At 44.0% G+C, this 144,179-nt stretch overlaps 3 protein-coding genes across 9 annotated transcripts; 1 reads left to right on the top strand and 2 right to left on the bottom strand.

Moving 5' to 3' along the window:
- Nucleotides 1-44,699: 44,699 nt before the first annotated feature.
- SH3YL1 (SH3 and SYLF domain containing 1) lies at nucleotides 44,700-91,753 on the bottom strand. Of its 2 annotated transcripts, XM_019943346.3 has the most exons (11): nucleotides 91,613-91,751; nucleotides 91,165-91,289; nucleotides 74,824-74,934; nucleotides 71,759-71,872; nucleotides 69,017-69,081; nucleotides 63,400-63,512; nucleotides 62,182-62,310; nucleotides 60,024-60,192; nucleotides 59,331-59,409; nucleotides 50,459-50,515; nucleotides 44,700-45,555 (listed from the first exon to the last, which is right to left on the bottom strand). In XM_019943346.3, coding segments are annotated over exons 2-11 (1,029 nt in total). In that variant the 5' UTR covers nucleotides 91,166-91,289; nucleotides 91,613-91,751; the 3' UTR covers nucleotides 44,700-45,364. The 2 variants fall into 2 exon arrangements, with proteins under 2 accessions (XP_019798905.1, XP_019798906.1); XM_019943347.3 differs by lacking the exon at nucleotides 71,759-71,872 and having other exon boundaries at nucleotides 91,613-91,753.
- Nucleotides 91,754-91,934: 181 nt separating this feature from the next.
- On the top strand, nucleotides 91,935-104,512 carry ACP1 (acid phosphatase 1). 4 transcript variants are annotated; one of them, XM_004327927.4, is made up of 6 exons: nucleotides 91,935-92,067; nucleotides 95,277-95,350; nucleotides 95,599-95,712; nucleotides 101,952-102,013; nucleotides 103,974-104,079; nucleotides 104,238-104,512. In XM_004327927.4, the coding sequence occupies exons 1-6, from the start codon at nucleotides 92,025-92,027 to the stop codon at nucleotides 104,313-104,315; spliced, it is 477 nt and encodes a 158-aa protein (XP_004327975.1). In that variant the 5' UTR covers nucleotides 91,935-92,024; the 3' UTR covers nucleotides 104,316-104,512. The 4 variants fall into 4 exon arrangements, 3 of the variants coding, with proteins under 3 accessions (XP_004327975.1, XP_004327974.1, XP_033693960.1); XM_004327926.4 differs by lacking the exon at nucleotides 95,599-95,712 and adding an exon at nucleotides 95,438-95,551; XR_002177962.3 differs by lacking the exon at nucleotides 104,238-104,512 and having other exon boundaries at nucleotides 95,438-95,712; nucleotides 103,974-104,026.
- A 2,104-nt stretch (nucleotides 104,513-106,616) lies between these two features.
- On the bottom strand, nucleotides 106,617-115,591 carry ALKAL2 (ALK and LTK ligand 2). Of its 3 annotated transcripts, XM_073791633.1 has the most exons (6): nucleotides 115,264-115,591; nucleotides 114,247-114,557; nucleotides 112,843-112,896; nucleotides 112,677-112,757; nucleotides 109,923-109,988; nucleotides 106,617-107,374 (listed from the first exon to the last, which is right to left on the bottom strand). In XM_073791633.1, exons 2-5 carry the CDS (start codon nucleotides 114,503-114,505, stop codon nucleotides 109,924-109,926), a joined length of 459 nt encoding a protein of 152 aa, XP_073647734.1. In that variant the 5' UTR covers nucleotides 114,506-114,557; nucleotides 115,264-115,591; the 3' UTR covers nucleotides 106,617-107,374; nucleotide 109,923. The 3 variants fall into 3 exon arrangements, with proteins under 3 accessions (XP_073647734.1, XP_004327977.2, XP_073647733.1); XM_004327929.4 differs by lacking the exon at nucleotides 115,264-115,591 and having other exon boundaries at nucleotides 114,247-115,066; XM_073791632.1 differs by lacking the exons at nucleotides 112,677-112,757; nucleotides 112,843-112,896; nucleotides 115,264-115,591 and having other exon boundaries at nucleotides 114,247-115,066.
- Between the last annotated feature and the right edge of the window lie 28,588 nt (nucleotides 115,592-144,179).

Here is a 144,179-nt window from a genome sequence, read left to right as displayed (position 1 = left end):
CAGAGAGTTCTTGGATTTTACTAAGGCATTTTCTCACTATGCAGTCACTATATGCAATTTTTTTCCTGTTGACTTCCACCTGATCTGCTCTAAAATTTGCTGGATGCATGCTTTGCTAGTCGCAGAGGTCAGTGTTTCTTGTATGGTAAATCCGACCCAGTAGGAGGAGGCCCTGGACAGGTTGTGGGGAATGATGATGGCTAAATGTGGCAGGGCAAGTTTGGAGGGGGCCTTGAAGGCCAGGCAGGGGTGAGGTTTGAAATGCTAGGAGACAGGGCTCACCAAATGTCTCTGGTTAGGAGAGTGACACAATAGTGGGGCCCTAAATAAATTAAATTAGTCTAATTTTCTTGGGTCCTAAATTAAAGTCATATTTAAAAAGGGACTTTTTATTTAAGCTCCCGACTCCAGGAAGAAAAGTGTTTTCCCAAGTGGTCTTCAGAACTCTTGAAGGAGATGTTTATAGGAATGCCCAGGGAAACAGGTTTAGTCATGAGGTAAGCTTGGGAAATTGCCTCTTAAATTATCCTTTGTATGCCTAAGATTGTCCAATAACATTTTAAACATCTTCTACACTAAAGAAATCAATTTAAGTTCGGCTGCCATGTAACTTTCAGACCTACTGGAGAGCAACGTTTGTGCTTTTGCACATATGTCTCATAAAGCATCAGTCAGTGTTCTGCAAAACTCTGACACATGGGCCTTGTTCACAAAGAACAAGATAATTCAGTATAAAAGCCCTTTTAATGCTGAAAAATCTGACAAGATAATGCATTTGTTAAATTCTTCCTATACGTCAGGAGCTGTGTTTTCTACGTGCTGCCTCCCACAGAACCAGACATCTCTGGAACCCACGTCAGTTATGGAAAGATGAACGTCCTTTCTCTAGACTACTAAAATATCTCTGCTTTAAGTTAAGCCTATTTCCTCTTGCTGACATTCACACACGTTTTGAAAGAAAAGGATCAATATCCTGTTTATATAATAAGGAGAAAACTTTCCTTTTAATAACTTCCTTTTAAGTTTTCTCGTACTATTCAGTTTGAATCACTTTGGTCCCCTTTTTTGAACTCTCACTAGTGTTCCATCCTCTTTCTTACAGTCACTCTAAGGTCGCTTTGAAGTTCATCAGAAAACAAGAAACAGGGAACAGAGACTTCCTAGTACAAAAGAGGCAGCTGAGTCATAGGTCCTGGAGCAGAAAACTCCGGGTCCTGTGGACGTGAAGGCTCAGGGGGCATGTGGGCTGAGAGGGGAGGGCAGAGGGGAAGCCTGCCTCAACCCAGCCATGGAGAGACGAGATCCACGCGCCTGCCCGAGGCCCTCAGAAGTTCCAGAGCTGAAACATTATCCCACAGCTACCTGACGGGCACTGAAGCAAACACACAAAGACTCCTCAGGAATATTATGGGAGGCCAGTCAAGATGATAAAGTGACACAATTGTTCTTTCCTAACAAGAGCCTAGTGTTGCTTAATCTTGAGTTTAATACTTCAAATAGTGACAGTTTAACCTGAGTGGAAAAAAACATTGGGGTCAACTTGTAGTCACGTGTTTATAATTCTCTCTATAAAGACGTGGAGGCTTTGTGCAGATGTTAATCTTCACTAAATATGATTTCACGTAATCGACTGGCAGTTCACACATTACCTGAACTTGTTCTGAGGGGCAGGTGAGAGTAACAACCCTAAAGACCTGTATCAGGGCACCTGATTACTTTGTCCACGCCTGTGCCAAGAAATGAAGGGCAGCCGGGGAGGCAGGGGTGGTGTATTTGCTCTGGGAGGCCGCAGGACGCAACCTCCTGTGACACAGTGGAGGGCTAGTAGTGTCACACCTAAGCAGCATTACATCCCCTCTGAATCAAAGGGATTAGGAAGTTTCCAAAACTGATGCCTCAGAACTGGATATTAATTAAACAGGAAGGTAAATAATAAATTACCTCTACAAAGATACACTTCCCGAGATAATTGAAAAGTTTAATCATTTATTTTGTACTTTAAGAAGGAAGTTTATTCATTTTCAGAAATTTTTTTTCTTAAAGATCTAGGACGTGATAGACCAGGAGAAATAGCTGCATGGGCATGCCTGCTCCAAAGTCTGGACCATAGAGCAGATTCCGATTGTGAATCAACCAGGTGTGGGGAAGGGCACTGGTTTTAAAGCCAGGAAGTCCGGAACCGAATCCTGGCTCTGCCAGCTACTAGTTACATGGCCTGGATGTATGTCATGGGATAAGTCTACCTTCCTAGCATGGCTTCGTAGGGATGGTGAAGGGCAATGTGTAGAAAAGTCTCTGACATAGTCGACAGCTTTTCCTCTTCCTCTAATGAATTCTTTTCCCGTTTACCCACACATATCCTTTCCCTCAACCCCGGGGTTCCTTAAGCTACGAAGTGTGTTGGGTGAAGGCAGCCGAGGGAGTGTGGGTGCTCTTTCCCCGGCAGCTTCCCATAGGACACCTGGGGCAGGAACGTCTATAGGAAATTTGCTAAAGCCATCAATTTTGTATTCCAGCTGAGCAGACAGGTACTGTTTTTGTTGGGGGTTTTTTTGCGGTACGCGGGCCTCTCACTGCTGTGGCCTCTCCCGTTGCGGAGCACAGGCTCAGCGGCCATGGCTCACGGGCCCAGCCTCTCCGCGGCACGTGGGATCTTCCCGGACCGGGGCACGAACCCGTGTCCCCTGCATCGGCAGGCGGACTCTCAACCACTGCGCCACCAGGGAAGCCCACTGGTACTGGATTTTATCCTAAGAACTCAATCTTTTATGTCCCGGGGTACCCTCGGGCTCCAGTGATGGGGAATTTGCATCCATGTATTGTGAAAGAGCCACAGCAATCATTAGGACTCTGTTCTAGTTTTTGATTAGACGAGGATGAAATCACACACATGGCGACTTCTCTATCAACATGTTAATTTCTAGGAAAGCCAGAGTGGGCACTGAGGCACGTTACCTGCACTCACGGCGCAGCCCTTCCACTCTCATTTTTCTGGTGCCCTTTACTTTGCCGTTTTGCAGCCCCTGTCTTCAAGGGCAGAGGCCCCTCCCCCGCTTCAACCTCAGCTGGTCATGTGACTCACTTTGGCCGGTAGAATGTTAGCTGGCCCGGAGCAGGCAGAGGTCTGAGAAGCCCTCGCTATTCCTGCTGCCTCCCTCACTCCTCTGCCTCACGACGGGTATATTGTATTCCCGTTATAATTCCAACGTTAACAGAAAGATATGTGTGTATGTATAGAGGGATTGCATATCCTGTACAGGTTTCCCTGCTATCCCAAGGTAGGGTGTTCCTGCCAGCCTTTCGTAAACCAGAATAGCATAAGGTGAAGAGCAATGAACTAATCACGGTGAAGCACAGATACTCACGGACACAGTGCATGGCACTGGCGGCATGGGGGCATGGGAACAGTAAGAGCTGAAGGTTGTACCATGAGTACAGATAACCTGCCACAGTTCACGCTTCTGGTCTTCCTGGAAATTAAAATGGTTGATAGCGAAGTCTCCACGTGCATTGTTTCATCCTTACTTTATTAAAACCTAGAATAAAGTTATAACAACTGACGTGGCTCTTTCACAACACGCTTGAAGTTGTTACGAGGTTATAATCGAAGCAACAACATCAGCTCTGGCCTCAGTGATCATTGTGAAGTCCTCTTTCATGCAAAACCAGTTACAGAGCCAACTGTAAGATGTAAAAAAAGCAACAAATCCCCCAGGGCCCAAGAGTGTGTCTGTGTGAGAGTACAAATGTGAGTAACTATAAAGAGCTGGAATGAACTGTCTTAGGGCTTCATCAAGGGAGGTACTGGGACACCAGTCTCTCCTGTGTAAAGCTCTGAGCATTCTGGCTGGTTGCCCGCTCCCCTCTCCGCCACCCCCCACCCCCCGAAGGCAATGTCTTACAAACGAATGTGCTGCCAGATAGATTTTACTCACCACACAGACGGCCTTGAAGTCCCTGGCCCTGTGGGGAAGCGAGGCAAGTCCTAGCACCCTTCAGTCCTGCTGATGCTCAGGTAGACACCGTCTTGGTGGGCTGGTGCTCTGGGTCGCCATGTCAGCATTCTGGACTAGGAGTGCAGAGTCTGAAGAGCTGGCATTGATCAGAGACAGACTGCTAGACCCTAGAAACTTAACGACTCTCGAGGACTGTCCAGGTAGAAGGTGGGGTAGAAAGGTGGCAATTTTTATGATCTCTAGGGTTTCCAGTCTTTCCACCAAGCAGCGGGTGCTCATCATGTGCCCAAACCAGCAGCCGATCACATTTGCCTGTTTTCTTTTTTTTTAATAAATTTATTTATTTTTGGCTGCTTTGGGTCTTCGTTGCTGCACGCGGGCTTTCTCTAGTTGAGGCGAGCAGGGGCTACTCTTCGTTTTGGTGCACGGGCTTTTCATTGCAGTGGCTTCTCTTGTTGCGGAACACAGGCTCTAGGCGCACGGGCTTCTGTAGTTGTGGCACGCAGGCTCAGTAGCTGTGGCGCACGGGCTTAGTTGCTCCGTAGCATGTGGGATCCTCCCGGACCAGGGCTCGAACCCGTGTCCCCTGCATTGGCAGGAGGGTTCTTAACCACTGTGCCACCAGGGAAGTCCCACGTTGCCTATTTTCAAGGCTTTATTTAACCAAAAATTCAAATTTCTCTAAGCATCTTCCCTTGGGGGCATATTTCAGGTGGCAAAGCAGGATGAGCAGCATCGTCAGCTCAAGGAAACTCCCACATGATCAGCTGACCACATCACACTTGAATGTTTAACTCCTGTCAACACAATTTCAATCATTACACTAACAAAACTTCCTAAGCCTGAAAAAATAAAACTGAGGAACTATCACCTGGGAAACTTAACAGACAAAACTTACTGAAGATCAGCTGCATCACTAAAGGGCTTTTATAGTTTTGCTGAAGGAAAGTGAGTCAAGGTGAGGGTGGCGATTGAAGCCGAGTTCTCCAGAGAAGCGTTCACCTATGCTTGGTGGTCCGAAGCTGGACAGCAGACCACTGAGAGATGGAAGCGGAGGAATGACAGTCATCGGCCCACTGGGAAATAAAACGAAATCCTCCAGCATATGTGTGTTACTGTGTGTATTGTGTGGAGAGAGTGAGTCACTGCCCCATCTGTAATGGGATGCAGTAACACAAGAGCTTTGGAAATGTCATACTTCCTAAAGCAGGCAGAAAAGCAGATCAGTGGTGACCCAGTGAGAATATGGACCTTCCAGGATCTGCAGAAATTCTCTTTACCATCTCAGTGTGAACTGAGACGTTTCTGTAGCAGGCAGATCAAGGTTCCTCTCTGTTTCCTCCTCCCACCTCTCCCTGCCTTCTCCAGTCTGGGTTAGCGGGGCTTTGCCTGTGTGTGTCATCATTCAAGACAGCATTCCATAGTGCAGGAGTTTGGGGGACGCTGGCGTAAGCTATTGGACAACCCGTGTCCCAGACAAAAGGCAATTCACTATTTCTGCATTTAATCAAGCCAAGTGTCCAGGAGGCTACATTGGGTTTGGGGACTAGTCCTGGCCGGTAGTAAAGCATTTCTGCCTTGGCGTCCAGGACCAGAAGTGGGTGCTAGCAGAATATTCGGGCTTTCAGATCCCAGCGAAGTATCACTCGTCATCATTAATCACTCATCATCATCATCAATAGCAAAGTCCTGAGTGAATGAATCCCACGCTGGAAAGAGCGTGCGTGCTGGGGCGATTGACCCAAACATCAGTGTGCTGTGTCAGCACTGACTTATTTCTAATTTCCCTCCATTTGGGGTGAGTTTCCATATTTGACAATTAGTTCGCATCAGTTTGTTCCCAGAGGGCCTGTCCCTCCTTTTCCTGCAGAAACTCTTGGCTGTGGGCCTCAGCCTGGCTGCCCTTTTCCTGGCCTGTCTCATTTCCATGCAGCCACTGTGGCCTCAGTGTCAAACAGCACAGCCTCAGCTGAAGAGAGAAACAGAAGCTCTGGAAAACTCTCTGGAGATCCACTGAAGACTTTGCCAAGGGAAGGAGGAAAAGGTAACTAGTTGGCAAAAAGGGATAATAGCTTTGGACTGTTTTGGGGGACAGTTGGGAAAGGGCAAAATGGAGAGTTTTGAAGTCAGAGACAGTACCGTCCACACATCACATTTGGAGAGATGCAGGATTCCCTGTCTCTGAGCTCCCTCAGCATTTTGGGTGTTTGGTCATCTCAGCCTGACGCCAACGCTTCGACTGCCTTGGAGATGATTCCTCACTTACTCTCAGAATCTCCTAAGTCGGTGAGCCCTGTTCCCTGAGGCAGCAACGCGCAAAGCCCAGAGCAGGGGATCTGCGGCCATACGGCTGGTTTAACCCTGCCTCTGACTTGCTAGCTGAGGCGTGCTGAGGAGTACTGAGTACCCTCCCTCTGCTTTAGCTGCGTGGGGATAGGCAAGTAGCCTCTAAGCTATTTGAGGATTAAATAGGTTTTGTAAGAAAGCGAAAGCTTTTACTATACCACCTGGTTCATGGTAGGTGTGCTATTCCTTTTTGACAAATGAAGGAGCTTGTTCTCAGGCTCACATGGCCTGGTCTCTTTAAAGACCCACCTTTGTTACTTCTCTGCTGCTTTATCTTCTTTCCTCCTACTTCCAAATCTTGGTAATAGACAAGTGGTAGTTGGTGGCCATCCCTCTGAGGTGTGGAATGTTCTCCGTGGTATCAGTTAAGAAGGAAACACAAGTCGAGATACTGAAAAAAAAAAAAACTTGCAGTGGCTTCACATAACAGAAGTCACATTTCTCACTCATATAGGGGCAGGGAGGGGTAGGTGGAAAGCCCTCCACCAAAGATATTGCTCCCTCTGCCGTGCAAACGCTTAGCTGAAAAGCTGCCGCGCACGAGGACTCCTGTCAGCAGCCCATCTTGCATGGTGGACCCAATAACTGGGTCCCAGTCAGCACAATACGGACAGAGTGACGTGGTGTACGCCTCTAGGCCGACCCATAAGGCATCCTTTGATCCTCTGCTCTGGTCTTGACTCCATTGGCTGCTGGGTGTTGGTGGAGCTGCCTTCAGTGCGACTTAGAAGCACACATGGAAGAGAGCCGAGTCTCCCCTGGGCTGGGTCCCTCCAAGTTTGCCTGATGTTGAGTTCCTGTCCCTGGTCTGAAACACCCAATCCTGGGCATTCCTGGCGGTTCCTCCAATGTGAAAACTAAGTCCTCAGTGTCTGCCCCACTGCTTGAAATGCATGTGGGCTCATGTCCTTTATTCCTTTTGATGAATTTGGTAGTTCAAATGCATTTGACCTGAGAAAACAAAGACAGGAATGTTTGGGTTGATGTAAACTGTTACTACATTTTGGAATATTGGTCTATTGCACTTCTCTTTATCCCACTCTATTAAAGTCTAAACATGAGGCTTACGTTTCTAGGATATAAAAATATTTTCATTATTGATACATGTACGATCTTGCCCAATCAGTTGACAGAAGGGAATATTTTATTCCTGGACTAAGAAACATATCCCTGTGTCCAATGCAGAATTTAAAAATAATTTTAATCACTAAGTATTATACACATGGGAGAAAGTTCATAAAACATAAGTGCGTGGTTTAATGAATCATTACGTGAACACTAGTGTGACCACCACTCAGACCAAGAGATGAAAGGTCCTCAGCATCTCCTGTATGACGTGTCCTGACTTCATGTCTTCCCACCGAGCATGATTAAGGCACAAATTATTACTCATTAAAGAGAAGAGGCCAACCACAGGGGGACCTCGGGGCTTCTGCCAAGAGGGTGTTAGGAAAGACCCTACCAGATGTGGCTGCTGTTCAGTAATCTGGGGGAGAGTGTGAGGAAGCAGGGCTCTGCTCTGGGATAGAGGCTCGGGGGACGCAGGCAGTTTTACGACTGGGGGGTCTCAACAAGTCTTAGCAGGAGGTAGGAGGCTGGGCTGATGGAGCTGTGTAGCCGTCACTCATACCAGCTGGGGTTTTGTGGTTTGGACAAGGTTTATGTTCTGTCTGTTCAGACGTGATCACCCAGGGCTCGTGTTTTTGTCTTCCTCCTGCCTGGTGCTGACCTGTTCAGGAGCAGATCAGCAGGCCAGCTTTGGGATGCAAGGCGTGGCTTTTCTCTCAGGATTCACAACCCTTTTGCAATGGGTCATTTAAAAGTCCCTCTCATAACGCTGGGAATTAAGGGGTTTAGACTTGTCCACTAGACGGTAGCAGGTGCACTTTTTGACCTCACATTCAAATGGAAGTTTTTTCTTCTTCTCCAAGTACTATTGAAATAATAGTTAATTTTCCTCGATTTTTACATTAACTCCAGGAGCAAGCAGTTAAAGATTGAAGAAAACAGACAGATTATCACAATTCTCCAGGATACATGTTCTTACTTCCTTAATAATTCTTTATATATGATTCTCAAGAGGCCTGCTTGCAACTTGGTGTGTGATCATGTTGTAGTGTTTAACCTTTCTCTGCCCTCAATTTCATGCTAAGTATCTAATCTGTGAAGATGTGAAAAGAAAGGACGTGTAAAGGACAATTTCAATACTCAGCTGACTTTCAGCAGGAAATTTGCTTCAAAACCATATAAAACATATTTTCTTTATTTGACCATGTTGGTAGCTAATTTATAACCCCATGGTCAAGGGACTTGCACTATTCTTCTAACTTTGATGTAACTTGCTGTGGAACATTGGGGTGGACCTCCCTATCTGTAACATGAGGATGATAAGAGGGCCTCCAGATATAAAAGAGGTAACACCAGAGGAGATGCTGTAAGTTCTTCATAAATTGCTTCATATTTTACCAAGTTCTTCTAACTTACCTTTGCAAATTTTATCTATGTTATACTCTTGTGTAACAGTTATTATTTTCAGTAGGAGAATATTCAACCAAGAGTGGCTCAGCGATTTGTCCAATTTCATTTAGTTTGCGTTAAGGCCAGAAACCAAGCTGCTGCTTCTTTTTTCACTCTAAACATTTATAGTCTAATCGCTCTTCTACTGCATTTTTACAGCATGGCTGCTCAAGGTTTTTCTCCTAAAGAAAATTATGCTAGCTCTATTTATAATAGCCAGGACATGGAAGCAACCTAAGTGTCCATCGACAGATGAGTAGATAAAGATGTGGCGCATATATACAATGGACTATTGCTCAGCCATAAAAAGAAACGAAATTGTAAGTTAGTGACTTGAGCCACCTGGCTGTAAAGTCTTAGGAAAACCACTGTAAGCTTGTTGCTCGGTGATCTGACTGGGCATATAACGTTTCAAGAAGTTTTGTTTTCTTTTCTTTTTGTAAGAGAGCGTTCACAGAGAAATAGTATAACCTTTCCAAGGTCAAGGTTACTTATGAGCTGACAAAAAACAATGCTGGCTGTGCCAAGATGTCACATTAACAGAAATTCTTAAAATTAGGGGAAATGGAAGAGGCTGTGTTTGTTGGAAAAGCTGGTTGTACGCACATGTAATTGGTGTGTATTTTAAGTAATGACTCACAGGTTGACTGTCAACTTATCCAAATACCGAGAGACCCTTCATCCTTAATTCATCTTGACTTTCAGGCTTACTTGGAACTGCTAAGAAATTAGCAAAATTAATACTTTTTCTGGTTTCCTGAAGGCAACTCAAATGTGATACAAGAATCAGTACCACCTAGTAAGGCAGGACCAGAATTTTAAATGTTCCTCACTGACATTAATCATTTATCATTTCTATGTTAACCCAAAGAATCTAATGGAAACTAAACACTAAAAAAAAAAAAAAAAAAAAACCCTCAGATATGGGGATATTTCCAAATTGTTAACTGTTTACATTTATGTAGACAAAACATCTGGATATCTGACTTAAAAAGCTTTCCAACTCTGTATTTGTATTAGGTGAACAGTATTTTTTTAAGTCCCAGGACTGAAAATGTCTTATCCTTTAGAACTTGTTGAAAGAGTTGTTGCACTAAAGAAAGCCCCAGGGACAAACAGGAAATTCAGTAGATTCTAACATTTTGGCAAATTCCATTTTTATTTAAAAAAACACATTTGTAATATAGTTTGAATAAAATAAGCAGACCTTACTAAAGGTAAGACCTTACTAAAAGTAAGACCATTTAGTGATTTAAACCTCCTCCCCTGCTTATTAGCCTTTATGAGTCAGGTTTAACATAACCCTGATTCCCCTGAGTGAAAGATTATATATTATTTGATATAAATTACTTTGATTTAGGCCAATAATATTCAAGAACTATTTTCTTCTCTTAAATTAATCATCATATTTTCATCCTCAGAAACTTGGAAGACAAAGAAGACACTTATAAGATAAATTTTATGTACATTATACAGAGTAAAAAAATGTTAAAATGTGTAAACATCAACGGTAATTAGTATACCGTTTACTGAGTGCTCACTACGGGCCAGCTGGTTTACAGACTTGACCTCATTCAGTCCTCCAGCTATAATTTATTAGGTGTTCTATTTGTTGATTTGCAGGTAAGGAAACAGATTCAGAGCGTCACTTGCCAAGGTCACTTAGCTCTAAGTGGCAGAGCGGGGCTTCAAGCCCAAGTCTCCCTGATGGCAGGGCCAGCCCCTTTCTTTGTGACACCATTTGCTCTAGGATCTTGGTAGAATATGCAAAATACATTAAAATTTGGGGAAAGTTATTTTTTCTAACTCAAACCCATTACTGAGTATTATATTCGAAGGGAATATGTTACCTTTTAAAAAGCCCTGGTTACTCCTTTCCTTCACTGCAGAGACCAGACAGCGGCGTCAGAGGTTTACGGAGCCCTGCTGTGTGGACTGAATAAATCTCTGGGCTTTGGAGAGAGCACATGCCCTGGGCCAGCCCACTAGCTCTGAGTTCTCAGCTACCGCCACACTACTTTGTTCAGTTTTTCATTTTTGACCTTAAAGCAGCTCATATTCACCAGGGCATAGAGGATTATGGCATAAATCAATTCTCTATTTTTCGGACAGCTTTTAAACTTTAACTTTCTAATATAAAACCAAGAAGACTATAACTCCTAATACTCCAAATGTAGTACATTGTGCTGACCAGCAAAACCGTCCTTTCATGATGTCTTCAGGGAAAGGAAGTAGGTTAGAATTAAGACCAGCATAAACTTGAGTTGGGTTCGAATTATATTTGTTGAATAAGTGAAATGAAATATTGAACGCATTCTTTACCATGTACTGAATAGAAAGGTAATAACATTTGGTCAACAGGAGTTTTTTTCCACTTTTGAGATATAAATAGGACAGCCAAAGATCAGAATTAAGAATGTACCGGAACTTTAGCTGCCCTTTCTTCATGTATGAAGAAAAGGTCACGTTTGGTTTTGTTTATATGTTCTATCTCTTGTGGTTAGCACAGTGATGGGCACGGAGGCAGTAAAAACACTCATGATTAATTAGTTTAACAAATACTCTGGTAACTAAACTTCTGACACTGTAGCATAAGGTGAAATTTGCTTTGCTTTTCGCCACGCATTGCTGTTGTTGTTTTGCATTTATTCATTTTTTTTCCTTTAAGGTTTTTTAAAAAAAATTTTATTGGGGCATAGTTGCTTTTCAATGTTGTGTTAGTTTCAGGTGTACAGCGAAGTGATCAGTTATCCGTATATATATGTATAACTGATAAGTTATAAGTTATGTATACATAAGTTATATGCATATGTATATATGCATATAACTGTATATCCACTCTTTGTTCAGAGTCTTTTCCCATATAGGCCGCTATACATTATTGAGTGGAGTTCCCTGTGCTGTACGGTAGGTTCTTATTAGTTATCTATTTTATATATAGTGGTGCCCCACACATGGTTGATTTATTTTTAGTATGGGACCCTAGAGATAACAGTGGCATTTCCATGAGTTTTTTATAACTACAGCTCATTTTAAATGGCGAGCCAGCATCCAAACCAAGTCTGTCAGATTCTGGAGCGCTTATTTCACACTGTTCAGATAAAGAGTCTTTGCTCCTGACGAGGAAGGAGCCAGGCGCTAATGCAGCTGCTGACGGTCTCCGCCAAAAAGTCCTCTGTGTCACACGTGCACGTGCGTGTGTAACACAGAAGTCAGGATGTAGGACTCAGAATGCTTCTGTGATGGGCTTGGGGGCCGCAGAGAGCTGCAGACATTTACAGGCTCTGCCCCTGGGGGGCGGGTCACACTGCTGCAGCTCCCTCTCCCAGGCAGGGAGACGGTCTCTCTCCTGCAGTCTCAGGGAATGTGGGGCAGAGCTCAGCAGTGTAAAAATAATCACGCCAGGCTTCATTTTATACCACGGCACTGAAATGTAACTACTCTTTGTCACACTCTGCTAACAACCTGTTAACAGATGTTTCGTTTAATAGACGTCAGTAGATGCCTAACATCCCATGGTTTGAAATGTTGGTTCCCAAACAGCTATGTTTAATTTTGTATTTGCCCGGTCGCTTCTGGTCCCTCTGGCTTGGTATTTATGTCCCACCTGCTGGAATGAGACTGTTTTCTAGCATAAGGTTTATATAACGAGTGAGGGCTACGTTTGCTTAAAAGCTAGAACAACGGCTTAATGAATCTGAAACAGCCCTGATGTTTACACTCAGGCAAGGAGAGTTCTCCTCCACCGTCCAATTCAGAGGAGTATTTACTGATTGTGGATGGAGTCTCCTTCCCTCCCCAAGAAAGAAGGTGCCAGTGGCTGAATTCCCAGACAAGAAGATTCACGACTAGGACTTACACAGGTTGGTTTCCCATTTCTACAGCTTATGGAACAGGACGAACTCCTGGTCTCCTTCTAGTGTAACTTTTGAAGTGTTTTTGACTTTCTGTCATTGCAAAGGCGTTGGCATATTCATGGGAATGTTGGTGGGATTCACTTCCTGCATTCCTTCATTTTGTGGATGTAAGGGTCTGTCATCAGAACAGGTCAAAGTCATCATGCAGCAGTTACAACTAATATCCAGTCCTCATGGCCCCTGTAACAATGGTTTTCTCACAGCTGTGCACCTGAGGGAGCAGTCCCTTCCTCAGGCCCTTTGGGACGGTGTTTGGCGGGGAAAGGGAGGGCACCACTGGGAGGGGCACAGCATCCCCGGTCCTGGGGAGGGCACAGTGGTGTGTGAAGTCTTTGTATGGCTCCGTTGGCCGAAGTATATGTTGGCAAACGGTGCCTGACACCCGTAAGTGCAAAGCCTTCAGTAGAAGTTCTCAGGTGATACGGCAACCATGCCCCTTCCTCCCATCGTAAAAGCATAGAAAAGCACTGCATTTTGTTTAGTCTTTGAAGGAAGTGAGGAAGATCACTTGCAATATAACAACCTTGCAAAACCTCAAGATTTTAGACGTAAAATGTGTAAATGGGAAAATCCTAGTGGTACTTACAGCTACAGCCGTTTGGTGCAAGTGTCACGACGCTGACAACAGGGCCTGTTTCAATCTGTTAGCAAACAAGAAAGGGTACTTCCCAGAGCAGGGGGACAGCAAGCCTCCTGGGAAGAAGAGGCGGAACAGCTCAGGGCAGAGTCAGAGCTGTGCAGGCCGTTCACTTAGCCACGGAGCCTGCACTTTGCAGAAGTAAGGCATTCTGCGAAAGACAGGCAACCTACACGTGTGTACTTACATAATTTGCTTGAATAAGTACAGAGTTGAATAAATGATATTAAACATCAAAGACTATGTAATACGGGCGTTGAAGCAAGAAGGGGGACTAAGAAGTGAGAAACTCAGAGAAAATTCTGTCTGCACCCATTAGCACTTGCCACCCATTCTTTAGGGCCAGAACTAGAGGGGGCCTCCTAACCTCTGCACACCATTTATAGCTTCATGGTGCGTACATGCGGAGACATCACATTTAGTTCTCGTAAGACTTTTTATTTAGTGATTGTCAACAAATATAGGACTTTATAGAAATATGGAATATGTTTAGTAAAAGACTGAAAATGACAGTGTTCAGAATAGTAGAAAATTATGATCGCAAGAATGTAACATATGAAAATAATTTACAAGAAGCCCCCTTCAGGGAGACGCTCACCCTCTGTCTGGCTCTCCCGATGTTCCCGGTCCCAGAGCTGACTTGACAGTGCTTTTGTCCATGAGAGACATACAGGGAAAGTCAGCCCTCATGGTTTGGGGGCTTGTGCTCTGCCGAACATAAAGTCAGCACAGCTGTTATGCAAGCTGCTGAATTCACCACTGGTCTTAAAAGTGAAAACCTGCCCTTGCTGATGGTTGACGTACGTTCGGGGACTGCCATGCCATGGGCCACATTTGAAAGAACAGAGGTCTTCTAACGTCGATGGGAACTGAGGTATCACCTGGAAAGTTGCTGGTTTGTGAGAGTCACTGCAGTTTCCTACCTAACAGATTTCTGTAATGCATCCTGGAGAACAAGATGAAATAGCCGGAGGACATGAATTTGAGAACCAAACCGCAAAAAGGGCTTATAAAGTTTGAACTGGGGAAACTGAAGCCCCATTACTTCTGCCCAGGGCCTCCTGTTGACAGTTGCAGCAGTGTGCAGCCCTCCCAGGACTAGAAAGTTGGAAACTGAGAGGAGCTACGGATGCCACAGGAAAATGAGGGTGCACAATGGAGTTATCCCCATCCTGGCTGTTACCTGCTCCGGTGGTTTTTTCATGCCAGCAAACTCATTTGAACAAAAGTATATACTGAAAATCTCGGACTCTTACCACACTTGTAACAGGGTCAATTAATTCAGGAAATGACATAAAGGAGTGCTGTTTGTCAGAAAAATTATTTATGAAGAACATCTATTCTAAGGCACGGAAGCCCACTGGGGCCATCGTGACTTGGGACTTGGTGGAAATGGACTTTCTAGAAATTCTGCCATCAGAAGGTAAGAAAGCGTTCTCAATGGCTAAGACAAATGCTGACATGGTGATCAAGGTCTTACTGAATTATATCATCCCAATTCTTAATGGACTGTATCATCCTAATCATCTGGACTCCAAGAGGGGAAGCCATTTTGTTTCTATGGTAACTCAGGGCTCTCTAAAACCCCAGAAATACCTGTAACTTACGTACTCCTTATCAGCCCCTGACTTCTGGACAGTTGGGATGATTAAATCATACCCTAAAGAATTCTTTGGTTAATTTATACCAAGCCAGTGGCTTATCGTGGCCCAGAACATTGCTACCGGTTCTGTGAACATAAGGTCAGCTCCTTCTAGCAAGCATGCTACTTTTTCCCTCTGAGTCAATGTTCGGAGGTCTGTGCATTTATTGAATAGAATTTAAGCCTACTCTTAACATGAAAACACGGTGATCAGAAACCAATGAGTTAGCTTGTTTCCCTAGCTCATGGCGCCATCCTGTGGCTGGGTGCTGGAAGGTTAACCAAAGAAGATGGTACGGTATCGACTAGGAGAGCAGGGCTACACAGGGCTCCAGTGACAGTCACCGCGCTAAACCGAGCCTACCAGGTGCTGATAACTCAGAGGACATCGAAGCGAAGGAGAGACCCCGCTTCACAAACGAGGTTATAGCACCCGTGACCATAAATACGCTTACATTTTTCTATAATATCTTAATAATATAGAGTGACTGTAGCGCCCGTTAAGGACCTCAAGGTTAAATTCTCCAGACAGTAACCTCCAGGTCAGGTACTTGTAATTAGGCATAATCTATAAACACTATAACACTGGGCAGTATAGTTTTTTAGAAATATAGAACCTACATATTTATAAGGAATTAATAAACATGAGAATAAAATATTTACAAATTATGAATTTCAAAAAATTAGAAAGCAATATTGTCACTACTTTAGTGATGAGCCGTACATACGATGGTACTGTCTATATGACGAGAAAGGCAGCGATATACATTGAACCATTAAAACATTTATATTCTTTGTCCTATTAATTCCACTTCACAATATCTATCCAAATTAAATGATCAGATTTGTTTAAACGTATTTATCTGGAGATAATACAAGACAGAAAGTGAAGAAGAAATAAAGTTATTAAAAGCCCCCCATATAAGGAACTGGTTTAAATAAATTGTATGTTTTGGTTAAATGAGATTTGACTTAGCCAATAAGTGTCATTAATACTTTTGATATATGAAAAGTGTGTATAGTATAACGTCTAAACAAGAAAGCAGAAGACAAAATAGACTAAAAAGCTTATCCTGGAAGAAATCCTGCCAAATACTGACAGTAATTACTTTCCAGCGCAGGGCTCTCACACCCCTTGCTCCTGCCCCAGTCAAGGGTGCTGCCGACTCTGCCCTGCGTGTTCTTGTTAAAGAGAGGTCCCTGCCCTGCCAGGTACGGGTGGCCAGGAAGCAAAGCCATGAACCCTCCTCCCTCTGCTTTTCCTTCTGGGTGATGGAAACCTCATCAACCGACTGGATGATGCCCACTGTGGAGGGCAGGCCACTGCTTGACTGACTCCACGGATCCAAGTGCTCAGCTCAGCCAGAGACACCCTCACAGACACACCTGGAAATAACGTTTCATCTGGGCACCTCTTGGCCTAAAGTTGACACATAAAATTAACCATCACAGTGTTATCGACCAGAGAGGAATTATCCAGATATTGTATGAAAGCAAACGTGGAAAGCAGAACAATGCACGTTCAAGTTATATCAGGAAAAGTTACAGAAATTAACCCAGCACCTGCCAAAATCATCAGTGTTTTATCCTGTCGACTGGAATTATCTCAGGTGGGTAAACTGAAGGAAAAACGTCCATTAGCCTGACAACTAAATAACTGTAAAAAACCTGAACTATCAGCGATAGTGGGTATAGAAATGGAAGAACTATTTAGTTAATTTTTCTATTGGCTCCAATACTGGAATGAAGTTTTAATCGAGGACAACATTCAGAATGATACGTAGAAGCAAGGCTATGGTTCTAATGGGTCAAGGTCATGCGAAGCCAGAGTAAGGACAAGAGACAGGAAGACCACCCTGAGACAAAATATAATTCAGAGCACGGTTTAAGGAGAAAAGTGCTACCAGCATCGGACCGCTGTTAAATCCGCGGAGGAGGACCCCTCCCAGGAGACTGGCGGCAGCTGCCCCCTTCCCCCACCCTGTGAAGGACCAGCACTTGAGACAATAGCCTGGAGGGGGAGGAATAAGGTGCTACCGGGTTTCCTCAGGTCGCCCAAGGGTCCAGTGCTCTGGTGCAGAAGACAAAACTCTGTGAACGGGAGGTTTCCACATCCTGATATATGGGAGCTTCTGCTAGATCTAATCCGACTTCTAAAAAGAAAGAAATATGATCCTCTTGCATTTAAACATTGTGGAATAGTTAATGATTGTAAACTGGACGTTCTTGATGTTGAGATCCTGTTAACTGAACCTTCACCACTCACGAATTGGTACTTTTCCCCAAGATCAGAGACCTCACTGCAGCAACTGTAAGGTGTGACCTGACTTCAGAAATATTAAAACATGAAAAAGCATGCCAAGAAATGGAGGAAAAACAGTGGTTAAACTGGAATTTAAATCTAAAATTTGTAGTTTATGAAGCTCCTTGGAGTTCGCTCTCAGATCTCACTAATTGAACCAGATAATTTGCCTCCATGTGGGATCCCATTTCTCTGGAGGTGGAGGATTCTGATAGAATAGGACAGGACGGGGTCCTGGAGTCTTCCCTTTCCCGGGACGGGGTGGCGCTGCAGGGTGGACCTCAGCCACCAGGAGGCGCCACGAGACTGTCGAGGACACAGGCCAGGACGCAGAGGACTAAAGCCACAGTGCAGACCCACGCGGCAAACACGGGGAGGTGACCGTACAGACTCCTCTCAAGTTTACTTGCACACCACACACCAACAGAAGATAAGAGACATAAATGCCTGCTTAGCGTGTGAGGGCTGACGCTCATAACTAGTCAAGCTTGGCAAAGAAATTCAAAAGGATGGAACACCATGTGGTATAAGAGAACGAACAGCAATTATAAAATATAAAATCAGGTGCTAGTTTAAATTCCACTTGAAAAATTTCTGAGCCTCAGTTTACGCCTCTGTGAAAGGGTAACAGTGATAGTTACCACCCTGTCCTGTTTTCCTCTAAAAATTTCCCATTCCTCCAGTACCCACAGCTAGATGTTCCATAGGGATATGATATCAGGTCATTCTGTCTTTTATCCAAAAACTTCAAGAAAACCAATAAAGACATTAGAATTCCCAAATAATGTATGTTTTTTTCAAAGTACAATACCTTTATATGGAGAAAAATTTATATAGAGAAAAGAATCAATTTTGTCTCAAATAAAGATTTGGTGACACTGTTAGTATGGCATTAAAGAGTAGTTAAGTAATTTCTTCCAAGAAAACGTTATATCAAAATTTGATTTGTACTTTCTGAGGGTGAATAATACCACAAAACCTGGCACAATATATTTAAGACAAAGCAGAAGCTAAGTAATTAACTATTCTCTTATCACCAGTTTCAGGAAACACAATAAGTTGGTGCCTCAAGATGTTCAAATTGTCCCCAAAGTTGAGTTACTGCATATTTTCTCAATCTTTGCTATTAGTTGGAGGAGAAAGCCTTCCAGATTAAAGATGGTGGACCAAGTACTCCCCCATAATAGCCTTTCCTTCCTTCCAAGACAGCGTCGTTATCACAGTATCTCTGTCATAGGGGGTGGAGAAGCGATCAGCAGAAGACCAGAACTGACTTGGAGCTCACACAGAGTGAAGGAAACCTCAGTCCGCACGTGTGGGGAGGGATTCTGGACGCTGAGATTCAAGGCGTCCAGGGTAGAACTGAGGCAGCTCTCTGAAAGCAGAGGGATTTATTAAACTCTGCACCTGGAATGGTGGACCCTCAGTACCTCACCTCAGCCCTGCCTGCACACCCATTCTCCCTGCCACTAGTGAGGAAAACACCAGCAGCCGTGCACCCTCCTTCCGAGAGGAGAGGAGGGACTTTCCTCTAGAGAAAGGAAGAACTCTAGACCAAAGACACCCCTTTCTAATATTTGGGAAATTTCAGCATAGTGAGCACTCCCTATCAAATCACCCCAAAGAAAGCCGCTTGCTAATGACAAACCTTACAAATGACAATGGAGACTCCGTTCACCTTTTTGAAGTGACGCTGTTAAATGTGAACAGGAAATAAAGCGTCACCAGACATTTAAGGGAAACGATCTCCAGGTGAGAAAGAGATGAAAGTAAATGAGCAGATATGCTTATTCTTGAGAAACTAACCCGCTAGCAAAATGAGACACAAACAGCATTGTTATGTTGCCACTACTGGCCCTGTTTAGGTTTTAGACAATGCAAATGTATCACTTTGCTATATTTTTAATTAGTAGGATAAACCACGTGAAAGTGACATTCTTAGAGGTGAAAATAGTCTAATATCAGCAATTTCGCACATAATAACTTTTTTAAATAGAAAGGATAGAATTAATTCAATATCCAGGCCAGCGATCAAGGAAGAAGCAGGACTGGAGGATTTTATCATTAAGTAATGATAGCAAGATCTGAGCTTCAAGTTTACAAAATGACTGACATATACTGTCTTGTTTGTTCTTTAAACAAACCTGTAATTAAATTAATATACCCAAATATTGTTAACTGTTGAGAAATCCAAGACCAAATAAAATGAAGCCTCCTCTGGGACACAGCTTTAATTGAGCAAGGAAGTGGAGATGAGACCAGAAGCCAGGCTGACTGACTCCGTGGCCTCTGCTTCCATTGCCCCAAAGAAGTCAGCCAAGATGAGCCCCTGGGGAGGACACGAGACAGAGGCAGAGGGGAAGGAGCGGAGGAAAGGATGACATGTAAACGGAGGTAAAAGAAGGAAGCCTTAACCACAGGAACATATGTCCATGGAGTCAGAACTCATGTGAACCCATGTGACCAGACACGAATGTTATGCGTACACGTGCACTCACACAAGTGCACACATGCATATGAATATACAAGTGTGTGCATGGTCTTTTGTACACTATTCACACATGAGTGCATATCACGTGTTCATGCACACATGTGGTGAGCTGTCCAAGCAAAGGACAAACAAGTTACCTGGGCGGCTGGTGCAGGGTGACTGTTGTCTCTACTGGCAATCTCATCTTGTCTAGGACTGAATCCCATTCACACACTACTGGCCGTGCGCTTGCTGAATTCAACTCAGCTTCCTTTAGAACCAAAAGACACCTCTGCGTTTCATCAGAACTGATTTCCTTTTCATTTTCTCACACAGCCTCTAGGAAAAGAGAACAGCTGAGAGAGAGAGTGAGCGGGAATATCCGCAGTGTTTGGATGAATACAGTGCCTGGAGAGGAACTTTTAATACCTCCTAGTCCCAATAAAGTATAAACAGTCAGGGGGTGTTACAGACTTCACTGCAAACCAGAAAACACAGCTGAGTCATAGCTTCATGCAGTGAGCGTTTGGCTGCAGCCTTAGAGGGGCAGTGAGAGGCTGAGATGTCAGATAAGATCAAGACATAAAACATCACCTCCTCTGTCTATGCAGCACCACTGAAGTTCACAGGAATTCCCCATTCCCTCCCCGCTTGCACACCTCTGCTCAAAGGATGGATCCCTCCACAGAGAAGGATCGGTGCCTCTTGTGTAGCACCTCGAATAAACACCTGCCTTGTTTCATTCTCCACGTCGATGGCTGGGGACATCCACGCTCTTCACATGCACCCCCCAGTGCGACCAAAAATGTCAATACTACGTTGTCCCGGCTAACCTTAGCACCTCCTAGAGTAAAGGGGCAAGTCACAGCTAAGAGCCAGCTCTGGCTAGCTCAGATTCTGCGAGGTGAAGGGACACTGCTTGTCTTTTGTGTGATACAATGAAGCCACATCACACCCTTGGGATGGTAACCGAAGCTGTGCTCTAGCCTACCCTCTTCAGATTTTTCATTCCGCGTGAATACAGACCTCTTTGATCTTTCAAATGATCTGTTTTGGAAATGTGTAAAAATAAAACAAGTTGAAACTGTGTGACTCCCAAGAAAAAAAAACATTCAGTTTAGCAGAGCGCCTTTGTAACCTAAGACGCGTTGGTCATTGATGACGGTGACTTCAATTGCACTCGACACTCCCATCTGGAATAATAAAAACAACAGAACAAGGTCTTTGCTCTTCCTCTTCTAAACTTTGTGAACATCAGCAGGTCACCTAGATCCTCAGGCTGCCTGTTTCTTCTTTTGGAAAAAAAGAGGTGGCTTTGCACAGGACTCTGGACCCTGGCGGAATGGATCCGGGCAAAGGGCACAGGGCACGCTAACTGCGTGTGCAGTCCTGGGGATTAGTGTAGATTATTTTTAGATACTGTAACCTTGGCTTTATTGACACCTTATATTAAGCAAGTCTCACCAAATGCCACAGGATGCAGGCCGACAAATGTGCTTTGAAAGAAAATTCCTGTGAGCTAAGACTGTCTTGGACAGAAAATGTTGAGATGGTTAAAGAGAACACACATGTCTCCACACAGGGCAGCCTCCCTGGAAGCCTCGGCCTGTAAAATGTGGCCCCATCCCTTCTTTTAGAAATGTGTTTAGATTTTATGGATTTCTGCCAGGTTTTGTTATGTAAGCGTTATGTACTGAAAGGTCTTAATTACAGATTTTTAAATGTTGAGAAAAATGTTCACCAGTCTAGTTTGTAATATATATAATAAACCTGTCATATAATTTATTTTCTTTAAAAACAAGCTTCTTATACAAATTGCCTATGGAACTTTTATTTACAATTTAAGGTCATTTGGGGGTTAGTGTCTTGTAAACAAAATTCTCTAAAATGCTATGGTCTGTTTTCGGGGTGTTACATTCCTACAGGCCATGACCAAGGCAGGGTTAGTCAGCTCCTGCAAACACAGATCCTCCTGGGTCTGGGAGCTCAAATGCCTAGGCTGTGCCAGATGAAGTTTCCATTCCTGAGTCATAAACGCCTCGATGCTTGTATCACAGAGAAAAGACCACCTTTAGCTTTGGCACAGTGATCTGGCGAAGGCCTCAGACATCTCCACTGCAGTAAAATTTGCAAAAGGCCTATCTTGCTAGAGGGCTCTGATTCAGAGAAGAAAGTCGTGGAGACTCTGGGTTTATTGCTTATTGAGTCTGGCAACAGAGCGTGCCCATCAGGAAGTAACTGGGCTTTGAGAGGAAAGCGGAAAGGCACTGGGTTTCAGAGCTTGGACATACTTTTTTTTTTGTAACATCTTTATTGAAGTATAATTGCTTCACAGTGCTGTGCATTGCAGCTCTGTTTACAGTAGCCGGGACATGGAAGCAACCTAAGTGTCCATCGACAGATGAATGGATAAAGATGTGGACGTACTTTTTTAAACTTCAGTTTTCTTCTAGTTAAAGAAAAATAACAATATCTGTGTCTTAGCGCTGGCGTGTGGGTGAAATGTGTGGCCCGGTGAAGTGCCCAGAGCAGTGTTTGAACCAGAAAGGGGAGTCGGTGCGCTGGTCTGTTCAGCGCTGGGTGCTGTGTAAGGCAGAGGCGGAAGGCACGAGAACGTCAGAGAGCGGGGCATAGTCCCAGACGAGGGACAGGGCGCGCGAGGGCAGCAGGAAACCAGGGCTCACCGGAGCAGGCAGGCACTCCTGACTGACCGCTGAACCTCACGGGTCTTCACTCCTGTGCCTCTGGATGAAAGGTGACCCCCTGTGCACATTTTCATCCCGCAGTGCGGTTGTTTGTAAGCATCCCTCGTTTCCCCTGCTGGCCTTAGGAGCAAGGAGCAAGTTAAATACAGGGACGGCATCTTCTTCCTTTGGCCCACTGGGCCTAGCTCAAGGTTTCCCAAAACGCTTTTAGACTAAGGAAGGAAAGGAATAAGTGGGCACAGCCCCAAACCGAGAGACATCATCTATCTCAGGAGCGTGAGTGTGTTTACGGAGGTGAGTCCCAGGCAGGCCCTGGGGTACCCGTGCTGCCCAGAGCTCCCTGTCCTGGGCCCACTCCTGTTCCCCACACAGCGACAAGCTGCCCTTTCAGCCACGCAGCTGACATATTGATCTAGCTGAAGACGGGGTAGAGAGGCAATCAGGGAGCCTGCGTAGCTGAGTTGTATAAAACTTCCTTTGTGTATTTACAGGAAAACAAACAGGATGATACCTCTTTTAAAGAAAATGTGCAAATTATTTAATTATTTCCAAATACTCACTGCTTTTCACTGGGGAAGGGAAACTGTTAGGAGTACGATTTGTATTCCAATTCCTCCAGGACCATGAATGTGAACTATTCTAGGGGAAATAATACTCCAGTTAAATAGCTCATCAATGGAAATGTGCTTCTATTATAAATATGTGAAAGTATTATTAGTTTTTGTTGCTTTTTGTAACATAAAGCACACATAATCAAACTGATTTGGGAAGATGTGTTGTGGCATTCAGCTTCAAAAGAGTTATTCAACTTTTGGAAGCTCTCTGGAGATGGGTGGTCAGAATTGATCAAGTCTTTCTTGCGGTAGGCAGCCCTGAGGTGCCCCCACAATGATCCTGTCTCCTGGTACCCATGCTTTTGTGCAAAGTCCTCCCGTGAGGGTGGGCTGAACTGGTGACCCACTTCTAATAAACAGAATGTGGAGGAAGTGATGGGACATGCTTCCAGCAGAGGCATCTGAAAGGCTCTGAGTCCTCCGTGCTGTTGCTCTCTTGTTCTTGCCTCTGCCTGCTCTGATGCAGGCCGGCTGTCACGTTTTGTGCTGCTCTGTGAAGAGTCCCACATGGCGAAGAGCTGAGGGTGGCCTCGGGCAAACAGCCACGAGGAGCTGAGGTCCCCAGTCCAACAGTCCGTGGAATCAAACCCTGACAACAGCCATGGGGCACGTGCGAAAGCCACGCCCGCCTCAGCCAATCTCCAATGAGAGCAGCCCCGGCTGAGGATGCGAGAGCGGGAGACCCGTTATGTCACCCGGATCCCTAAGGCACAGAAGTGTTGTTGCTTCAGTCGAGTAAGTTTTGGAGCAATTTGTTATGTAGCGTTAGATAAATCTATTCCTCTACCATGAATTCTCACTCTTAAGAAATATCCACCTGAGTATCTAAGGATAAAGTGGTCCACTGTCTCCAACTTACTCTCAGATGGTTCAGAAAAAATAATATGCATGTATAAAAACAAATAAAGATCTATAAAATAATAAGCAAATGAAGCAAAATGTAAACAACTGGAGAAAAAGGATGAAGTTTTTTAGAGTATTCTTCCAATTATTTCAACTTATATAAAAATAAAAAATAATCCCTAAGGCCAATATAAAAGATCAGTTTAGGAAGAGAATAGTTAAAATTATAAAAGTGGTGATTAACAAAGTTGCGAGAATAAACAGAAATACACAATCGAAGCCCTCGTCACAAGAAAAAGAAAGGAAAAAATATTTGTAACTATGCAAGGTGACAGATGGTACTCAGACTTATTGTGGTGACCGTTTCACAATGTGTACAAATATTCAATCATTACCTTGTGCGCCTGAAACTAATACAATGTTATATGTCAATGATATCTCAATAATAAAATGTTTTAAATAAAAGAAAAAAGAAATTATGTTTAAAAGCAAAAACAAGTGAGCCTATGTTTTTGATTAGTTATGAGTGTGGTATCTGCATATGGAAACCTGTGGTCAACATATCACACCATGTCCAGAGTAACAATAGCTATTAAGAAAGAAACCTGACTTGCCTAAATAAAGAAAAATTGTATAAGACAAAAGCACTGGACTGTTTACTTTTTAAATAGTTATCAGTTTCCATTTGGAAAATCTGGAAAAGCCTTTGGGAAACGTGGATGTTAGCTATTTCAACTACTTCTTTGCTTAGCAGCTCTACTTTTATAAACAAAAACGTATTCATCTTTAAATGCACACCTATATAATTCTACATGCTTCTGTGATTTTTTGGAACCATGTCATATTGGAAATACTTATTTATATTGATGTTGAACAAATGTGTACAACTTATTAAAGAAACAGTTGTTAATATATATCAAAAGTGTTGAAATACAGCCTTTGACTTAGTATTTTAGAAATTTCTCTGGGCAAGTGAGTGCTACAAGAAAACTTTATGTACAAAGATGTATACGACAGTGAAAAGCTGGAAATAATCCACATGTATAACAACAAGAAGTTATTTAGCAAGTGGAGAAAATGGAATATTATGTAATAATTAAAATTATGTTCAGGGATTTTTTTAATGGAGAAATGCTAAAATCTAAAAAGCAGTGTATAAAAATAGCAATGCAATAATTTTTTAATTCATTTCAGACTTGGAGGAAACAATCTTCTTTTCTTAATACTATTATATATTTCCAAATTGATCTGTAAAAGTATTATAGTCGTGTGCATATATGCCAAAAATATACAGTAATATGTATACGATACTCCATTCCCTTGTAGGAAAGAGATGATGACTTATTTGATATTTTCTTTAATGATTAATGCAGCTAAGAAGACATGTCAGCTGTGTTAAACAATTTTTGGTAAACTATAGACTTAATTTGCTAAAGTGGACACCAGGGAAAAATTAAAAGGAGAGTTTTTGTTGTCATTTTTAAAGAATATGTGCGCATGCCAAAATTGAAGCGCGATTACGCGGAGAGTTTATTTTTTTAAGACTATTTATAAGTGGTCTTGAGAGAGACGTTTTATATTTATATTCTTAGAGTATAGTACACACATCAAATATAATTGGAATAATACTAAGCTAGTTGTTTCCTGAACAAATTGTATCTCCATGTTGGCTTCAAACCATTTGCTGATAAGATTTTTTTAAGTAAAAAGAAAGTATAAATTCCTCTAAAATATCACCATTTTCCCTTGGAGTCATTTGTATGTCCCCAAAGTTTAACCGATGGAGGACCTTCAAAAGGAGAGTTAGTGGATATCTTTCTTTCGACCTTCTCACACGTGCTTACAAGTCATACAAAATCATCCTCACTCCAGTGTGAAATATTGCTTGGGTGAGAAAGGAAAACCTTGACAAAATAGGTCTTTAGCGTCCTGGGTAACACCCAGAATAAGATTCCAGTGAGGCTTCGGTATCACAATGACTCCTGGATCCTCATACAATTAAGCCAGAGATTCTCAACCGGGGGTGTTCAGGTCCCTGCCCCCCCCAACATGTGCCAATGTCTGAAGACATGTCACAACTGGGGGGAACAGGGTGATACTAGACACATATGATACACAGAATATACATCACAAAGATTATTCAGTTCAAAATGTCAGTAGTGCTGAGGTGGAGAAACCCTCAACTAAATGAAATCTCAAAATGATACATTTTCCTTTTCTTTAATACTTGTATTAACCCTAATATCAGATGACAGATTCTAGGCGCGTGCATCACTTAAGGGAAAAAGTCCCCCCGTTTCTCTATTAACTTGAGGTAATTGTATGATTTAACAGCATGTGCGCTTCAGCAGCAGCAACAGCAACAAAACAAATAATCTTGTTAGAAAATGGGCAAAGGACTTGAACAGACATTTCTCCCAGGAAGACACACGAAGGATAAGCAAACACAGGAAAAGGCTCTCAGCATCACTAATCATTACAGAAATGCAAATCGAAACCGCAGTGAAATACCACCTCATACCCACCAAGGATGGCTACAATCAAAAGAATGGACAGGGCTTCCCTGGTGGTGCAGCGGTTGAGAGTCCGCCTGCCGATGCAGGGAACACGGGTTCGTGCCCCGGTCTGGGAAGATCCCACATGCCGCGGAGCGGCTGGGCCCGTGAGCTTCGGGGGAAGTAAAGAAAGAGAGGGTTATTTTAGAATTTTTTTAACCTCCCAATTTTACATTGCCTTGGCCGCACTATGGCCTATCTAGACATTTTTCCATAACCAATAACTCAACATAAGCCTGAGGAGAAGGTTGATTTAAAAAAACCACCAATCCTTAAAATGTCTTTTTTTTAACTAGCTCACAACCTGTATCTGATAGAGAGCAAACTAAATAGAAGTTAATTCTGAACCGAGACAGGCCCTGGGTCCACAGGAGGGGCAGCAGACAGGGAAGATCGGGGCCCACAGGACAGACTCTCACTGTGGGTTCCAAAGACCAGAATCAGGCCAAGCAGGCGTCACCAGCCGGTGACAGCGGGAGCACCCCTCCTGAGGGACCAGGACCTGGCACGTCCGCGGTGGCCTCACCAGGACCCGTCTGCAGACACAGATACATGCACGCCTGTGTGACTATCCCCATCCAGCCTCTGGCTTCACGACATGCACCTGTGGTGAACCAGGGCGGGTGTGGGTGGAGCTTCAAAGATCATCTCATGCAGAAACAAGACCGTAAAAAATGAACAAACTCAGAATCCTTTTTCTTTCACTGACATTCTCCCTACCCTAACAAGTCATTTGCTAGCATTTTCCGACGCACTTTTCCAGTTCTTGCTCATAGGCATAATCATGTTTACCTCACTTTAATCATTGCTTAGAAGAACGCTTCTGGTATGGTATTCATTTCACCTTTATTATACTGTGCGTATCATGTGCTGCCCCACATGGAGGGTGTCTCCTCTCCACGCATCCTTCCCTCTTCCTGACTCTCTTGGGGAAAATACACACACAGTTTGTCTTCAGTACCAGAGCGAGGCCTGGCATCTCTCCCCTCAAAGAGTGTCCTCCCGGGCTTCCCTGGTGGCGCAGTGGTTGAGAGTCCGCCTGCCGATGCAGGGGACACGGGTTCGTGCCCCGGTCCGGGAGGATCCCACATGCCGCGGAGCGGCTGGGCCCGTGAGCCATGGCCGCTGAGCCTGCACGTCCGGAGCCTGGGCTCCGCAAGGGGAGAGGCCACAACAATGAGAGGCCCATGTACCGCAAAAAAAAAAAAAAAAGAGTGTCCTCCCACCCCTTTTTTGGTCTTTTCTCACTGTCTGCTCTTAGATTGGCCTCTAAGCCCCTTCTAAGAAGGAGCTGGTCCCTGAAGGGGAAGCTTGCAAATAATACATAACCAAAGAACAAGTCAGGTGACAACTCTGAAAGTAAACCACGCCAGCACCTTGTGTCCGTTGTCTGGGACATCCGGGCAGGTGGGCGTCCTTCCCTGGGGTTGCCCTGCGTGTTTGTCTGACCTGCCCTTCGGCCCGGAGCCGTGGCCGCCACTCTGGGTCTGCCCCACAGAGCCCAGGGTGACCCCAGGCCTGGAGATGGGCCCCATTAGCCTCAGACCATGCTTCTCAGTCAGCCCTGCGGGCCACCCAGAAACGACGTCGAGTCCCCACAGTGGCTACTTCATGCTTTTTCTTTTCTCCTGAACCTCTCGCGTCTCATGTAGAGACTGAGCTACGTGAGATCAGAGATGGGAAAGCCCTGTTCTTCTGAGCCCAAGCCTACCAGCCCGACAATTTCTGAGCACAGTGTGCCTTTCACCCTGAGACAGTAACTGGACGAGTCTGAACATATCAAAGGCCACCTTCTCGAAGCCCCACCTTCAGGTGTCCTCTCCAGGCCCTGCAGGCACCATTGCTGTCCACGTGCTCCACTTCTGCACTTTTCTCCACCACCTTCACGGCGGATTCTTCACCTGCCTCCCTGCCAGGCCTCCCTCCGCGCAGTTCCCCTCAACCTGCCCTCGCCCCACTCCAGGGGGCTCAGGCTTGTACCCGCCCCTGGGAGGACTGTGGTCTAGACTGTCACTGACTTCCACACCAACCCCCAGGGGCTCTCTTCTGTCTCCACCTCACGTGTCATCCCAGTAGCTCTGGTCCTCCTGACCAGTGCCTCTCATTTTAACTATTTTTTTCTCTTGTTTTTTTTAAATTTATTTATTTATTTATTATTTATTTTTGGCTGCGTTGGGTCTTCGTTGCTGTACGCGGGCTTTCTCTAGTTGCGGCGAGCAGGGACTACTCTTCCTTGTGGTGCGTGGGCTTCTCATGGCGGTGGCTTCTCTTGTTGCGGAGCACGGGCTCTAGGCACGTGGGCTTCAGTAGTTGTGACTCATGGGCTCTAGAGCGCAGGCTCAGTAGTTGTGGCACACAGGCTCAGTAGTTGTGGCACACGGGCTTAGCCTCTCCGTGACATGTGGGATCTTCCCGGACCAGGGATCGAACCCGTGTCCCCTGCATTGGCAGGCGGATTCTTAACCACTGCACCACCAGGGAAGCCCTCTCCTGGTTTTTATTTCATTAAATCTTCTTGCTTTTCCCAACTTTGCTGGCTACTCATAGCCCCAGTCTTTCTGCTCTGCCCCTCACGGAGCTCTCGCAGGACCCGGTCTCCCTCCTCCTCTTTTGTATTCTTCTTTAGGTAAATGCATGTTCCAAAGGTAGATGTTAGCGTTCTTTGGGCTTTAGGTCTGCAGACACAGGTCTCGCTTAAGAGCACCCCCTTGGATGTCTAAGAGGCACCCGAGAATTCACACAGCCAAAGGAGAGCTGCAAGTCCCCCATCGAGCAAATGGACCCCCTTCCTCCCTTGCTCTCACCTTCAACGTCCAAGCCATTTGGAAGCTAGGTTCCACGATAATTCCTCTGTAGCCCCTTTTTGGCCACCACTCCCTGACATTGGAGCACATCTGATTGTCACTCTTCTACCAAAATATCTTGTAAAGGCCTGAAATTTTGGATCTTGGCCTATATGGCCCTAAAACCCAGGCCATCCTTAAAGCCCTTTGTCCCAAAGAGGATGTGTATTTGCCCTATCTAGTCCTGGCCTTTACGTTTTAGAATTAGGGTTTGGGGGTCACAGATGCACGTGGACTGAAACCCCAAACTGAAGCGCTGTGCTCAGGAAGACTCTGGAGTGACTTTTTTCTCTTTTATCCTGTTTTCCCTCCACCAGGATTCAAAGAGAGCTAAGTATTTCTCCCAGGTTGATTTGCTTTTCAAGCGCTCTAGTTGTCCCCTTTCAGAGGACCTGAATTTACAAAGACCATTTCCACTTCCTGCCACGTGAGCCCTGTGAAATCCCACACTTCTGGCCACCAAGAATTAGCATTGCCCTGAGCCAATCAAGACTTGCCTGTTCTTGCAGATTAGACTCCAAGGCTTGCTTTATTTGTCTATGTCCTCCGCTGTAAGTTTTCAAATGACTCATTTGTTTTTGTTTTTCCTGGCTCCCTGGTCCATAGGTCGCCACATCACAGACAGTGAGCCCTCTTTGCTATTGTTCGTTGTGGTGAAGAACTTAGTGTAATTCTCAACCAGTGCGGTGTCAGATCAAACAAACTTCGAGGAGGGGACTTTACGACAACGGAGGGGAGGTTCTGACCGTGAGGTCTTCGAGCATCTCCAGCCTGGGCAGACGAGTCTTGGTCTTTCTGGGGAGGAGTGAACGAGGATGAGAAGACGGGTGTGGGCAAGCCTGACCGCAGGAGGTCAGAGGTCAGCTGTTCCGCAGAGAGGCAGTGGGAGGGGGCATTCCTCATCTTAATGCTCAAGGGAGGGTCCAAGTTCAGGGGCCACGGGGAGGAGAGAATCTTAGCCAAAGTTCGGTTAACAAGCCGACAGGTGTGTTTCCTGCAGCAGTGGCGACAAAGCAGTTCAGCTAATCGTTTATGGGACAAAGAACGGGAACATGGACAAGTGGCCTTGTCGCTGGTGAACAAGGGGGTCTCATCTCAGGTGTGGGGAAGGTGTTCTTTGCAGTCGGTCCTTTCTCAGAACACAAAGTGGGGATGCCTAACCTTTGCTCTTTGCCAGGAGCCCACGGCTGGGCAAAATGCAGCATCGTCAGTAGCTAGAAATAATTTTTGTCCAGGATGGATTTCATTCTCTATCCAGTGTTCAATCTTGCATGGAGTTCCCTATGCTACAGTGTTGCTCAGTTCTTACCTCAGGTCCCTTATTACCAATCACAGCAGTATTTAGCTCACAATACTGAGAACTTCTTCCTGGAGAAGAATTAAACTGAAAATAGAACTTCCATCCCCAGAATGTGGGAGCCTTAGTGAAATCATTGTAACTGCCTGGGAAACGGAAGCGTAAGGCCTTTAGTCACCTTGTTGCTAGAATTACGTGGTTTGTGCCTGCATGCATACAATATGAACTCAACCTTTCTCAGCTAAATATTTCATAGCATTTTTAACGTCCTATATTTAAGAAACCCTTCAAATATTGTTGCGAGTTAAAAACCTGGACCAAGTGGACCCAACTTAACTGCTGCAGCCACCCCAGGGCAGACCTGGGCGGTGGGCGGCAGGGAGGCGCAGGCAAGGGCTACCCCTCCGTTGTCACCCAGACGTGGGGCAGGGTTACAGTTGCTACATATTCACAGTTACTCCTATTCCATAAGAGACAATTTACTTCCAGTGACTTAAGCAGGAAACGTACTCTCTAGGTATGTGTACTGATGCGGATGGCTGCCCAGGTAACTTTCAGAACCTAAGTGACACAGTAACCCATCCACATTGCAGTGCACCTACCTGGCTTCTACAGGGTTGACCGTGTAACCTCATGGGAAGTCCTCTCCTCAGGACTGACACTGTCATTATAATCTCTGTGGAGGTGCTAAGAGAGAAATTCCAGCTTGTCTGGCAAAGGTACACCAGAACGAAGAAAAGCAAACTGATATCCTGGTTATGTTTACTTTTACCCTTTGGAAAAAAAGTAATTTCTACTTGAAATCTTTTTTAGCTGTTATTAAGAAAATAAAACATGATATAAAATGTTAGACAAAGAAAAATTTGACTGCACGACCTCAGCGCCCTGACACACAGCCTGTGCTCACCTGTATTTTCCCTTCCAACCTCCAAACATGACATTTCACTTCGTCATAACGCATGTAAAATTGTGTATCCTAATTTTCTCTGAACAATATATTGTAAGCACTTTTCTGAGTTGTTATTTAGTTGTCATAATCTTAATTGTAACGGCTGCACCATATTTCAGAGTTTCTCAACACTAATAAATATAATGTTCATATGGCTGTAAATAAAATAATATTGAACCACGATGGGCCTTTAAAACTTAAATGTGATTACCTGCACGGCCAAAAATAGCTGGCTTTTCCCTGGGCTGCATGTACTTTGAAACTCGTGAAGTATTTAAAAGTAAAATTAATTCATCTCATTTCTTGCGTCCTCGGCTCCAGTCTCCATGGTGTGGGTCACTTTGCTGGGATGAGTATATTACAGCACAGACATTAGCAGCCCTCCCTGTCATTCTCTTTTCTCCAGCTGTGTTGTCTGCATTCCCACAGTTTAAAGTTTATTTTAAACTTTATCCTTTCCCACGTTCTTTGTTTCTTTTAGATAGTGTGCATGTAATTATAAAAATAAATTCAGATCAAGGGTGCCTTTTGGAGAGATGGGTGCATCTCAAAACAACCAACGTCTGTAAAAGGAGGTATTCCTCCTCTGTTTTGTGCCTGTTGTGTGGGAATAAAGCAATGTGACCATTTTAGAATAATTAGCGGGATAAAAATCCAAAACACTGACTAAAAGTTAGCCTTGCTAGTCTGTTGATCATTTTTGAGTTCCTCAAACTTACACCCATATGTATTTATGTCTTTTTCTGCCTTAATTTTGTTTTCAACTGCTTTGCAAGAGTGCAAGAATGCAAGCTACAGACTTACTTCCGTTGGGTTGGGCCTTTGCCGACCTGACATGTGCTCGGTGATAGACCTGAGGAGAGGCGATGAGCGAGACACAGGCTGCGCATCGGAGCCCGCAGACAGGAAAAGGGCTGTTATCCGGCAGGCTTGTGTTTTGGCTGTGGGAAACGCCTGGCTTCAAGGTGTCTGGGGCAGGAAGGAGGGGATCTGAGAAGGCTTCATGCAACCTGGATGACTTTCAGTTTTATTTCATAGTGTGGCATCAGAAAGAGTTGTTTGACCAAACACTGCTTCTAAGGCATCCTTGTGCTATTTTTCGAGACCCTGACGAGTGACAAGAGAGCTAGAACCTCCTATTTTGCACAGTACAGTAATAATTCTCACACCACTACGGAAGCACGGGGATATTAGTCTTTTTTATTCTCTGCCTTGAATGGTGTCTGGCACACAGTATTCAATAAACACATGCTGATTGAACGTATAGATGGTCGAATAGGCATTTCACGTAATGGACTAGTACAGATTTCATTAGAAAGTGCTCTTGTTATATATGTAGGTACAAATTTAACATGGGAACTGCAAGGCTTACCCAGCTTCCATTTATTAACCAGCAGTTACTGCAGGTCTGTTAGTAGGCTAAGCTCCGAGGGCGCAGCTACAAAGCCCCGTCCTATCAGGGACATACGGAGATGGAAACAGGCATAGAGAATACAGTGTGCATTAGAGGTAGGTTCAGTCCTCAATAAACATGCTCAGAAACTACAGGTAGAATCAGAAGGTATCCACAAGATCCTTGGGTGCAGTGATTCCTGGATTAACAGCCTGTGTGATGCTCAAGGACCTCCTACTCTCACGTTCCTTGAAGATCATGTCTACTGATGATCGGGCCAGAAAGTGGCAAGAGCTAAATAAAGCTACGGATGGTTGACGTCTGAGCCTCCAGATGGGTTTATGCATCTTGATCAACGGCGATTGCCAGTTCAATTTGCAAACTTTATGTGACAATAGTAACAATAACCTCAGTAATGCTTACGGAGCATTTCCTAAATGCCCGGCACTCAGTGAAATCACCTAAATGCATTACTTTATTCCACACCATTTCTACAGATGGGAAGCCTGAGGTTCAAAGATGGAAAGTCCTCTACACAAATCATAGAGCTTGTAGGCAGTCGAGTCCAGGTCTGGTATTTACCACTGGGCTCAGCAGTCTGATTCTAGCATATCACACTGACTTAAAATTTATGTGACTCTGTATAAATTACTTCAGACTCAGGACCCAGACAGGATGTGGTAGAAAGACCCGTACCTGCAGATGGTTGAGAGCCGTCGGTGAGGCAGCTGGTTTCCCCACAGTCTCAGGGCTGACTGGAGCCTCCATGTGAGCTTGGAACCAGCACAGCCACCAATCTTGGAGCTCTGGGTCCGCCACTTACTAGCGGTGTGATGTTGGGCAGGACACCAAGTTTCTTCACCACTAATATTTGCACAATGGTACTGTCTTCCTTCAGCTGTGAGGATTAAATGAGAGAATGGTCTGGAAAGTACCTGGTAAACCATGAGGACTGAAATACACATGTAATATTTTTATTTGACTTGAGTGAAAGTGTGGACAATTCGACATGCTAAAGAAAAAAACCATTGCTCACCTCTGTGAATATAAAATACTTACATGAGATTTGAAAAGTTTGTTTTATTGTTTTTAGCTAAATTCTTTAATCAGTCTTTTCTTCGTATGACACACGTCCTCTGGATTTACACTGTAACCAGGAAGGATTTGGGGGTATTTGACGGAGGGATCAGTCTATCAGATACTCAACTGGCCCCACAGTTTATCTGAACGTGAACCTTAACCATACGTGAAAACCAGATGACGTCTGGAAACTACTGGCAGAACAAGCTGGTCAAGGAGCAGTGTGTTCACAGCGCGGCTTTGTCCAGACTGAGAAAGGAAAGGGAAATCACTCAGGACTGATTTCTTTTTGTTTCTAACGAATGTCAAAGTCTGGGAAGCTTTCCCAGAAATCTCACTTCCTACATGAGCACAGCAGCCCTAGGACCACCAGGTGACCTGCTAAGCTAAGCGAGAAGGACCCCTTGCTTCAGGCAAAGTCTCCTTCCTTGGTTTCCACTTTCCATCCTCTGCTTATGTAGTCCCACAAGAGCTGTGTCTGAAGACAGACAGCACTGTTTGCTCTGCTATGATAATAAAAACACGGTTATGAAATAATGTAAACGTGCATATAAAAACACACAGAAAAGCCAAATACAATAACAGCCCAGCCAAGCACAGCAATTTAGCCCTAACCCTTAGGAATGCCAAGGAGAGAGACTCGGGCCTTGAAGGCATAATCAAGCAATGCTTAAAAACGTGCGAAACTTTAAAAAACTCCTCATGCACAAAAGTCAATTGCAATTTTTTAATTTTAACATAATTTTAGACTTACAGAAAATTTGCAAAAATACTGCACAGATTTTCCGCATACATTTCACCCATCTCCTTCCGATGTTAATATCTTATCAGTTATCAAAACGATTAACTGCAGACTTTATTTGGATTTCCTGTTTTTCCATCGATGCCCTTTGTTGTTGCAGGAGTCTGTCTCCTTGCTCTCGTTCAGCATCTAACATTTCTCAGTCTCCCCATCTTTCACGCTGAGAAAGTGCTTTTGGAGGGTATGCTCAGGTACTCTGCAGACTGCTTCTCAGTGCTATTATTGATGGTGTTCGCCCTGGCCACTTGGCTGCAGTACTATCTACTGGGCTTCTCCCTCGTAAGGTTACTGTTTATCCCTTTTCATCAAAGATCTCGGGGAGACACTTTGAAGATATGTGCGAATCCCTTGCCCCTAAGTTTGCATCCGTGAGTGGATCTGGCCTGCAAGAATGATTACTGTAGTGTTCTAACGGCGATTTTATATTTTCTTGATTCTTTTCACATTATTGATTAGACTCTTCCCTGAGGAAGAGCTGCCCTTCTTCCCCATTTACTTACTTATTCAATTATTTACATCAGTATCGACTCTGGGTGTTTGTCTTCTGGGTTATAATAGATAGTTTTCATTACTTTTTTCTCAGGTTATTCAAGCTCAGGTCACTGGGAGCTCTCCCCAGTGCATACCTGGCCCTCCCCAGGTCCGCAGACCCTTTCTGAGCACTTCCTTACTTTCTGGTCCCGCAGATTTCCCAGGCTCATCTTGTATTTTCCCTGCCCCCAACCCAGGAATCAGCCAATTCTTCTATTGATATTTAGATGGTATTTTAATGGTATTTCAAAGCCAGGATCTGTGGGGGGGGGGGTGCTGGATGAGCTCATGACGACCGGGTTGCCATGGCTCCTGGGCTCTCTCAGGGGACAGAGCTGGAAATGCATGGTGTGGACATTCTGTGCGCATTTCTCTGCACACATATTAAAGACCATGAGCTCGTGGGGCTGCCTCTGATTCTAATGCCACACCAAGGGCTCATTCACGCCTAATTCCCTGCTGTACTTGTAACTTCTTTTCCTGAGGATGCGAAACAGGGCTTTCCTGTTTGTTCAGTCCTAGCGCTCCAAAGTTATGATTGCTACCCCACACTACTGAACACATTTACTAACTACAGTGTAGGACTAGTGCATAATTTTAAGTTTGTTTTTTTCAGTCAAAATCCTGTTAAAGTTAGGTTAGCACTTTTCCTTCCTTCCCCTTCCAGCGACTCACCTGCAACACAGTTCGTTTCATTCTGTGGTTTTTACTCTCATTTTATGTCACTTTCATGTTCTTTGCTGCAGTTTAAAATGATGCTTTATTTACATGGTGATCTCCAAAGACTGCTGTTAAATTTGCTGGAAACTGCTCCCTGGAGGTGAATGTCAACATCATGGGGCCTTAGATGTTCATCTGTGTTCTTGTACATAGAGAGGCGTTTCCAAAAATACTATAACAGAGATTGGATTCCAGACAAGCACAAAACCTGTCCAACTCCAGGTGATTCCAAGTCAGACATGCCCATCTTCTCCTAGTTGCCCCCAGAAACGCCCGACGCTCCCACATGCTTTTACCTGTGTGGTTTACTTCGTCAGCATCCATTCTGACGTTAGTCACTTAATCACACTCTCGCATTCCGAAGGACACTGCAGGATCAAACCAGGGAGAGAGTGTCAGGCTGGCCCACTTTTCTCAGGTCCCAAGAGGAGAAAAACATATTTTGAGAAGACAGATTTCCTTCCTTTCCTTTGCCTAAGATAGATATTGGGTTGGCCAAAAGGTTCATTTGGGTTTTTCAGTAACATTTTGTCCGACCCAATATCTTGCTGAAGATAGACTGTGAATTAAGAGTATGGACATTCTTGAATTGCCATGTTCGCTTTTTAAAACTATTCCTTTGCCACCTTTATTTATTCAACCGGGGTAATGGGCTGTGGGGAGGGGAAGAAGATGCTGACTCTTGTGTTTATTGTAGTTGGATTATATTAGATTTGTCCTTTTACTCTAGTTTGTAAACACATTTATATACTGAACTGTCATTTTACATATTTGTAATCCCTGCCAAATTTGCTTAATCTACGAGTGTGATAACCAAGACCTTTTTAGTGAAATCCAACACTCCAATGAAAACTTTGAGTAGAAATAGGGTCAGGAAGGGCAATTATTATTCCAATTTTCCATAACATTAACATTAGTCTGTAGTATTGCATTTCTCAGATTGTGTTTATTTTATGTCCCCCCCCAATTTAACTTAAGTGAAATTAAATCAATAATGTGTTTCATTGACTGTACATTGCATTGTTTGTTTTGTAGACTGGAGATCAAACATGGAAACTGACTTTCACAGTGATCTATGTCGCTCATTTTTACAAGTTCTCTCTAAACAATTCTACTGCAGTAACAGCATCTTTCTCGTGAAATTCTAGGTTTAAGAGGAAGCAGATATTTGCCACATTTCTTAAAAGCAGGTGCCTGTATCTCCTACGGTGCTGTTTCTCAAACATCAGTCACTTAGCTGTAATTTCACAAGTTTATTTACCACATCAGAAAACCATCTTCCCTGTTACTTGACACTTTTCAAAAGGAAATCTTGTATTGGCATCTTAAATGGAAAATTGGTATCATTTGACATAAATAAAAACAGGAAATATTTATAGGTAAGCCTGAGTTCATAAAAAAAGATCACTTTTTATAAATAAAAATAATTAAACATACTTAACATAGCTGTTGGGTTTTACAAAATGAAAACTTAGATATTTCCCAAGTGAGAAAAAATGATTTATGAAGAGTTAGTAACAAACATATTTTGAGTAGATGTCATTTACTCTAAGATAAAGGTAAGTTTTTATTTAAGAAAATCAATGTTTTATTTAAGAAAATAAATGTTAAACCATTCTCCAAATACCAACTCATGTGTTTGAAAAAAATCACAATTATTTTACCACTACTTCTCATTAATTTCTCATTAGTTTACAACGAAAATTAAGAAAGTAACTATTTTTAAAAAATACTTTTGTTTCCAAAAGACTTCTAGAGCAATGGAGTGTTCTTTTGCTGTGTTAAACTATTTCATAATGTCTTGAAAGAGAGCATACAAGGTCTATTTTTTTACTTACTACTGCCACCTGGCTTGAGAAAATATTCGTGGAGCTCAAATTTGAAATGTTTTATATGACTTTCTTTAAAATTGAGATTGCAGTATCCTGCTCTTACCGTAACTGACAATTTTTAACCGTCATGTTAAATCTTCAGCATAACTCACATTTGACCCATTAATGAGTGAAAAGGTCCCCAAAAGCAAAGAAAAACCGCCCAGGCTTTTAGCCTTGAGAGTCCTCCCCGCCCTGCAGCTGGAATCAGCCCAGGGTGGAGAACAGGAGGGGGAGGGGCGCCTTCCGACAGAGCCAGGTGTGAGACTGTTTGTGCGGAAGCCTCATTCCTTTGGGGGCTCACCCAGCAGGTGGCAGGAGGAAACTACAGGAATGAGCCCCGTGGAGGACCCGGGCTTAGCAGAATTTTGTTTTGAGGAGGTATTGTGAATACCAAACCAATTTTGTTTTGAGGAGGTATTGTGAATACCAAACCAATACCAATACCAAACATCCCCGTCTGCGTCTAAGGAGCTGGCCCCATCACCAGTATACATACGGCAACACATTCTGGGGCAGAAGATAATTGTTTCTTCCCTTTTGTGGTTGGTTGTTTGTTTGCGGTACGCGGGCCTCTCACTGTTGTGGCCTCTCCCGTTGCGGAGCACAGGCTCCGGACGCGCAGGCTCAGCGGCCATGGCTCACGGGCCCAGCCGCTCCGCGGCACGTGGGATCCTCCCGGACCGGGGCACGAACCCGTGTCCCCTGCATCGGCAGGCGGACTCTCAACAACTGCGCCACCAGGGAAGCCTTGTTTCTTCCCTTTTTGATATAGCTTATCTAAACTGCGAGTACAAGCGATTACTTGAAAAAGCTGGTTAAGCCAGTGTGTCAGTTAGACATTCTTCTGGTTGCAAAGAAGTGCTAATATTTATTGAGCTTTTCACGTGTTGGGCACTGTTCTGACTGCTTCATGTGACCGTCAGCGATAAGGCAACCAAGGCACAGAAAGATTAAATAAGTTGTCTGAGGTCCCGGTCATGGAGGCTGGATCCGGAGCCTGCAGTCTTAACTGCTGGGCTCCCTCTCCTGTTACGGAAGGATCTCATCCAGGACAGATTTTTTGCCAGTATCACTAGGGGAACATGGGCTCTGCCCGCTAGATGAGCCCCATCTTCACGGGATGACCGAAATCACCACTGTGTTTGCGGGAGCATTTCCCCCAGCGCCCCAAAGTAGTCATCAATTAGCTCCTAGATGAGTTCAGCGGGAACTCTCAGTTGAACATTCTTCGAATACGTGTGAAATTAAAAAATAGACATTCGTGACCTTTTGCATGTTCCTTATGCTGTGGGAAACAGCATCTTAAAGTGTTCCAAACGTTTTCCCTACCTCGGATCCGACTTATACTTGGCATAGAGCTCGACTGTTGGCCCTCGGGGGTAGTGTGTGTGGAGGAGGCCCCGCCCCCGCGAGGAAGAAGCCGGTGCTTCCAACCCTGCCCTGCTGCTGCTCTCCTTGGAGGTTTCCAGAGTTTTCACATCCATTAGCTCATTTAATCCTCCCAAAAGCTTGTTACGTGGCTATGATAAAAATTTACCAAGACTCAGAAATTCTATTATTGATCCAATTTCACATGGAATTGAACATTCTTTCAAAATCCATGCTTTTGTTCATGCGGCCTTCAGGAGCTCTTGCCTATGAGAAAGAAAAAAGTGGTACGTCTTCTCCCAGAATATCCTCAGCCTGTAGCTTCTAATTTTCTTGAAAGGTTTAAATTACATGCTATAATTATAGTGATGTTTGAATCTTGAAAACAAGGGCTAATACTGTCATATAAAAATAGAAATTATATTTTCCTCAGCTGTTACAATTTACTTATGAGTGGATTAAGTTACACGATCAAATGGATTGATTTCATGTTATTTTTAAATTAAGACTTTACTTTTTGAGCAGGTTTTGGGTTTACAGAAGAAAAGGAGCCCCTAGTATGGAGAATTCCCAAGTCCCTGTCACCTCCACCCCCAGTTTTCCTTGTTTTTAACATCTTGCATTAATGTGGTACATTTGTTACAATTTCGTTTTATTTTAATGAATGGGCTGGATTTTCTTTGTAGTTCTGTAAAATTTATTTTAATTTTTAAGCCACGAAATAAATTGTTATATCCATAGTAGAAGGCATTGCTCTGTCCATTTTTATCATTACTTTCAGGGCAAATCTGATCGCAGGGGAGGTTCTAGAATGATGGATTACTTTTGTTAAAGAACTACCTTCTGTTGGTAAGTGCGAGGCTTTTCATTATGCAACATAAGGATCACTTACTCAATTTTCAATTTAGCTAAAAAAAAAAATCTGTACATGACTTTTGCATGGAAAACAGGGTGCACCATAACACAGGTGTTCTGTGAAAACGGCCAGTACTGTCCCGGGAAGGATGAGCTAATACTGAACACGTATGAGGTGCCGAGTGCTTGGCTCTCTGCTCATGCAGGCCTCCTTGGAGCCCTGCCAAGCCAGTGTCTTCAGGAGTGAATTTCTAAGCTGTTAGAGCAGGTAACTGGCTGACCACGATGTCTACCCACAAAACCATGCCAAGCACTGAGGGATCTGACCAAGGCCGATCTTTACATTTCAAGCTTTTGGGAAGAGGGACCATCTCATAAATTCTCTGTGACAGTCAGATTTAAAATGCGCCCCATTCTGAGGCAGGGAGATCTGCCTTTCGGTGTCCAGCACTCTGGGCTCAGCCGTCCTAACTGTCCGACAGCGGGCTGTGCTGTCGACGTTTTCCTGCCTGCTGTCTCTCTCTGGTCTGACTGAGTTGGCTACTCTGTCACATGTGTTTTCAGGAAACCCCGTGGCCTCATTTTACCTTTCCTAGAAGCAGTAAGGTAAAACCACATTGGGACACATCTTCACAAAGAAGAGGCCTGGTGATGTTGGAAACATTTGGGGGGGTAGTTGTTAAAATTTACTACTGTCTTTTGTAAATGCAGCCCTGACAGCACAGGATGTTGAGTCTCAAAGCCCAGGCCACTCAATGTGACCATAAATTAACGAGGTACTTAAATAGGCAGGAAAATGAGAATACTGAAATTGAAGAGAGAGTGTACAGAAAATACTCTAGATGACAAAAGACAAAACTCAAAAGGTGTTTAGGCCTCTAGCTTTTTTTTTAAAAGTATTTTTAATTCTAATTGAACCTCTTGATAAAATTTCCAAATTGTAGATAATATTGAAGAAATGCTCATGAACATCTTGGGTGAGAAAAGAAATTTTTCTTTTTTACAAAAGCTGACTACTAGTGAAGTCTTAAGTGTAAAACAAATATGATATATGAATAATGGTTGGAGGATTTTGTTTAATTTCATTAAATATAGACTGTTTCTGTAGACTCAGAAGAGTGTATTTTAAGTTCCAGTTCTTTTTAACAGTCTGTGATCCTTTGCAAATGGTTTAATTTTCTTGAGTCTTCTCTTTGTTTCCTTAATTGAGAAAGGGAAATTCATTCAGTAACAGAGCATTTTGCTGGGCACTGAAAATATAAAGTTGAATAAGACTTGGTCTTCTCCTCAAGGACCTTTGGTGAAACGGGAGGCATGTAAACAAATGAGATGATGAGATATTTAAAGTAGGCAGATGCGAAGCTAAGATACCCACCAAAACGATGAAGTGCCGAGACGTAACCTTAACAGGAAATATGTGAATATCACGTGAGGGCTTTAAAACACTCCTAAAACAGCATTAGACTTGGACAAACAGAAAGACAGCCATTATCCTCGCTTTGGACAAGTGAACATCATAAGGATGACAATTTTCCTTACGTTTTATATATATATATATATATATATATATATATATATATATATATTATTAATATAATTTAACACAGTCCCACTGAAAAAATAGTAAGTCTTTTTTCTGGAGATGGTTAAGTTGATTCTTAAGTTCACACATGAAAATAAACAAAAAGAACAGCCAGGGAAACCTGCAAAAAAAAAAAAAAGTGAGAAGAATTGCTTAACTTGCTACATTTAAAAAATACCATAAAGTCTTGTAATCCGATCAGTGTGGAAAAATGAGCAGAAAAGTCTTTCCTGTATTTTCAAATTTTTCAACTCACTACGCTTTAGACCTACCTTCAGCTTAATGATTCTCTTTTTGCTATGTCTAAATTACTGTTAAATCCACTTATTGTGTTTTTGATTTATTCTATTTTTCAACTCCAATTTTTTTTCATTTCTCTCCTGTAGTGTCAATTTTCTGCTGAAATTCTCCACCCTTTTAATTCCTTGAATGTATACATCATAATTTATGATAATCCCATTGCAAATGAGTGCATTCACTGTATAATTTTTATAAGTTTAAAGGTTTAAATTTTGTAAGCTTGCAAGTATGCAAGACAATACCACATAGTGCTTAGGGACACATACATATGTAATAAAAGTGTAAAGAAATATATGGAATTAATAAACAGCTAATTCAGGATGATGATTACCTTTGAGTCAGAAAGGGAGGGAGATTGGGAAGAGTGTTTTATTTCTTGCTGGGTGATGATAATGCGAGTCTTCATTTCTTTTTCCATGTCTTATGAATTACGTTATAAAAAAGTCAACACATGTTTGTATAAAATGTAAGTCTATAAGAACACAAAGCAGGATAATAATCTGGAGCATAAGGATAGTTTGGCTGCTGTGTGGAAGCAAGGAATCAAAACTGGAAGCCATGACAATAGTCTAGGGTTAGAGTTAAATTCAGAACACTCTACTGTTGTAATCGTGGTGGTGGTTAAATCACTTATAAATCTAGTGTGAAGGTTAAATAACAAAGCATTAAAATAACTATAATTACAAGAACTTGTTGATGTACACACAGGTAAAAGAGATAAATTGTAACATTAAAAACATAAAATGGAGGGGGGGAGAGTAAAAATGCAGAGCTTTAATATGTGTGCTAAGTTGTTATCAACCTAAAACAGACTGTTATAAATATAAGATGTTTTATGTAATCCCTCATGGTAACCACAAAGCAAAAATCTGCAGTAGATACACAAAAGATGAAGAGAAAGGAATCTAAGCAGACCACTACAGAAAAGTATCAAATCACAAAGAATGAGTGCAAGAGGGGAATATAGGAACAAAGGAATCACAAAACCACCAGAAAACAATGAACAAAGTGGCAATAGTAAGTCCGTACCTACCAATTATTACTTTAAGTGTAAATAGACTAAATTCTCTAATCAAAAGACACAGACTGGCTGAATGGATTAAAAAAAAAAAGACTCAACTATATGCTGCCTACAAGAGACTCACTTCAGCTTTAAGGACACATGCAGACTGAAAGTGAAGGGGTGGAAAAAGATATTCCACATAAATGGAAACCAAAAGAAAGCAGAGGTAGCTATACTTATATCAGAAAAAACAGACTTTAAGCCAAATACTGTCATAAGAACAAAGAATGTCATTATATAGATAAAGTGGTCAATTCAACAAGAGGCAATGACATTTGTGATTATTTATGTGCCCAACATAGGAGCACCTAAATATATAAAGCAAGTATTAATAGGCCTAAAAGCGGAAATAGACAGCAATACAACAATAGTGGGGTACTTTGATACCCCACTTTCACCAATAGATAGATCATCCAGACAGAAAATCAATAAAGAAACATTGTCTTTAAATAACATGTTAGACCAATAGCAGAAGAATACACATTCTTCTCAAGTGCACATGGAACATTCTCCAGGATAGAGCCTATGTTAGGTGCAAAACAGGTCTTTATAAATTTAATGTTGAAATCACATCAAGCATCTTTTCTGACCACAGTGATATGAAACTAGAAATCTACTATAAGAAGAAAACTGGAAAATTCACAAATATGTGGATACTAAACAACATGCCCATATATGGCCAGCCCACAGATAACATCATACTCAACGGTGAAAATGTGAAAAATTTCCCTCCAAGATCAGGATGCCCACTGTCACCACTTCTATTCAGCATAGTACTGGAAGCCCTAGCCAGAGCAATTAGGCAAGAAAAATAAATGAAAAGCATACAAATTGGAAAGGAAGAAGTAAGGTTATCTCTGTTTGCAGATGGCATGTTATTATATGTAGAAAACCCTAAGTGTCCATCAACGGATGAATGGACAAAGAAAATGTGGCGTATATAAATAAAAGCAGAAAATCCTGGAATTTGCGACAATATGGATGGAACTTGAGGGTATTATGCTAAGTGAAATAAGTCAGTCAGAGAAAGACAAATACTGTACGATCTCATACGGGAAGCTAAAAAAGCCAAACTCCTAGAAACAGAGAGTTGATTTGTGGTTACCAGGGGTCAGGAGGTGGGGGAAATTAAGAGATGTTGGTCAAAGAATACAAACTTCCAGTTTCTAAGACGAATATGTTCTGGGGATCTAGTGTACAGCACGGTGACTATGGCTGACGATATTGCATCGTACAACTGAAATTTGCTGAGAGAGTAGAACTTAAGTGTTCTCACACCCACAAAAAAGTAAATATGTGAGATGATGGATGTGTTAATTAACTAAGGGGGGATCCTTTCGCAATGCATATGTATTTCAAAGCATCATGTTGTACGCTTTAAATATTGTACAACTTTATTTGTCAATTATATATTAATAAAGCTGAAAAAAAGAGGTCAGTAGCATAGCCATGGAGGTGGGTTTTAACATCCAGACCAACCACAGACCTCTGGTTACTTTACAAAAAGAAAATAAGAAAAACAAAATCAAGACATTAACTTCACATTTTAAAAACATTTATTTAGGGACAATGGAACCATATCAACATAACTTTATTCTACTGCTACCAATGAACAAGTGTAACCTCATAAAGAAGGAAAGTTAACAGATGTCATCTTTTTTTAATGCATAGGGGTTGACTTTCTTTGTCATAGCGTGTTTCTTACATATAATTTTTGAAGGTATAGAGATAATTTTTAAGGATTAATATTCTAGTTAATACCTACAACTCTAAGTATTACTTAATACACTATTTAAGCTGACTTATTCTTTTCTAGTCACTTTGCAAATATATAAATTGGTATTCATGCCCCTATCCTTAAGATTCTCCAGATAAAATAGTCATCATATACCTAGCCAAATCAGATGTTTAGTGATGTTTGAAAATGAACACAAAAGAAATGTGACCATATAAATTAGAGGATATTAAACTATTAAATAGTATATGTGATAAAAATCAGTGGAAAGTATTTAAAGATATGTAACTATATATATATATCTATATCTACATGTATAAACAAAATCTTTTACATACTGGATAAAAGTTTACAGAATAAACAGAAGTGTTTTTAAACTTATACTAAACATTGTTTAGCTGAAGAGTAAATCCTGCCAGTGTAGTAATAATTTTTTTGTAATTCTCAAAGAAGAAAATAATATAAACTTTAATTCATGGTAACATAGTTGGCTGGAAAAATGCCAGTTTGACCTCGAAGGTTTCCTTCCCACCAATCAAAATGTGAATCTGTTTTTGATATAACTGTGATTCTGTCTCCAGCTTGAAAATTCAAATCTCCTGGCTGTTGTCCTTCAAAAGAATATAGTGCTGTCACTTCAAGAGGTTGGTTCAAATTGCCTAAAATAAGAAAAAAGCATTTATTCACATTTCATGAGAAAAACTGGAAGTATGTGTAGGTAAGATACAAATTAACAACTCGGGGCTTGGTACTCTGATGTCGGAGGCCAGCAGAACTCACAGCACATGGTCTGTGTGATTCTCATCACTTTATTAAACTTACGCTTTTCTTCTTTGGAAAGAGTAAATATTTGGTAATAACATTTCCTAAATCCACACAAGTCAAACTGCATATTGCTATGTACTTAAATATGTGTTTGGCAAATATTTGTGGTTATAATTGTTTAAATTTTGACTAAACTATAAGATAATATTATTGTTTTTCCAATTTTAATAGAATAGTCATGGTAGCTTCAATGAATTATAGCTATTAGATAAAAGATGATATTTATGCACTTGATTGTATCATAAAAGATTCAATTTAAAAACCGTGCTTTGTGGTCATCGATAATGAGGATTCCAGCTTGGATGCATTTGCTGATTCATCAGTAGACACTTCTTTTCCCCAGGCTTTTACGGCTATTTTCATTTCTGTACTTACTTGATCCTTTCTCTCAAAAGAGAGATGAAATTCAAATTAGCACATCAAGAAGCATGTCTACATATATTTAACCAGAACTTCAACCCATATTGCGAAAAAAATACCTTGAGAATTGAGGGGGTAACATGAGTAAAAGACATTAAATATTACAAACTCTATAGCATCATAATAAATATAAAGAAACAGATACTTTCTGGGTACTCAGCTACATGGAATTTGGCATTTCCATGTTTCGTATAATTTTGTGCAATTAGATGCTTGTTAAATGCATCTCAGTACAGTTGTACTGAAAATATAAATAACCAAATTCTAAATCCAGTTACTTATTTGAGCCTATAATACTATAATAAGAAAAAATAAAGTGACCTTGGACTATTAGTAAGAAATGAAAATAGTCAACACTCTAGTTAAACTACATTTACTGAAGCACTGAATGTGTATCTCACACAAGATGGGGCCAGAGTTCTTTCAATAAAGCATGTACCATGTAGTTGAGTTCTCCTAAAGAAATCACTTTAATAATAGCTAATATAATTATATTAGCGGTATTACTGGTACAGTTTTTTTCTATAAAATAGAAAAGTTCTGTATATTTTTATATTTTATACTGTATTTACTTTTAACCTGCTAATTTTAAGAAATAAGATTAAAAGTGTGTCATTAAAAGAATAAAATTTTGATATAGTCTGGATAAAATCAAAACCCGTTAAATGACTACTAACACATATGAATGAGCAGTCGTTACTAGGTACTTTGAAAAGTAGCTATAATACTACATTGAGATGGGACGTGCAGAAAGGCCATGCCTCACTGTGATTAGAGCAGAAGAACGTAAGTTAATGTTAAAGAAAAAAATCATTCTGAACACTATTTTCCTATATCAATAATTACATTTATGACCTCCATATATAAAGCTCAATCTCAATTAACTGAACTTAATTAATGAAAACCCTTGAGTAACTCTTCCTCCCCCTCTTGTCTCCCAGACGTTTCGGATAATAGAAAGAAGCACGTAAAAAGAGAGTGCTTGTGAATATCAGGGAATGTTCTGGAAGCCAGAGCCATCTTAGCTGCCATACATGTACACATTTGTAGCACTGATTACAAAATCAGAGATGCATAGGAATGGTGACCAACATGATAACAGGTGTCATTCGGTGTGGCTATGATAAGAGCAGCTCCTGTAGCCCGAGCCGGGCACTGGGATGAGCACCCTCGTCCCGCACTTCCTAGGAGGCAGCTCCCGCATCCCCACTTCACAGAATATGAACCTGAGACTTGCAGATGTGAAGTGATTTGCCCAAGGCGGGGAGATCTGAATCTGGAAGTCTGTCTCCAGGCAATCTTAATCACTGCTGAGATTACACCCCAGGTCCTCAGCAACCATGAGTCTGAAATTGCATCCAACAGACTGAACTTAGGTTCATCAGTGCATTTTACTTTTGTCAGGCAGACTTTCAAGGAGAACTAGTATAGTTTCCTGCATCACTGAGTTATCCAGACTGTGCAAATAATGAGAACAACCGATGCTGAGGACCCCTAGTAATCACTGATAACTGAATTTGTTTTTAGCAGTTTTAGAAGTATATTTTATGATGAATAAGTTAGAGGAAGAAAGATGTTATGACCTAAAGAAAAGACAGAGGGGATCACAGACTTGGTTCAATCCCTGCCCCCCGACCAGGGGTTGCCATTGCCTCTGAATTGCGGTTTCCAAATAAGATAATGGGAAAGATGGGTATAAGGGCAAAGCAGATGGCTCTGAGTTGCAGCAGAGGACAAGGCGGTGCTGCTGGGTTTGAGGAGGCCAACGGTCAACGCTCCTCTTCCCACCTGAGTTTCGAACAGAGGTGAGGCAGAGAGGGAGGTGTCGTGGCTGGTAGAGCTAGTGAAGAGTGTGGCTAAGACAGGCCGACAGAGGGGTGCCAGATTCCTCAGCCAACTCACCAGTCAGGCAAATCCCTCTACCTCCTGGCAGGAGTGTAGAAGAGTCGGGAGTTGAGGGGTTGAGGGGTCGTTGGCAAAGTTCATTCACATGAAAACGAAGGAGTGAGCCCGGCCGAGTAAGGGCAGGTGCTCCCAGGAGGGACCAGTTCACAGGCCAGTGCCATGCCCTGCTGCTAGCTTGTTCTTCAATAAGCTCAAAATGACTTAAAGTTCCTCTTTACTGTAAATATTTGTGATAATTTCCATAAGGAGAAGTTCAATGTCCACAAAATACTTCATTAGGAAAGGTGAGCCAAGGACATATGTTCTTCCAGGAAGGGAGACCACCCTGGAAACCACGGACGCAAAGCCCACTGGGTCACGATAGCAGCCAGCGTTCACAGACGCCTTCCTTCTGAGCAGTATATGCCTTCAAGTTTTATATTCCTGCACTCAAAAGAATCTGGAGGATCTCTGAAGCAATTGACCATTTTCAGCAAAATATTCAAGTTTAATTCAAATAGAGGTTATTTTTCTCTCCCAAATCAGGGCTACGCTTGACAGGAACCAGATTACAATCAGCTTTGGCGACTGGCAGCTGCTCTGAGGCTCATAATTAGCAGGTCTGCGCCCGCGGGACGCTGCTACTTTACTTCTCAGCGGAGCCTGCGTGACGTAACCCATATGCAGCCGACACATCTGGCCCAAGACATGACTCAGAAGAATCTCAGCCTTTGGAAGTTCCCCTTCAAGAAGCAACCAGAAATAAGAGAACACAGCGATGTTTTGCTTCACATTTACTGCAGTGGTGAGCCGGGTGGCTGACTTGATCCTAGCGCCATGTCCCTCCAGGCTACGTGTGGCGTCTATAACTTTGGTGACCATGTCCTCTGTAGGAGTGTAAGGGTCAATGGCGAGTGAGCCGGATGAGGCTACCAGGCGAGGCCACCAGACCAGCGGTTCTCAAAAGGCAAAGTCTGGGCCTTTTATGGTTGTCACCCCCCCTGGGGAGGGGGCATCGAGTGGGCTTAGTGCATGGGTACTGCTGAAATCCGCACAGCACAGGACAGCCCCACAAGAGAGAGCCGCCCACTGTGCCCAAAGTGTCACTGACAGTCGTGGGGTGGATGAGAAGAGGATGATGGAGGCTGACCGAGGAGGTACAGACCTTCAGTTACAAAACACCCCAGTAAACAGGGCTGTGGACGCTCAAGGCTTGTTTCACCGAGAGGCCAGATGACAAGGTGGTTTGGAGCTTCCAAAGGGTGCAAAGCAAAAGTACGTACAATCTGGAGAATTATCGTTATGCCCGGGCAAAATTGCAGCTCGTCTGTGGGCATGGGACAGGCTGTGGGGAGCCAGATGTCCCGCTCAAATGGGTTTTCAGCTCGAGCCTGAGGACTGTGGGTTGTGATTTTCCCTGCAAGGCTGATAGACCAGGTGTAAGGAAGCCCTTGGTAAGAATTTAACCGTTTCACACGGTAATGTAAAGTAAGATTTACTTTTTAAATAGACTTTAAATCTTTCCTTACATTTTCTTCTTCAAAACTCTTATATTTTGAGAAAGAACTAAAATAAATATTTATATTAACTTATTACGTACTGTTTATACCACTTAACTCGTCCTACCCTCAAATATAAAAGCAAAACCCAACCACCCACCCAACCATGGGAAGTAACATTGTGTTTGGATCACACAGCCAGTGAATGAGAGTATTGGCTGTAAGTCGGAGCCTCTGTCTCCAGAGCCCAGTTAGGGTTTTGTTTCTTCTTATTAGACATTTTCCCTTATTGCTTTTTAAGAGATATTTCTAATATTTATTAGGCATCTATACTACAGGTACAGACTTCAGAGAAATCTGAGAAAAGGAACCCTACTTCCCAGAGTCACTTTGCCAAGGCCTTCTTGGGGGTGATCCACATTGGGGGGCGGGGGTGGACCACAGCCTCGGCTCAATTGTAGCTAATGTCCCTTATCCCTCAGGTCCCGATGGGCCCCTTCACCAAGCAAGTCCAGCCTGTCTGTTGACCTTATCAAGTTTAATCATTCTAACTGTGTAAAGCATGTTTGTTTTTGTTTTTTTTCGGTACCCGGGCCTCTCACTGCTGTGGCCTCTCCCGTTGCGGAGCGCAGGCTCTGGACGCGCAGGCCCAGCGGCCATGGCTCACGGGCCCATCTTCCCGGACCGGGACACGAACCCGTGTCCCCTGCATCGGCAGGCGGACTCTCAACCACTGCACCACCAGGGAAGCCCCAGAGCATGTTTTAAATGAAGTGCTTCTCAAGATAACGTGGATATCCCATAAATCAAAGAAGCGGCGCTAAACAACTTCCCAGATATTTTCACAAGCTGCCAGATTATAATCACAAACTAGGAAGTTCGTGATTATAAGATGGTTATGAATCATTTGTAAAACAGAGATATTTTCATTTACCAACTCTCTCCCGGTAGCTGGAAAGTTCAGGATAGAGATTATATTCATTTCTGTTACCTGAAAAAAAGTAAATAGATAAATAAAAGAGGGGGAACATTTAGAAAACTTATTAGTATATAAAATACCCAAGAATGTCAAAGCTTGTTCTCGTTAAGCAAATATTTTAAATCACTCTGATAGAAATATCATTATTTTATCATCTTTAAATCAAGAGGAATACCTGAATATTCCTCAGGTATTCCTATTTTCTACCCGAAAATAGACCAAACGTAAGGCAGATGGTAAATGTCTGATAGCCGTATGACCAGACGCACCTAAAGTACAACTCATGGCCTTGCAATTACGCATCCATGAAAACTACAGACACCTCCTTTTCCAGAAAATACCTGAATGAGCAAAGTTTGTAATCCCCAAGCCAGTGATTTCCAGACATTCTTGCCTGCTTAACATCTAAAGTAATTTTTAAACAGCAAGTATTCACTTGTATGTTTTTAAATTGATACCTAAAATTGTTAACTGTGAGCTTAAGGGTGTACTTTTTAGCATATTTCAATATCAATTACTTAAACATTCATCTCACTCCCTTTGTGGATAAAAGGATCTAAATATGATAGTGATCTGAACCTATCAGCATTCATTAAAGAAAATCAACAAGATGTTTTTCATTTTTAACCTTCAAATCATATTTTCATTTAATTTGTCCCAAAGATTTTCTAGCAATGTATTAATATTGTACTTTATGTGTCTACAATACAAATTTGTACATAAATTTACTTTTAAAATTGTATTTTATGTAACACGATCACCTATTAAATAATTTCTTATAGATTGAGTTATCATAATCATTATTAGCACACATTGATCAAAACTTTAAATATAGTATGAATTTGTTAATTTACTAAACAGGAAAGTAAAAGGTTATTTGAAATGCACCTCAATAAGTGGACAAGACTTTTAAAAATTAGTTCATATACACGGGATGAGTATTATTTCTGGAATGACATAGTTTCAACGTAAAATTGTATTTCAGTGTTCTTTTTTAAAGATATAGGTGTTAGGTGTTAAGGAAGCTGGTTGTTATAAAAACTAGAGAGGGCAAGAAAGAGATATTTTATAGGAATGTAACAGAATTTTTTTATGTCCCTTCTAAGATAGAGGTAAAAAAAAAACTGCATAGTTATCTATCATCAAAACAATAGCAATAATAAAATATTACTTATGAAATAATAAACTATTACTATTACAATTTTTTATTTTGGTGATAAGTAGCTATGTGATTTTTAAAATAATTAATATATAATGATAATATTAATTACTATTCTTATTATAAATTCAGATAACAGTGCCATTAGGTCTCTCTTCAGCTTTGTTGAAAGCAAAAAAAAAAAAAAAATGTAAATCACCTAATCTACAAAGTATTTACTGCTCATCAGACTTAACTAACTATACCAACATTAACACCCATATTTCACACTGGATCATTGTTCTTACATTTTGGGGACAATGTACTGTAGTATGATTAAGATGGTTTGGGGTTTGCTTTTCTTATTCAAGTGTGAAAAAAAAGTACTGTGAAAGGATAGAAGAGAGAGAGGGTAGCCTGAACATCATGTTCTCACTTGGACTGGCTTTAAGAAAGAACACGTGTGGAAACTGGTCATCTGTAAACTGTATCTCTTAAATTACCTATGCCCAGGTGCCCTTTCGCAGTCTCTGTGTTCCCCCTAAGGACAGAGGTACACCACTTTGAAGGCCAGTGGCCTCAGAAGTTTATGAACAGAAAAATATAGAAATAAGCATTGGCAAGGTGGGGAAGAGGGTACAAATACCAGAGAATCTATTTTCAACAACTGACTATAAACAAGAGATTTGGGGTTGGTGATCATATATAAGACAAAATATATGCAAATTAAGACTTTCTCAACTATTAAAATAAGCACTCTGAAATATAAATGGGAAAGTACATTCCATTCAACACAGCAAACCAAAATCACAAAGTATTTAGGAATAAATTTAACAAGAAAGGCACAGAAACTATGAAATCTTAGGAAAGACATAAAGTAATATCTCAACAAATGGAAAGCATAAAATAGGAAGATTATCATAAAAATGCCAAGTTATTAGCTTATATATGTAATGTTATTGTAATTAATATAAAAAATCACAGAATTCATGTAAGTACATAATATTACTTCAACTAGAATTGCATATTGGGGGTCGAGGGGAGTATTGGTAAAATGATCTTAAAGTATATGAAGAGTTAAGTATCCACTAACTGCAAGAAGAAAACACTGCAAGAAAATTTAGGATACCGTGAATGCAATCTTGTATAAGAGGGAAGTCCTTAACCCTGACTAAAAAATACAAACCTATGAAAATAGGTGACAGATATATTTTTACATAAAAATTAAAACTTTCATATAGTAAAATACATGAGAAATAAGATCAACAGACAAATGATACATGTAGAAAAATAAACTGTCATCCAAATGACAAAGCCCTTAATATACAAAGCACTCCTACAGGCTGAAAATGCAACAAATATTCCAAGAGCAAAAAATTAACCAATGAAATAAAGAGACTTTTCAGACAAGATTAAATTCCAAACACCAGCAATAGTATGAAAAAATATTTAAATCACTAATAGGGACAAAAACTATCCAATTAACAAGGAGATATAACCAACCCTCAGACTCGTAAACACCTCAAGACACTCCAACATTAACAGTGATGAGGAATGAATATGGTGAGGAATGTTACGGTGGCGGGTGTACATAGCAGGGAGTGTAGGTATATGATGGCGGTGCACATGGTGGGGAGTGCATATGGTGGGGAATGGCTAATGAGACTCTGCAGTAGTAAAAACTTTTAAAAAGCAATCTACTAAATCTGTTAAAAATTTAAAAATATATCCTTTGACCTGTCATGTCCGTTCCTGGTATTTATCTTTTAAAAAGTGCCAATGTTGTAGACAACTTAACTTTAAAAGATATTAATTGTGGCATTGCTCAGCATGGGAAAAAAACTGAAAGTTAATATCTATCAGTAAGAGAGTGGCTGAATAAAATAGGTACATCTACACGATGGAATGTTAAATAGCCTTTAAAAAGAATTAGAGTTGTATCCGTTGATTCAGGGATTTCCATGAGGTGTTGTTGAGCAAAAGGAACAAATAACCCACAAACAAACAAGCTATAGTAAAGCATAAATAATAAGACAGCATTTTTGTGAGACAACAGCAAAATATTCTGCCTATGCGTATCTACGTGTTTGCACACGTGCCCACGTGTAGGAATATAGAAACATGGAGAAAAATATCACTCCTGTTGTTCACATGGGTGTGCTGGGATGAGTATGGAAGAGGGTGCCGTGCAAGTTAAGACAGAGGAGAAATGGGAAAAAGGGAATGAGTCCCAGAAGAAAAAGAAAAAAAATGCTTTCAAAAACCATATTTATGAACCACGTATGTACTTATATAAAATTATATACGTGAGGATATATAAAAAATTAAGATTTCATTTTTTAATAAAGAACTTAAGAATAGGTCAGGTTTAAAATAAAAGGTTGAAAATAGACACCAGTTTAAAATTTTCCTTTTATTGAATAAAAAATGGGTGTTTGCAACTGGGGATGATACGCTGCATGAGAAAAAGTGATGAGCATGTGAAAAAAATAGGAATCGAGCAACAAATAATGCAGCTAAAAAGTCAAGGAAGAAGGAGAGTATTCACAAGGACATCTGGTGAATAGAGTTGAGTTTGCAGAAACGTGCACAGGCAAGAAGGTGAGCTGGCAAGGACACTGCGAAAAATAGGGAGAGCAGCCCCTGCCGACACAGATCGACAGATCAGAAGACACGAGATCACTGTGGGAAACAGACAAGCCAAGGCTGGCTGGAGTAGGGGATCCAGTGACCAAAGATGATGGTGAGATTTTAAAATACATGCTCAGGAAGAATATGCATGAGAAACAAATCTTCCAAGATTTTTCCATTGTCAGGTGAGAGGAGCTTCTCGAGATAAGGTAAGTAGCTTTTTAATCTACACTGACAAGGAATTGATACTGAGGACGAACAGGATTTTTATGTCAGCATGATACAGATACCTATTCTCTTAGCAAGGAAATTTTAGAAACACTATGTATTTTAAAGTATACACATGGGTCAGATTTTAGGTAATCACTCAGATCTAAAACATCAATAAAAATAGATTCAACGCTCTCACATCTTACTACTGAAAGTAAGAGGGTAAACAAATTAATCACCACAACATGAATGAAAAATAGACTATCCCGTTTGATAGAAGAAGGCAGCATCCCAGCAGAACGGGACACAGAGTAAGTTGTTGGGCGGGGGCGGGGGTGGGTCATACAGAAGAACAGGTCTGTTCCTGAGGATCTTCCTGGAAGGGGTGAATTTAAGCTAAAGGCACAGCCAGGAATCAATATAAGGGCTATGAATCATGTTTCACGCCCAATTCTCAACTGTACTTCCTTCCAGCATGAAAACTGGGCAAATGGATACAGAGCACGGAGGGGGGAGGGGCAGAACGGGCTCCGTGCCCTCGGCAGCACTTTGACACTTCCAGTCCCCTCCTCCCAGAACTTATCATACGCTGTTGACCCTTGAATAACATGGGTTTGGACTGTGTGGGTCCTCTTATACGTGGTTTTTTTCCGATAAATACATTGGAAAATTTGTCTGAGATTTGCCACAATTTGAAAAAACTCACAGATGAAATGCACAACCTAGAAATATCAAAAGAATTAAGAAAAAGTTAGGTGTGTCATGAATGCATGGAATTTATGTAGATACTAGTCTATTTTATCATTTGCTATGATAACATATGCCCAAATCTTTTACTAAAAGTTAAAATTATCAAAACTTATGGACACACACACTTACAGACCACACATGGCACTATTTGCAGTGGAGAGAAATGTGATCAAATGTAAGGCTGCAGTATTAAATCATAAGTGCATAAATGAACAGCTTACGTGCACACATAAATGTACATACTGCACTACGGTAACAGTGCGCCACCTCCTGTTGCTATAGCGCTACGGTGAGCTGAGTGTTGCAAGTAATCATCTCCACATGAGGAGCAATCTCTCCAGTAAACTGTGTATCACTGTAATAAGTTCTCTTTCATGGTTCCGGTGTATTTTCCATTGTATTTAGTATGATACCGTAAACCTTGAATAACACCATGGGACCCATACAAAGTGCCACTAGTGGTCCTGGAAGTGCTTCCAAGAAGCAGAGAAAAGTCATTACAAGCAAAAGCTGAACTGCTTGATGTATACTGTAAATCGAGGTCTGCGGCTGCGGCTCCCCACTATTCCAACATAAATAAATTCAGTGTAAGAACTGCTGTAAAAAACGAAAAGGAGGGACTTCCCTGGCGGTCCAGTGGTTAAGACTTCACCTTCCAATGCAGGGGTTGCGGGTTGGATCCCTGGTTGGGGAGCTAAGATCCCACATGCCTCGTGGCCAAAAAACCAAAACATAAAGCAGAAACAATATTGTAACAAATTCAATAAAGACTGTAAAAATGGTCCACATCAAAAAACAATTTTTTTTAAAGAAAAGGAAATTCATGAAGCTGCGGCCGCAGGTACACCGACAGGCGCAGAAACCTTTTGCGTCTTTGGTGAAATATCTTTTCATCTTGTATTAAAAATGCAGTTTTTATGTGGGTGCAGGATTGCTATCGACTCTAATATGATTTGAGAACAAGCAAAGTCATTATATGAGAGCTTAAAGCAAAAAGAAGGTGAAGGATCTAAAGCTGGAGAATCAAATGCCAGCAAAGGCTGGCTTGATAATTTTAGTAAATTATCTGCTTAAATACTGTCAAGGTAACAGGAGAAGCACCTTCTGCTGACCAAGAGGCAGCAGACAAGTTCCCAGATGCCATTAAGAAAATCATTGAGGCGATAGGACATCTGCCTGAACAGGTTTTTAATGCAGAAGAAACGACCCTATTCTGGGAAAGAAAAATGCAACCAAGGACATTTACTAGGAAGGAAGAAAAGCGAGCATCAGGATTAAGGCAGGAAGGGATAGACCAACTCTGCTCCTTTGTGCACAGGCAGTGGAGTTTATGATCAGGACGCCCTCGCCTACAGAACTGCTAAACCCCAAACCTGGAAGGGAAAAGATAAACGCAAGCTGCCCATCTTTGGGTTGTACAGAAAGAAGGCCTGGATCGTGAGAATCCTTTTGCTGGATTGGTCCCTGAAATCAGGAAGTGCCTTGCCAGTAAGGGACTGCCTTTTAAATTCTTTTGATATTGGACAATGCCCCTGGCCCCCCAGAGCCCCGTGAGTTCAACTCCATGAGTAGACCACCAAGTTGTGTACTTGGCCTCAAACACAACGTCTGTATTTCCAGCCTCTAGATCAGGAGAGCATCAAGACCTTTAAAGGCTCTCATCACACATGGTACTCTACAGAAAGAACTGTTGATGCTATGGAAGAAAACGCCTATAGAGAGAACATTATGAAAGTCTGGAAGGATTACGCCACTGAAGATGCTATTGCTTATAGGAAAAGTCATGAAAGCCATCAAGCCTGAAACAATAAACTTCTGCTGGAGAAAACTGTTCCAGATGTCGTGCATGACTTCAGAGGATTTACAACAGAGCCAATCAAGGAAATCATGAAATAGATCGTAGATATGGCCAAGGAGATGGGGGCGGAGGGTTGCTGTGAAGGGTTTCAAGATACGGATCTTGGAGAATTTCAAAAGCTAATAGACACCACACTGGAGGAATTAACAAAAGATGACTAGATGGAGATGAGAGCTTCTGAACCAGTGCCAGACGATGAGGAAGAAGACGTAGCAGTGCCAGAAACAAACTGACATCAGACAATCCGGAAGAGGGTTCTGATTATTCAAGACTGCGTTTAACTTGTAGGATATGGGCACTGAAAGTAAAGCAAACAGTGGAAGGAGGACTGGGATCCTATAGACCCACTTTTAGAGAAATGAAAAAGCACAACAGTCAGAAATTACGATGTATTTCCATGGAGTTACACTGAGTGTGCCTGCCTCCCCTGCTTCCCCCTCCCCCGCCCCTCCCCCACCTCTGCCACCCCTGAGACGAGCCCTCCCCCACTCCAGCCTGCTCAACACGCGCAGGAGGAGGATGAAGACCTTTATGAGGATCCACCTCCACTTAATGAACAGTAAATAACCAGCATGCTGTTCGGTTAATAAACTTTCCCTGGTGTACGTGTGAATGTCCGCATGTGAAAATCTAATAATTGTATGGGACGTCTTTGTGTTATCACCATCATCGCCTAAGTGTTCATCGTGTGGAACATCCTGGGCAAGACTTGTATAGAAGTGGATAGCCTATTCTCACATAGGCATAAGGTGAGTCATATTTAATACAAAATTAATAATGTGTTAGTTTTCTTACTGTTTTATAACTTGGCTTTCAAAGAATTACATTGCTGTACCGTATGCCCCTCTCTCTCTCTCTCATAATTGGAGAAACTATCAGTCTTCATCGCGTGTAAGTGGTTTTTAAAAAATGTAACAGTGTTTCTAATACTGTATTATCAGTATGGCTGTAATGCTGTGTGCTATCCAAATTTCATAGCTTCTCACTCATTAGCGCACAGGCTAGGCTACCGTGAAGCAGTTCTCACTCATTAGCGTACAGGCTAGGCTACCGTGAAGCAGTCATATTGCTGCTTCTTTTTCACCAATGCATGAATCATTATACCTGTAAATACGAATTTCTTTTTCTATTATCTTTTCACTTTTTATGTCTAGTGTTAGTAATACATATAACATTTACAGTTTTTTGTATCATATGAGACAATATTGATGTACGTACTGACAGACTATTCATCTTGTAAACAGACAATGTAAACTTATGGTATAAATAAATACAGTAAAGTACGATCAATGTATTTTCTTTTCCTTATGATTTTCTTAATAATATTTTTTCTAGCTTACTTTATATAAGAATATAGTATGTAACACATATAACATACAAAATACGTGTTAATCAACTGTTCATGGTACCAGTAAGGCTTCCAGTCAGCAATGGGCTATTTGGGGAAGTCAAAAGTTATATATGGACTTTTGACTGCATGAGAGGTTGGTGTCCCTAACCTCTGCGTTATTCAAGGGTCAAGTGTACTTCCTTCCAGTAACGGCAGTTACTTTTCCACCTGTGATATCTCTGCTCCTAGAAGGAAAGTTCTTTAAAGGCAAGAGGTAAGTTACATTCATCACTGTGCTCTCAAAAGCCACAGTCCAAAGCCACTTGCAGAACAGTTAATATTACATGAAACATTGCCTACTTTAATATATTGCTATTTACTGGTAACCTCTACACATGAAAAGCAGAATTCCAAGAGTGACTGTCATAAAAATGAGTGATGGAAAGAGGTGTAAAGGCCAAAAGCCTGGTGCTTTACAAATTTATCCTATTTTAAAACCACCTTATGAAACCCTGAGCTCCCAAGAATGTATGGTCAAATTAATATTCAGAAATATAAATCTATGTGTATATGAGAAAAATAGGCTTAGTTTCCATTTCAAATTAGCAGGATAATAGTCTTTGGAAGAAATGACAAAAAAAGAAAAACTTTAAAGATAAATCACTTTGTGAATTGGAAAAAGCATTTTCTGAATGAGAATAGACATTTTCACAAATTACAGGAATGAGATTTGCCTTGTGTGTTTAGAAGAGACCGAGCATTTGTTTTTCTCTCTTTAATACTCATTAGTTCTTCTATTTGACACTAAAGTAATGACTTTAGATCTATCATTAAATGTAGCTTGATTTCTTAATAATATTTCACGATTACTTAATTATAAATGTATTTGAATTGCAACACAAATATTTACTTTGAGAGCCAGAATTGAGCTGTGCTTGTGCAGACGATTGCCGTGGTCTTGACAATGGTTTTGAAGGTAATTCTTTAGCCTGGGAGGAAAGACAACAACAAAAAATGCATGTGATTTTAAAACTCTGTTTTTACTTAGGAGCATATAAGGCCCCCCCCCCCCACAGTGGGTGTACACGGCAAACGTTATCCTATGCACTCATTAACAGAGCACACGTACTGCTCTGGGCCACATCTGGTTGAACTGGACAACACGCGGGTGACGGCTGGGGGCGCGCTTCTATAACCGGAAGCTTCCCTCATCCTGGCACCTTTGACACCGCGCAGGTGGAGCAGAGCGATGCGCTGACCCGGAAAGGGCCACGCGGCTCCGAAAGGTGCGGAACTGGACGAACGAGGCGCACAAAACCCTCTGCACGTCAAGGCCCCTGGCTAGCGGCAGTTATTAGTATTATCAATTAATATTATAAAGTTCTATCCTTGCAGAAATGCAATCACGGAGAACCATGTTGCTTCCTGAAATTTGCATAGATGACTGTCAAGGTTTTATGACATTTTCACAAGAACTTTATGTTAATGAAATTAAAAGGGAAGTGTAGTAGGTTATTAGAAACCTGATATCAAGGATAGAATGTTCTATATAAAGAAATTTTCTGTGGCTACTAAGAAAAACATAAAAACCAAGCATGATTACAGAAGCCTTCTTCCTCTCCCGTGCTGCTTTTCTTGCATTGATTCGTTGTCCTTCATTTTCATACTTTTCAGTAAAAGAATCAAGAATTTCATAAAGATCTTCTGCTTCAGCAGGCCGTGGTATATCTCCAAATAAAATGTCATAAGCTCGAATGTCTTGACAATAAAATCTAATAAGAAATATATTAAGAACATTTCTTTTGCAGACATAGATCTTTTCTAGAGTTAAATGTAGGACACACAACTGTGTATGTGTGTGTGATTTACTCACATATAGCACTTCATAGATACGACTTTTCAAACACCAACTACAAGCCATGACCCACGTCAAAGCCTCTAAATTCACCTCTCCAAGCTCACCTCTAGAGGCGATCACCATAAATGGTCTGATATTTATATGCTTTTCCCAATAATATAAAAGCACGTCATATATACATACAAACATATATAGAATATTTATACACAAATGCATATAATAAACATATATTTATATAAACACTAATACACATATAATTACAATCACATACCTATACATCTTTATAGGTTTTTACTTTTTAAGTTTCTTATAAAAATGGTGCTGACATAGTTTCCTTAAAATGTTTATTTGTATCAAAATTATGTAAGGATTTGCCTTGCATGTTTAGAAGCCCTGCAGCTGATTAAGAAGTATATTTGTTTTAGTTTATCCAGGATTTAGGTGAACTTTAGTTGGAAAATCTTCCAACGGCCTAGAATCACAAATTTCTAAAAGCATTCTTAACTTAAATTTCTCAAATTAATAAAACCAGAAGTAAAAACATTTCTCTTGACTTTACAAGATGGAGAAATTTAAGAATCCCCCCATTCCTCCTATTTTCTGGTTGTTGGGGTCTGCACTGAACGTTTCTGCATGTGCTGTGGGATTCTGGGTAAATGGGCACTGCAGACTTGGTACTCAACTTCTCTCAAGTCTGCTGTAAGCGGCAGACGTGTGTCCACCACCAGCTGAGGCAGCCCTGTCAGGGTCACTATTAGTGGGATTCCTGCCAGGTTCTAGAATTAGTCCTCTCAGTCTTAGCTTTTTATCTTTTTCTCGGCAATTAGACATACTTTCGTGGAAATACAGAAGAGCAGTTTTGGGGAAAATTAGCCAGATGCCAGTTTAAAGTGGAAGTTCCTCGTCGCCTGTTAGGGTACTTCCAAATCTTGTATTTTTTAAATCAAAATTGGTCTCTATCTTATGGAAGAAAGACAAAGGCTGGGCCTAACAATAGGAAACCTCTCATGAGGAACGCTGCACTTTGATGTTATGGAGACGGCTGCTTGCCTTCAGCCTCGAGTCACCCTCTGCCAGCTTCACACTCTTCTTCTGCAGCTTCCTCGCCTCTCTCAGCCTGAACAGAATTAAAAAGAATTAGGGCGTTGCTCTGGATGAGGCTTTGGCTGAAGGCAGTGTTGTGGCTGGTTTGGTCTTCAATCCAAACCACTAAAACTTTCTCCGGAGCAGTAATAAGGCTGTTTCGCCTTCTTATCATCTGTGTGTTCACTGGAGGAGCACTTGTGATTTCCTTCAAGGACTTTTGCTTTGCACTCACAGCTCGGCTAACTGTTTGGCACGAGAGACCTAGCTTCTGGCCCATCCTGGCTTTGACGTGGCTTCCTCACTAAGCTTGGTCATTTCTGGCTCTTGATTTAAAGTAAGAGACGTGCAACTCTTCTTTTCACTTGAACACCTGGAGGTCTTTGTAGGGTTATTAATTTCAATATTGTTGTGTCTAAGGGAATAGGGAGGCCTGAGGAGAGGGGGGGCAGGGGGTGGTGGTGAGTGGAAACAGCCAGTCTGAGGAGCCATCGGAATACACACTCGTTTACTGATTAGGTTCTCCATCCTATAGGGGTGCGGTTCCTGGTGCCCCAAACAATAACCATGGTAACACCAAGGTCACTGATCACAGATCACCATAGCCAATGTAGTGATAATGAAAAAGTCTGAAATATTGCAGGAATTACCGAAACGTGATGCAGAGACACAAAGTGAGCAAATGCTGTTGGAAAAATGGAGCCAACAGACTCGCCTGTGCAAAGGTTCTCTGTACACTCTTAACGACAGGAGTCTACGAAGTATTACTTTCTCATCGCACGCTCTTCAAATCAATTAAAGTGATTTGCCTTGCACTTACTTTCGGTTAGTTTCTTTCCTCTCAATCAAACAGCTACCTTCTAAAGACATGCCAGCGAAGAGGCCTCTTGACTTGCAGTAAGTAAAGACAGCCGCGGAGCTTCTTAGGGAGACGTCTCCTTCTAAATTCCTGCAAAACAGAAGGCTTTGCATCACAGAACTGTGAGCACGTTCACTTGAAGATGTCTGATTGGCACTGCGCTTCTAACCCAAAAGAAGGATCCTGCTCTGCACTTACTTCAATCATTTTTTTTGCGGGGGGGAAGAAATATTGTTTATTGAATATTTAATGAGGTCACGTCCATAGGGCTTTCTCTTTTTGTAAATTTTATTTTATTTATTTATTTTTTATACAGCAGGTTCCTATTAGTCACCTATTTTATACATATTAGTACATATATGTCAATCCCAATCTCCCAGTCCATCACACCACCAAGCCCATCCCCAACTTGAATCATTTTACATATTTTACTTCCTGCTGGCCTAAGCTAGGTGTGTTCAAAGGGGTCTAGAGGACGGACGGTTCATGGCAAGTGCACAGCAGGCCAGCTGGTGGTAGCACAGCGTGATGCACGTGGAGAACACACGCACAGCTGATACTTCCCATGTTGTCTTCCTTCCCTAAAACAGGGAAACACACCTCAAGAGTAAAAGACTGTGGTTCTTTTTACAGTGAGTATTTTCATGGAACTTAGAAACATTTTTAAATGATTTTACTGAGTAGCTTCTATAAACAGTCTGGGTTTAAAATATTTAATTGCTCAATTAACTCAAGAATAGTTATTGATTAATAGAGAAGGAAAATACACTTTAAGTATTGTAAACATCACTCAAGTAAAACACTTCCATTTCAATTTTTCATAATTTAGTTTGAAAAAAACCCTTTTTTTCCCTGATCAATGCCGTCCTTTCTCAGTTAATTAAAATTGACTCGACCTGGCTCCTTCAAAGCTTGAAGGTGAATTTTATGTTGATTCCGGTAGACACAACAGCCTGCAGTGCTGAAATATTTAATTTCTTTTTGTGTGTTTTAGTTTCAGATTTTCTCACAGTGGCTGTGTTTTGTATATTTCTTATTTGTAAGCAGCCTCAAACCCTCTGGGGCACGTGTAAATCATAACTTTCTGTCATTTTAATTCGTTTCTCTTAATGAAAAACGATGTAGTTTTAAAGCCTTTACTATCCAAGAGCTGTTCAAATGGGATTTCAGCGTACTCACCTTCCCAAGGGCCCAACTGCCACAGTCAAATTCCCTCCAAGTGTTAGGTTACCACCTTTTGCAAAAGCTTCTACTGCTCTGTCATAATTCAAAATTATTACCAAATCCGATACCTGAAATGTAGACAGCCATTTATTTTAAAAATAATGTCTAAATATCATTTAAAATATATGTTTACTAAAACTCAAGATACGATATGTAATGTAGCAAGAATTTCAATGTAGCCAAAGAAAGTATGAAAGCAGAGCCGTGCTGTATTTTCCGCTGCGGATGTGGGCCGCTAACCTCCCGCCGGTAATCAGAGCGCAGGCCTCTGGGCACTCTCTGTGCATCGAGCACGTGGTGTGAGGTCTCCAGGCATCGACTTCTTCTCAGCAGCCTCGCGGGTTAGTGAGGCTGAGTGACGTGTCCTAGTGACACGTGAACAGGTCACACACAGGTTGGAAGGTCCGGGGGCCCGAGTCTGGTCCCCACCGGCGCCCCTGCAGGGCCACGCGACCCCCAAGCAGAAGCCGCCCCAAAGCGCAGAACACCAGGAGGAAGATTAGTTAACCAGTAGTTATGCCTATTACCATGGTTAATCCTCCAAGGAAAAGCAAAGCTGGAGCGAGTCTCCACGCTCCGGGCGGGTCGCTGTGGACAGGGCGTGTTCTTCAGACTCGCCTCCTCTGGGGCGGGACCCCCGGTGAGGCCACGCAGGGTGCCCAGGCCACGGCCCCGCATCCCACGACCGCAGAGAGGCGCCGGCTGGGGAGGCCAGGCTTTCAACCCAGCTCCTCTTCGCAGCACCGGGCCACCTGCGGCATCTTGGCTCCATTTGGCCTTTTCATGGTTAAAGTCCACGGCAGGACCCGCCCCCTGAACCACGTGGAGTCAGGCACGTGTGTCAAGTGCCGGAGAACTGAAGGCCTGAGGGCCTGGCGCTGGGAATCTGGGCTCAAAATGGAAACCATTTGAGTGTTAATTCCACTTCTGCCCCTGGCATATTGTGTGACCTTGGGCAAATGATTGAGTGGCTCAAAGCCCCAATCTCCTCTGTAAAATGGGTATAATAGTAACCAGATTTCTAAGTATATATAATCGTATAGATATATGTATATACATGTATATAGGCATATACACAAATCTAGGGTTGTTTGAAAGATGAGTTGAAATCATTTGTAAACCCTGGCATCACATCTCAATAAAATATGCAAAGGCCAAGCAGATTAATGTTTAAAAGATGACTTCATTTATATCGTTCTTTAAATTTTTCAAATCTTTGTTTTCATCTGACAGAAGAATCTGATTATTACCAAATGTGATTGCACTCGGAAGGGCCTAGTGGAATTCCTGATACAGTTTAATATGAATCCCTTCATGAAAAATTACACTCAAGTTCCGTAGGACAGACCAAATATGCCAGCTAATTGACGCATGCAAAACATATCACTGTGACTCATGTCAACTGTTAATTCCATTTTATACATGGACAGTTTCTGATGATCATTATGTTGAATGATACAGAATTATTTAGCGTTTCTCATGCAAAGTTAAGCAATTTTGCCACTGATTACATAACCAAATCTTATGTACTTTTTAAGATAACACATATGAAATTACTTTGCGTAATGCTTAGAGTGTACACACTCAGTGTAAGTCTCCAGCCGTGACCTTGTGGATACTCTAGTTGTTATGTCTCCTTCTACTTGGTACGTCTTAGGATAGTTAAGTAAGGCACAACTCTATGAGTCAATAAAGAAAATAAATTAATCCTTTAATTTTATGTCTAGTCTCAATTCAGTTCTCCTGAAATAAGAGTAAGATAATCCTGTGTTCTTTGGTGACGTGACTAATTAGAGAACCAGGTCCAAAGCACCACAGTTTGAAGAGCAGCGGTACTGACGACAGCTCTTGATTTATTTCCACAGCTTAGAATAAAAAGCAAAACAGATTTCCTGAAAGAAAACCGGAGCAACGGAGCAAATAAACAGTTAAGACAGACGTTTAAGAATTTGATAAAGGCTTCTTAATAAGTTCGCATTAAGATACAGTTAACTGTAAATAAAATGCGAGTTTTACAATTGAACTCAATTCTTTAAAAAGAATTTTAAAAAATACAAGTATCATGCAGGAAAAGCTGGGGGAGAAATGTTCTCAGGAACCGGAGGGCTTCTCGTCCCCTGACACCCTGTCCCCAACATGGCACTACCCCATCTCCCTCTCAAGTGTTTACCCACCTTGAACCCAAGCTACGGAGTCCCTGATGCTGTCGTCCTGTAACGAAGAGATAGCTTCCAAGCCCCAAATCCAGACAACCTGGCGAGAAAGCCCAGGGCTCCCTCCTGTGGTTCTAGTGAGACCCGTCCCCAGCCCCACCCCTAGCCTCCATAGAAGGGTCTTCTTTCCCATCTCTCAAGCCATTCTGCTCGGGAGTCTGTCTCACTCCCCAGAAAGCCTCATCATGGGGGCAGTAAGCTTTCAGACTCAGTACGTGGCATCATCAGCCTCAACGTTCGACCCAAATTTGAGGGGTTCCCATCCCCTTCCACTCCTCACAGTAACAGATCCCCCCCTTGCACAGCAATCTTAGGGGACTTCGAAACTGAACTCTGATCTCCAAGGGTAGTTTCTCAACTTAAGCCTAGATGCCTTCCTCATCATTAAAGGAAAAGGGTTCATCCAAATTCTCCTGGAAAAAGCGGAGTCATTCTTCTCACATTACAACCTTGGGTGAAAGCGAGGTTGATCTGATTTGATGGCCCAGTGTGGATTCTGGCTTTTGGTAAACAACGAACAGTTGGATAATCCAAGGTATCAGGGTTTTCAGACCTTTGGGCTCTGCTATAATTGTCCTGGAAAGAAAATTTAATGGTGTTTAAACCAAGTCTTAGCATTACCTTTCCTTACTCCACTGACTTTTAAACCTTTCATTTGTTGTTGTTGTGTTTGGTGGGTATGTGTGAGTTCTACAACCTTGGGAATTCTCAGCAGCTCTCGTGAGTGGACCAGTGCCATAATCTATACTTAACTAATGCCCAAGCTCCTGAAGGCCAGCAGGTTCTGTACACGTCCCTAGCTTCACACACCTTCAGAACCGTTCCTGGTCTAGATTCCAAAGTGGAGCTAGAACTAGACTTCCTGATAGTCAAGTACGCATTCCACGTGTAATGAAGGGGTCGCCACCTGGGGGAGGCAGCAGGGGGGCGGAAGCTCGCAGGGGGTCCTGGGCCCAGGAGAGGGGTCTGGTCCCACCACGGGGGGCGCTGCAGTCCCCTCCAGCCCTGCCACCACACACCACACCCACGTGCTGCCAGGTGGCGAGAGCAGCTGACCCCAAACGCCAGCCCCCTTGCCTCTGTCGTAAGACCTGCCTTCCCCTCCTGTCATCAGACCAGGGCAAGTTTACCTGGAACTACGGCCTTGCTTGGACCCTTCCTCTTCTCTGTCCTGCTTCCCTTAGCCCCTTATAGGTTCCCCCCCACCCAGAACATTTGCTCAGTAAGTCACGTGCACCACGAGCCCTGTCTCAGGCTCTGGCTCCAGTGAAACCAATTAGAGACAACCACACACCACCTCCGCAAGATGCTCAGCATCTCTGTGCGTTGAAAATAATCACATGCGCCCCACCTACCTCATCCGTGCCCTGAAATCCACGGCGTGTTACATGGGTGGGAGTTACGGTTAGAGCCAGCTGGGGCACTAGAAGCGAGGAGACTCACCCAAGCGCCCACGGAAGCCAGAGGCCTCCCTCTGAATGGCCAGCCTGTCATTCTCCGGCTGGAGGAGTCACATAACTCAGTTATCTACACAATGACGGCAGCGACAGCCACTCAGCATGGCTACGGTATGGAAATGATTCTATGAGAGTACGTGTGAGAGTTTTATGAGAATGTTAGCCATTATTGCTAATTATTCCATTCTAAAACAGAAGGGCAGATAATTAAGTTATTCAACAAACATTTAATAGTTTGAACCGATGATGGCAGTGCTTTAAAGAAACATTTATTTTGGGTGTCTACTTGTGCTTGACACTTGGCCAGTCTGAGGGCACAGGTATGAAGGACTCACAACCTAGGTAAGGGCCGGGCAAGAAAACCTCCAGACTGGCGCATGCGCCGAGCGCCCCATCCCACTAGGAGCAAGCGTCTGGCGGAAGAAGAACGCCAGAGAGGAGCTCGGGCAGCCTGGGGGGCTGCAGACTCGAGGGCATGGGTCCCGCTGCCTGAGGTGGCCACGGGCCTGCTGCACTTCATTGGAACTGGAGCTGGGGCGACAAGAGCATCCAGACGCAGGAGCTCCGCGGGCGCATGGCCGCCGACCCCCAAGCTCCCTCGCTCATCCTGGGTCAGAGCTGCACCCCGAAGGTAACTGCATGTTTCTGGCCAGGTCTGAGATGCTTCCTGGGGAACCAGCACGGCCTCTCGTTAGCACTGAAAAGTGACCGACAGCTCTAACCTTACGGCTACGCTCAGGGAAGCAAAGCCAGGTCCTATCGAAGAGGCACAAACTCCTAGGACAGTCTTCTAATCTCTACTTGAAGAGGATATTTTTAAAAGTTAATACTTATCTTCCATGTACAGTATTTAAATGGAATTCCAGAGTTAATTTCTACTCAACCATGAGGGTAAGTGGCATTCAAAGTTTCCACAAACGGCAAATATAAGCAAATGCTCTTTGAGATGGAGCCCCAAAGCCTGGGGTCAGCGGGCAGTGATGAGGGACACCTGGGTACAGCACCAGGATGTGTGAGCAGGGGTGCACAACAGATGCTGAAAATACGCTTTCCACACGAGTGCGATGTTTCTGAAGGCCATGATTTGGTTGAATATACAACCAAAAGGCAGTCATGTTAGCAAAACTAAAACATGTTCCTCTTCTTATGTCACAAATCTATGCAGCAGCAAGTAAAGGTCAAATAAAAATGAAAGTCAGTAGTGGAAACACTTCCTCCTAATAAGGCCAAGGGCATTTAAAACTACGGCAACAGAGCAAATTCATAAAAGGGTAGTTCAGGAAGAAACTGACTGAAATTTCAGAAGAAAATGATTTGGGAATATCAGGAGATTTGATTTACCAAATCACTTAGCAATAAAGCAGCAGACAAAAGCTTGATATCATGTAGATGCTCCCTGTGGGAGAGACCTCTGTAAGCAAGTGTGTGCTGGTATACTTTCCAGTCCATTTGATAGAAACCATAGTCATTAGCAGCAAAGTTGTAAAATGAAACAATACAAAGTCAACCTTTACTTAAAAAATTGGAAGTAGTTTGAACATCAGGGATACCAAACTGGATTTTGCCACAAATGTTGATACATGGCATTGAGCTGTTCGCACCCATGACTCTGCAATCAGAAGCCATAAACTGCCAGTTGTAGTTTTCAGGTCTGAGAACAAGTGTTCTGCAGATGTGCTAACGATGGAAACAGATGAGATGGTAAATGAAAGAAACTCTACTCTCAATGAAGGCGAAGGAGAAAAATGATAAACATTACACAGCTTCAGGTAGAGAGTCAAGAAAATAAAAGGGAACGATTTCCATAGGTGTTTAACGAGAACAGTAGGAGATCACTCGACTTTCACGTAGCAGTTGCTTTTAGAGAATAGGGTAGTCGTATGTACACACGTCACCACTCACCTCTATTCCTAGTTCAAATCCTCCACCAAGCCCAGCTATCCCGATGGCCGAAGGTGCAGACCATTCTAATAAAAACAAACAAACATTACTCTAATATTAAAACTCCTTGGCACATAAATATGGGGAGGAAAAATGCTAAAATATGAATTAATAGTGTTTCTTCTTAAAATAATGAGATTTTGGCGTTTTTGCCTATGTTTTTAAATGTTCTTTAATAAATATATATAATTTTTTTTTTTTTTTTTTTTTTTTTTTTTTTTCGGTACGCGGGCCTCTCACTGCTGTGGCCTCTCCCGTTGTGGAGCACAGGCTCCGGACATGCAGGCTCAGCAGCCATGGCTCACAGGCCCAGCCGCTCCGCGGCACGTGGGATCTTCCCAGACCGGGGCACGAACGCGCGTCCCCTGCATCGGCAGGCGGACTCTCAACCACTGCACCACCAGGGAAGCCCTATAATTTTTTAAGTTAAAAAGGTTTGAAAGGTGTTAGTTATTCATTATGAGCCTCATAGACTCACAAGTCTATGTTTTCTAATCTTTCCCTACAAACATGCATAATACCAAACTATTGAATTCTCACCAATTAAACATACATAGCATTTGATCATTTCAACCGTCCGTATTCCTAATGTTTTACAAAATAATTGAGCTGGAATTCCAGTCTTTTGTTAGCATTTTATCATAGATATAAGAGAGCAAATGGATTCAAAAGAGCTTATTATAATCGCTTCTAAGGGTAACATAATACTAAACCGTTTCTATTGTAAATCCTGGAGGGCAAAAACTGTTTTGACACCCTTTGTGCCTAGTAGAAGCACAAGAAATAGGTTATAAATTCAAGACTATTAAAATTCTAACAAGATACACATCCTTACATTTGGAAACTAAGTACAATAACTCCATTTGCCACGATATGGTACATTTCAGAATTATCGCGTGCCTAGCTTTCCTGATCTGGACACAGTTGTGCTAAACAGGTCTAGAAAGAATAACTGGGGGTGGGGGGGAGTCTAGATGGAGCACGTTCTGAAGATGCCCAATGTTTCTTGCTACCATGTATTCCAGATGACAGGCTAGTGCTTGAATATACCCAGAACTCATCTATCTGGGCTTAGAGGGGTTTTGATTACAGAAATTAATGTCTCATAATCTCAAAGTTATTTTCCACTTCCTATGTTAGGGACTGTCCCTGTTTAAAAACTGCCCACCTGGGCTTCCCTGGTGGTGCAGTGGTTGGGAGTCTGCCTCCTAATGCAGGGGACACGGGTTCAAGCCCTGGTCTGGGAGGATCCCATATGCCGCAGAGCGGCTGAGCCCGTGCGCCACAACTACTGAGCCTGCGCGTCTGGAGCCTGTGCTCCGCAACAAGAGAGGCCGCGATAGTGAGAGGCCCGCGCACTGCGATGAAGAGTGGCCGCCGCTTGCCACAGCTAGAGAAAGCCCTCGCACAGAAACGAAGACCCAACACAGCAAAAATAAATTAATTAATAAACTACCCCTAACATCTTAAAAAAAAAAACTATTAAAAGTGATTAATTTCTAAAAGAAAAACAAACTGCCCACCTGGCCAGGGTCTGTGGATTTGCTGTGCCCCACTGGGCACATATTATATTACCCTCTGAAGAGTGACCAGCAGCTACTTGGGAAGATGGGAGACAGAAACTTAGGTATCTAAGTAGGAAGGTCCACCCGAGGTTCTGATAGGAGCCCCAGGTGTCGACGGCTCCTCCCCCTTTTCTGACGGTCACCGGTCCATGACCATTCGGACCTGCAGGGCTGGGGGCCCCTTGCAGGTGCAGAGCCCATCTCACGGGGGACTCGATTTGAGTGTGCCTACTTGTCTGGTTGTACTGCTGGGAATCTGCCCACGAAAATTTGCGTAATGCTTCTTTTCTTGAGAAGAAGAGAATGTTGTCACTTTTTGTTTCGTAGCCAAGCCCAGAGCTATGAAATCTGAACCACCTCAGGGGCAAACTCTCATTTGCTGTAGGGACGCCTCACAGGGGACAACAAATCCTGCTGACTCAAGTTCCGGGGCTGTGCGCCCCCCAAATGCCGGGTGTATCTCCTGTCAGTGGATGGCCCGTGTTCTCCCTCAAAATAAAATTAAATTATCTACACTAAAAAGAGCTATTAACAGAAAAATGTGTTCAATTATATAACTGAACAGCAAATGTTAAATTCATATAAAAGCCTTTTAGTTGGTTATGACACACCCACACACATTTTAAATATTATATATGTTGGTTCTTGGGAATCAAGCAAACATATTTTGATGTCATGTCTGAAAAATCAAGTATTAGATTTCGCCCCAGAAAGTAAAACCAAATTATACTGATCTTGATATGATTCTGCCCTGGGGATATTCTTTAAAATGTTTCAGCTTTTAAGATCCCACACAGGAACAATGGGGGAGAAAAGCTTCCATAAAACAAAAGAAAGCAACTGAAGGTGAAGCTGAGGAATAGGAATGCGTATGTAACAACAGAAATACAGTGTCAATGTTTAGTATATGCTCCATGGGAGGACAACAAAGTGTGTAAAGACGGGGGCCCCATCTTCTGATATTCTGAGTCTCACGGGTCGGCTGACCACAGAGAAAACGGAGGGAGCGGCCCAAGGAAGGTAGTCCAGGCGGCACCGGAAAACCTGTCTCTCTCCCTACAAAACCTGTTTATAGTGGAAACAGAACAAAAAAGGGACAGGATTCTCTGCCCCTCCCAGTGAAGGGAGGCTAGCTTACTTCCATCTGGAAGGCGTGCCAGCACGATCCCACTGCCACCTCTCGCTGTGACCAGAAACCCAGCTTTTATCGCAGACAGGACCACCAGGCCCTTGGCTTTGGCAATGACGTGTGCTGCAAAAGATGAAGACAGGTGAGCGCCCGGCAGGTGACAGCTCAGCAGGCCTGTGCACGCAGGTTTGCTTCCCAGGGACCAGGGCCTCCCTATAGCCTCAGCGGCACAGGGAACTGCGAGGAAACCGCCCCAGGACAGAGAAGCCTGAAGCCTTCGGTGGCCCTAACCCAACAGGGCAGGCGCTCAGAATCCTGCAATGGACACAAGAAATGAGACACTGGGATGAGACTGTACTGATATCTAGTAGCAGGACAAATAATTTGGAGATTTCAATTAATTTACAACATTATTTATAATTTTAAAAGTTACAAAAGTATCTTCAAAGAAATTAAGACCTACATAGTGTTAAGGAGAAACTTCAAAAGCGACTGACATGCAGTGTGCAGCAGGACGTTTGAACTTAGAGCCACATTGTTGAGTTCAGCTTCTATTAATATGAAAATCTGGATTCAAAACCAGGAAAATTAAATGATTTTGCCACTTAAAAACATTTTTTGACTTTATAAAGTGATCTGATCAGTATTCGAATAACACATAACTACCAGTGCACTGAAAATATAATTCAATTTACAAAATATTGGTTTATCCACATTTCAGGGAAGTTTGTTACACAAAAGGAAGGTTATTGACATAGGTACCCACTAAACACAGTGCCTTACTAGTCTGTGGATCTATTTACACAATAGTACATCTTTCAAATAACAAAGGAAGCCTAAACATTGGAAATTATTCTCGGATCCCAATGTTACTTTTAAGGTAGTTTAATTTACCATCATTTTAGTCAAATATTCTGTCAAGGAAGTCAAACCAGACAGTGTACTCAAATACACAAAAAAGGCTTTGTAGGTGTCCCTAGGAAACACTAAATTTCTAATACACTTATGCACACCATTTCAAAATTTAAATTAATAACAGACTCTCAGAGACGGTTCAACCAAGAGCACGAGGAGGGTAACACACAGACCATTCCTGGAGCTCTTGGTACTTGAACAAGGTTTAGAAGTAAGGCTCTCTTCTCTCGGACGGTCATCACCTAAGTGTGCCTTAGCTCGTGTTCTAAAGGGTGTGACACACGGTACTGATGCTGACAGCTTCATTATACATCAGGTAGGTTTGCTTATACAACACATGTTGGCAGAATAGCCTCACACGCCATTCTCAGTGCTGTTACAGTGAGTAGTGCCTCTCTTCAGAAACATTAGGTATAACAGAAGTATATTTTTAAAATGAACATAGTTCAAATGTCAGGTGTGTTTTTATATCTTATCCACCCTGATTCCGGGACATTAAAATACCAATAATCCCTGAATAATTGTCCAATTAGCTCTTCATTTGTAACGTAGGTGCACTGATTGCAGATTTACTCTCTAAACTGAGTTTCACTTAGTCTCAGAGCCCCTCACACCAGATGACCGTGAACTCACAGCCTAAGAAAGTCTAAAGGTCTGGGCATTTTGTTTTCAAATATTTTTTAGATTTTATCTCCTATCACGTAATACACCTCCCTAGCTTTAATGTACGCGTAATGGGCCCTCCCTACTCATCCCAAGGACAGACGAGGCTTGGTCATCTGGCAGCTGCGGCCTCCCTGGCTTCCATCAGACACACAGCCCGCACCCCTGCGGGCCTTCGCTCTTATTCAGGCTGCTGTGTAAACGGGTTTTCATTTTCTGAGCTACACCCAGTGAAAGGGAGTCGGGTGGCCTTTGACTGGAAGCAGAATAAAGGCAAGGCAGAATTTTGCTGGACAAAATCCACGAGAAATAATCCATACCCCCAAGTTTTTATGGTAGGAAATACAGCTTATCTGTAACTTGGGCTAGCCTGCCATGTATGTAGATGCTGCTGTATGTTGAGAAACGTCTTCTGTCTCCTGCTTCAGAAGACAGCTACAGAAAATTGCATTTTTCTGGCTGAATTTTCTTCAAGTGTTACACAGTGCTTCTCTAGCTTGTACGTGCATGTGACGCACTGGAGATCTCGTGAGAAATGCAGACTCTGACTCATCAGGCTGAAGTGGAGCCTGAGGCCCTGCGTTTCTAACAAGCTCCCAGGTGATGCCCAGATGTGGCCACCTGCCTTCAAGGAGCAAGGCTCTATGAAGCGCTGTTTTCTTAAGATGGGAGGAGTGGCTGGGCCAAAATAACGACACTTCGTATTATTACCATAACAACAACAAATTAGAAAGTTTTACAACCCTTAAAGGTCTGTTAAATAACTTCAGAAAATCTGGCTTAAGGAATTAAACTGGTTTCTCTAATGCAGGATGAGTTATTCACTAAGAGGGAGATCAGCCCGCAGCTGCCTGAGCTAGTCTGCGTGTGAGTGTCTGCATCAGACAGGTATTCTCTGAAACACCTTTAGAAATAACTGGTACTAGTAATGAACAGACAGTGGTTCCCAAAGGCTGGCCTCTGGACCAGGTCTTGCGTGGTCAGCCTGACTACAGGAGAATCACATTAGAGACGTGATAAAATCTCACTCCTGGCCACGCTGCTCCCAGGGTCTGATTCAGCAGGTCGGGGGGGAGTTTAGGAACTGCACTTTAATGACCCAGGGAATACAGATGTGTCGCCGTGCTGGGAATCATTGATTAGTCTTCTTAAACCACTATAAAGTATAACTATCTTACCTAGAAAGGAAAAACACAAAATTAAAATTTATTTATGAGATTAGCCGGTGAGTTTGCAAGATGAGTTTGCCAAAGTCCTCAGAAACTGAGGATAAGGACCTGTGAGTTTGGGGAACGTGCAGTGGAAACGGACACAGGGTACTTAGGGCCATGGGCCCTGCAGAGCGGAGGAGGAGAGGGGGCTGCCCAGGACACCAGCCGGGACGACGGGCCCAGAGGAGAAAGGTGGTCTGAGGACCTGTGTGAGTCAAGGGTTGCAAAGATAATTTAAGAAACAGAGCAGATGTAGAAGTGAAAGTATGTATTTCATTTACCTACCAGGAATGATCTTATCAGGTCCACTTCCGGAAGTTATTTCTGTGAATTCTCTTAGAATTTTAGCAGCCTTCTTTGCTTCAGATTTCAAATTGGAAGGTATAGGGTTATTCACTGAAAGATTAAAAAAATGATTTTAATGAAGAGATCTACTAAATAGAAGTTAGAAATTTGTTGTAATTTCATTTTTTCATACACAATTAAGCATTATCAAATTGTATCCTACCAGACAAAGGAAATAAATTGAAAATCCTTATTTATTGATCATTTCATCTTTATTTTCCTACTAAATTAAATTCACTAAGATTGGGAAACCCTAAACTCTCAAAATCTCAGAAATTAAAAAATCATGGAATTCTAAAGGATCTTAAAATCTGGTCCAGTCTCCCAATTATGTATCTTTTCCCTGTAATTCTTAACTCAGCACAATATTAACAAAAAATATTAAAATGTTAAGAATGAACAAAAGATGTATTTTACTACCGTCTATAACAGATAATACAAAATTTAATATATTTGACTATTTTGTTGAAAATGTTTGACCTGTCTGCACAGATTTTCCATATTAGTAAAATTCTAGTAGACTCAGGAATTGAGTGATTACTTCAGTTAATGAACATTTGCGTTTGTATAGCATTCTATGTTTTCAGCATTGGTTGGGTATTCATAAACTCAGAGGAAGGTTTATTCATCCTAGCGATGCTCACATAATCTTTCCAGCTCTGAAGTATGTGGGATGGACCATTCCTTTATCACAGGACAAGGAACCAGAAGAGTCAAAGAAATCAAGAGGCTTCAATATAAATCCTGCTGTTCTGACCATCAGATGAATTTTTCATTTCAAAGATTGTGTTTTCAGACCTGAAATTTCCGTTGGTTGTTTTTCATTCTTTCCATTTCTATCCTCATTGTGTTTTTGTTGTTCTTTCAATCCTTGAGCATATTTTAAAAAGTGTTTTTATACCCTTGTCTGATGATTGCATCATCTCTGCCCTTTCTGGGTCTGTTTTTTGACTGACTTTTCTCCTAGTTATGGGTTATGTTTTACTGTTTCTGCCCATTGCTAGTGAAATTTGGTGGTTGCTAGAACTATGAACACCGCCATGTTGAGGATCTAGATCTTGTTGTCTTATTTAAACAGTGTTGCTGCGTTTGTGCTGGCGCCAGGGAGTCACTTGCAGATCAGCTCAGCCTTTCCAAGGCTTGCTTTTATGTTTCGCTTGGAGTGTGTAGTCTTCGGTGCCAGGCCTGCAGTTACCAGTGACTCCGGGCTGTCTCCTGAACGTCCTCGGATGTGACACACTCTCTCCACTCGGCTGGTTGGAACTACTGCTCCCAACGCTGCATAAGCTCTGAGGACTGTTTGCCTCACAGCTTCCTGAGAGCCGTTCTTTGCCCTGCCCTGAAAGTGTCCCCTTCACACAATGCTTCCTGCGCAGCCAAGGACTGCAGATTTCTGGAGCTCTTTCCATCTCTGATTCACTCTCCTCTGGGAATCTGCTCTGTAAACTCCAGTTGCTCAGCCTCTCCAAACTCAATTTGTCTCTCCCAGTCAGAAAGAACCCACGCCACGGTGGGCTTCCCTCCCTGTGCTGCAGCTTGGAAAGTGGTCCAGGCAGAAAAACGGGCAATTGTGGACTTCACCTCAATTTCCCCTCTCCTCTGGGATCCTAGACCCACTCGCCTGTCGTCCAACATGAAAACAGATGCTCCATATGTTTTCCCCAGTTTCTGGTTGTTTACGGCAAGTGGCAATTCCAGTACCAGTTTCTTTGTCAGGAAGCTCTCAGTGTACTTTTGTTTTTTATGATGAGTAATATTGAATATCTTTCCATTTCTGTCAAATTTTTTTTTTATTTCTTGTCCATTTATAGAGGGTATTTCTCTGTTCCTTATTGATTTGTATATTAAGGGAATTAACCTTTTTTTCTAGAATACGAGTTACAAACATTGATTTCCTCTTTGCCATTTGTCTTTTCAATTTTCTTATGATGGTTTTTCTGCTTTTTAAAAAATGAAATCAAATTCATATTCTCTTTTAAGTCTAACAAGTGTCTAACTACTAAACAAAGCAGTTCCCAAATTCATATGGAAAAATAAGCAAGAAAAGCTAGAAGAAAATGTGTGAAAGAAGAAGAATGAAGGGGATAAGCTCTGGTTTAACATATTATAAAGCCTCAATAATTTACCTCTTAGTGATGTAAATACGGACAGAAAAATCAATTTGACAAAATAGAAAATTCAGGGCTGTGACGGGGCGAGAGAGAGTCATGGACATATCACACTAACAAACGTAGTAAGGTAGATAGCTAGTGGGAAGCAGCCGCATGGCACAGGGATATTGGCTCGGTGCTCTGTGACAGCCTGGAGGGGTGGGATGGGGAGGGTGGGGGGGGGGAGACGCAGGAGGGAAGAGATATGGGAACATATGTATATGTATAGCTGATTCACTTTGTTATAAAGCAGAAACTAACACACCATTGTAAAGTAATTATACCCCAATAAAGATGTTAAAAAAAAAAAAAAAAAAAAAAAAGAAAATTCAGGGCTTCCCTGGTGGCACTGTGGTTAAGAATCCACCTGCCAATGCAGGAGAAACAGGTTCGAGCCCTGGTCTGGGAAGATCCCACATGCTGCGGAGCAACTAAGCCCATGCACCATAACTACTGAGCCTGCACTCTAGAACCTGCAAGCCACAACTACTGAGCCCGCGTGCCACAACTACTGAAGCCCACGCACCTAGAGCCCGTGCTCCCAACGAGAAGCCACCACAATGAGAAGCCTGTGCACCGCAACGAAGAGTAGCCCTGACTCGCCGCAACTAGAGAGTCTGCGCGCAGCAACGAAGACCCAACACAGCCAAAAAAAATTAAAAACTAAGTAAAATAAAATAAACAAATATATATATATATAAATCCATTAAAAAATTCAGAAATTGGCCCAAATATATAAATTAATTTAATATATGATAAATATTGCACCTGAAATCATTGTGGAAAAGCTGTTGTACACAATAAATAGTGGTCCTTTGGGGGAAAAAAGTCATCCACAGTTTCACATTACATAACAATAAACTCCAACTGCATTGATGATTTAAAATACCAAAAGTCAGGGCTTCCCTGATGGTACAGTGGTTGAGAGTCCCCGTGCCGATGCAGGGGACACGGGTTTGTGCCCCGGTCCGGGAAGATCCCACAATGCCGTGGAGCGGCTGGGCCCGTGAGCCACGGCTGCTGGGCCTGCGCGTCCGGAGCCTGTGCTCGGTCCGCAACGGGAGAGGCCACAACAGTGAGAGGTCTGCATACCGCAAAAAAAGGAAAAAAGAAAAAAAAAAAAACCAAAAGTCAAACCATAAAAGAACCAGAAATTATGGGAGAATTACTTTTCAAATTCATAGTGCAAAAGGCCCAACTATGAGGAAAAATTGTTTTTTTCTTTTTTTGGCCGCACCACGTGGCATGTCGGATCCTAGTTCCCCGACCAGGGATTGAACCCATGCCCCCAGAACTGGAAGCATGGAGTCTTAACCACTGGACCGCCAGGGAAGTCCCTGAAAATTTTTCTATATTTTTTAAACCACCAGAAATTATGGCATAAGTGCATTGTAACAATAAAGGAAAAATATAGATACACAAATATTGAAGAAAAAAGGCATCCCTACTACTAATACTCACCAATACTACTGTCTGCATTTTAGTGTGTGCTTCAGTTGGTTCCTATTGCTAAACAAGGAGATTATTTCCATTTTTAGTTTTTAGTGATACCACTGTTCGATGGTAATTATCTTGAGAGAATCTTAGGAGTTGGAATTAATGACTGAAAAAAATAAAAAATGTCTAGCTTTTTATTCCATTATCAAATCACCTTCTAAAATTACTATCCAACCTTAGAACCACTGGGTATTACCATAAAAAATTCGTATTGTTACTGGGGAAGCTGGTCGAGGCAAAGTGTGCACATCAGAAAGGATGACAGATTTTTACTGTTTGTTTACATTTTGTTTTGCATATTTTCTGTTCATGTTCTTTGCTTATTTTTCTGGTACCATACTCCTTTTGTCTATAATTTTAATCATGTCACAAGTTTGTATCTCAGCTTCTTGTTTTCATACTTTTATGTATAGTTTTTCAGTATTTGTTTTTATTTACATGGCAATCTCTCTCTGAGCTTTCTACCATTATAACCTTTCTATTATTGTGACTAAAGGCCTTTAAAAAATTATACAAGTATTATTCTAAATTTCTTCCTCCAGAGCTTTTATTTTACATTAAATATTTGACCCTCCTCAAACTTGCATTGGTATAGGATATGAAGTGAGAACCTAATATTTTAAAATTATACAACACAATTTATTGAATGATCCACAGCACTTAATTAAAAATGCTACCTTCATGACAAAAGCAAGAAAGGAATATATATATATATATATATATATATGTGTGTGTGTGTATATATATATATATATATACTCATATATTTAAAAATATATGAGAGAGATGACATGGTAGATTAATAAATTATTCTGGGACTTTAGGTCATTCAAAGGAAAACAAAATAAAATTAGATTACAATATCACATCATACACACACAAAAAAGTTCAATGTAATTGAACGCCTAAATATTAAAAGCAAAACTTAGTACTTTTAGAATAAAAAGAATAGGGAATATCTTTATGATTCGAGGATGGAGGAATGCTACAAACAAGGCACAACAATAACGGGAAACTACAGATACATTCAACTACATTAAAGTTTAAAAAGTTGTATCAACATATGTTTAAAAAATAAAAATATAAGCCACAGATTGGAAGATATTTGTCATAAACATAAGTGACAGAGATTTAGAATCCAGAATATATAAAGATCTTTTATTTTTTAATATAGAAATTTTAAATTTATTTATGTTTATTATGATTGATATGATTTATGGTTAATTGATTTATTATAATTACAAATCAATTTGAATTTTTCAATTTGTATTTCTATCATATCTTTAGTATCTTCTACTTTTTCGTTTGTTATTTAAAATTTAGGATTCTTCAAGTTGAATTCTTAAATCCTTCTTTAGTTCTGGACATTTTGCTTCTTCCATTTCTGTTTTTTTTTAATTTTTAATTTTTATTGGAGTATAGTTGATTTACAATGTTGTGTTAGTTTTCGGTGTACAGCAAAGTCAATCAGTTATACATACACATATAGCTACTCTTTTTTAGAGTCTTTTCCCATATAGGCCATTACAGAGTATCGAGTAGAGTTCCCTGTACTATACAGTAGGTGCTTCTTAGTTATCTGTCTTATATATAGTAGTGTGTATATGTCAATCCCAATCTCCCAGTTTATCCCTCCCCCCCAACCCCTGGTAACCATAAGTTTGTTTTCTACATCTGTAACTTTTTCTGTTTTATAGATAAGTTCATTTGTACCCTTTTCTTACATTCCACATATAAGTGATATCATATGTTTGTCTTTGTCTGACTCACTTCACTCAGTATGACAGTCTCTAAGTCCATCCATGTTGCTGCAAATAGCATGATTTCATTCTTTTTTATGGCTGAGTAATATTCCATTGTATATATGTACCACACCCAGAATATATACAGATCTTTTAATATCAATAAAAATATGAAATCACTATAGAAAATGGGGCAAAGTGTTCAATTAGTTAATCCACAGAAGAGGAAACCTCCATGACCAATAAATATATGAAAAGTTGATCAAACTCCCTAGAAGCCAGGGACATGCAAAGCTAGACCATAATGCATTACTGTGTCCTGTCCTTTAGGTTGACGGAAATTATAAAAGCCTGCCAATGAGCATGTGTAGGTTGTGCAGGGGCACATAGGGAAGCCTCTGTCCCATTGGTGCGGACGTGAGTAAGTGCAGCTGCTGTGGGAGCTGTTCTGAGGACAGCTGGAGATGACCCACCAATTCTACTCCTGGACGTGCTCAGAGGCACTGGCTGCCCGGCTGAATGGTGGCCCCCAAATTCACGTCTACCTGGACCCTGTGAAAGGGACCTTATTTGGAAACAGGGTCTTTGCAGACGTAATTAAGTTAATCATTCTTGACTACCCAGGCGGCCCCTAAGTCCTTAAGGAGACAGAAAGGGGAAGATGCAGAGAGGAGGGGAAGGCAACATGGCCACAGAGGCAGAGGCTGGACCATGCGGCCACAAGCCCAGGAGCACTGGGGCCCCAGGAGTTGGGGGAGAGAAGGCAGGACTCTTGGAGGGGTGCGTCCCTCCAAGCATGGCCCGGCTGACGCCCCACGGGCAGCCTCCACGCGGGAGAGGGCGTGTCTGTTGTAAGCCGACCAGTCTGTGGTAACTTGTTGCGGCAGCCCAGCCACCGAGGCAGGGCTTTTAACAGAACAAAGAAATAAATACATTCAAACAGGAGACAAATGTCCCTCAAGAGGAGGACGGATATATCTAGTCTGATGTAGTATTAAAATTGTATTCTATACAGAACTTCAGATAAACTAGATCTACTGTATCAACATGGCAAAATGTGAGTAATATTGACAGCAAAAACAAGTTGCATAAAGATATATAGGGTGTCACACATTTATGTAAACATTTACATAAATGTTATACAAATATTTATATATAAAGATAAAGTAAAATGATACTTGATTTGGGGGTGGGGTGGCCCTGGGGAAGGCTTATATAGGAAGCTTACTGGAAACTTGTACATTTTCCCTTAGGCTGTGCATAGTAAGTCACGGATGTAAAAATTGTTATTCTCAATAGTCCTTTGTATGTCTGAAATATTACAGAACAAAGACTGCTCAGCATAAATTGAATCCTGTACTATTAAATATTTAATATATTAGTGGAAACGTGTGACTCCAGCTGTAAAAAAATATGTATATTATGAATAATTACTCCATAAGTTGTCTTTTGTTTAAAATCTGACCTCTCACAGCCAACATGTCTTGCATGAAGAGGTGTAGAAAAGTGAAAAATGTACCCTTATGTTTTACACAAACAAGAGAGCACACACAGCCTCCCCTCCCTCACGCATGTGCGAGCGTGTGCCAACACACACACACACACACATAATCCAAAGGACAGATTTGGTGAGTGGCTGTACACTAAATATTCAGTTGTTATTATATGCATTTGTATACCATTGACAATTCTGAAATTTGCATTTTTAGGAACTAACATAAAGTTGCTCTTCATCTTCTCGATCATGTATTTGTTTAAAATCACACTGTCCCATTTTGACGATGGTACTGAGATACTGAAAAGCTGCTACTGTTGGTTCTCTACTTTCACTTGCGATGGTGAATATGAAACACAAAGATGAACACAGAAAAATTCTCAGAAGCACATAATCTTTAAATAGGGAAGGAATCTTAACACATCCATTTAAAATTATGTCAATTTACTAGTGGTCTTTAAACTTTTCCTATTATCAATGCTTTGGTTATGCAGTCTGGACTTAGAAGGTCTTAGAAAAAATACAACGTAGAAAAATTCCAAGTGAACATATTTATGTAGATACTTCAGCCTTTAAAGTACATTTTATGGAAGTGGCTGTTAGTCATGACTTGACTAATGTCAGTAGCAAGCTAATGACATACAGTTGGTTTTGGTATTCCACAGTGAGCAAGAAAAAGTGTGCACGGTAGGGGGCATTTCCAAGTTTCCGATATGGTATTGACACAATTGACGGCTTCCGAAAACCACAACCGGTGTGAACAGCCTCGATGGGAGCCCGCCTCTCCTCCTCTGGATCACTACAAAGGAGGTACCGAGCTGGCGATCAGCAAGGCAACCCGAGTGCGACTAGAAAACCGACTAACGTGCACTGTCCATTTGTAACGCATGTGCTTTGATACCTGGCATAGGACTAGATGAGGCCTTTGTTTTCTTAATTTCTGTTGGGATCTAAGATGATGTAACCTTACTCTTTATGGAATGATCAAGTCGCATGCAGGGGGTCTCCCGTGTTAGCTAGTTTCCCACACACTCGTCTGTTTCCCGCGTCAGCACAGCGCTGGTCCCGGGAGCTGCCGCCAAGAGACAGTAATGGATGTCGCTTCTACGCCCAAACAGTGGGAAGGAGCGTCTTCTGCACCCTCCCTTCCTATCACGGGCTGCCTGAAGGGGTCTCCAGGGTACAGCCACAGTGGGAGGGATGGAGAACCCTGGATCAGAACACGGGGGAAGCTGCCCACCACAACTCTTCTTGTGCTAAGAAATCGAGATTTGGGGGCTTGTTGCTGCAGCTGACATAACCCTACTTATTATGCTTAAAAATTATTTCTCATCCCTCCATGGTATTTGCTGCAGAAGAAAGATGGAGAAGTATCTGTAATTTTTATTTTCTAACTTAGGACTAGACTTGTTTTATATACATTCTAATCACTTAATTAGTTTGGGGAGGTGGATAACTGGGTAAAAACACATAAAATATAACATACCACATGTTAATATCTTTCTCTTTGATTACATAGCATTCCTAATAGACTACTTGCAGGTCCTTCTAAAAAAGCAAAGCAGTAGTTTTGCCTTTTTATTAAAGGTTAAAATGGATAAAAAGATAGATCTTTGCTGTACCAAGTGCTCCTATTAGCACGTGCCTGAAAACTTGATGCTATAGGCCCCTTCCTGCACCCTCCTCATTGCGCCCGAGTCATGCCTCTGGCCAGAATAGGTGTGGCAGGCAGAGTCCAACGGCAGGTGGGACGCACACTGCGGGTCAAAGAGGGGATGTTCACTGTGGGAGCTATTCACTCTGTGTGGCGCCCTCGGCTGAGGGCCAGTCCTCGGGTCGGGGGCAAAGGTGAGGAGATGCAGCCCTCCTTGGAGAAGCTGTCGCTCGGCCCGAGGACGGCGGACAGCTGCGCTCCACCAGGCTGGGCTCCCTCTGAGGGCGGCAGGGGCAGGAGTCCTCAGAGCAGTGGGGCCTCTGGTTTCTGAGTGCGGGGGGCTGTGGAGAGGACTCCGAGAGGGCTTTCCTGGGCCTCTGGCCAAACGGGCTCGCCAGATGGCCTCTCACTGCTCCCCGAGGGAACTCGGCATCAGCCCCTTACAGGAGCCCCACAGCCCCGCCCAGAGCACGTACGGAAGGGGCGTCGGGAGCTCAGAGGCCCCGAGGACTCGGGCACACCCAGCCACGCACTGTTCTCCCATGGGAACGGCTGGTTGAAAAAAATGAATCAAAAGAAGAATATTTTATGTGAGAACACACTTCCAAAGATGAAACAGGTAAAATCCCATCCTAGATCAGCATTGATAGCTGAACATTTATGATCTGTCGTGACGAGGGGCGCTAAACAGTGAACTCAAGGTGAAAACGTTCTCCCATAAAGAGAATCCCATTCTACCCACTAGAAGATTTGGATTACAAAAAACGTTCTCAATTATTATTATAATTCAGTTTTCATCAGTAACAATTTGTGGAAGATTGTTTTCTCTCTTGTTGCGTGGGTGTCAATACATAGCCTCAGTTCTCCTCTTGGCCCCCAGAGCCTGATACACGGGCTGCCCGGCCCTAGAGGGAAAAAAGCCAACCTCTGACCTCTTCAAATTCCACTCATTCTTCCAAATCAACCTTAAACACCGCTTCTACTGGAAACCAGGAGTACGTAAATCTTAGACCAGACCTGAGATTTGGCAAGATCCCCCCACCCCGGGGCCATCCCTGCCTGGGGGCTGAGCAGAGCTTTACCACGTGCGCTGCACAAAACAACAGATGACCCAAGCAGCAAGGAAGACACCGGCCCCAGGTCTTGTGGGAGAGGCCCCAGAGGACCCAGCAGTGCCAAGGTTGCTAACACCGCCTTCGTCTGTCTCGCCAACTGCAAATTGTCACTTGCCATCTGACTCTACAAAGATGAGGTCACTGCAGTCGCTGACCTTTAACACGCCCTGAAAGGAGCTCAGGGCGGAGCTCAGGAATGAGGCCCTCTGTGCTCTGGAAAGAACTGGCAGAACAGGCCTTCAGATACTTAGATCTTGTCAGGAGAAGATTTTAAGAGCACAGTTGCTCACATTTTCTCATATCTAGAAAAGCACTAAAATCACTGATAGAGGCATCTGCTGTGACCGGCAGCGAACGTCTGCCAAACTGTGTGCTTGACTACATGTACCCCCTTCACCGAAATCACGTGTACACTGGCCTCCCCACCCCGTCTCTTCAGAGCAGTTCCTCAGCACTATCTGAGAGGCTGTCTCCCAGGCTACAGTCCTCATTTTGCCCCAAATAAAACTTAACTCACAACTCTCACATTGTGCATTTTTTTCCCCGTTGACAGCCTCCAAGAGTGAAGCATTGAAGGCCAGCCCTTTCAGGGTCCTCTCAGCTTCCCCAAGGCTCCACCTTTCCTATTCACACTCACACCTCAGGTCCTGTGACTTTAAGCACCATTTATATCTGATAATTCTCCAAGCCTGATCTATTCTTTAACCTTTCCCTAAATGCCAGACTCACCGTATCAATTACTGATTGGACCTTGAAATCAAGTATCCAAGTAAGCATCTCAAATTAATCACATTTAGACTTAACAGTGATGCCCTAACCTCCTCTCCAGCCTGCTCCCCAAGTTTCCTCTCCAGGTAGGCTTCATCCATCAGGGAGCTCACACTCAAAACCTGAGCCAACTGTAACTTCCATATCGCTCTCATTCCCAGTGCCAATCCACCAGCACACCCTACTGGAGTACAGACCTTCAACACGCTCAGAATCTGGTTACCTCTCACCCGCTCCCCTGCCACCAGTCTGGCCCAAGGAATATCTGCTCTTGTGGTGTCTGTTTAGCCGCCTCCTCTGTGGTTTCTCTGTTTCCAGTCTTGAACACCTATGGTCATTTCTCCAAAGAAATGCTCTAAGTAATAGCTCATTGATAACACGCCTCAAAGTTTTTCCACCATATTTAGTCTACACCATGGCTTTTATCTACCCTGTCTGTCTGTCTATCTGTCTATCTGATCTGATCGTTCTAACCTAATCTCCCTCTCTAGAATGTAAGTGCTATAAGGTTAGGCACGTTGACTATTTTATTAACTGTAATATCTCCAACACACACCATAATAACATATAGTAAGTGCCCAATAAATATTTGTTAAATGAATGAAGCATTTGTTGCTTTTAGGAATTAAAGATCAAAACCCTGTGAGGACTAGGAAAGGCTCATTTACATAGAAAACCCAGTGGGTTTAGAAGAACATGTGCTGAGTAAGCGCAAAGGTTCCCTGACTCTCAGACTCTGTAACATTTCCTAGATCTTGAGAGAGAGGAGGGTGAGAGGGAAGCGTGGTACAAGTTGATGGCATAGTACCTTAAAATAGTCCTTTCTAGGCTGCCACAGGAAAGGTAGGACAAAAGCAAAGCAAACCAAACCCCAAACTAAGGAGGCCTGAGTGTCAGGAGACCAACAAGCACACTGGTCTAAAAAGCCTCAAGCAGCCCCACTGCCAAGTGGCACCCACCCCACGGAGACCCCTTCAGCCCAGAGGGCATGGGAGAGCCAGCTCTCTGCTTGCGGGAACTCCTGTTGCCCCATCAGAGCTGGGGTGCCAGGACCCCTTCAGCCCAGAAGGCGTGGGAGAGCCAGCTCTCCGCTTGCGGGAACTCCTGCTGTCCCATCAGAGCTGGGGTGCCAGGACCCCTTCAGCCCAGAGGGCATGGGAGAGCCAGCTCTCCGCTTGCAGGAACTGCTGTTGTCCCATCAGAGCTGGGGTGCCAGGACCCCTGCAGCCCAGAAGGCATGGGAGAGCCAGCTCTCCGCTTGCAGGGAACTCCTGTTGTCCCATCAGAGCTGGGGTGCCAGGACCCCTGCAGCCCAGAAGGCATGGGAGAGCCAGCTCTCCGCTTGCAGGGAACTCCTGTTGTCCCATCAGAGCTGGGGTGCCAGGACCCCTGCAGCCCAGAAGGCATGGGAGAGCCAGCTCTCCGCTTGCAGGGAACTCCTGTTGTCCCATCAGAGCTGGGGTGCCAGGACCCCTGCAGCCCAGAAGGCATGGGAGAGCCAGCTCTCCGCTTGCAGGGAACTCATGTTGTCCCATCAGAGCTGGGGTGCCAGGACCCCTGCAGCCCAGAAGGCATGGGAGAGCCAGCTCTCCGCTTGCAGGGAACTCCTGTTGTCCCATCAGAGCTAGGTGCCAGGACCCCTGCAGCCCAGAAGGCATGGGAGAGCCAGCTCTCCGCTTGCAGGAACTCCTGTTGTCCCATCAGAGCTGGGGTGCCAGGACCCTGGGAGTGCAGCAGGGGCAGCTTCAGAACTAATGATAACTGAAGACCCAGAAGCAAATCTGAGTGGGCAGAGGCAGCACACACCTGACGCTTCTTCTCAACACCCACTCTGAGACGTGACTGAAAATGAGGACTCGATAGAATGTTTACACTTCCAGCACTCGAGCTTGTGATTTGAGACTCTTACCCACACAGCTGTCCACCACTCAGCTGCAATCCTTACAGTCAGAAGCAGTGCTTTTTACAAAGCTTTGTGCCCCTGTAGAGCCCTCTTCATATATCCAGGTGCTCAGTACATCGCACTGACTTGAATTAATAAACTTCAGTGGAAATTGGTTCCTTTTCCTACTGAGCATCTATGCCTCTGGTTTTTGGAACCAGCACAGTGTGTCTGTTTCCACGGAAGCCACACCTGAAGGCGACCCATTTGCAGAATTAGACCAAGTGTCCTCCTTGTGCTACAGCAGAGCTTTGTAACCAAGGCTGATCCACGTCAGCATCTGACCAAGGGCTTGTGTGGGAGCTGCCGGAACTGCCTCTTTCACAGGCACTTCTGCTTGGACTTGCTGCAAGGTTTTGTCACCACTGGGGAGAGCCTGAGAGCAAAGCCATGCAGAGGAGCGCTTGACTAGAGTTGGAGAGAGGACCTGGGCTCTGCCGGCACTGCTTGAGCCCGGGGCTGGGCCACAGCTGGTGCCACAAGCAGCTCCGGACTCTTCAGTCACGTGGGCCAGTGAGATCCTTTCCTGCTAGAGCCGATTTGGAGCAGATGTTCTGGCCCGTGCAACTAAAGCTCAGTAAATGATACGTAAACCTTCCCCCAAAAGACTTTCTACTTTGAACTCCATCAACCAGGCAGAATTAAACCAGTTAAATAAGCAAATTCCACAGTTGAGAGTCGCTATTGCAAACATCCTGTGTAGGGAAGGTCAGAGCCTCTTTTATAAACATGGGAAGGAAAGCTACTGGACTGGGGAATTCACACGCAGCCCGGGATGCCTGCAGACCACAAAGCTCAATCCCTAAGCCTGAGCGCTAGACACAGCCCTGCGCCACTGCGAGCTGGGTGTCACATGGTCACGGTGAGGACACCTTCACGTTCAGCTGATTCCAGAAGAGCCTGGCTAATTTGTTTGGCTAGTACAGATCCTATTACATTTCTAATATGAGCATACTGCCAGGTCATAGTTGTATAATGGTGAATCTTTCCGTCAGAGCCAACAAGTAATGACAACGATTTCGAGACAAGCCTCAATTCCTGTCCTCAGCATCAAATCATGGCTCATCCACTTTTCCTCTGCTGTACCATTCGGCAGAGGGGCACGGTCTGTTCAGAATGTTGATATGATTATAGTGCTGAAGTTGTGAAGACAAGGTCATTATTAAGTCATGGTTTGCATCTCAACATGCATAAAATTCTTAAGTCTCTTGAATTCCAAGGCAAAGCAAATCATCTATAAATATTTGAGTTTCTTCCTAAGAGAAGGATGGATGCCAAACCTCAAGCCAAGAAAACAGATGTAAAGTTTTCTTTCAAAAGTAACTGAAATATTTGAAAATTTCCATACTAAGACTTTTTTTTTTTAATTAAGAGGATTTTTTTTTTAATACTGAGGAGAAAATTTTTACTTTGGAAACCTCAAAAGCTTGAAATGAGCTTAAGATGTAGAAATAATTCCCATATTGGTCATGGGGCAGTAAACTCGGGGCTGGGGTGACTGGGGGCCACAGTGACATCAGAAACTATTTGGAGTAAGCTGCCACCCGGGTGGTAAAAGTGGCTAGTCTCCGGCCCAGCCCTGCAGTCTAGAAGGGAAGCAGGGGGAGGAAAGGCCCCTCCCAACACCTCAGCGTTTTCAGACTTCAGCGCTTCCCAAACTTTCCCTCTGGTCAACAAGCATCTAATATATTATTTTCCTTAATGGAGTCTCAATTATGAGAGGGCTACCTATAGGAAATTTTTTATTAATTTTTATCTTGGCTATAAACCTTAGCTAAAATAAAAGAAACTTTATATATCTATGTAATCTTTTGAAAGCCGTTGAAATATTGAGTTTAGCTTTATTAGGACGTTATCATATCGGACACTACCACCTGATAACTATGGCCATTGTTTCTTTCTTTTTTTTTTAACATCTTTATTGGAGTATAATTGCTTTACAATGGTGTGTTAGTTTCTGCTGTATAACAAAGTGAATCAGCTATACATATAGATACATCCCCATATCCCCTCCCTCTGTCTCCCTCCCATCCTCCCTATCCCACCCCTTTAGGTGGACACCACTGTTTCTTAAACTAATTCTTATCTCTCTGTGGCCTGGGTTTAACTGCTTCCTTTGTCTTAAGGAGACAAAGTCTGTCAGTTCTAGAAATCAAAACTGGTCTCTCTGGTCAGGTCATTAACCTTCTAATCCAAACTTCAAACTAAACTAATGATTTGAGCCCCAAACATTACCATGGCCTGTGCCTCTTTTCTTGTTCCCCTGACCACAGGATTCAGACAGGGGACAGAGACTATGGAGTGACAAGAACCATAACTTCCAGCATAAGGAGCCCCTCGACTTATACCATGTTACCTTTTCTCAAACTGAAGAGTGATCCTGGCTCAGAGAAGGACTACACAGGCCACATTAACCTGGTCAGTGACTGTGAAAAATGGACTCCTCCCAAAGAAAATAAAAATTCCGTGTGTTTAGGTCTCAAACTGCACAGGATGATGTCTTATCGTGACACACTTGCACATAAGGCAACCTGTAGAAAGACGTCTGTGACCACCGGTCACTCAGCGTCACGGCAGCAACATCCCCTTCGCTTGTCAGCGTTCTCTTTCCAACCACCATATCTTTCTTTCTAAACAGTGAGAAAGCCCCTGAGAAAACTTCCTAAATGGAATAAAAGCATCAAATCACTCTTGATGAGCACAGATTTCTTTTAAATATTTTTTTTAATCTTACAAAAGATGAGGGATAGTATTAACTCATTTTAAAGAAACTCTGTTTAAATAGAATATTTGTAAACCAGATAACCAATTCTCCTTAGTTTATGCATGATAAACAGGATGGAAGTAACAACTGATTTTAACCTCCAGGTCACTGCGCAGGTATGCCAATAGCAGACCACACAAAGAACTAAACGGCACCATGGAGACTTGTTATTTCTCTGAGGTGCGTGTGTGCAGCGTTTCTGACTAACCCATTATTAATTCAGGCATCTCCCACACCTCAATAAAAACTCTCATGAGGACAAAAATGCAGGACACGCATGTGTCGTATACAAAAGAAAACCTGAAAACCTCCTCCCCTTTGGTAGAACATTCTGGGGCCATCAGATTCCTACTCTCTGTGGGCAGGGTTCCCCTGTCTGTGTCATTCTCTCCAACTCAGCCTCAGCAGCAGCAGTGGCGACACAGAACTGTTTGTTGAGATGAAGTGAAAATAACACATTTCCAGCTAGCAGGGTAAATCTCATTATCTCATGGTCATCTACCTGTTCAGAGCAGTTTCCTATTTCATTACACAAGGAAAAACCACCACAGTAAAGGAAAGAGATCCAAGGTCCAGCGCTCACAGCACCAGGGAGGCGGCCACTCTGCCCCAAGAGGTTCCCCGGAACTGTGGCTGATCACAGGCAGGGCCAGGTGAGGTGCGGAGGGCCCGGCACTTACACCTGGGGAGCCCGGAAACAATGGCAGCTTTCTGCCTCCGGCTGCGCGAGCCAGGCCCAGGCTGAACCCAAACCGTCCAACAAAGGTCCAGAGTGTCCCCCACTAAAACAGACGGCAGCGAAAAAAGATAGTGCCTAATACTTGGCTTTTCAAATATTAGATATTTACAAATGAAGTGAATGACAATCGCTAAAATTAAAAACGAGAAGAGCCATTCTGTGAACTGAATCAACTGGGGCCAAACCTGAATCACAACCGCATTTGTGGAGAGTCCAGGGAGCTGGTTCCTCTTAACTTTTAACAGTTGTGGGATAACTGAGTGTTAATAGATGCGCAACAGCAAAAAAATCCCAAAGACATCGTTTCTACCTCTTTCACCAAAGATTTACACTCCTCAGCAAAACTTTTGTATAGCGCAAGGGGTGGTCCCGATTCCAGGTGAGGTTCAGCGGCGTCACCGACACCCGTACTCACTTGCGACCCCGAGCCTGGTCCGTTCCGGCGCCCCTGGAGCTGCCGACACCTACCCAGGAAGAGGAGAGGCCCTCCCCGCTCGGCTCCGCCTCCCAGGGCAGGGACCGGTCTAGCGAGGTGCACACCTGAGACAGGTGAGGGAGCAGGTAAACACCCGCTTTTCCGGGGCAAAGCACCTACTTTACACATATTCGCAGGATAAAAACTGCAGCTAAGGGAGGTGTGCGCTCGCCCTCACCGGTCCCAGGGCGGCTGCTGAAGCAGCCCAGCTTCGACAACTGGGCAGCCCAGCGGCCGTCCCGCCGCAGAGCGGACCTTGCGCAGCGGTTCCGACCCGGGCACTGGGGGCGGGGGTCTCGGGGTACCAGGAGGTGCCCTTGCGGACCCCGCCCAGCCCCTGATCGCGGGCCTCACCTTCGGCCGCGCGGCCCAGGTGACGGGCGCTCACCTGAATCCCAGGACTGACTCCCTACTCTCCGAGGACACTCGGGGACCCATCAGGCCCCGTCTCTCTGGCTTCAGTCTGTGGCCCCCAAAACCCCGGGACTCGGGGCTACGCCCTCTCCTGCCCTCGGGTGGTCACTCAGCAGAGGCGCGTGACCCCAGCTCTCCCCCATTGGGCCCCTCCCCTTCCAGGTGGCTCTTGGTCCCGCCCCATCCCTCCCCTCCCCGCGCCCCACCCCCCGCCCTCGGGGTGGCTCTCGGCGCCACCTCCCGCGGGAGGCTCTGGGGCCAGACTGCGCAAGCGCGAGACTGCACTCTCGCTCCGGGTGGGGCCGGGGCAGGACTACGCGGGCGCGCATGCGCCGCGCCAGAAACGTGCCTACGTGATTAGTGGGCGCCTCTCTGAGCGCGGGAAGATGGCCGAACAGGCGACCAAGTCAGTGCTGTTCGTGTGTCTGGGTGAGACAGCGCTGATCTAGCCCCACTTTGACTTTCCTGGAGGGCTGGGAAGGGCTTCGTGCGCTCTGGGCTGCGCCGCTGGGCTGCGCCGCTGGACCGCGCCGCTGGACCAGGAACGGTGATGCGGAGGAGGCCGGAGAGGGGAGACCCGAGGGTGGCATGGGTCGGCGCCGTTGCCTGGGCAGCTCTGCAGGCGGGGTGTCCTTGACGTGCCCGGTTCTCTCTCCAAGCGGGGTCTCCTGTTCAGTCCTGTCTCCGAGTCGGATCCCCTGTCACCTGCCGAAGCCCTCTCTGCAAGCCTGGACCTCTAGCTTCTGTACAGTCCTTTCTCCAAGCCCGGTTCCCGTCTCACCTGCAGCACCTGTACTCCAAGCCAGGGTTCCTGGCATTGCACTTGCCTAGAATCCCTTTTTCCCCTTCATCAGACAGACTCGAGGCCACTGGGCTGATCTGTCCTTTAAGGGCCTCCTGATGCGCCGAAACCCATGACAACACTGGTTTGCTGGCATGTTGCCTCGGCCCATGCTCACAAATGGATCTGACCTAAAGGCAGGGGAAGGGCAAAGGTTTAGGATTTCTTGGTTGTAAAAGCCAAACCAGAGAGATCTGATTCCCTAGGTCGCTGTGTAACAGCCCCATGTGCCAATATTCCTCTACATGAAAATGAAGGTATTTTTTATTTTTAATTCTTCAGGTAACTTCCAGCTCAGAATTATTTTCATTTTTAGGACTTCAACAGTGAGCCTCCCTTACTTAAAATAGAGTTCACTTTCCCTTTAGCTTTCAGGATTTTTCCTTTGATAGGGCACCTCAGTGCTTCCACCCCATCGCCTTAATTCCCCAGAGAGGACGGCCTATATGGTCAATAGTCCAGTGACTTAAAACCTTCTGATGAGTCTGCATTTCCTGCATTTCCTTCCACTCCTCTTTAGGTGCACCCTTAAAGAAGGCCACAGAAGTGTGCTCAGCGTTTCCCACTTTACCCCGTTTACCGTTTCCTACCCACACACCCTGGGGACTCCCTGTTCCCCAGGACTTCAGATGCTCAGTGTGCCTTCCGTTGTGTGCTTCTTTCTGGGAACCCATTTTGCATTTTGCCTGGAAAGCCTTTCTAAAAGGGCAGACCCAAGTATTCCCTTCTTTACTTTTTCCAGATCGTCTAGGTAGAGGTAGTTGTTCCCATGACCCTTTATAGACACCTTTCCTCACACAGATTTTATTATAATTAACTTGATAGCCTCCTGAGATTATAGCTAGATTTAGCCCTCTTGAAGGCAATAACTGTGGCTTATTTTTCTTTGTATTTCCAGCTTTAGGACAAAATATGATGCATACTAGGTATTTGCAGAATTGAATTTCTATGAGGGGAAAAGTAAAAGGCCTCCTTGTTTCACTTTGACAGTAGGCATCATTTGAGTTTTAAGCTCTCCACTGAAGGCTGACTGAGAAGGGGTGAGGGCCACAGGAGGGAGACCCACAATTCAGAGAGTTTGTGTGTTGAACCAGAGCTTTGCCGGTGGAGGGGGTGAGACATGGAGTTCTGGGGTATTTGAGGTTGCTGTTTGCCATTTCACTTGGTAGCCTGTATGCAGGACAGTAACAACAGTACACTTCTGAAACATAAAAGTTTTATTCCTTCAAAGTGTTTATTTGGACCTGTTTCAGACTGAAGTGCAGGGAAGTGTCAGATGTATACCATCGGTAAGGGTAATAGCAGAAAAGAACGGAACTTCTTATTTTGGCAAGATTATTAAGTGTTTAATGTTTTAAAGGTCTAAAGAATGTGTGCTGTTAATTGTGTCCCAGCCAGCAAACTGGGAGATGAGAGAGAGCATAGTGGTGTCAGGTTACCTTTTTCCTACAATTAACCAGTATTTAAATACTCTTCATCCTTTAAAGACCAGCCCTAATTGTTCTTTTTTTCTCATAAGAAACTTTCTTATTCTTTATGCTTTTTAGAATCTTTTCCCGTGCTCCTGTAGTATATTGCTTGTCTATCAGCATTTGTTTTCTTGTTTTTATTATAGCTAATTCCGTATCTCCCATAAATACATTGCTTAGCATGTGGTAGAAATATTTTGAGGGAAGATTTTCTGTCTTTTATCTTTCTTCCCCTGTGTAGTAAGGAATTTGACCCCATTTAATGAGAGGTCTTGCCTCTGTCCTGGCTGCTGGGAGGTAACCTTCAAACCCCTTGGAATTCCCTTGGAGTGATAGGAGTGTTTTGTGATTCAGGGATGACCCTACACAGCTTATGCTGAGGAGGTAACTCGGGTGGAGGCTGCGAGCCACACGTGGCAGGGGAAGGGGCTGGACATTGAGTTCAACCACAGGCCAGTAATTCAATCAGTTGGGCTTATTTATGAAACCCCAATAAATCCTTGGCACTGGAGCTCTGGGAGGCGTCCTGGATTGGCAGTACTCTGAGTACTGTCACACATGGGTGACGGGAATGTGACACGTCCCCAAGGACCAGAAAGTTTCCGATTTGGAACTTTCCAGAATCTTTGCTGTGCTCTCTGACGTTGGCTGGTTCTGCTTTGTATCTTTTTGTGATAATAAAACTATAATCATAAGTATAGCATTTTCCTGAATTCTGCAGTCCTTCTGGAGAAATATTGAACCTGTAAGGTTCAGCTGGTTTGAAGTGAGGGTGAACTGGGGATCTGTGAACTTGCAGCTGCTGTAAGTTCTGGGCAGACTGGACAGCCTGGAGGACCATCCCTACCCCAGCTGGCTGACTTTTGGGTCCACAGCACTCAAGCAAGGGCTCCCTCCGCACAGGTCCTGCGGTAGAAGTCTGTGTGGAACTACTCTTAGGCCCAAATACATTTGCTTGTATATTTTATGAAACAATAGTCATCTTTATTATGTGCAGTATACTTGAAAATGCATATTTTAAACTCTATTCTGTTGTATTTCATTTTAAAATAGGCTGGTTGCGACCCACTTTGTTGATTTCACGACTCGCTTCTGGGTCAGTGGTAGCAAACCTGAAAAACGATGATTTTGGTCATGACTGTTCTGATTTCGGATGTCTTTGTCATTTGTACTTTGAGTACTTGGACAGTTGGTGTGAAATCATTGAGCAGGGTTGGGTCAGCTGTTCCCCCAGGTTCTGCCACGTGCTGGCAGGACGGTCACCTCAGAGAAGAGTACCTTGCTTCCCTCACATCACATGCTCACTCTGCCCCCTCCTTTTTTTTAAGGTAACATCTGTCGATCACCCATCGCAGAAGCAGTTTTCAGGAAACTTGTAACTGATCAAAACATTTCAGATACTGTAAGTACTGTTCACAACCTTAAAGAGGACAACCTGAATGGCTTTGGGGCAGAAAATTGTGAAAAAAATTCTTTTTTTCTCCTGCAGTGGAGGATAGACAGTGCAGCAACGTCCACGTATGAACTAGGAAACCCTCCTGATTATCGAGGGCAGGCTTGCATGAAGAAGCATGGTGTCCCCATGAGTCACGTTGCCCGGCAGGTACCGTACTTGACCTTGAAGGTGCACTTGTGTGTTTTGTGTTGCAGTGGGTCATTGACAGTGGCGCTGTTTCTGACTGGAACGTGGGCCGGTCGCCAGATCCGAGAGCTGTGAGCTGCCTGAGAAATCATGGCATTAACACAGTCCATAAAGCAAGACAGGTAGAAGAGACCTCGTTTAATTTCTAATACGTTGATCCCGTAACCTGAGCGGTTGTGAGAGGCTTAACCAGACTTATGTATAATGAGTGTGTTTATTTGAGTCTCTTTATTTAGGGTCGGCCTGACCAGCCACAATACACCCATTCTGGTTCCACAGTTCTGAAAGGTTTGCATGGTCTTGGAATTGACTTGTTAAAATGCATGGTCGAGAGAGCCCTGGCTAAGAGCTGGCAGACCTGAGCTGGCATCGCCCTTTTTTCTGTGCGTGAGGTCTTTAAACTTTTAAGCCCTGGTGACTTAGTCTGCTTCCATTACTAGGTCGTTGTTAGAATAAATTTCGGTTGTAAATACAGAAACATATTGCCAACTGTGGAGTGCCTTAGAAGTACCGGATAGCGCTGATATTATTATGGGTGCATAGCCCGCACACCAGCAGTAGTACTTCTGGGTTTTGGTTCTGGAATGCGGCCCAGCAGAACGTCCTGCGAGGAGGTTGGTGTGCCTTATCTGCTCTGCAGGGTGGAAGCCGCCAGCTGGATGTGCTCTTGCACTTTTGAGATATGGCCAGCGTAATGGAGGCTGCATTTTAAATTGTAACTCATTTAAATAGCCACTTGGTCTGGTGGGCACGTTATTGGGCTACAGGGTTCTAGACTCCCGTGGAAGCCCGGAAGGGGGGTTCTGAGGTTTTCCTGGCAGCATTCGTGGTGAGACGTCGGGGTCCGTAGGCGGCCCGTCCAGTCCCTCCCAGTCTAGGAGCTGCTGTGGGTGCTCGTGCCGGCACCTTCTGTAACCACGGGGACCAGCTGCTACAGAAACACGCTTCGTTTCTGACTAGCGCGTTGTTCTAAATCCAAATCAATTGGATTCTTTAAGAACCTCGCTAAAATCTGCTGACTTCCGTTTGTGTCCGTCCTGACAACATGTAGGCTCTGTAGGCCAAGGAGGGCCATGGCTCAGTGTCACGTGAGCGTTTGAGGCCTTCAGAGTGAGAAGCCCGATATTGTGAAAATCAGTTGTCAGACACATTGCATGTTTGTAAGTGTGGATGGCAGCGTGAGAACTATAATTTAGGATTAGTGCTCGGATCAGAACTTTTTGTAAGACTGGATAAAGATTCCTTAGTCGTTGTTATACTAAATTTTGTCTCTATTTAAAACTTTGCAGATTGCTTTGCCATGTAACATCGTATTTTAAATTTTGGTCGTTCTCAAATTTTATCAATTACGGAAAGGAGTGGTTGGTAAACACATTTTGCAGGTCAGGAAACAGTTCTGGAGAGAAAATAAATGACTTATTGAAGGTTATGCAGCTGCAAAGTGGTAGGACTTGGATTTAATTACAGGTTTATTTGTTGAGGTGTGAGCCAGAAAATTCACAAAACAAAATGACTATAGACACACTTTTAATATGTTAATAATGCCTCAGAAATTAGTAATGCACACATTATTTTTGACTTAGATAACTGAGATCTGTGAACTAGTTTCTGGCTACATCAGTTGACTCTGCATGTTAACAATTTACTATTTAAATTAACTATTTTAAGGACCCTTTCTTAAGTGGAATTTTCATTGGAGATGGAACATTTTTTATGTCATTTGCCCATGCTAGTCTCTTCAGGGTTGTGCATACCTTGCCAGTTTCTATTTCGTTTTTCAAATAATGTAGATTTATTTTGAGTAGACCTTCAGAATTATGAGCAATCATACTTCCATGTTTTCTGCTTTTAAGATCAGATTATTTTTCATACACTAAGTTTATAATAAAAGTGGGTACAAATGAAATATTTTAAATACACGTGCCTTAAAAAAACAAAGCTAGAAAGTCACTGCTTATGAAATTATTACCAGTTTTAGAAGTAGTACTTCCACATGACCTATTTTTTCTTTTGTTGCTTTTAAGAAGATTTTCTCAGCAATGATTTTTTTAAAAATGTGCAAGTCCTAGTAGGATATGTCAGTATCACGTCAGATCTTTGTTATTTTTTAGCATTTTCTAATGTTTACAGATTTCCTCTTTAGTGAGTGTCACAATTTGTATGAGAACTATTCTAATATTTCGATTAAACCTGGGTTTTATAGACAGAATACATTCAGGGTACTTTTTTCTTTTTAGCGCATGTAACCATTGCTCTGGAGTATGTGAACTCTCACATCCGGTTAGTTCTGTGGGGATGTTTACTTTATCATACATTCTTTCCCTTTCCAGTAAACTTTATGTGACATATGCACAGATGTCAGGGTGCTCAGTGCATCTTATGGCACGACCAGCTCTGCTCCCTCTACTCCAGAGGTCACCACTCAAAATGCCGCTACCTTTTCCGCTTTACGGCAGGGGAATCCTGTAGTGTGTATACTTCTGTCAGCTTTTCCTTTGTGAGATTCTCCGTATTGTTGCTCATAGCAAAGCTTAGTCATCCTCATTTGTGGACTCAGTATCATTTTACAGTTAGGCTACAGTTTATTATCAGTTCCACTCTTGATGAACACTCGGTTGTTTCTAGTTTGGGGCTGAGTCCACTGAATATTTTTGTATGTGTGCAGTTCTGTTGGGTTGGATGCACACCTGGCATCACACACTGTGTCAGGGTCGAGCAGCCCCATAAAACAAGTTGGCTAATGTTTCTTTTCTCTTCGGTTAAAAAACTTTTGTCAGACAATGATGGTATTTCTACCTTAACTGTTTGGAAGGATTCATCTAATGCATTGTCCTTTGGTTGCTTCCTGCAGTTGCTGTCGTTTTCTTCTGCTGTCTTGAGCTTTTCTTTGGTGTGTAGTTACCAGCAGTTTTATGTGGTCAGATTCACTTCCTGAATTTGTGTCTTGATGGTTTTCATCAGTGCTGGAAGATTCTGGGCTGTTATCTTTGTCTACTTTTCTTCCCCTCCTTCTTCTGAGATTCAGCCTAAATGTATTTTGAACATAAATTTCTTGTGCTTTTTCTACTTTCTCCATCCTTTTTTTCACTCTGTTTTTCAGTCTGAGATTTTCCTCCTGACCTGTTTTGTGATGTACAAATCTTTCTGTTTTCAAACAGTCCATAAGCCTCTATTTCTTGAATATTTAGTGTCTGTTACTTTATTTAATTCTTTAAGTTTTATTTGATCTTTTAAATTGACTCCAGCTCTCTGGTGAAATTCTACATCTTGCCCTATATTTTCGTGAACAGCTCCGATCACAGTTATTTTACACAAAGCCTGATACCTGGGTCATCTGTGAGTCTGCTTTTCTTTCTTTTCCTCTTTGTTGTATTGCTCGGCATGCTTGCTAGTTTGGATTAAATGCGGAGCATGATGTATAGACAACGTAGAAGCTTTGGGTGAAGGACCTTCGCCTCCAGGTGGCTCCGCTTTGGTGGGGCCGGGATTGGTTTGGAGCTGACTGGTTTCTGGGCCTGCCTCGCGGGGCTCGGGCTGTGCTGGACGGGCCCCTCTCCAGTGAACTTCCAGGAGCCCCCCTGCCGGGGAGGCGTTCAGCACACAGGGCTGTTCCTGTTTAGCAGCTTCTGAAGTAGTTCTTCCCTCCCCACTGAGTCTGCTGCGTGCGGCCTTCCACTTGTTCTCTTGGCTTCTTCCTCTGAACAGTTTAGGAACTTGGCAGATGCTCTGAGGAGGAGATGTGTGGTGTCTGCTTCACCTCCGGCATCTCCATCCGGTGAGGTTGCCCACTGGCCCTTTGGTGCTCCTGCCTTCCATCAGCGGCCTTCTGCCCAGGCTTCTCGTGACCTGGGAGGCCGGGTGGTTTGACCCACGCGATGCTGAGCACCCCTTTCATCCCCCATCGTGACGATCACGATGTCCTCAGACGTTGCTAACAGCCCCTCCTGTGAGAGTCTAAAGCACAGTCCCCAAAGTGGGTTCCAGGGACCCCTAGGCCCGTGAGGTCAAAATGTGTGAGTCAGGGATCCATTCAAAGGCTCAGACTAACCATAACCAGTGAGCTTGGACAGAGTAGGAAAAGTTTGCTCGTATGTTTTCATGTTCTGCATTGCAAATAACCTGTAAGAAACCACTGCTAATGAGCTTTGGTGTTGCATCAGAGAATATCCACAGTTACACAATGGCTGTGAAAATACTGCTTTTAAGCTGCGTGCTTGTGTGAGGCTGGGTTTGCATATTTCAGCAGATCAAACGCAGAAGCACAGAAGAGAACCGTCTGCCTCGAGTAAGCAGACATTAAAGAGATTTGCAAAAATGTAAAACAGTGCCACTCTCCTCCCTAAGTTTGAGTGTGGAAAATAGAGCTGTTTTTCATTTATAAAAATGTTATAATAACAGGTAATGAATTTTTATTATTTTTAAGTGAATAATAAGTGTTATAAAAATTTCACTTTTCATAGCTTTGGTGAATATTGGTACAGTAGATAAAACCCTAAGTAACAAGTTGTTTAGACGGAAGGCCTAAATAATTTTAAGAGTTAAAAATTTCTGCATCCAGGAAGTTTGAGATCTCTCTTCCGAGCTCTAGCCGGGGCCCAGGATCAGCAAGTCCTCTTGAGGGCGGGGGCAAGACGCCAGCTGCCCTTTGTGGCCGGTCAGCCCTCGCAGGTAGCCAGGCTTATCTGTAGCAGCAGAGGGCCCGCCAATTTGCATACCTGGTCCTGTGCACGCAGTTGGGATTTTGGCCTTTCTGAGCCTGGCTGTCATGGGAGCACGTTAATGATTGTGCAGAAGTGTTTAGTTTTGATGGGCGTTTTCTACTTTTTTTCTGGCAATAGGGTTGTTTTGCCACAAGCTATTTCATTTATAGCTGCAAGCGGAAATCCTTTACCATGCATTCTTTATAAGATGTTAATTATAGCTGTTCCTCTTCCACAGTCATTTTAACATCTAAACATCATGTAGCTCCATGTAGCTGTCAGTTACTAAGTCTTTCTTAGGATCTGCAATCGCAGTCATTCCAAAATTAAAAACAATGTTTAATATTTAATCTCAGGACATTTCTCAGACAACTAATTTGGGGAAATAACTTGTAATATTTGTGCTAATAGATTTTAAAATAAGCTAGTACCTTGGGAATGTTAGCAAAATTTGGTCCCAGTACTTTATTAATGTGCTACACTAAAAATTAATGCAAGTGCATACTAAGAGCCAAAATTTATTATTTTTAACAGAATAGTGAGTATATTTCTGGTTCTTCTGCAGCACTGATTATAGTAGAGTGTCACTACTCTGTTTAACCAGGTATTCAAAATCTTTGTAGTTTCATTGTGCCACTATATTTTAGAGGATTTTTTTAGTGATGAAGATGAGTATTGAAAGCATTCTTAGAAATTATTTCCATCCTTGATTACGGCATGTTTCCCTTCCTTCCTTCCCACCTGCCTACCATTTTTTTAATTGAAGTATAGTTAATTTACAATGCTGTGTTAGTTTCAGGTGTACAGCAGAGTGATTCAGTTATATATATATATATATATATATATATATATATATATATATATTCTTTTTCCGATTCTTTTCCCTTATAGGTTATTAAAATTGAATATAGTTGTTCCTTTCTTATTCTGTTATTACTTATACTAATAAAAATCATAAGAGAGTTTTTGTTTATATTTTAGTGAGCTCATGTTTATGAATTATGTCAGAAAACAGTGCACAGTTCGGGTGAGAATTAGTAACAGTGCTGAGTGGCGCTCTCTTCTGTGTCATGTCCAAGTTACGGATATTTAGTCAGAATAGAGAAGATCCAGAGATTCAGTTCCTCATGTGTTTCTTTCTTGTGAGCCTGACCACCCTCTACCTCAAATGTTGTCTTCCTCTCTGCCCTCTTCTCTGCTTTATTTTTCTGTGAGGCATTGTCACTCCTGAGAGCTGCCCACCCTGCGTAGGAGGGAAGCCCCACGAGGACAGCCGCCAGTGCTGCAGTTGCTCCATGTCACTGGGGCTGAGGATGAGTACTTCGGGAATGAAAAATAGGGCTCAGACACGGAACATTTCATTAAGTTAACTGAATTATACTTTGTTTCTAAGAAGTCGAAGATGAAGTATAAACTTTGCATCCACATATTATACTATTTATGATTATTCTAGGGAACTGTATAAAATAAAATTTATTTGCAATACAATTTGAGGAAATCAGGTTAACTGTTTAAAGTACCTTAATTGATTTATAACTTAATAAGTGAGTAGCAGATTCAAGTATAGCCTTTTTTTTTTTTTTTAAGGTTCTGTTTTGGATCCTCTAGGCTTGATTGGTCTAAACGTAAACATTATGTTTTCACTTCTCATTTACTTTTAGGTTACCAAAGAAGACTTTGCCACTTTTGATTATATACTATGTATGGATGAAAGCAACCTGAGGTAATCGTATTTTTAAAGGTTGTTTCTCTTCAACTCGGTCAGTAATAGGCTGGGCAGAGTGTTGTCCAAAACGACTTTTCTCGTGCCTTAAACTTGTAATATATAATGATGGTCACAACATGTGGAAGTGCTTATTTAGAATAGTAAGAAATCCAGGGAATAATTTAGAATTGAAGTCTCATAGATCTGTTTACACTTAGACACACCCTTTGGTAAGGAAAAGTCTGATATATAAGGTGATGCTTTGTTTTGCAGGAGAGTGAGTTTGTTATTGCTGTAATGAATCATGGCCAGCATGGTGTTGTATTGTGTTTCTCATCTTATTCCCCCTTACAGCTGCCTCACAGCAACCCCCAAAAAAAGACTAACAAAAAAGAAGACGTTTTAGTTCATTTAAATTGTTGATTGCCTTAATCAATTTAAAAAACAAAAACTGTCAGATTAAGGTATTAGGTAAAAATGGCTAAGACTGGTGCGTATCACGCCAAAGCCCTTCCTCTGAAGGTTTGCACTGTTGCTCCGTCTCATCAGAGAGGAATTCGAGGCACAGAGAGGTTACGTTACCTGCCCAAGGTCACAGATTCAGTGGTGGGTGTGTTGGAATTTTAGCCTAGGCTCTGTGAGGCATGAGTCACACTCACCACCGTGCCCTATCGCCTCACTTGTGCGTTTGACCTCAGGGGACATGGATCTGGGCAACAAGGAGCTTGGTGTGGCATTTCTTCAGCCAGGCACTGGTAACCAATGATGAGAGCGTTTTCCTGGGCCTCTCCTCCTGAAGTCTGAGGTGGGCTTACATGTATTATGGGCTTCATGTATTCAAATTAAACCTAACGAACAATATGATACCATGTGACCATGCAAAGGTAAATGAATGCGATGTATTTTACAAATATAGAGGCAGACTCGGGCTAAGTGACCAAAGGGAATGTATGAGCGGACCATGCACCGGTTGCAAGACGGGCACCGTGCTGCCTGTCACACAGTAGGTCTTGCTGAGTGAGATGCCTCAGCAGTGCGCCTGCAGGGCCCTTGGCGTCTGCCCTCACCGAAAGGACAGAGACGAGCCCGCGGTGTGAGCGCAGGACCACACTGCCTTGCTTCCCTGCTAACCCGTAAATGTTGCGTGTGTTTGATTAACAGAAACTCTTTCCTTTAGTCACTGTTGTAGGGTGGACAGGTACGGATGCAACAGGCTTACCTAGGTTTTCATTAATCACGAACTGCGTTAAAATACATAGATTTTCTATTTTTGTTTTTCACTTGTTAGTTTTGTTTTGTCCACATTTTTCTCAGTTACAGAATAGCTCATCAGTATCATCAACAGTGTCTTGTTAGAGAACTCTGTGTGGCACCCTGTCTACTAATGAAATGTCCAGACGTGGTTGGCACTTGGTGGTGCAGCCCGAGCCACCCCTGCTCCCACCTGCCCTTCACGTTTCAGCCTCGGTGGCTTCCTGGGGAGGGTCTGTGCTCTGAGGCCTCGCGGGTTTCCCGTTAGACTCTGTTGTCCCCCATAGAGATTTGGTAACCAAATGCAGGAACAGTCCACACGAAGCTCAGTGAGAAAGCTGAGGTGGGAGATGGGCGCGTGGAGTGGGTGCAAGGACCGCCGTCAGGACACCTTAGCGTGGAACCTCCCGCCCTCTGGGACTTGGTTCTCATGGCGTTTTGCGTTCCACTCTGTCACCTTGTCAGGAGAATGCTGATTATTGTCTGGCTCAAAGCTGTACGTTTCGTGTAAATCCCCTGCTGTTGCGAGCTCCCTTGCCTGAGACACAGAGCCCCAGACTGCAGCCCCAGGGAGGGCCGTGCAGAGCTGCCGAGTGTTTGATTTCCTCTTTAAATCAGGTCACTTTTGCTGGATTTTGATACAGGTGCTTCATAAAACCCTAGCAGACGTCCCAGTTTAACTTGAAACCATAGATCAGAAAACTGAGTTCATGTTTCAATTTTACAGAGATTTGAATAGGAAAAGTAATCAAGTTAAAAACTGCAGAGCGAGAATTGAACTACTTGGGAGCTACGATCCACAGAAAAAGCTCATCATTGAAGACCCTTATTATGTAAGTATGGTTCTCACTTCCATCCTGCGGTTCACGGGTAGGGATAACGTAAACACCAGCCTGTCTGTGTGCCCTCACGTTGGGAGTCGGAGGCAGACTCCTGAAGGGCCTTTTCCTTACGCAGGCTTCGTTACTCTTCCTTTTCCCTGTCTTTTCAGGGTAATGAAGCTGACTTTGAGACCGTCTACCAGCAGTGTGTGCGGTGCTGCAGAGCCTTCCTGGAGAAGGTTCGCTGACCCGGGTCCAGCCCTGCTGCGGCCCAGGCTCGTTCCCACAGGCCCGCATTCTCAGTCAGGTGTCACAGTGTCGCCATTCCCTAGCCAAGGCCACAGCCCTTTTCTCAGTTGACTCACTGTTTCTTACCTTAAAAATAATTGTAGATGGAAACCAGTTGTTGCGTTTGGTGGACGAATAAATAAAAAATTTTGATTCAGCCAGTTTATGGGGTAAGTGTTCTTAGACTAGTTGAACCTCCCACTTTGCCCCAGTTACAAAAATAGTGGAACAAAGAAAATCGCAGAGCAGCAAAATAGAACACAATGAAGTAAAGCATCACTGTAAGGCTCGGCAGCATCTGAGCCATCGGCACTTCCAGGAACCTGCACTACCTCTTCCCTCTGTGTGGACGGGGCCCCTGCCCTGCACTCCCTCTTGATGCCAGGGCCTGGTGTCCAGTGATGTTGGCGAGAAGTGTTCACACACAGGCACAGTGCACACTTGTGCATTGACAGGACAGGAAGGAGGAAGATTTGCGTGACTCGTCTTCAGCACCTTCACTCCTTAGTTTGTGTCTGTCTCGTTGATTTCATAAGGAAGTCACCTTATGTGTTCCTGTTTGAACCACTTTGCCTCTGGAAATGTAATTATGTCCGGGAAGAAGGACACTTGTGTGCTGGTTTACCTTAGGGTCAGTGTGGGGACCACGTCTGCTTTACATGCATGTGATTAACCTGAATGTCAAATATAGATCAGCTTAGGTGGGAAAAAATAAGTGGGAAAAAAGTCCTTTTATGTTGGAATGCTTAAATATTGATATGTTAAGTATTCTTTTATCAGTGCTTAGTTTACAGGCAAATATAGGTAATTTCTGTGCACTTGGAGATAACTGATCTAAAATTCATATGAATATATGTCAGAAAAGATTGTTTTCAAATAAACTGGGGAAATTACAAAATTACAGCTAAGTACAAGTCTGGTGTCTGCCTGTTTTTCTACTGACAGGTGGGGAAGAATCAGAAAGCATTGCCTCCACTGTCCCTTTTGGATGATGTGTGATGTGTGCCTGTCTGCCCCGTGCCGGGCAGCACCCTAAGCAGCGTAAGTGCCTAAGTAAGCACGTTGCTTCCACTCAAGTAATCTGTTCATGGGAGAAGCTGGCAGCCCTGCAGCCACAGCAGCCTTGCCTGCGCCCCATCCTTAGTGGAGTGTGGGTTCTCCTTGGGGCCAGCACCCCAAGGCAGACCCCTGTGGATGGCTAGATGAGGGACAGCTTTTCTTCTCTCGGTCTTCACCCCAGTTCATCGTTGATGAGCCGAAGTCCCGGGAGGACTCTGGGTCACAGATCGGTCTGAGTGACGGTCGCTCAGAAGCAGGGAGAGTTCAGAGGAACGGCTTCTGGTCCTCAGTATCACAGGGGCCTCAGACGGGGGACCTTCAGTCCTGAGCTTAGTCGGGCCTGAGGGATGAGCAAGGTGTCTTTCCCACCAGGCCACCGGGGGCGGCAGACTCAGGGACACCGGGGAGGCAGCGGCAAGAAGGCTGGCCAGGCGTGTGTGTGGTGGCCTGCGGGATCGCTCCATGAGGGCTTATCCTGAAACGTGGGAGGATTGAGAATTTGACAATGGTAGCTTTAAAAAGTAAAGAATTGAGGGAAAAAGTCGACCTGCAACTAGGAAACAGGAAAGTAAAGCACTTCAAAAATTACACCCTAGTGCCCTAATCGTTCAGTAATTGCTTGATACTCTCAAAGTAAGGAAATTTCTTACTCTTTTCTGTTCCTTTATGTTGATGAATAAATCTCTCTAGTTTGTTTTCTTTAACATTTACACACATGTCTTAAACACAGACCCTCAGACAAATCCTAGGGTTCCTAATTGACTGTCCTTAGGCTGTATCCAGACTAGGGCTCATGTGAACAGGAAACCTCGTTGCTGAATTCACTTGTCTGAAAAATTAGATCCAGTCAGATTTGTTCAAAATATATCTACCTGTAAAAATCTGGAGCTTTTTGGAAGTCTTAAGGTCCCTCTTAGTTGAGCGTTTCCATTACAAGGTCACACAGGAAATACGGAGTTTAGTGTTTCCATTACAAAGTCATACAGGAAATACGGATGCAACCTTATTTGAAATATTCGCTACCAAATCACGTACGTTAAGAAATATGTCGCCAGTATATAGTGCCACTCTCTTTAAAAAATGCTAATGTCCCTTACAAGAATTCGTAGCTTTCTCGTTTTATTTATTTATGCCTTTTATATTCTGTGATATCCTGCCAGTATTTCAATCTTTCAAAAGATTTGTAAAGCATGAATTCCCAATGATGAACTTGTTCAGGAGTAAAGAGTCACTTTGAAGACTTCATTATAACAAACACTTCATTTATTACTTGCGTTTTATTTACAGTATCTCCATATTGCACAGTGTCTAGATGCTATTTTACACTTATTATACAAAGGACAAATGAAATTAGCCTGAGCACGCACACAGGTTTACACTCCAGTGTCTCCACAACTGAAGTTCTTTTCTGTCTCTTTTTATTTATTTATATTTTTTAAATTTTTCATGCAATTCCAAATGATACTCTGGGCATTTAATTGTAAAAGTAATAAAATATTAAATAATACCATATGCTATATGAAAATATAGTTTTAGATTCTGCTGATTCTGCTTATGCTTCTCAAGAAGTCTTTGCGACGTCGCCTAACCAGGAAAAGGAGCTCTCTCTCTGCCGTTTCACAGCGCGGCGCATCAAGCGTGGGGCGCCTGCTGTCTAAAGTGACCACGACCTCTCTGCCGTCTCACAGCGCGGCGCATCAAGCGTGGAGCACTCTCCTGCTGTCTAAAGTGCCCACGACCGGTGGCAAGCATTACTGTCGGGCACACCCATTGACTGACTCTGTGCCCACAGACGGTGTCAACATACAAAACTCAAGGTAAAGGAATTACGGGAGAGGCTGTCTGCAAAAATAAATCTCTGTTCATGGGGCGTGTCCAGAAGGCAGTGGGCTCTGCCCTGCTGGTCTCCAAGGCACTTCTCACGGTCCCAGGCCGCTGCTCGTCCGCGGCGCTCTGCTCGCTGCGAAACAAACACGTTTGGGTTCAGAGAATGATTCACAGTTGCTTATTGATTCTGGAAGACCTATACATTCAATTACGTGTAACATAATGTGTGCATAGATGTGAGGAATTGCAGTCTGCATGTTTCCCTGTGTGCCAAAATGTGTGTCTATTTTATTCTGGAAAGTAACTCAGTGCTCACGGGCCTGCTGCGCTAAAGGGATGGAAATCATCACAAACGAAGAGACATGCTTGCTAGGGTCTGAAGAACAGTGCTCAGTGTTGATGCGTCTGCCGCCAAGTCCTCGGTAGTTCAGTCCACGCTGATGTGGGGTGATCCTGGGTTGCTCAGAATAGGCTTCATTTTGTAGAGCGAGCTGGATACTTCTTACTCAAAACTCCGCTTCTCTGAAAGTATTCCAGGGCTCAGGCTTGTAACTTACTGGAGCGCCAAGTCCAGGTAGTGAGGGGTGTGTTTGGGAGGCTCTCCTGCTGTGTGGGAGGATGGCTGCGAAGCTACAGCTTCGCTTTGGCTCGAGGAGATCAGGTCATGAGTTTCAGCAAGAAGGAGCAAAGGGCTCGGGCTCTGCTCTGAGACCACAGTGTGGAGGGTCCCTGTGCTCGGACCCCTCTAAAGACCCACTTCTTTCAGACTGAGCCTTTAAGAAGTTGAGGCTCTGGTCTGGAGTAGGAAGAGGAGTCTTACCCTGCAGCTTTGTCGTGACATCTTCATGTGTTAGGACGGCGGAAGAAACGTATGTGGACGCAGCTTACGCCACTTAAGGAAAACCTGCTGCTAACGCAGGATGTGTGCTCTGCCCTCCGGGACGTCAGGGTACACAGAAACCCTTGACTGTCTGCGTCGTCACCAGCCAGTTAAGACTTTGCTACTGCAGTTTAGAACTTCTGGAGTTGGAAGAAATTAATCTTTTTTTAAATGTTACAAAATTATTTTAGCAGAAGTATCTGTATTTTAAACTACCCACTTCTTGACCAAAGTGAACATGGTTACCGACGGCGGTGACCAGTGCGATGTGGGTCTCCGTGTTGTGTTGGGAAAGCCCTGGTGTGCCCGTCCTGAGACGGTGCAGAGGTAGGTCCACGCTCGGGTGCAGTTCCACGGAAGCGTAGGCTCCTGGGTACCATTACTCTCGACTTTTCGCTCCGGGGAGCTGTCTCTGCAGGAGAGCAGTCTTTGGGGAACCGCTGTGGGGAAGCAGGCGGTTAGCTCGCAGGCACAGAGACAGGAAGCCTGTGGCCTGAGCGGTTCTTCGGTGGATGTGGACGCTGGGCATCTGGTCTCCCCACTTGTGAGTAGATGGCGGTGGTTTTCCAAGGATGTGCCTGGTTCATCTTTGGAAATAGTGATGCTTTAACTATAAAGAAATGCTTAATGAAAACAGCATTCTCATCTCCCCAGGCAGGTACTTTGGGAGACTTACAAGAATCCATTCATTGCTTTAAAAATAAGAAGTTTTCTGTTTGCCATGTGGGCAGTGGAAGAGAAACTGGACAGCATTCAGATGAGAAGTGAAGGTGGAGGAATTTCTCAGCTTTGGCATTAAAAACTGTGCTTTCACATCCCCCACATAGAAAGTGTTATACAAGTTTCAGTGAGCTTGGGGAAAATGTGGGATGATACCCTCCACTAACCACTTGTTTCACTGAACCCCCATTTGCTAGTGGGACTTCTGATGGGAAGAAGCAGCGCTAAGGACGCAGCTCAGGGCAGCACCCACTGCCCGGCTGACCCCGAGCATCTGTGCAGACGTTGTTCAGCGCAGCCTTCGCCACGGTGAGCACCCCTCCTCCACTCACAGGAGGCGAAGGGACAGCCATCTGACTGCAAGGTAGACCCAGCATCTGGCTGTGCCTGGCACACAAGACACACAGCTAGTGTCCAGTTGTGAAGTTACAGTTTGTGGCTGAAATCGATGGCATTTGTCTCAGGAAAATAAAACCTTTCAGCCCATCCCTTGACTCTTGCTGACAGTTAGTGTTATGTGTTACATGTCAGCCCTCAAGAGGCCAAGGTAAAAAGTTTAGCTCGTAAACTCAATGTGTGTTTATATTTTTACCATCAGAGGCTTTTAAAAAATAACTTTGATAGAAACATTTGAAGAGGATACCTATTCTTAGCTGTTCTTTTTAAGTGTATTGGTATAATGACAGAATTCAATGCAAACATTTGCCAGATATGTCGCTAAAATTCGCATGGGTATGGTTAGTCATATACTCATTTATGAATGTTTGAATGAAAGCCTAGAAGTGGGTGGGCAGATACACACCATGTCACACGCTGAAGTCAGTAGCCAGTGGGCTGTGTGCAGGTTAATGTGAGCTCGGCCAGCGTGTCCTCCTGCGACCAGGTCTCAGTGGCTGCCTGGGGTGCTGTGTGTTTACTGCTGACCAGTACCTAGAGCTATTTTGAGTGTTCTGTCAGCCTTACTCAGAGTAAGGCTACTTTACCCAAAGAATGACTGTCTCTAAACTCCCATGAATTTTTCATGTCCCACATGCATCCAGTCTTTGGTGTGTGGGCCACAGCGACTGGGCTGTCAGCTTACCTTATCCCTCCATGCACATCGGACTGACAGCCAGCCGAGTAAGAAGCCGGGCGCATCTCTTATAGTCTACAAGGGAAATAAATCACAGACCCTCGTCAGCTACCTCAACAACTTAAATGAATTGCATTCACTTTAAACAAGCATAGCAACTGCTAAAGCCATTCATTCCTTTAAATATTCTGAATTCCTTGGAAACAATACATAGACTGTCATCTGCAATCATGGCTCGAAGTTGTTGATTTAATAATTTATGGTGCCTCGGGCCTTTAGCATCACGTGACAGAAGTTAAATGACGTAACTGGGAGGCTGTGGGAAGTGGGGATGCAGAGTCTCCCACGCGGCTGCTCTCTGCCTGTTTTCTCCTCGCAGTAGCTGCTGGGCTCATTAAAACAGCTTTCGTTTTGCTTCCTAGAGTACAGTTGGTCTTCCCGCGCCCTGTGTTACTTAACTTTTAGGTCACGTGCGGGCCGAGTCCCCTCTTGAGTTAATCATAACACAAAGCCTTCTGCACAGAAATTCTAAAGACAGTGGGTCAACAGCCAAGTACCAGAGCAAAAAACCTGGCTGGACAATGGAGGGAAGCAAGAGCTGATTTCTGAGCGCAGGCTGGTTTTCCTAGGTATCTCGTATGGTTTCCTGTTTCAGTAGTCTCATAGGTGCTGCCTCAGAGGACACAGCAATCACGCCCGTAAAGGGATTCCTCAATACGAAGTTCACTTCTCAAGAGTCACAAAATCCTACTTAAAGATGGAAGAATTCAGACTCGTAGCTGAAATTCTGAGTGAATGAGTAAATTGACAGCAGTAAACGCGCACAGCATGTCTGTTAGGCGAGCACCTAGGCCTTCCAAAAACACACCCGCTAAACATCTAGAGGACATGATAGTTGGGGCTCAAAGGAAACAATTATGTGGCAGCTGGGGGCTTTTCTGCTCTTCAGATGTGCCGTGTTTTCAGGATGTGCTTTTCCTAGAGACCACACGTGGAGGCGGCGGACTGCAGGAGCTCAAAGGAGATACTGGCATTTGCCACACACCCTGAGATCCTGAGGGCGACCACCACCCCGCTGGGCCACATGTTCTCCACCCTGATGTCCACCAGGGGTCCCTTAAGGTGCAGACTTTGCTCAGCAGGTGTGGTGGACTCACAAGTCCTGCTCTTCCCGAGAGCTCACCCCAGGACCACACCTTGAGTGAGAAGGTCTGTGGTTCCTTCTGTCTAACCGGCCAGGATTCTGGGAACTGTCGTATGCAGCCTTGAGCAGCACAGAAGTGGCCAGGTTGGCTCTGCAGCTCTTTATGGGCTGAGAGAGGTGGGACCCACACAAGCAGCCACTTGTCCAGGGCACAGATCTGCTTCCAGGCCCAGGGGCATTTCTGACCGGGCCTGGTCCCACCGCCTCACCTTATGGGTGACTAGGAGCTTGGTGGCGGCCCGCTCAGCAAAGGAGGCAGCAATGTGGGTGGCGCCTGCGATGGGGCACACGCAGCCTAAGTGCCTTGTCTGTGTCCTTGTCCGTGAATGAAAGGATTCAAGCAATGACCCTAAGGGTCACTTTCAAATTTAGAATCTGATCCTATTATTGTAAAAAAAGACTTAATATAAAAATATATACACATTGAAACAAAATGAGAAGGTTCTCTGACCCCTAGAAGCAGGCTAGTAATTCTCCAACAGAAGGTGATTCCATTTCAGAGGAAGGAAAGAGGGAGGTGAGGTGTCCCAGGTCCACATGGCCTGGATGAGAGGGTGAGCCTGGAGCTTCCGGGACACGGGTGCCGCCCATTGACTCGTGCCGCTGTCCCCGTGGTAGCCTTGAGCGGGACCACGTCAGCTCCCTCCTGAAGGCGCTCCCTGTCTGCCTGCCATGTTTGGGGACGTGCGAGACAGGAGCTCCATAAAGGGGTGCAGCTGCCTGCACACAGCAGCTTCCCCTTCGTGGACAGGGGCTTACTGTTTTGAGCAGGACGGGCAGGTCTGGTCTGCTGCCCCTTCGGACAGTCCTGAAGGCAGCTCCTAGGAGACCTGGCTTATGTGTACAACTGCCCTCCTGTGAGCCTTAAATGGAAGGCAAGTTGTGGTCCCTACACACACAGAAAAGTTGGTGTAGGGCTCTAGCAGATGTCCCTCTAGCTAATAAGTTACTTGTCATCATTGTATGTTTTGTGAAGAGCACAAGAAAGCACTTTTGGGGGAATGAGTGCACTTGTTGTGGATGAACCAGGAAGTTACAGCTGAGAGCCAGACAGAAAAGGGCACCTGCGTTTCTGAATTAGTGAGGAAGCCAAGTAGAAGAGCAGGAGTTTGAAGTACCAGTAAAATTCCTGGGTGATGGGGTTACAATTACTGGTGGAAACAGAAAGTCTCTGGCCAGGGCAGTGGGGATGGCCCAGGGCCAACCATAGTTACCTTACACCCTGCAGTAGTCATTTTAGCAACTCATTTGAAACATTTGTTCCACTGTCAGAGTTGAGTGGATACAAGGACAGGCATCAGACCAGAATTCGAGAGCGTGCATGGAGGAGTCCAGCCCCTTCCAAGAGCCGATTCATTCCAATGACTGTGAACCACGTTCCGTTTGGCACTAGCTGCTGCTGCCTGCGGTTATCTTAAGTGGTGTACTCACCCCAGCCCCGGACTGTATAGTCAACAGGGAGTATAGTATTAGCAAACCTGGGTTACAGAAGGGAGGGGCCTGAAGCCTCGTCTACACTGTACCGGCATTTCTAAAGCGAGTTGGATGCGGTCACTTACAGGTGGGGATGGTGCAGTCTCGGGTGTTGTGGTAAAGTCTGTGGAAGTGTTTGCTGCACTTTGGGCTGAAATAAAGAGGACCTGGAACGTGGAAGAAGAAACAGATTGTGAGGGCTGCGGGATGCCAGGAGCTGGGGAGCGGCGAAGTAATGCGTGGAAAGCCTACCTGTCAGATGTTTCAGAAACTTGTCTTTCATCCTTAGATCTCGAGGAACAATTTCTGTTTGAGGGAAAGTAAGTTAATTATTAAATTGCCTGAAAGGAGCATGTTTTCATGTGATCCGAAGTGAATGTTTAAAGTTACTGGAAATTCTGCCCTGAACACAGCAGCCCCGTGATGGCAGTACGTGACGATGTGAAGACGGGTGATAGGGCACATTTTCCTCAAATCATATTAACTGCTCTCCGAGCTCCGGTCTTAATGCCCAGTCTCCACACTAGGATAGAGGCAGGGACTGTAAAGTTATAGGCAAAGAAAGGTGTGTGTGTGGTGTGTATGTGACAGTTATCTTCCAGTGAATAAATCACTCGTAGACAGTTTCATCTTGAAGAGCTTGGGAATCAAATTCAACAACCTCTCAAAGTTCTAGGAAGAAAACCTGATCTCATACTTCAAACAAAAAATTTGCTATAGGTATGTATTCTTCTAGGTATATATTTAGAAAAAGGGTTAGTTGCTGTCAAAACCACTTGTTATGAAGGCTGGTGTGAATGCATGGAAACAGACATTAACCTGGTTGGATGAGATAAAGGTACAATTCCCAGGGAAAGACTGACTGTACCGGCACAGCGCCTAGTTAGCGTTGGTAACTAACCTGACTGACGTTCTTTCTGATTTCAGCCTTGTTTTTGCTTTTTTTTTTTACAGTCGTCTGGATTCATTTTCACTCACCTGTTCTGCACTAGTAATGCGATGGCACGTGGTCACACCACCACCAATTCTCCTCATCTGAAGAGGGAACATTTCCATAAGAGTCTTACTTGCAAGGTTTAGACAGCTCCTAAATGTCAGTCTTCATTGACAACTAGCTTTAGTCGGTCTATATCAAACTGACCTTATCATATTTGGCCTAATTGTGTCATGAAAGCATTAAGAGCTTTCATGCTTCCCTTGGTAATTTCCCAAGGGGCAGCCACTCTGGGAGGCTCTGCCGTGGGGGGGGGCGGGGAATGGGAATTTCTGTCTCAGTCGAAACTGCTTTGCTGAAAACGTTTCCATTTCCAAAATAACAGATGACAGTTCTATGCTGAAATTACTGACCTAGGTAACAACTCACATGTCTTAGAAGCGGATGAGGGATAGTTACGTTATCTGCCAGGCATCATTCATGGAATTCCTATTTCCTTCTCTAAAAAACATATTTCCCAGTTTTTTTAACAGTCAAAATGTATTTATATTTTAAAAATACGTATGTGTTCTCAAAGACAATTCTATTTCCAAGCAAGTACTAGTTCTTCTAGCGTCTCCTGAGACAGGACAGGCGGACCCGCCGTCAACACCGCACACACCCGAGAGGCCTTGGGAAGCGGTCCACTCCGTCTACACAGCCACGCGGGCGGGGACACTCACCCACTCTCTGCTCCTCCGCGTAAGCCCCGTAGTCCGAGACCTCCCTGCGGCCCAGGGTGTAGTCCTGCCGGCCCGAGAGCTGCAGCCTCTTGGACTCCCCCGAGTGGTACTTCCTGAGCTCCTGGACGATCTCCACGATGAGTTGCAGCAGCGTCTGCCTGTCCGCGGCCTCCCGGGTCTCCGCGATCCCCCGGCCGGGCCCCGCCGCCCCCAGCACGAGCAGCAGCCCCAGGAGGAGAGGACGCCCGGGTCCGCGCATCCTGCGCTCGGCCAGGCTGGGCGGATCCGACGCGCTCCCGGAGCTCGGCTCGCTGCAGGGACAGGGGTGCGGGGAGACCCGGACAGCCAGTCGGCGGGGGGAGCGGGAAGGGCGGGAGAGGCCACTCCCCTCGGTCCGCGCGCCCCGGCCCTGCGGACCCAGAGGACGCCCGCCAACCCAGTGGATGGACGCCCCGCGCCGTCCCGGGCCTGGAGGGCGGGCGGGGGCCCGGCGGCGGGAGGCTGGGCCGCGGTCTCCACGAGGACTCGCCCTCCCCGAGGTCCCACGCGCTGATGCTGAGAGCAAGCCTTGGGTGCGCCCGCCCTCCGCGCGCGGGCGACACGGGCCCTGGCCGCCTTGCGCCCGCGTCCCGCCCCCGCCGCCGGCCTCCGAACTTTCCTGGAAATGGCGCATCGCCGGCGCCCCGCGGCTCAACGCGTCGCCACAACTTTCTGTCCCCTTTAGACGCCGAGCGGGGCGGCGGCGGCCGCTCGCAGGGTCGGGCCCACACCCATCTCCCTCGGGGAGCGGCCGCGCTCAAGTTTCCAGCAGCGCCTTTGTGTGGCGGTCGCCCCCTCCTCCCGCTGTCCCCGATCCCCCCCCACCCCCCACGAGGAGCTCCCGCGCCGGGACCCTCGCCCCGGCCGCCTGCTGGGCCAGGTTCTGGAAAACCCTTGGCCCCCGGTGACGGGGCCCGGCCCACACCTGCCCGGCGCCGCCCGCGGGGCCACCTGCGCGCAGGAGCCCGGCCGGGTTACCTGTCCCCGCGCCCCGGAGCCGCGGGCGTCCTCTGGCGTCTGTCCCGGCGTCTGTCCGCGCGCCCCAGAGCCGCGCGCCCCGCTCGCTACTCCATGCCCGGCGGCGCCCGGGCCGGCGGAGCGCACTGGACGCGCGGGGAAGGGGACGCGGTGCCTCGGCAGCTCCGAGCTGGGAACCCGCGCTTGCCTGGGGTGCGCGCCGGCAGAGTCCGGCCTCGGACCTCGGGGCGCCTCTTATCCCCGCGGCCGCCGACGTCAGGAGGGTCCCCGAGGGCCCGGCGCGGGGCTTTAATTAGAAGCCGCTGAAGTGTTCGTATCCCCGCGCGGATCTTCGTCAGACACCCCCCCCCCCCCCGCCAACAACTCCTCCCATGTCTCCGTATCCCGTCTGTCTCCCCTCTCCCCACCCCCTCCAGCTCCCCCTCCGCGTCTCCCCCGTCTCCTCCCCCAGCTCCCCCACTTCCCCCCTCCCGCATCCCCCCCACCTCCCCCATTTCCTCTCTGCTCCAGCTCTACCGCCCTGTCGGTCTCCCTCCCCTCTCCCCTCCCCCCTCCCCCATTTCCCCTCTCCTGCCTCTTCCCCCTTCATCCCATCTCTCTCCTCCTCCCCTTTGTCCCTCCCCTTCACCCCCCGCTTCTCTCCTTCAGTCTATTTCCCTCCGTTCCTGTCACTTGTGACAGGATGAGAAGAAACGCCTTTACCAGGAACTCGGATCTGTTTTTGTCTAAATGTAGATCTTGGGCTATTAAAAAAGGAGCTGCCTGACTGCCTCGGCATTTAATAAGTCAACTGGAGTCTGTGCGTTTTGGGGGGAATCTGCCGGCGAGGTTGGGGACCACTCTGGGGCCGAGGTCCGCTTTGCCCGAGGCCGGTCCTAGGCGGGCAGCCCGGAGGGCAGGGGCTGGGTTAGGGCTGGGCACCTCGGGGCACAGCTGCCGGGCAGGACACCGGCAGCACCCCTCCCCCGCCACCACCCCCCCAGCCCCCGGACCCACGCACGAGGACAGCGCTCTGGACCGTCAGCGCCCACCCGCTCCCGGGTTCTCTCGCTCCCTTTCCCCGGAAACGCCCGCGGGAGCGCTCCCGGGTCACCTCCCTCCAGGCCCGACTCTTTCAGAAAGTTTTGGTTCTTTGGATTTAGGCAGGCACATTTGTGAGAGTTCAACAATTTATCTCCTTTAATTTTTTTTTTTTTCTTGTAAAATGTATTATCAATCAATTGCGCACTTTCCCATTTTATTGGCGCTTTCTGGGCAGGAGCTGGACATCCTCCAAGTCGGCGATCTGACTGTGAAAGGTGTTCTCAGTTCAATACCCGAAAGGGAGCGTGGGGACCAGAATTAAAAGCCTCAGCCATTAGCCGGGCAGCGCACAGTGGGTGGATGGGGACGGATGGCGAGGATGCTGCGGGCGCGGCACTGGCGGCCTCGACGCCCCAGGCAGGGCCCGCGCCGAGCCTCTGTCTCTCCGTCTCTCCCTCTCCCTCCCTTCCCTCGGTCTGTTTCCTCAAGAAGACAAGAGTGTGGCAGAGTCAGGTGGGGTAAATAGAACAGAGACGAAAGATACTAAATTGTGAGTATCCAAGTCCAGCCCCTTCCACACACGCACCTTTTAAGGGTATGTGCTTAAAGGAGGTGGTTTGATTTCTCAGTGAGGTTTCCCCCCCCCCCAAGCAATATGACTAAAATGTGAATGTTTCTGTCAAGATATACTCTAGAAACAGTAAACATTCATATCAAACTGCTCTTAAGCAGATAAACTGAGATATGTTTCCTTTTTCCCTTTCCCCTTTCTGTGTGTAAATGGAAGTTTAAGCTCCTCTTGGGAGAGCACCGCCTAGTGACAAGTCTTTCTCCGCCAGCACTCACCAGCATCCCTCAGGCAGCCCGGGTACTGTCTGCGCCGGACTCCTTTCCGGCATAATGGAAGCATGTGACGCTGCTATTGTCAAATATTTTGGTGTGAATCTGTTTTTGGAAAAACATCTTGCTGCAGTGAAAAAAGAAAAGAAATTAGCCCAATCACATATTATTTTAAATTTACAAATAATCTTTCTTTCTAAATAGTATCTTACCATATCAAAAGCTAGATATTTTTTTCTAAAAAATACCAGTAAGAACTATCTTCCACTGCCCCACCAAGCAAAGAAGTCTTGTTAGTAATCACTATTATCTTTTTTTTATTTTGCAGTTTTTAACGGGACAGACAAATGGATTCTTTGAATGACTCCTTCTACCACCCAGTAATATATATATGCCAACACTTCAGCCCAGCTTATTAGATACTTAGATGTATAAACAACAGCGACAGAACTGGTACTTGGTCAGTCTTTAGATTCAGGAGATCTGGCATTTGAGGGTCAGACAGTTCATGTATTAGTTCATCCGTTTTTGCAAAGCTCTGTGCTGAAATGACGGTAGGTGCCCTCAGTTTGAGACTTTTTTACAGACTTTTTCAACTTAATAAAAGAGTGCACTGATTTAGAATCTCTACTGAGCTTTTCCATTTGTGGTATTGTCAGAATGAACTTTTTGGAGCTCTCCGATCACCAGAAATATGTGCATTGTGCAGATTGCTGGCACACCTGATTGGCTGAATTAATTTGCGCCGGAGAAGGCGGAGCGGACTGTAAACTGGTTCACGTGGGAATGTGAAGTTGTAGCTGCAAATCGCTTAGACTCTCCACTAGCTTTTGTGCAAAATGGTGGTTGGACTGGATGGTTTCTGAAGTCTAAAGCTATATAATTCTATGATTGTTACCAACAAAGTTTAAAAACAGCATAATGCAAGTTTCCTACAAAAAGCTGAAGGTAATTCACTGAAATAATCACTATGAGTTTCACATCCGTTTTCAGGCAAGAAGAGGTGATAGATTCATATTAAGTAATTTAATTCCGTCCTTTAGAAAGCGAACAACTTTCTACTATGAAGTGCCCAAAAAAGATAAATGAGAAAATTACACAACAAACTATTTTCTAGCATTATTGGTAAAAAATAACTAATGGCTTAGTTTTCTAGATTTGACTTAGTATTTTGAGAAAACTATATTGGATCATAGAAAGGAAACTAACCAACGAGGGAAGAGCTGTGTTTAACTTACTTTTACTGTAGATCTATGTTGTCAGATGCAAAAGTTTTTTTTTTTAATTCATAAACACTGTAAAACTCCAGTGTTTCAACTACAATCAATTTTCTCTTTCCCCCACAACAGGAATATATTTTATTTGAGATGACTATTAACTGATTTCAAAGACTTCTAAAGTAGATATATATTAATGAACTGTGCGTTTTAAGATGGTAAAGCAATTATACTCCAATAAAGATGTTGAAAAAATTTTTTTAAATATAATGAGTCGTTACATTTGTTCAACCATTATGTTGATCATTTAATAACGTAACTATACTCTTATTAGAGAGAAAACAATTACCTTTCACAAAGGATAACATTGTGTGCTACAAAGGAATATCGCTTAATGTTTAACTTTTATCAGCTCTGTTATTTTCACTATTAATATGATGTTAGTATGCTAGGAATGTCCTAGAAACTGTATAAAGCATTTAGGAAGACAAGCTTTCTAACAGGACTGACCTTCTCAGTATAAATGTATCAATAATACATGTAACCCTTTATAGGTAACAACACTACCTAGTAGTGTATTCTGGGTTAAGGAAATACAGCTTTCACCTAGTTCTTTCCCTCAGATATGAAAGGGAGCACACTACTCTAAGGACATGTAGCTCACCCACCCCCCTTTCACTCCTCGATACACGCTTTTGAATTTGCAGAACCATGTTGCACGCTGGTCCAGAAACAATAGAGGCCAAAGGCTGTGCACAGGCTGGGGACACGCTGAGCATGACTGACTGACTCTAGCTCAGATTCTTGTCCCAGGGCCAAGCTGAAGAGGACTCCTCAGAGGCGAAAGGCTTAAAGGGAGCGTGGACCTTACCTTGTTCCTCGGAACTGGTTCAGTTACAAAATCCAGCTGGGGAAGATGTCTCGAGACTTGGTGACACTCATCTGTCCTTGGAGGCTCCAGCCTGGCACGCCTTGATGGCAACAATGAGAGTAAATTGAAATGTACACACCCGCATCAACACATAAAAGAAAGACCCTCCTATTTATTTGGTAAAAAGCCCATCTCAAATTCATAAACAGTCAGATTTGCCCATGGGAATATCATACAAAGTACAGTCATGCTGAGGAACAACACGACACACCCACATCAATATATCTTCTGGAATTTTTTTTTCCTGCAGGAGATAAATATCCCGATCCAAGGAGACACGTGTACTGACTGGGGTCAGTAGGCGCTTCCAATGTGCCAGAAAGGTGCCGCATTCTAAAGATAGGGTGGGCGCAAGCTAACCCCTCTAACCAACAGCCCATGCATTTTAGTGGCTTAATGCAGCACAACTTTATTTCTCTCAAGTCCTGGTCTAATATGTGGAGGGGAGTGGTCTCTTCCTGCTGTCACTCAGGCTCTGTCTTTCTTGGGATCTGAAGTCCCCCCTGGGCTCTCTGCATCTGGCCTGGGAGACGTGGTGGAGCAGGCCAGGAGCTGGAACACGGCACTCCTGCCCAGTTCCCGTGGCCAGCACCCCACCAAGCCCTCAGCTCGTCCTCTTGCAAGGGGTGGGTCCAGATCGATGTGAGTAGGAGGGTCAGGCTCTCTTCAGAAAACTAACACACGTTGCGTTTTCTTTCCCTTCTTCCTGTTCTTCAGGAAGAAACAACTCTTAACCCCTGGCCAGCGGTCTGGGGCCCTACCCCCCTTGTGGACGGTGGGACGGGGCGGAGTGTGCGCCAGCAGCCTGCCCTGTGCGGCCAAGTGGCAGGCTCGGGGCAGACAGGCAGGGCTGCAAGGCTCGCTGTCCTCCCTGAAGGGAACCCCAGTCTCAAGATCTGTGCTTCGGCCATGCGGAGCTGTTCATAAATTCCTGCCCCTGGACCTTCACCCACACTGCTCTTTTTGTCTAGAACCACATCCGTCTACTCCTTGCTTTCACTGAATAACGCAGCCTTACTCCCAACTCAGACACCAGATCCTCTGGGAACACCCTGCCCCCACCTCCCTGAGGCTTGCATCCTTGCTTCTTCCTATCACGGCACCAACCTCACTCACTCCATTTAGTTTCCGAGATGGCCTGCATTACTTTTCCGTATCTTCCACTGGACGATCATATTTTGGCAGCCAGGAGCTATTTTATATCGCCAGTGCCTAGTATCACGCAGGGAACATTGTGCACGCAAAGCAAAATTTTCGAAAAGACAAATGAAGATATTATTTTATGTATTTTTTCTGACAGATGCTCATAAAACATCACCTAAATACTTATCAGGCACCTATTCTATGAAAACCAGTGTTGTAGAATTACAAAGACGACTTGAACATGGACTATCTCTTTAGAAAGTATCTGATCATACGGTAAAGTCATGACCAACATACTGTTAATAAGAAAAGGTGATAGCCAATTGAAGCTATCTCATAAGACTTTGTAGGCAAAGTGATATTTGAAATGCACTTGAATGATGGAGGGTTGTCTTGTTGGGATGAGAGATGTGCATATACAAGTCCAAGGTGGGAGCACAGAGCCATGGGAGTCTGGACCGTAAGAAAGTAGGTGAGAGCAGCTCTGCTGACCAAAGAGCCCAGGAGGGTGGAGGAGAACATGGGCTCAGGTCCGATTTCCACTCCCCAGTGTGTGAACCTGGGTGAGATTCCCCTTTGAACCCCGTTTCTTCATGTCTAAAAGGGATGTGACAGGAATCTGTTACTGCAGGAGTTTTGTGAGTATTGAAACAAGATAACGTATGTTAACCTTTTAGTACAGTGTCTAAATTTTTTTAAAAAAACATAAAAAAATGTCTACGTCTTTCCTAGTGTGTACTGTCGTAAAAGTCTTTTTTTCTATACTTCATCATTTCTTACAATATGCCGTGAAAGAGAGCATCATGGAAATCCTACAGAGTGTCTGGGGCAGCAGCATTTTGTGACTTGTTCACAGCTGCGTGGAAGAATCTATAGTTAGAAAGTGGACGGAAATATCCTGAAGTATTAACTGTCCATGTGAGCAGCCAGCACTCAGACCACCGGGTGAGGGCTACTGCTGAGTCTGCTCCTCAGTGAAGGTGATGGACATGTACGGTGGCCAGGGATATGAATGGTTAAGAATGGTCTATTTTTTGCTCACCTGACCCTTACTTATAATCACGGGGACATTTGAACATGGCAGTACTGCTTTCTCTAATATTTTTGCCACTTTTATAATGCAATCCATTAGACAAAGAGGATTTGGCATACTCAGTACCCATCACATACAGGCTGATTCCTGCTAGAACTCAGTTGCAGTGACATCAAACAGAAACAGTTCTGTACTTCTACCAAGGAAGGGTGAATTCATGCAGAGAAGCTTGGACTCACACATTCAGCTGTGGCTGCTGTGAGCCGGCAGATGCGCAGGTGAGGATTTCTGCCTCCGAGACTCGGTGTTTCCTGGGGTGACGAGCATGTCAGTGAGTGAGATCAGGGCGGATGCAGTGCATGTGTCGGGCTGGAGCCAGGTGGTTTATGGAGGGAGGGGGATAAGGACGGAGAGGGTATCTCAGTGTAAAAGATCGTCGCGTATTTGGAACATCTGAGGAGTTCCTCTCTGGAGCAGAGCGTAAGGGAGAAATGGAAAGAGAAGAGGCCATTCTGAGTTCTGCGGACTCTCTCCTGTGATCTGTAACGTGACCACGGGTGCTCAGATTTGTATTTTACGTAGATCGCTCAGGAGGTGGTTGTGGAGAAGGGGCCCAGAGGGTTTGCCAGTGGCAGATGGACCAGGGAGGGGGCCTAAAATTCACTCCCTCCCTCCCCCCTCCCTCCAGGCAGCTGCCATCCTTCCACGGAGCCGTGGACCTTCTGTGCGCGTCAAGCGCTGCACCAGGTCCCTGCCCAGTGCCGTTCTCACGCCAGCTAATAGAGAACTGAATAAAAACTATCAGGTTACAAAGAGTGCAGAAGAAGGGAAGAAAGAAATGCTGAGAGAAAGATGGGATGACGAGCGGTAGAGGGGAACCTACATTTCACTAGGTGGCTGGAGAAGTCTTCTCCGAAGAGGTGTCATTTGAACTGAAATCTAAAGCACGGAAGCAGCCATTCTGCGGTAACAGTGAAGAAAGGAAGAAGCCCAGAGAGAGGACGCGGAGACGAGGTTGGAGAGGAGAGAGTTGCCGCTGCCTGAGAGAACTGGCTCTTTTTCTTGAATGTTTCACCCTGAGATCAGCATTCCCAGTGAGGCAAGGTTCCATGTGTGCCTTTAAAAATACAGCGAAAAGAACAAACGTAAACTTTAACTTCCGTAAGGTCATTCATCCGTCCATTCAGCAAATACCGGTCTGGTGCCCACCACGTGCCGACGTAGCTCTCGGCAGATTTAGGAATACCGACCGCAGTGTGCAAAGTAAGTTCTCATTACTTGGCTTAAGAGGTAATGTTGGATTACTTAGAAAAAATAGGCAAAATAAAACAAATACAAAACAAAAGTTTAAATAAAAACCTTATCCTACCTTTATCCTACTCTGTGTGGGACAGAGGACACAGTCGCACACCTGACCGCATTTTGCTGCTGGACCTGTGGACGCAGCTCATCTCCGAGGCGAGCCTGTGGCTGAGGACCTGTGCGCAGGTGGACGGCACTGGGTGCGGCCCGGTCCACCTGTGTGCCAGGTGCAGAGCTTTGCAACGAGAGCACAAAACTTGAACCCCCGACAAGGACTCCAGATCCTTCCAGCTCTGCGTTCTGGGGAACCGTTGGGAAGGCTCGGTGGTGCCGAACTCAGGTTGTCCTCTGACATCCTGATTTTGCTGTGTCATCCCTGAGGTTGTTTATAAATGTTAGAGTGATTCCTCACAGATGCCTTTGGACACGTTTATGTCGTAGTTTATGCCTCATTTTGTGGCAGTGAGTTTCATAAGTTTGCTTTTCATTAAAATACTTTCTTTAGTTCGACACAAGCATGATTCAGAGACGCCCAGACGTGCCTGTGTTTGTCTTCTGCTGGAATCCAGCACGAGGCACCCTGGGTCGCCTCTGGAGTCACAGGAAATCAGGCAGCAGCGGATCTGCTCTCACTCTGGCACAGTCGCCGTGGCCAAGGCTAGTCCCTTAAATTCTCGGCCCTTAATCCTTCATCTGCAAATCGTTTTACACAAAGGATGCGGACGTTTCTGTAACTAAGCAGCAGGCAGTATTGGGTTTTCACACGATTCGCGATTCGGTTGCCTTTGACCGCATACTCACCTGGCCTCTGTCCTTTCTGAATCCTACTTTCGTCCTTATATGGCAATGCTTTCTGTTGTCATTCTTAGAACCTGTCATAGTGGAGTGGCCACGACAACTTTGTCAAAGCATCTTCACTGCACCTGCCACCCTCCTGCTGACTATGGTGCTGGACCGAGTTTAGCTGTCACCTCTGCCCCTTAAGTGCGCGGGTACCCCCCTCTCAGGACCCAGGCTCTGCTGCTGAGTGGCTAAAAGTTGATGATGTGCCTCAGGGACACTTCGGCTTATTTTCCCTCTGTATATGTTCAAATTGAAATTCACTATTTTTTCTTCACAGTTTTGAGCAGTATTGGTGGATACTTCTTGAACGGCTTAGCATTTTACAATCTGACGTACTCATGTCACTGGCAGACTTCACGTTTACTCTTCCATTGCTGGCGGCACGTGGATTCAGAATTTTCGTAACTCGTGTGCTGGTCCCACTTAGCCTACACTCGCATATCCAGAAAAGATCCATTTTATTCCTATCTTTTTTCCTCATCTATAAACGAATGGCCACAGTCATATAATTATGATGCCCTATTATGGATCCTTTTCAGAGGCTTTAAAGCCCTGAGAGGCTGAGGTCTCCTGGCTTCATTCTCACCTCCTCGACGCCGAGTCCTTACCTGGCGTGATACCCCTTCCCCGTGGTCCTGCCTCTTTACTCCTGGGCATTACTGAAAAGCTGCATGTTGCAGGTATGAGTCCTGCTAATGCATCATATGGTTTTATTTCATAGGTAACCATTCTCCATTTTACAAAAACGCACATTAAAAATGATCCAAGGGCTTCCCTGGTGACGCAGTGGTTGAGAGTCCGCCTGCCGATGCAGGGGACACGGGTTCGTGCCCTGGTCTGGGAAGATCCCACGTGCCGCGGAGCAGCTGGACCCGTGAGCCATGGCCGCTGAGCCTGCGCGTCCGGAGCTTGTGCTCTGCAACGGGAGAGGCCACAGCAGTGACAGGCCCGCGAACCGCAAAAAAAAAAAAAAAAAAAAAATGTTAAAGAAAAAAAATGATCCAAGTAGGAACAATGGGCCTATTCTAACAGTGTTACAGCAGAAATGTGAACAGTATCTTGTACAACGGGATTTAAGTCAATGGCAATGGGGGATTGTTTTCTCCCCACACAGTGGGAGCATTTGAGTCTGAGAAAAGACAGCGCCTTTAAACGCAGCACTTCGCTTTAATATCGTGTTGCATTTATTTTATAAAGTAGTGGCTGGACATAAATAGCAGAAAGTAAATCCAGTTTGCATTATTCAGAATCTTGGTTACCAGACTTTCTTCAGGCAGGCCCTGACTAAATGTCATCAATAACCATGTAATGAGGATGTAACCAGTCTCCTGGAGATCTGTGTTGGAACAACCTGGAATTGATCGGTGTAATTTTAAAAGCATTCCTAGTTGAAGTGATAGCAATAAACAGTTTTCAAGGGACTTGTTTTGCTAAAATTAATTGAGGTCCTATTTAAAGATGTTGCCAGCCCTTCTTGCTTCCTGACTGTGCTCTTACTCAAATCTTGATGAAATTTCTAATGATGAAGTTCATGTACATACCACAGTATGAAGAAATTCCATTTTTGTTGTCAGTACGTTGAAATTAGAGTGATAGAACATAGTAGAAACAAATTTATATCAATTCCAAATTTGTAGCTTTCATTGGGCCCAGCTTTGTTTCTGATATAATTTGTATGTACAAGAAGTAAAAGAGGGCTTCTCTGGTGGCGCAGTGGTTGAGAGTCCGCCTGCTGATGCAGGGGACACGGGTTCATGCCCCGGTCCAGGAGGATCCCACATGCCACAGAGCGGCTGGGTCAGTGAGCCACGGCCGCTGAGCCTGCACGTCCGGAGCCTGTGCTCCGCAACGGGAGAGGCCACAGCAGTGAGAGGCCCGCGTACCGCAAAAAAAAAAGAAGTAAAAGAGCGCTTTACATTTTTGACTTTTATTTGAACCCTTATGATTAGCAGGTTTGTGAAAGAACAGCCCCATATGCAGGGGTTTGGTAATTATAATTTCCTCCATCTTTTAAGATGCGCTCGGTTTTGAGAAACTGCTATATAGTATAGCAATATCCCCTCTACAGAAAGCAAGAACATTCAGATGAAACTGAAAATGGAATCCATCACTCAGATGCTTTCAAATGTTTGGCATCTGGAGAAATTCCATCTGAGTAACTAGCTAATTTTTTTAGAAAGTATTTTTGCAGAGCTGACCCTGAGAATATGCTTGTAATTGCTTATGCATATCCCTGAGAACATGGGTGAAATTTAAGTTGAATTGAATCCTAAATGTGCTAAGGGTGTTTGTTATTTAAAGAATCTGGTTAATTTATTTTTAAAGAAATATGTACTTCATAAGGAAAATTGCTATTCATTATTTTTTGTAAATTTAAATTTATGTCACTACGTAGAAATAGATTTTTAAAACAATCTTGGATGCTTTAGGATTATTTTGATTATTTCTTCATATTTTTACAGTAGTTATTTTAATCCTAATATTTAAATAATGATAAGCTACGGAAGAACATCGTGATATTTGCAGATATACAAAGTCGTAGTGTTTACTGTTGTGGAATTCTGCATTTCCCGGCCTCATCACCTCCAGGAGGACTCTGGCTAGACTTGAGTTTGGGGAGTGAGGGTGAGGGGCTTTGGAAGAATACATAGAAGTACAATGCAGCTCCTTTCTGTTACTCAAGAAATATTCATCTTTATTATCGTCATTCTTGTTATATTCATCATCATCACCATTCATCATCACGTCCTAGAAAGTCTTCTTCGGAGGTCAAGGAGAGACCACTCGCACATTATGCCACATTCTGTACGTATACACTGTCCTTTCCGAAAATTGTTGACTTATAATGGTCAGACCTCAAACAGAATAAAACAACCCACGCCTTGAGGCCCTGAGTCCTTTCGTCTCCACAGGAGATGTTCAGCTCCTGAAGCCGCTCCTGCAGCTGGTGTTGGCCCCTAGGTGCAGCTGGTGCCCATCCCCGGCCAGCCTGGCATCCTCTCGATGCAGACCCCTCCCCTCGCCACCGGAGAGTCTGAGTCTGCATTTCAGTAAGACCCCAGGGTTCCACACACCTTAAAAGTTAGAAGCATTAATTTACATTGTTTTAGACATGTTAGACGATTTAAAATCGTGTCCTTTGACGTCTGGGTGTGGACTGCATCCTCCCAGCTCTCTCCCTGGCGTCCAAGACAAACGGAATTATTTCTCTGTGTTTTGCTTTTCCACTTGTTCCACTGGAAATTTCCAAATACATACGCTTTAACCTTGCACTTATTACCGATAATACACCTGACCTTCTACTCTACAAGCATTTTCTTTCTTTCAACCATCTCAGCATCTGGGCCTCTGATTTTTACTTTCAAGGTTGATATGTCACGCGTTCTGTTCAAACCACCATTAAGTTCATCACGCTCCGGCTACAGTTGACCTGAAAGTTGAGAATGAATGATTTAGCAATGATTTTTGTAACAATAACGGGAAACTCAAAGGTGGCTTAAAATACTCATGTACAACGCATACACACATCTACACGCGGACGCATGTGCATCACACACGTACACAAAGTCAGGGTAGGAGCTGCGGGGGTTGGTCAGCGGCTCTAGGACGTCAGGCCCAGCACCTCTGTCATTTGTCTGGACGTTTCATTGTGGTCTCACGTTAGCTGTCTCCGACTGGGGGCTTCATTTCCCCACCCTCGGGTGGAGAGTCTTACCGAGCCAGCGTCCGCAGCGTGTCGATGACTGAGGGTTTGCTGTGTGACTCAGTTTTGTTCCTGTTTGCTCAGCACCAGAGCACGTGGAATATGGCGGCAGGGCAGCTAGTTTGATCTTTTAAGGTAAATGGGTTGGTGGACTGGAGAAGCCACATCTTGTCCTCACATCATCTGCGATCCTGGATTTTGAGCTGAAGGCAACATGCAGGTGAGAAGTGTGGAGGGTCCTGCGGAAGACTGTGTCCAGGGGCTGGCTGGCCGAAGGGGGTACTCTGCTAGGGCATGGGTCACAGATGCGCTCATCTGTCATTAGAATTAGTAGGGGAAATTTAATGATATGATGATTTACAAGGTTAGGGACAGGCCATGGGGAAACCACAAAGGCTCCTGCAGTACTTAGGGGCTTCCCACCTCCCAGACCCAGAAGGATGAGGGTCAAAACAATGCAGAGGATCTGGTTTCAGGAGAGAGGCAAATGACCTTGGGGCGACTTTACAGGGTGGGAGCAAGGGGAAGACAGCCCAAGCACCTTCTCTCCCTCCCTCAGATGGGCTTCCTGCTGGCCAAGCCTTGCTGGGAGCTGGAAGGAAGGGACCACAAGGGTGGTTTAGGTCAGCCACGTTGGAGCAGACGCGGAGGAAAACACAGAGAGCCCGTGGGAAGGTCAGGGGGAGACACAGCTGCCCGATGGGCGTTCTCCTTGGCCCCCTTGCTAATTGGAGCCCCGTGTGAGGGGGTGGTGGAGACACAGCTGCCCGATGGGCGTTCTCCTTGGCCCCCTTGCTAATTGAAGCCCCGTGTGAGGGGGTGGTGGCTCCTTGGCTGGCTACACATGTTGTTTCTTATCCCCCAATCCAGGGCCAAGCGGAAGCCATTAAGACAAGAGCCAAGCCCAGGATGCTTGAGGCAGAAAGCCGGTGGGACGCTGGTGATATTGTGGGTTTGCTGTTTCAGAGCTAGTTGCCTACCTACGTCTGCTTGTTTTCTGCAAAAAATAATTCTCTGTGTGGTCAAGCCACTGCAGACTGGGTGTGATGGTCCATGTAAGCAGACTCGACCTAATGCATGCTACTTTGTCAGTGAAACAAGCTATCCCCCGATCAATCGATGTGATTCAAGGCTGCTACTGTAAATGTTAACCTGGGTCATTCCCTTTACAAATTACAGTTTTCCCATATCTCCTCTTTCATCAAGGACTGAGACGTCCCCGTTTTAGAGACAGTACGGTTTTGTGCTTGCCCTGTCTTTGTGTGAAAACCTCCGTTTGTTCTCCTTGTTGTTGAGTTGCTTGATGTTCTGATGTCACGTTGCATCGGAACTAGCGCAAGTATTTCAAGAGCTCCGGGGAGCCCCACGAGACGCCAGGAAGCCTGAGCTTCTGGTAGTAGCGCCCTTCATCTAGAACAACCCTTCTTCATTTTTAAATTGAGCTTCTGCTTAATATTACACTTTTGAAAAACTTAAAGAATTTCACTGCTTAATAAAAATTGAAAATTACTAATCTATTCCCATGCTCTCACCTTTGTAGGAAAGTGTCTTAAGATCACACAGCTTATTACGTCGCAGATCCAAGGCCAGAATCAAGGCTTTGGATGTTTGCTCCAGTTTGCTCCCACTAGGCCTCCTAGTTTCTCACGCTAACCTTTTTAAGGTAACTATGTAAACAAGATGAAAATACAGGCTTATTTTCTAGAAAGAACAGGAGTCGGGTACCTGAGTGGATATCCGTGTTCGTGGGGACCAGCTGGGTAAAAGGCGGATGAGGGGCGGGGCTGTGCCTCTCACAGAAGCAGGCAGGAGGAGATGAAGCTGCTGTCTGTGAGCCGGGGCTTCGGTGTCTGAGCATCTCTGAGGTCAGGAGGCTGACGGGGAACAAATCCCCCATGGTCTCCAGGGCTTGCTTGGACCCCTGGACACTGACATTAGGGGAAGTGAAAGAGTTTTCAAGCCGAGGTTGTCTGGGAAATCTCAGTGGCAATTCATGGTCAACAAAATTCATCTCTTACATGTATTTAGTATTTTCTGTTAGTTTATTTCTTAATGTAATTTATGGAAATACATTGGTCCTGTATGGCCCAGTTTTTCTGAGACAGGGTGATGTGCATCAGGTGAGAGTGAGTGCAGTGAATTATCAAGATCAATTTATTCCACAAGTGTATCAACTATGCTGTTACCTGTCTTAATGCGGGTACCCCAATACCCTTAGTCTTCCTTTGTTGCTATGGTAACCACTGTGTTAATTTATCCTTCATGCTAAATGGAGCTTTAATTAGCATTCCAGTTCAGTTTTTCTGCTGACCAAGGGACTTCAACCTGGGGGTTTCATAGCCAGCTATTCCTTTGCTTACTAGCATTTTTTCTCTCCTGAATCTTTTTTTTAACAGTATAAAGAGTTATGGTGCCGTGTCAATTGTTAACCTTCACTAATATATATCTAAAAGTACAGTATGTATTTCTTTTTGAATTTTGTTAAATAACACCAGTAACATGAAAATACATTTTCACTGTAAAAGAAATAAACAATTTATGTTAATGTAGAATAAATCAGGACTCTCCCCCTCGCTCCATTCACCTCCTAAGTAGTTTGGAGAGTCCCTGAGAGTCTGTTTCTACACATTTCATATAAATGGAGAGACAAATCAGCACCTACTCTCTTTCTCTCTCTCTCCTGCCCTCTCTCTGTCTCTGAATCTTTTGTACATTTAAAACTAAAACACAAATCATTTATTTTGCCCAAGGGTTTCTTGTGAACATTTCTTGCTTATCCAGTGATCAGTATTTTTCCTTGGTAGGTAGTGACTGGAATCTGATTGGAAATCCCTGTTGAAGGACATTGACCATTTAACTGAAGAGCACATCTTCAAGGCACAAGATTTCCTCCACCAGAGGCTAAAACATCTCCTTAAATGACTCCATAAAAAATTTCAAAATAATAAAGTGGAAACACATCAATTGCTTTCACTAATAATTGATGATATAATTCTGTGGGTTCAACACAGTAAATTGATTGCCTTGGAATCAACATTGCATTGAAACATGACGATGTTGGGTGATCCAAGAATGAGGCATTGTTTTATTCCCCAATTTTATTTCAGAAATGCTACCTTCCTCCCCCAAATAATGAGACGATGGAAAGATTTCCTTAAAGTGCAGTAGAGGCAGCCCTGGTCCTGTGTGAGGATTTTGAGCCTATAATTTAAAATTTCAACCTAGACAATGAGTTGAATGACTGTGTAAGGGCTACATATCTTAAATGATGACTCCCATATTCTGAAGGGACTCGCCTTCCAGCATTCAAAGCACTTTGTTTAGTCTCTGGGCTACGCAACCTTGCATACTTTGCACCATTCTCGTAGTTATTAATGACCTAATGTTATTACAACTATGAAAGAAAATATGCCTCCTAAAACTTATTTTTTAAATTTCTTTACATTTTTATCTATGTTCTAGCCACTCCAAAGTGTTCAGCTCTGTTTCCGTCAATACCACAAAGAGAATAACCTGTGATGTTGGTAAGCAGACGCCTTTTGCCATAATTCAGCAACAAGTAGTCACTGGGATTTGTTGCGCTGATTGTTTTCTTAGATTGGCCCAGTGCACATGTAAGGCCGTGGCTGGTGGCTGTGTTTGGGCTGATGCATGTCAGACCATGAACTTGGATGACCACACCTCTTTTAAGAAAGCAGTGATTGCCGTGGCCGCTTTGAATGCGTTTCAGTTGCAGGCACTGCTTCATGGCCTCTGGGAAGTGAGGAGAATTTCAGTGGGTGTTTCAGCTCTTGGGGACCTTTGCCACCTGAGGTTGTGAGGCATCTTGAATACCTTATTAAGTGGCAGATTCAAGGCCAGAATCAAGGCTTTGGATGTTTGCTCCACATGTTTGCTCTGTCTCAGGTGTCCCAGGTGCAGCCTGCAGGTGTGTGACCTCAGCTCTCAGTCAGACCCAGTGACCTACCTGGGAGGGGCGGGGAGAAGCCCCTGGCACCTGGCCGGCCCCCCACGTGGCCAGTGGCAGGGGCGCCTTTCAGAGGAGCCCTTGCAATGGCTCCATGTGAAGCTGGAAGCCTGGCTCTGGCTCTTGGAGATATTTCCACCATCTTTCACCATTTTAAGGTTTACTTTGCTGCTTAAACTATCTATATCCGGCTCTCTTGTTTGTAAATAGGAACAAAGAATTTTTTTTTTAGGTTGAACAGTTAACAAGCATTTACAGAGTAGCTTCCGCACAGAACCCTGGGGCATATTTTGCAGAATGTGGTCTGTAGCCACCAGCGTCAGATGAAATAGGAGAGCTTTAAAGGGCAGGTTTCTGGGGTGCCCTGGCACTGCTGACCAAGTGTCTGGGTGAAGCCCAGAGCCCTGTATTCCTTGAACAAGATGCCAGGTGTTCCTATGTAAGCTAAGAATGCCACGAAAGAGAGTAAGATATTGTTCCCATCAACAGTGAATTCAGATTCAGTAAAAGGAGGACCCATCCGTACCTGCCTCCACACCCATATCGCATCACATCTATTTATATGCGTCTCTCCCCACCCCCTATATATACACACATATAGACATAGTCTGTTTTAAAGATCCCCCAACTCATCTGATATTGGTGGTTTACAGAGTACATTTGGCAAAACATGCCCTAATGTTCTGTGTAGAATCTACTCTGTAAGTACATCTTGACTGTTTCGTGCAAATAAAGTACTTTTCTTTGTTCTGGGTTGTAAACAAGAGAGCAGACCCTCTGCAGATGACCTTCCAGGGCCAGCACCATAGCTGCTGACACTTGATGGGTGTGTCCTATGTGCCAGTAGCTGCATGAGCTGGAAACACACATTCATTCATTCAACAAACATCTGCGCCCTTCATGCGTCAAGCACCGTTGTGGATGCTGGAAATGCAGCAGTGAGTAAATAGAGAAAATTCTGTTCTCCTGGAACTTGATTCTGGTGAGGGGATGATGATAAGCAGACAAACAGAACAAAGCATACGGTGTGTCAGATGATGAAACGAAGCCGACACGGAAGAGGGGAAGTGCGGGGTGCGTGCAGTGTGAAGCAGGGTCGGGGGCTCCCTTCTGGCTTCGTGAGGTCAGTGTCACGATCGGTCGTCCCTGCTTACAGACCCAGAAACCCAGTCCTAGAGCCTTAATGATGCCCCCCAGGTCTCATTAAGGGGTAAGTGGCAGAACTGGAATATCATACTGTAAGTCTAACAAGGAAGTGAGAATTTAAAAATATTGAATAAAAAAGATATAAGATGAATTTGCCAAGGCAGAGAATGAAGGTGACATCATAAACGTTGATGATTGTATTCACAACTGCATCTTAAATGAGCCCAGATTTTCTACAAAGCAGATTTCCCCGGGAGCTCGCGTTCCGCTGTTGGGCGTAAATGCTCACAGGTGCTATCTGGACTCAAGGGAGGGGCTGCATCACTCTTGTGCCCAGAGGACGATACAGATCTTTTGTGCTTGTGAAACATCTGGAATTCAGTTCAGATGGAGAAAAGGGACCCTGGGGCTGGGTGGGCTGCAGCAAACATTTAGGCTGTGTTCAGTCTAAGCCCCTGGCCCCCAGTTGGCTTCTTAGCATTTGTTCATCTTAGGAGAGTTTGAAAGTAGCGTTCAGTGCAGTTCAAAAATGCATGACGATCCTCCACTTAAGCTAGTCCAGAGGAAACAGAAAGATTACAAAGTACAGCCAGAGCCCCGACCAGGAGGACGACAGACGTGTTCTGTTCTCTGCTCTCCCCTCCCCTCCGTCACCCGGCTCAGGACACCGAGCCTCTGGCTGCTACTCCACCGGGTCGAACCTGTTTCTCTCTGGAATTCTCTTGAAACAACTGCTGTCTTCCGGGCAGGGCGTCCAGAGACATGGTTGGCATATGGGAAGGGCGAGCTGCATATATTTACAGCTTTTATGGCATGTTTCTGTTCCCCAAATGGAAACACACTGGGGGCTCACCTGCAGCCCACCGCCCAGCCCTGCTCGGAGCAGACCACCCACTGCTGAGGGCCTGGCCCTGGGCCACCCTTGCTCTCCCAGTCGCCTGGCCGCCCCTCCCAGCCCCGGCCGCCTGAGGCTGCTACCCGCCAGGACTGCTTACCTGAGTCGTGCCCGAGGTGTTGCTTTGCTTTCGGTTTTTAGCTTTTATTCCTAAGTGCATTTGTTTAACATTTACTTGATTTTTCCCCTTGGGCTTTATGAAAAGAACGTCTTTGAATTGAAAACAGGAGAAAGAAGGAAAATAATTATTTTTGCATGTAAAACTGAGGTCACCCAATGCCTTCAAAAGTGACCTTATAAGTTTCTGCACTAAGTAGCTGCTGAAAGTATGGTCCATACGTGGCAGAATGCAGTGGCTGGTGCCACTGAAGTTCTACTTCCTAAAAAGGTAAAGACCTGGCTTCCTTAGGTCAGTATCATCCCTCTGGGATGTGCGGTGTGGGTTAGAACCCTCAGAGCATCTTTTGTTTATCCGTCCTTTAGTTCAGCAGTGCACGTGGATCTCTAAGCGTCCATGAGCTGGGGCTGCAGGTGAAAGTATGCATCAGAAAAGCCTCCAGTTCTCCTAGCTCATAACGGTGTTAAGAGCAACAATATACCTGTTTTGCTTCCTATAGACTTCTCTGCATTTAGCTGAATATTTGAAACCTAGTAGACACTCCATAAATGTTCCTGAATGATTATGGATCAACGGAACGGAATAGAGAGCCCAGAATGAAACCCACATGCCTACAGCCAGGTAATCTTCAACAAAGGAGGCAAGAATATACAATGGGAAAAAAGACAGCCTCTTCAGCAAGAGGTGCTGGGAAAGTTGGCCAGCCACATGTAGATCAAATGAAATTTAGAACACACCCTCACACCATACACAAAAATAAACTCAACATGGCTTAAACACTTAAGCATAAGTCATAACACCATGAAACTCCTAGAGGAGAACATAGGCAAAACATTCTCTGACATAAATCGTACCAAAGTTTCCTTAGATCATTCTCCAAGGCAATAGAAATAAAAGCAAAAATAAACAAGTGGGACCTAATCAAACTTACAAGCTTTTTTTTTTTTTTTTTTTGCGGTACGCGGGCCTCTCACTGCTGTGGCCTCTCCCGTTGCGGAGCACAGGCTCCGGACGCGCAGGCTCAGCGGCCATGGCTCACGGGCCCAGCCGCTCCGCGGCATGTGGGATCTTCACGGACCGGGGCATGAACCCGTGTCCCCTGCATCGGCAGGTGGACTCTCAACCACTGCGCCACCAGGGAAGCCCACAAGCTTTTTTTTTTAAACATCTTTATTGGAGTATAATTGCTTTACAATGTTGTGTTAGTTTCAGCTGTATAACAATGTGAATCAGCTATATGTATACATATATCCCCATATCCCCTCCCTCTTAAGCCTCCCTCCCACCCCTCTAGGGGGACACAAAGCACCAAGCTGATCTCCCCATGCCATGTAGCTGCTTCCCACTAGCTATCTATTTTACATTTGGTAGTGTATATATGTCCATGCCACTCTCTCACTTCGTCCCAGCTTACCCTCCCCCCTACCATGTCCTCAAGTCCATTCTCTATGTCTGAGTCTTTATTCCTGTCCTGCACCTAGGTTTATCAGAACCATTTTTTTTTTAGATTCCATGTATGTATGTTAGCATATCGTATTTGTTTTTCTCTTTCTGACTTACTTCACTCTGTATAACAGACTCTAGGTCCATTCGCCTCACTACAGATAACTCAATTTTGTCTCTTTTCATGGCTGAGTAATATTCCATTGTGTATATGTGCCACATCTTCTTTATCCATCCATCTGTCAATGGACACTTAGGTTGCTTCCATGTCCTGGCTATTTTAAATAGTGCTGCAATGAATATTGTGGTACATGACTCTTCTTGAATTATGGTTTTCTCAGGGTATATGCCCAGGAGTGGGACTGCTGGGTCATATGGTAGCTCTATTTGTAGTTTTTTAAGGACCCTCCATACTGTTCTCCATAGTGGCTGTATCAATGTACATTCTCACCAACAGTGCAAGAGGGTACCCTTTTCTCCACACCCTCTCCAGGATTTATTGTTTATAGATTTTTTGATGATGGCCATTCTGACCTGTGTGAGGTGATACCTCACTGCAGTTTTGATTTGCATTTCTCTAATGATTAGTGCTGTTGAGCATACTTTCATGTGTTTGTTGGCAACCTGTATATCTTCTTTGGAGAAATGTCTATTTAGATCTGCTGCCCAGTTTTGGATTGGGTTGTTTGTTCTTTTTTTGATATTGAGCTGCATGAGCTGCTTGTATATTTTGGAGGTTAATCCTTTGTCAGTTGCTTCATTTGCAAATATCTTCTCCCATTCTGAGGGTTGTCTTTTCGTTTCGTTTATGGTTTCCTTTGCTGTGAAAAAACTTTTAAGTTTCATTAGGTCCCATTTGTTTATTTTTGTTTTTATTTCCATTTCTCTAGGAGGTGGGTCAAAAAGGATCTTGCTGTGATTTATGTCAAAGAGTATTCTTCCTGTGTTTTCCTCTAAGAGTTTTAGTGTCTGGCCTTACATTTAGGTCTTTAACCCATTTTGAGTTTATTTTTGTGTATGGTGTTAGGAAGTGCTCTAATTTCATTCTTTTACATGTAGCTGTCCAGTTTTCCCAGCACCACTTATTGAAAGACTGCCTTTTCTCCATCGTATATTCTTGCCTCCTTTATCAAAGATAAGGTGACCATATGTGCATGGGTTTAATCTCTGGGCTTTCTATCCTGTTCCATTGATCTATATTTCTGTTTTTGTGCCAGTACCATACTGTCTTGATTACTGTAGCTTTGTAGTATAGTTTGAAGTCAGGGAGCCTGATTCCTCCCACTCGGTTTTTCTTTCTCAAGGTTGCTTTGGCTATTTGGGGTCTCTTGTGTTTCCATACAAATTGTGAAATTTTTTGTTCTAGTTCTGTGAAAAATGCCATTGGTATTTTGGTAGGGATTGCATTGAATCTGTAGATTGCTTTGGGTAGTATAGTCATTTTCACAATGTTGATTCTTCCAGTCCAAGAACATGGTATATCTCTCCAGCTGTTTGTATCATCTTTAATTTATTTCATCAGTGTCTTATAGTTTTCTGTATACAGGTCTTTTGTCTCCTTAAATAGGTTTATTCCTAGGTATTTTATTCTTTTTTTGCAATGGTAAATGGGAGTTTTTCCTTAATTTCTCTTTCAGATTTTTCATCATTAGTGTAGAGGAATGCGAGAGATTTCTGTGAATTACTTTCGTATCCTTCTACTTTACCAAATTCATTGATTAGCTCTAGTAGTTTTCTGGTAGCATCCTTGGGATTCTCTATGTATAGTATCATGTCATCTGCAAACAGTGACAGCTTTACTTCTTTTCTGATTTGGATTCCTTTTATTTCTTTTTCTTCTCTGATTGCTGTGGCTAAAACTTCCAAAACTATGTTGAGTAATCATGGTGAGAGTGGACAACATTGTCTTGTTCCTGATCTTAGAGGAAATGGTGTCAGTTTGTCACCATTGAGAATGATGTTGGCTGTGGGCTTGTCATATATGGTCTTTATTATGTTGAGTTAGGTTCCCTCCATGCCTACTACCTGGAGAGTTTTTTATCATAAATGGGTTTTGGATTTTGTCAAAAGCTTTTTCTGCATCTATTGAGATGATCATATGGTTTTTATTCTTCAATTTGTTAATATGGTGTATCACATTGATTGATTTGCATATATTGAAGAATCCTTGCATTCCTGGGATAAACCCCACTTGATCATGGTGTATGATCCTTTTAATGTGCTGTTGGACTCTGTTTGCTAGTATTTTGTTGAGGATTTTTGCATCTAAGTTCATCAGTGATATTGACCTGTAGTTTTCTTTTTTTGTGACATCTTTGTCTGGTTTTGGTATCAGGGTGATGGTGGACTCGTAGAATGAGTTTGGGAGTGTTTCTCCCTCTGCTATATTTTGGAAGAGCTTGAGAAGGATAGGTGTTAGCTCTTCTCTAAATGTTTGATAGAATTCACCTGTGAGGCCATCTGTCCTGAGCTATTGTTTGTTGGAAGATTTTTAATCACAGTTTCAATTCCATTACTTGTGATTGGTCTGTTTATATTTTCTATTTCTTCCTGGTTCAGTCTCAGAAGGTTGTGTTTTTCTAAGAATTTGTCCATTTCTTCCAGGTTGTCCATTTTATTGGCATGTAGTTCTTGTAGTAATCCCTCATGATTCTTTGTATTTCTTCAGTGTCAGTTGTTACTTCTCCTTTTTCACTTCTAAGCCTGTTGATTTGAGTCTTCTCCCTTTTTTCCTTGATGAGTCTGGCTAGTGGTTTATCAATTTTGTTTATTTTCTCAAAGAACCAACTTTTAGTTTTATTGATCTTTGCTATTGTTTCCTTCATTTCTTTTTCATTTATTTCTGATCTGATCTTTATGATTTCTTTCCTTCTGCTAACTTTGGGGTTTTTTCGTTCTTCTTTCTCTAATTGCCTTAGGTGTAAGGTTAGGTTGTTTATTTGAGAGTTTTCTTGTTTCTTCACGTAGGATTGTATCGCTGTAAACTCTCCTCTTAGAACTGCTTTTGCTGCATCCCATAGGTTTTGTGTTTTCATTGTCATTTGTTTCTAGGTACTTTTTGATTTCCTCTTTGATTTCTTCAGTGATCTCTTGGTTATTTAGTAGCATATTGTTTAGCCTCCATGTGCTTGTATTTTTTACAGTTTTTTTTCCTGTAAGTGATATCTACTCTCATAGTGTTGTAGTCAGAAAAGATACTTGATATGATTTCAATTTTCTTAAATTTACCAAGGCTTGATTTGTGACCCAAATATGATCTATCCTGGAGAATGTTCCATGAGCACTTGAGAAGAAAGTGTATTCTGTTGTTTTTGGTTGGAATGTCCTATAAATATCAGTTAAGTCCATCTTGTTTAATGTGTCATTTTTAAGCTCATGTTTCCTTATTTATTTTCATTTTGGATGATCTGTCCATTGGTGAAAGTGGGCTGTTAACGTCCCCTACTGTGAATGTGTTACTGTCGATTTCCCCTTTTATGGCTGTTAGCATTTGCCTTATGTATTGAGGTGCTCCTATGTTGGGTGCATAAATATTTACAATTGTTATATCTTCTTCTTGGATTGATCCCTTGGTCATTATGCAGTGTTCTTCTTTGTCTCTTGTAATAGTCTTTATTTTAAAGTCTATTTTGTCTGATATAATTGCAAGTCAAGCCTGCGGCGGCAGAGGCTGACATCACGTTGCAACAGCCTGAGGTGTGCAATGTATTCTCCTGGGGAAGTTATCGCTGGATCCCGGGACCCTGGCAGTGGCGGGCCGCACAGTTTCCTGGAAGGGAGGTGTGGATAGTGACCTGTGCTTGCACACAGGATTCATGGGGGCTGCAGCAGCAGCCTTAGTGTTTCATGCCCATCTCTGGGGTCTGTGATGACAGCTGTGGCTCACGCCTGTCTCTGGAGCTCGTTTAGGCAATGCTCTGCCTTCTGTGGGCAGACAGGGAAGGAATCCCCTCTCCTTGCACACCCCAAAACAATGGTCTCTTGCCTCTCCAGCAGGTCCAGACTTTTTCCTGAACTCCCTCCCCGCTAGCTGTGGTGCACTAGCCTCCTTCAGGCTGTGTTCACGCAGCCAACCCCAGTCCTCTCCCTGGGATCTGACCTCTGAAGCCCGAGTCTCAGCTCCCAGCTCCCACCTGCCCTGGCAGGTGAGCAGACAACCTGCTCAGGCTGGTGGGTGCTGGTCGGCAGCGATCCTCTGTGACGGAATCTCTCCGCTTTGCCCTCTGCACCCCTGTTGCTGCACTCTCCTCCATGGCTCCAAAGCTTACCCCTGCCCACCCACCATCTCTGCCAGTGAAGGGGCTTCCTAGTGTGTGGAAACATTTCCTCCTTCACAGCTCCCTCCCAGAGGTGCAGGTCCCATCCCTATTCTTTTGTCTCTGTTTTTTCTTTTTTCTTTTGCCCTACCCAGGTACGTGGGGAGTTTCTTGCCTTTTGGGAAGTCTGAGGTCTTCTGCCAGTGTTCAGTAGGTGTTCTGTAAGAGTTGTTCCCATGTAGATGTATTTTTGATGTATTTGTGGGGAGGAAGGTGATCTCCACATCTTACTCCTCCGCCATGTTGAAGGTCCCTCCAAACTTACAAGCTTTTGAACAACAAGAGAAACCATAAAATGAAAAGACAACCTACAGGCTGGGAGAAAATATCTGCAAATGATGCGACTGACAAGGGCTTAATTTCCAAATAAACAGATAGCTCATACAACTCAATAACAAAAAAGTGAACAACCCAATCGAAAAATGGGCAGAAGACCTAAATAGACATTTCTCCAAAGAAGACATACAGATGGTCAACAGGCACATGGAAAGATGCTCAGTATCACTAAATATTAGAGAAATGCAAATCAAAACTATAGTGAGATGTCACCTCATACCGGTCAGAATGGCCATAATTAAAAAACCTACAAATAACAAATGCTGGAAGGGTGTGGAGAAAAGGGAGCCCTCCTACATTGTTGGTGGGAATGTAAGTTGGTGCAGCCACTGTGGAGTTTCCTCAAAAAACTAAAAACAGAGTTGCCATGTGATCCAGTAATTCCACTCCTGAGCATATATCTGGACGAAGCTATACTTCAAAAAGATACATGCCCCCATTGTTCATAGCAGCACTATTTACAATAACCAAGACATGGAAACAACCTAAATGTCCATCAACAGATGAATGGATAAAGATGTGGTACATATATACAATGGAATATTAGTCAGCCATAAAAAAGAATGGAATAATGCCATTTGCAGCAACATGGATGGGCCTAGACATGCTCATACTAAGTGAAGTCAGAAAGACAATTTTTGTATGATATCACTTACATGGGGAATCTAAAATATGACACAAATGAACTTATCTATAAAACAAGCAGACTCACAGAGAACAGACTTGTGGTTGCCAAGGGGGAGGGAAGGTGGGGGAGGGATGGACCGGGAGTTTGAGATTTGCAGATGCAAACTATTATATATAGAACAGATAAACAACAAGGTCTTACTGTATAGCACAGGGAAGTATATTCAATATCCTGTGATTAAACATAATGGAAAAGAATATGAAAAAGAATGTGTACATATATGTATAACTAAATCACTTTGCTGTACAGCAGAAATTAACACAACATTGTAAATCAACTATACTTCAAAAAGATAAATTTATAAAAAAGAAAAAAAATGTTTCTGAATGATTGAATCAATGCCTTTATTCAGTTTAATGACCAAGAATGGAAATTTTTAGACTTTTAATTCTTTCCAAATCAAAGCCACTTGCGTAGGTGATATTGAAAACACTCTCCTAAAATACATAGCTATTTAAATTGGTTTATAATGGTTATCACAGAAAAAAAATTCAAAAAGGCCTAATTAATCGAAATAGCAGTTAATAATCCAAGAGGAAGCATCTCTTTGATTGGGGCTACCAGCAAGTGTTTACCAAAATGATACTACATGTCCCCAATTTTTATATTATATATTTTCATATCATATGTTATATATATCGTATATACCACACAATGTTTCCTGCATAAATACCGAATAAATGCCTAATATCTAAATCATAGCACAAGCTGTAACGTCGTCATGTGGAGTTCACGTGGATTTTTGACTCACTGCTGAGCAGATATTTATAGAGTGGGAAAGGCAGGCGCTCTGGGGTGATTCCGTCTACCATCTACCCTGGTCCGAAAGTATCATAGGAAACTTAAATCTACATGGCTGAGGGGGCCTGGGGATTCCCAAATCACCTGTCACCGTCAGCCTGGCGGAAATGATTGAGAAAATTTTCTTTCAGTCCCTGAATAGTGAGCAAAGAGCTTGTGGGTCTGCGCTGAGTTGGGTAGGAGTGTCGTCAGGGGTGCAGCTGCAGGCAGTGGAGGGAGGGACCCAGAGCAGCGTCCCGGGGGCTGGCTGCCAGGTCCACGCCTAGGACAGGGCTCTGGGCCCAGCTGCAACTAATTAGCTTAAGACCCTGGACTTCGGCCTCTGTGCCCTCAAATGAGAAAAATGAGGACAAACTTGGAAGATCTCTTAGAACCATTCACATTCTGTGCAGGTTCAGTGGTCTAGCTTCATGATTCACCATTCATCCAAGCAAATGGTATTTTTCACTTTTCAACTAAATTGCTTTCTGTTGTATAGTCAGAGCTGTCAACCCACACAAGAGTTAAGCTGGAGGCTTTAGTTTAATTAACACGTTTACCGTGATGGAATAAAAATCAGAGCCTGTCGCTCCCAGCCCCGTGAGTGGCAGGGATTTTGTGCCGTGATCTCTGATCAGTGGGAGCCCAGAGGGTCTGCTGGGGGGTCCTTGAGTCTCCTTCCTGCCTAGCTTGGGGCCCTGGGGCCGGCGTACGGGGTGGACGGGGGAGTGGTCAGGCAGGCAGCGGCTGGTGGCCCCGGGGTCTCCAGTGTGTCAACCGCTGAGCAAAGTCTTTGACTCAGGAGGTCACCCCCGTCAGGCTCCCCGCCCCAGCTTCTCAGCACCTCCTCTGCGAGTCCCCAGCACGCTCGCTTTTAATGAAAGGCTTGATCGTTTCATGAGTCAGAGATGATGGCAAATTGTACCAGATTGGCACCTAAGCCTATGCTCGTTTCAGGAGAACTTGTCTCTGTCACTTTGGCAAAAAGTTAATCCTATGTTTGCAAAGAAAATTATTTTTTGGCTTCTGATCCTCTAAGTTCAGATTTCCTACTGCCTTGCGACGTGTCAGCCTTGTTTCATAGGAGATAAACCTTCAAGTTTAGTAACACATAAATTTGAAAGCTAAGTCATGGCCATAGTAGTGATAATATGAGGAAAAGTAGATTAAGAAACGTAATTTTGTATCGTTTTCACAGCAGAACAACAACCAGATGCCCGCAGAACATGGTGTCAGCCAAAAAAAGGAGCCCATGTCAAGGAGCAGAAATAATAAATATTGACCTCCACCTCACCCACCTTCTACAAACTAACCCCTTACAGTATAACACCAGGACAGGATTGCTCACTTTACATGCCCGAGTGTAAACCATCCTGGGTGCACGTGGCCCGGCGGGAAGGGCGGTCGTGTCTGGCACCTTATATGTCCTTGTTTAATACCAGGCAAGCATTCTGTTCCTGATATGAGGCATCTGCCGGCTGTGTCAGGCACGTGCAGCAGGGCACCGAGGGCTAATGGGAGGTTTCTTTCATTGGCACCAAAATGTAATGATAAAGCCCTTGGCCACCCAAATTCAAAATTCAAAAGAAATTTGAGTTTTTCATCAAGAAGATATTCTTGGCTTCCATTCCTCTCACTTGCTCATTTTCTTTCTTCCTCTGGTACCAAATAAAGGCAAAATTCCACCACCAGCTTTGCGTGGTAGGCCACTGGCCACTCGGCATCTGGCCAAATTACTTATGCACCACCGGTACTCAAATTTTTCATCTCCCCCATGGTGGCTTAGCAAGTGACAGAAAAGGCAGGGAGATATAAACAGCCTGCAGTGTGTTTGCAGGGAGGCTGGAGAGGGGCCAGCCCCGCCCCCCCGCCTGACCCAGCATTGCTTGACGTGACCTCCCATAATTCAGGCTCGCTCTGCTTTTGGACACATGCAATCAATACAGCACGTGCTCGTTATGAGAGCGCGATTAAACTTGGGATTTCGTTTTCGACTGGACGCGGGCTGTTCACCAAGGGCACCGAGCAGCAGGGCCAACTTCTAATCAGAGGCAGGCGCGGGCTCCGTCTTCAGCAGTTCTCACCACAGAGAACAGCGCCTTTGCACTTTGGGAAGTAGGAGCCACGTGGGGAATCCTGACTCGTGTGGTTGGGAGGGGGCAGGCATGGAGGATGCACAGACTTGGGTGGCTCCTTCTCCTTTCCCACTTGCCATTATGTAAAATCAAGCAGAAAATGGTCTTTCCATGTCCTGTTTCCCTGCGTACATCTGCTTGTTTGGTGGCATAGAGGGTCTGCACATGTGTTCCGGATGAGCATGTCCTCCGACTTCACTGAGTGAAATGACCCCCCTTCTGCTCACCCTGCACACTTTCCGAGGTGAGGTTTCACGGGGGGTTGTGCCTCGGCCTCGGGACCCAAGCTTGCCCACCTGACCCACCTGCAGGGTAACGTGCGGATCCCATCTGCCTGTTTATAGGCTCCAGCTGATCACTTGGGACTATTTTTGGACACACCTTTCTCAGAAGTGAATCTGGTGTGAAAACTGCCATGTTTGAAATGTCAGAATCTACCCGCTTTCTCACTTTCCTTCCCATGTGGTTCGATCAGCACTCGACAATGAATATAGTTAAACTTTTAGGAAGAAGCATCTGAGCTGAGATCCAGTCACCACAGACACCACACCTGTGACTGTCTCGAGCGATGATGTCCTTCTGCTAAACTGGTCAATTAGGAAACGCCACACGCCCCTGAGAAGGGTCAGAGCAGCACTGAAGCCAGAGGCAGAGGGGAGCTTGAAGAGCAATCGCTTCAGTGGCGTTTTCTTCACTCTATTGAGGAAATGTGTGGGCATGAGCTCTGAGCCTCTGTGACACAGCCTGACCTGCTCGCCTTTGCTCTGGGCAGGTGCACTCCAGGGGACAGCTTCTAGAGCCCAAAACCCTGGGCACACCTGGGATGACTGTGGCCGAAGCTGTAGGTGGGAAATATCATGGGTTGTAGAATGCACACATTTGATAGAACATTTTCTTATATTTATATACAATATTTAAACAGATAAGGTAAAAGAAGTTTTGTAAAGTTTTCATTCAAGTAATCCATGCAAATCCTCATACCTTTCATTTAAGTGTGGACCCTGACACTCTTTAGTGGGTGCTCACAGAGGTGCAGGTGGAAGAGTCCTAGGTCAGC

Source organism: Tursiops truncatus, chromosome 14 (assembly GCF_011762595.2).
Source record: "Tursiops truncatus isolate mTurTru1 chromosome 14, mTurTru1.mat.Y, whole genome shotgun sequence".
Classification (NCBI taxonomy): Eukaryota; Metazoa; Chordata; class Mammalia; order Artiodactyla; family Delphinidae; genus Tursiops; species Tursiops truncatus.
The sequence above is the reverse complement of the archived record's forward strand: the minus strand, read 5'-3'. Positions and strand labels throughout refer to the sequence as shown.

Excerpts from the sequence above, each read along its gene's own strand:
- SH3YL1 (XM_019943346.3), bottom strand. Across the intron at positions 71,873-74,823 it reads ACCTGATAAGATCATTCCTG|CACACGTCATTGCCAAAGCC; the intron begins GTAGGTAAATGA and ends CATCTTTTGCAG. Across the intron at positions 50,516-59,330 it reads GCTCAATTCTGGCTCTCAAA|GTAACAGAAATGAATATAAT; the intron begins GTAAATATTTGT and ends ACTTTTTTTCAG.
- ACP1 (XM_004327927.4), top strand. The coding sequence starts at position 92,025 with ATGGCCGAACAGGCGACCAAGTCAGTGCTGTTCGTGTGTCTGG. Across the intron at positions 102,014-103,973 it reads ATGGATGAAAGCAACCTGAG|AGATTTGAATAGGAAAAGTA; the intron begins GTAATCGTATTT and ends TCAATTTTACAG. Across the intron at positions 104,080-104,237 it reads TCATTGAAGACCCTTATTAT|GGTAATGAAGCTGACTTTGA; the intron begins GTAAGTATGGTT and ends CTGTCTTTTCAG.
- ALKAL2 (XM_004327929.4), bottom strand. The coding sequence starts at position 114,919 with ATGCGCCATTTCCAGGAAAGTTCGGAGGCCGGCGGCGGGGGCGGGACG. Across the intron at positions 112,758-112,842 it reads GTTTCTGAAACATCTGACAG|GTCCTCTTTATTTCAGCCCA; the intron begins GTAGGCTTTCCA and ends TCCACGTTCCAG. Across the intron at positions 109,989-112,676 it reads AGACTGCACCATCCCCACCT|ACTATAAGAGATGCGCCCGG; the intron begins GTAAGTGACCGC and ends TTTCCCTTGTAG.